Here is a 144,179-nt window from a genome sequence, read left to right on the forward strand (position 1 = left end):
TGCATAGCCGACGTTCTGTGAGGGCTCATTATACTCATAAAGAGAAGGCACGTATTGCGCAAGGTCAGATCTAGTCTTTGCTCAAAGACCCTATATACACTAAACTATGGGGGTACATCATTATTGTGTGTTTATTATTTATGTTTCTTTTTTTTCAACATAACGTGGAGACCGACAAAGTTCGCATGCAGACCCTTGCTTGACCAGGGTGTGGTGGGGTGATGTTTTTTTTTTTTGGGGGGGGGGTCGAGGGCTTGTTGCCATGGCCTCTGAAAAAAAGTGAGTACGGTACCGGTACACGGGGACACGGTCCTGTTCAGACAGGCAGGATCAACTTTTTATTTTTTCCAGTTCAAATGAAGCCCCAAGCCAAATGAGTTATTACCGTGATAACTTGTAACTTTTACATACTCAATAGGTTCTACCATGGACCTACCAGCATCCATGGTTCTACGTACCCCCACTAGCTTAACCGGATTCATTCTCTGTTTCCTTTGCAGGGCCGCATGCAGAAGCGGGGGGGGGGCAGTTTTTTTTTCCAAAACCGTGTACAAAAACGTAAAAATAACCATGTGATTGTGATTTTTTGCATGGAAAGCCCCCCCCCCCACTTTGATAACCGTTCCGCGGCCCCTGTTTTGCAAACCCGGGACGGGTGCAAGTCCATGAATCTTCTGGAAGTGACTTTTTCTCATTTGGTTACAAAATGTTCCTTTCTTTAATTTGCTTTATTGCTGATACCGTATACAGTGCATGCACTACCTTCTATTCCGATCCGGTATTCTTTGTCAACAGCATGCAAACTCATCGGTTCACGTACACATTACACGTAGATGAGGATGATGTAGCAAGATTTGTATTGTTGATTGTACCTTTTCGCAGAAGTCAAATAACAACTTAAAATGCCCAAAAGTACGTCGTCCGTGCAGCCTCCTGTGGACTATGTTCACCGTGGAAGTTGGATGGTGAGTTTCCAACAGATCTTAGTTTCATTTCATGACTTTTCGTCTTTTTTCGACAACACTTTATTTGTAAAAATAAATCATTTAAATGCCAACATTAACAACTGTCAACAGACAAGTTTAACATGTTTAAAAGAATTATTGATTTAGGCCTACTGGCTACAGTGCCTATAAAAAAAGGGACACTACAGATACGAAAAGTCTATGAAATTTTTGTTTCAAATTATGATGATCTCTATGGTGTCAATATAGCCTTATAATAGTAGTAGTTACATGTATGTGACAAAAAAAAATGAAAATCCTCAAATCTCAATGAATTTGGTAGCATTTGAAAGCCCTTCAAAAGACCTTTCAAATGATACCAAGAACTCAAATTTTCATCAAGAAATTATAAAGTTATTCCAGTTTAAGTCGCGCATATTTATCCAAATTTGTGGTCATTGTCTTAATGTAAAGTCAATCGAGTGCATAACCGATTTTTGTGACCATTTTGAACCCAAGTCTTCAAAGGGCTCTAACTTCTTTGTTTTTGAGCCCTTTGATGTAATTTAGGTATCAATGGAAAGGTGAAAGAAAACTCAATTGATGTGTAATCATTTCACTTGGTAATTTTTCTTCTTAATATGTGTAAAATAATTTCTTTTAATTCTAATTAATTATGCAAATTACGCAAAATCACAATTACTCGCCTCTTTTTTTTGCCAAATGAAGGTGATAATGAGAGATAATTTATATATAATTTAGTTGGCATCAAAACAGCATCATGTAGATAATTTCCTAAATGAATTTGTTTAAAGTATTGTTTTTGTAATTTCTAATGTATTTCTTTGTTTTTCTGATATAAATTACAATTAGCTCTTTTTCAACTTTAGTATTGTGTACATGTATGTATGGGGTCTTTTTTTTTACAAATGAAAAATATCATTCCTTTTGTACATGTACTTTGTATGGTATAAAAATACAAGTGTGTTTTTCTGATGTATTTGATTATTTCACCAATTCTTTATGTATTTTATTGTTTCAACAATTTGTTTATAGATGGATAATGTAGCTTTTATTTTGGAGACCGTGGGCATTCGATTACAATTTTTTTAGGAAGGATGAGCAGCAGAGTCTGAGGGTGTTAAGATGTAGCATTGCATGTAATTCAAGTATCAAGAAGGAAACATAAAAATTAAGCTTTAATATATGCATTTCTTAGATATGTATGATTACAACAAAGGCCATGTTCGAGCACTCTTTTTTTAATGAAAAATAAGTTCATATTCTAGCGTGAAATCACTGCACATAAATAAAGCTCTGAACAGCAACAAATACAGGCATCAAAGCTCCAACACTCAAAACAAGAGAACAAAAGTGACACAAAAACTTAAACAAATCCCATCCCCATTTCAACTTATGAACACGACCCCCCCCCCTGCACCCTTCTTGGAAAAAAAAAATAATAATTATAATAAAATAGAAAAAAAAATGAATAACATAGAAAAAAATAGACAATAGAGCCATGTGGAAGTGAAATATTTCCTCTGAGTTTTCATGTATTTTCTTACAAGAGTGAAAAATTAAACAACATATTTTTTGCATTTTAATCATGGGCGGAAATTGGCCCCGAAGGTAGGGGGACGCTGGCATCGGCGGCGAAAGCCAACAATTTTAGGGGGGACCACCACCAAATTATTTTGATAATCAAAAAAATACACCAAAGGTTATCAACCAAAAATTATAGGGGGGACGCAGAAAACTAAATTTGACAAGCAAAAAAAAAGAAAAGGTTATCAAAAAAAAAAATTGGGGTGGGGGGATCGTCCCCCACCTCAAATTAAGGGCGGGGGGGTACACTTCCCCCAGCTTTCGCCACTTATGGATTCTGGCAACTCTGACAAGTTAAAAAAAAAAGTTTATCCCAAAACTGTTGTAAGGTCATTTTAACCCCAAAAAGTTTGACCAAAAAAGAAAAAAAGAAAGAAAAAAAATGTATTATTGTTACATGTCCCCCTATTATTTTGGGTAGGGGGACGTGTCCCCCTGGGATTTCCACCCATGATTTTAATTTTAGAAAAGTCAACATTGATATTCCACTGTCAAAAGCAAATCCAGTTGCCAAATGAAACGATAATCAACCACCTCGACTCTTGACTTGAGTCACATAACCTTGGGATGATAAAATCTTTCTGTGACAAATGTATGTATTAAAATCAATATCAGAATAATTATCTACGGTATAATGACAGATTTCCCAAAAAAGCCACAACATTATCATCAAGTAAGCAATTTAAGATCTAGTTCAATCCAGCATGAACGACTCACTATCGACCGCTCCCATCAACCTGCCAACCGCAGGCGCATCGGGCAGCTCGACTGCCGAGAGACCGGCTGTGACAAGGGTAGCATCACCCTGCCAACCGCAGGCGCATCGGGCAGCTCGACTGCCGAGAGACCGGCTGTGACAAGGGTAGCTGGCATCTCTTATATCTGGACTGCGCAATGTCAGAATGGCGTGATTTTGGATTTTTTAATAATTTAAATATATTTAGAGCTAATTTTTATACCTAATCGGAACGTTGTTTTACTTACCATAAAAAAATTTCGAACATTTACGCGTCCAAAAATTTGATGAACTTTCAAGCTCCGATGTCCACACTTTACAGGCGAGTATCCACATTGAAACTTATATGTACAGAAAGAGCACATCTTCAGCTGTCTGTTAAAAGGCACGAGATTGCATCTACTATGTGTGCATGCGCATTAAACCCCATTTTTGACGAGCCTCCCAGACAGAGGCGATGCCACTCGCAGCAAAACCTGCGCGAAAACGGTGCCACCAAAACCAGCGCTCGCGATGCCCCGTATTCGCACATACCTACTTATAGGTTCTGTTGTTGTTATTTTGAATAGGAAAACTAGTCAGTTTTTACTTTTGACTATTGTCTTGTAAATTTGCTTTCCTTTTTTTCCAAATATACTAGTTTCTTTGTTCAGTCTATATCGGTTAGAAAAGTAAAAGAAGGAAAGGAAAGAAAAGTTAGGAAATCGTGCAAGACCACCTTTCCTGCCCTGTATTAAAGGTCAAGTCCACCTCAGAAAAATGTTGATTTGAATAAATAGAGAAAAATCAGACAAGCACATTGCTGAAAATTTCATCAAAATCGGATGTAAAATAAGAAAGTTATGACATTTCAAAGTTTGACTTATTTTCAACAAAATAATTGTATGAACGAGCCAGTTACATCCAAATGAGAGAGTCGATGATGTCACTCACTCACTATTTCTTTTGTTTTTTATTGTTTGAATTATACAATATTTCAATTTTTACGAATTTGACGATTAGGACCTCCTTGCCTGAAGCACAAAATGTTAAAATAATGGAATTCCATGTGTTCAGGGAGGAATGAAACTTCATTTCACATGACAATGACAAGAAAATAAAAATATTTCATAGGCCTATAATAAAATACAAAAGAAATAGTGAGTAATGTCATCAACTCTCTCATTTGGATGTAACTGGCTCGTTCATATAACTATTTTGTTGAAAATAAGCGAAACTTTAAAATGCCATGACTTTCTTATTTTACATCCGATTTTGATAAAATTTTCAGTGTTATGCTTGTTGAATTTTTCTCTTTTTATTCAAATCAAGTTTTTGTTGGGGTGGACTTGTCCTTTAACTTCGTAATCCTGACATGCCCGCTCGAGGTACATTTCGAGTGCGTCTCAGGCATGAGGCATGTCAGGAGTACAAACAAATTGTACTCCCTATATGTCTCTCACACGTGAGCAGGGGGCGCTCTATCCGATACCTCGTAGAACTTCATTTAAAATTCCGCTGGTGAAAAATTTGTCAAGTCTATCAGATCAATATCAACATTTTTTTAAAAACTAAAACATGGAGTAAATACTGACATTCAAGGGCCATATGATAAAGTGAAAGTGACAAGAAAGGTGCACATATAGATTTATTAGGTGAAAACATCAATTAAATCCTAAAAAATTACCCCCCAAAATATGAATAATTATAAACACTTTGCTCAGAAAACTATCAAGGTCACGAAAATAATAATTTGCTAAAGTTAAAGGAGAAATGTATTGATTATGAATGTGGTCTTATTGTATATCAATGGAAAGGTAATGATGTGGGTATTATCAGTGGGTCATTCAAAAATAACGAAAACAATACATAAGGTGAAAATCACCGATTAAAAAACGCTAATATGCCTCTCTTAAATATGCTTCGCATCGGTCTCTGAATTGACTCGAATTTTATGACGTCACTGTCTGTACGAGAGATGATTGGCTCTCCCACGTGAAGCTCCACTTGCATGCAAAACCTGTTGCGTGGGTACGTTTTCTCCACACTGTCACTGAATACTTCGATCACGAAATGAAAGAAAACCCTGAATTTTATCTAGATTTGGATTTTCAAATTGATGATTTTGAAGATGAAGAGAATAATGATGAAGTGAACAACAATGTGACGTAGTTGGAGGTAAATTGGGAGAATTACGCCGATGATGATGAGTCGGACAATTCAACTTGCAACACGATCACATGCATTCGCTACCACTCATGCAGCGCTGCTACAAGTGCTAGCTGTATCGCACGGGCCAAATTGAATTCATGAAAATTAATAACCACATCCAGTCAGACAAAATTTACTATGAAGAAGAAGAATAATGATATAACTGTACTTACAAACAATATATTCCGAACCTGAAGGCAAATCAACTCAACGTATAGCAGCAGACGATATGCACCGACGATAAACTTCATGTGGCTGGGATAGATTGTCACTCGTTCTGTTAGATGTAATTTTTATCTCATTAATTTGACAAAATTACGAAACTCGGGGAATTATTTATCAATATAAAAATATAGTAATATCTCTTATTTTTTAAATTACGATAAAACCTTTTTTGAAGGAAAACGTTGAGGTTAATTAAAATTTGATGTAAAAGATCATCCCATCATGGGTAGCTCGTATATGTTATCGTAAACAAACCATCACAACACATGTGCCGGTATTCCTTCCTTGCCTTGCTGATTGAGAGCTGTGCAACATTTGCATCTAGATCTACTCTCTCAGCCACTGAGGCGAGCAAGCTACACGGCATGTGTTGTGATGGTTTGTTTACGATAACATATACGAGCTACGCATGATGGGATGATCTTTTACATCTAATTTTAATTTACCTAAATGTTTTCCTTCAAAAAAGGTTTTATCGTAATTAAAAAAAATAATACGAGATGTTACTATATTTTTATATAGATGAATAATTCCCCGAGTTTCGTAATTTTGTCAAATTAATGAGATAAAAATTACATCGTAACAGAACGAGTGACAATCTATCCCAGCCACATGAAGTTTATCGTCGGTGCATATCGTCTGCTGCTGGGCTGCTGTTCGTTGAGTTGATTTGCCTTCAGGTTCGGATTATATTGTTTGTAAGTACAGTTATATCATTATTTTTCTTCTTCATAGTGAATTTTGTCTGACTGGATGTGGTTATTAATTTTCATGAATTCAATTTGGCCCGTGCGATACAGCTAGCACTTGTAGCAGCGCTGCATGAGTTGGTAGCGAATGCATGTGATCGTGTTGCAAGTTGAATTGTCCGGCTCATCATCATCGGCGTAATTCCCCCAATTTACTTCCAACTACGTCACTTTGTTGTTCACTTCATCATCATTCTCTTCATCTTCAAAATCATCAATTTGAAAATCCAAATCTAGATAAAATTCTGGGTTTTCTTTCATTTCGTGATGGATGAATTCAGTGACATGCAGTGTGGAGAAAACGTACACACGCAACAGGTTTTGCATGCAAGTAAGCTTCACGTGGGAGAGCCAATCACGCCTCTCGTACAGACAGTGACGTCATAAGAAATCCCCAATTTCACGGACGTAATTCTGCGTGTTTGAAACATTCAGAGAGACTACTTTAACGTATCAATTAACTGAGTTTCGTCGGTCTCCATGATAAATGATGTACACCATCGTGTTCTCCTTATTTTCACCTTTAATTTGATATATGATTCTCCATTTTTAAGATTTTCAATTTATTTCTGCTTTAAGTTATCTTTAGTCTTGACTACACCCTGTTGTAATGGTTGCCATTCTGGCAGCCAATTTGAAATCTATGAGTTCTTTTGAAATATCTGATAAGAGCACTTTGTGTCTTTACTGCGAGATTCTCCACTTTACATTCCGCATCAGAGATATTGTTAACATTTAATTCAGCAAGTAATAGGGCTCGTTGAATAATAAATCTAGGGCAAACATTTAAGAAGTGGTATATCGTTTCTCTTTCATTACAGAACTCACACTTTCCAGTTGTGTGTCTTCCCGTCTTAAAAAGGAAGTCATTCAAACCCAAACCTCCCAAACGTAATCTTTGAATCATTTTTTCACCACTTTTGTCTGTGCAGAGGTAATCCAAGGGTGTTTTTTCAGAGACAACTTTCTGGTATTTTTTTTAATTCTGAAGTTGACTTGTCCCATCTCTTCTGCCATTCATTTCTTGCAAGGATTCTTCAATCTTTTTTGTTTCTTGGATATTCAAACCATTATTAATCTCTATTTCTTGTTTTAGGGCTACCTTTGCATACATGTAGAAGTCTGCCATTTCGTTTCCATTAACCCCACAGTGAAATGGAATCCACTCTAAGCAAAGTAGCGGTAATTATGATTTCTCTAACGAAATAGTCATCGTTGTTTTCCTTCACTGCTTCAATAGCACTCAGAGAATCGGTAAAAATTACCACTTTATTATAAACATTCAAATTTTCAAACCACTGCAGTGCCAAGACAATGGCGACCAGTTCCAATCTATACAATGATGTAAAATCTTGCATTCTTTTACATGCTCTGAGGTCTTATCCTTCCAATCCCATCAAAATAATCAAGTTTCGTTCATGCTTGAGCGAACACGGAATGTTTTTGTGTGGGGTTAAAAAGGAAGCTTGCGCAAAAATGGCATAGGCCTAAAATGATAAATATGATGCTCGGACTTCTTGCTAATCAGTAGACCAAAAGCTTCAGTGGATTCAATAACCCCTTGAAAATAGGATTTATGTCCTTTATACATGTAGGTACATGTACCATAACATAATTTGTTTCACATAATTAATAAAAGGATTTGAATAATTACAAATTCTCCAATTAATAATGCAAATACTTTGGTTGACAAAAAGTCTTCTTTTCTAACGAAGGAAAATTCAAAGGTAAAATTGTGAGCTTTGGTGTAATGTAGTCCATGATGACTACTTGTGCGTTTCTTGTAGCATTGTTGCTGTGGCTCCGTTCATGGAGCAGAACGATCTTTCGGTTCGCCCCTCTAAGCAGTTGATCATGTTCGGAGACGGTGCTACTTTCTTCTATGGTTTGCCATCTAGAGCAGCTCTGCCTTGTTTGTATGATGTTGATCTTGCCAGAATACATACCAATCACATTTCACATGATCAGGAATGCAAGGAGAAAGAGAGTAAAATGGATGATAGTCATGAGATTGATGATAATAACACATTAGGGACCATAGTCAAACAAGTAAACACAATCATACACAAGGAAGATGACGGATATGAGACAAGTGATAATGAGATGAATGAATCTAAAAGAAATGATTGTAAATCTCGGAATGAAGACCGAAGAGATGAGACTAGTAATGGTGACTGAGGTGCATGAAACTAACAAAGGTGAAGTGAAACCATGCATTGTAGATGATGAATATGAGAGTAGTGATGGTGAAAGTCATGACTCTAACATAGTTGTTGTGAAACAGTGGGTGATTTCAAGTACGGTGTTGGTGTTGAGAGCGTAAAAAGCCCGCTGAACCGAGCTCCAACACCGAGCTCAGTTCAGAGGAACGATACCAGTTGCGTTTATCGATAGCTCATGACGTCACGCCTCTGCGCTGCTCTGCTAAATCATCTCAACTTCACGCGAGAAGTCTCGACGACGAAAATGAAATCGGAGAGAAGTGCATCAAATTCTCTTCGTACAGAATACAAATGCTTTAATTCAAGAATCCGAAAGAGTGAACATAGTTCTTCATCAAAATATATAAAGCCCAAATAATTTTAACTCATCTTAACTGTAAAAGCAAATTTTACGGGGATGTTTTATCGTGTTCGCCGCCTGTTCACGAGCTTGAGATTGCCAACACCAACACCAACACTGAACTTGAAATCATGATTTTCCCAATCCATGGGGGTTGGTGTTGGTGAATGGGGAAATTGCACGTAGGTCGTCAGCTCCGCAGTGCTGCGTTTAGCAGATGATATTCAACACCATTCTTCAACACGAACTGCCGGAAATACGTCATATTTTTCGAGGTCAATCCCAACACCAGCCCGATTTCAAGTACGGTGTTGTGGCTGGTGTTGGTGTTGTCACAACACCAACACCAGATTTCAACACCGTACTTGAAATCACCCAATGTAATACAGATGATGGATACATGACCAATGATCATGATAAGGTGAATGTAACAAACGGTGCTGGCATTAAAGGACGGAATGAAGAGGTTAAGTATGCAGCTAGTGATAGTTTTGGTTTATGAAAGTGACCAAGGTGATGTGAAACAATGTAATGAGGAAAATGGATATGAAGCTAATGTTGGTGTGGAGAAAATGTGCCTATTGATCACATAACAGGTGCAAATGAAACAAAGAAAGACGATGTAGTGTTGAATATCAGTGAATTAACTGATAGTGATATCAAGGCCATGTGAGCCCTCATTGTTTCAAGAGTGTAGAGTTGCAGACACTCGTGAAAGCAGTTCATGTTCTCCTCCAGGCTTCAGTTTCACGTTTGAGTGATTTCAGAACTTCTCTGAATTGATTGATTGTAGGCATTGCACTGTTGCCTTTACTGCTCTGAGTGGATCGAGTTGCTCTCCACTTTCTGTTGATGATTTTCAGTCTTTAGTACTTTGGGATTGTTGCCAATCCAATGTGATCTACAGTTTCACAAAGTCCCTTAATTTGGATCTTAGTTGGATTTATGCTTCTCACTCTTTGTCTGATGTGACAGTTGTGTCTAACTTGACTTTGCCGGATGCGACAGTTTCGCCCACCTTGACTTTGTCTTATGTGACAGTTACGCCTACCTCGACTTTGCCTGATGTGACAATGTTGCCGAACATGACTTAGCCTGACGTGATGGTATCGCCTAAGCAAACTTTGCCTAATATGTCGCCTGTTATGCTACTGGATCGCTGCATTGGTAGTAACTGTGTCGTTGACCGTGGAGGTTCCGTGCTGCCTCTTGATCAAAGGTTTGACACTCCCTGAAGTGTTGATACCGTGTCTGTTACACCATCGGCCGATTTGGTGTTCCCCTTCGGCGCGAGTAACAGCCACGGATCTAACACTGGGGTGCCCGGCTGTGTTAGTCTGTGCCCGGCTAACGTTAGCAGCAGTAGCTCTACTTTGCAAACTATCCATCTGGTAAGTTGAGAAAGTGCAGTTTGTGGGCCTTATTCAAAATATTAGCTAGAATTTCACTTTTTTATTTCTCAAACAATGTCAGAGCTTATATTATTTCCTAGCATATATTTATCAATATTTATTCACTCACTGTAATATCAATTGTATTTTCCATGAAATAATTTGATTTGAATTTCATCTGATTTACATGTTTTTAAGCATCTTCACACCATCACCCTATGCGATTGCTGCGCCTAGCCTTCAGCCAATAGATGGCGCACTGTATTGTGATTCCACCAAATAGCTTTACATACTTTACTCTGATTAATTTCATGGTTATTTGACAATACATCATTTGGTCTGATGAAATCTTTTGTTTCTTATGTATGCAGATTGATCAAGTGGAGAAAATTACTACAGACGCTACAGCTACGGATGTTAGTGGAATAGAAGGGTATGTGAAATTGTTACGAATAAGATGTACACATAGTTTTAATTAAGTGACAATTATAAACAAGACATAAGAAAATATGAGTTAATGTTTGTTTTATAGTCTGTAGCGTAGATTTAGAGTGGATTTTCCAAAAAAGAAGAAAATTCTAGTGAATTGAAGTCTTCAATTTTTAATTACATGTAATTAATAGCATTCAATGTATTTATTATCTGCCGCTTGCATAACGAATGATGTTTTGCTATAGTAAAAAAGTCAACATTCATCTCATAATTGCAAAATTTTAATAGGTCATAAAATTGATTGCTAATTATTTTCTTCTATTACTCTCAGGAAAGTTTATGTTTACCATAATTTTACAGTCAGTAATTCATTTTTTTTTAGAATCTTAATTCAGAGCTGCCAAGTAGTACTGATTTTTAGGATTTAGTAGGCTACTGAAAATAGAGAAGAATACTGATCGTTTCATGCAAAAATACTGATTTCTTAAGTTTCAGTTTATTTGTTGTCCTATGGTATTCCTGTGAAAATACTAATTTCCTCACCAAAATACTGATTTTCAGCCTTGAAAATACTGACATGTTCTTGTTCAGGTTGGCAGCTCTGTTAATTAGTTGTTAGTCTGAGCATTATTATTTACATGTACCCTACATGTATCTACCAGGACCCAACTGAATACCTCCCCTTTCCCTTTATTGTAAATGTTGGAAAGTCAAATGATGGAAATGCATGTAAACCTTTGTCTTATTGATAATATTCCACCTTAAATACACGATGATCCATTTTGTCTGTTAATAAGTTTTTATGAAATTCATCACATGTCAATATTTTCTCAAATTTTATGCAGGGCTGATTTTCATTTGAGTGACACAGGGGATATCTTCTGGAGTCTACCTGCCGGTGTCACAAAGACACCATACTTTGCCTTAAACTTTGACCTCTATGAGGTAAGGTTACCCTGCGTTATATGAGTCATTTTGGAGACTTCATTGTACATATACACAAATATTTTGTCTGTTTAATGATTAGGGACCATAAAGTAATTAGTCCATAATGTCCGTATTCCCAGTTCATCAAACTTAAGTGCAAAGTCTTGTGTACATGTTTGTCCTGTGTGCACAAAGCATGAGTAAACGTGCTTGTGCTGTAATGATTTATGTCAAAATACTTAGCCAGTATTACTTCATCAGTTCCATGATAAATCGGAACTCACAAGCAAACTAGCTACATAATTGCTTGAATTGTCAATTTTACAACTGTAGGCTGTCGATATGCAAATTTCAACTGGTAGCTTCAGTTTGAGTCTTTTAAGATAGCATCTTTGACCCAACTTCCATTCTTCATTATGAGGTTGTTATAATAATATACATGTACTTATTTGACACAAAGAAGCAAACTTTGAAAATTACTAATTTTATTTTCCCAATGAACAATCAAATAAGTGCTTGAAATGATGAATCCTGGAACAGATGAATATAACTTGTAGCTGATCATATAAGAAATCGATTGGATCATTCTGAATCATACAACTTTTTGTAAGATTACCTATGAAGAATCTTGCTGTAATATCCATGAATGATTTTATTAATTTTACTCTCCCTATCAATTGTTTGAATAGTCATAATGAATCCTGGAACAGATGGATATAACTTGCAGCTGATCATATAAGAAATCGATTGGATCATTCTGAATCATACAACTTTTTGTAAGATTACCTATGAAGAATCTTGCTGTAATATCCATGAATGATTTTATTTATTTTACTCTCCCTATCAATTATTTGAATAGTCATAATGTTCTTAATCTCATTTTATACTAGGTTATTGGAGCCAAGTTTCATGCAATCAAGTTCATTGGAAGCCGTAGTGGAGACAAGATCATACTCTTTGTAAGTTTTGGTGTTCTGATGTTTATTGTTCAAAATGAAATCTGAAACAGAAATGCTCAGAAAATTCTCTTTGCCCAATTGATTGTGGGCTTGGTGCAAGTATTAGAGGAAAAAACCCATGGATGGCCCCATCTTACAAAACAGTTGCAATGAGATGAAATCAATCCCAAATTACTATTGATCTGAAAGTCTGATCTCTAAATACGAAAATCGAGATAAATCACAATTTGAGTTTGATTTAAAGCTGTATGCAACTGTTTGTAAGATGGGATTCATGTCAAGTTTATGGAAATGATAACAACAATAATGTCAAACTTTTTTAGTTAAACTAATTGGTCCAGTGGTGCCTGACTGATGCTGCCGGTTAATAGTGTAATTTTCTGCAGACAAGAGGATCGATGAAATGAAGAAACAACAAAAGAAATTCACAGTTACAGATTTTGACAATTAGCCAATTTTATAATCAAATTACCTAAAAGTTTCATTTGATATTGTCAACCAACTGGGACTATGTGGAATTAATTTTACAGTGCCGAATTCTCTTGTTTATGAATATATTGACCCATGATAATAATTTGCTTCTCATCCTGAGATGGCACTTTAATGCCAATGGTCTAGCAGAGCAAATTGCATGTTTATAGCTATTATTTTTATTATTTTTATCATTTTTATAATATCAGTATTTTTGCTATTATTAATAATTGTTTAACACTCAGATATAAATGACAGTTGTGGTAACAATATTAAATGAGTTCAAACAGAATACGAATATGACTACCAAAGTGTTTGTGTATCAATACAAATTTGCCAAATGATTTGAATAGAAAATGTGGTATATGGTATTCCACCCAAATGTTGTGTCTTTTCCAAGCAATAATGATGATACACTTTTCCCACATGTGCTTATCTGTGCTGGTGAGCTCCAGTGTTGTTACTTTTCCGTTTAGATTTCATGAATTCACAGAGTTGGGTTTAGATCTCAGTTTAATATGATGTGATGACGATTGGCCTTGATTTTAAAGGCTTTCCCATGGATGTTTACTGCAAATACATTCCTCTACCTTTTATACATTATTTCTAATTGCTGGATTATAAACAGAATATAAGTGGAAGAGTTGAATAATACTGCTGTGAATTGAAGGGACAGGTTTACATGTATTTTTCATATTGTTTTTATTAGTATTGATACATTATTATTAATTCATAATTATCATTACAATTGTCAATATTATTGATGATGATGAACAGCATTTGTATATCACCATTTATCTGTAAAAAAGTATATATATATATTCACAGCATTCATAGCTGCTGTTGTTGATGTCCTCATCGTTGTCATCTTTGTTTTATTTTTTTTATTCTTCCAGGCTTCACAAAAGAGTTCCAACACCCTTCACCTGAAGTATGAGAATGAATTCATTTTCCACTGTGAAAAGGTAGGTATTTTCTGTTCGAATTTTGTTGAACTTAATTTATTTCTAATCTGTCATCACAATATTTGATATTACTATTTGTTCTGAATAAATTTCATAACTTATATTTTCCCCTCCCAATGTGGTAAGAAGTAAATCCTTCAAAATTGAATGAGTGAAAATTGTTCTTCCTACATAAGTCTGTACTTCCATTATATTTACTATTTAGCACTATATTATGTGTAAAAACTACTGTACCCCTTGAAAGTTAATATTGGAAAAGTTGCTTTAAAAACTTGATAACTATGAAACATCAATGAACATAAACAATCAAGCCATCTAGCTATCACTCTTTTAAGTATGTTTTCTCTTCCTTCTTCCTCTTTTATCATCTCACTCTACACTCCTTCCTCTTCTTTCCCATTTATCCATTCTACCTCTTTCAACTCCTTTCTTCTATTCCTCTTTTCACTCTATTTTCCCTCTTTCCCTCTCTCTTATTCTCTCTCCCTCTTCTCTCCCCTTCATGCTCTTCCTCCTCCATTCTCTTCTCCCTCTTTGCCCCTTCTTTCTTTTCCCTCCCTGCTCTCTCAATTTTCCATTACCCTCTTTACTCCTTTCTCTTTTCTTTTATAATCCTTTCACCCTCTCTCGTTCCCACTCTCAATCTTCTCTCTCTCTCTTCCCTTCTATCAGGTATGGAAGATTGAGGAGGCCATCTTGGAGCCATTCAGTCTTCTCCGAGCTTTCAAGGAAGGTTTCTTCACTGACATGGAAATCAAGGCTGACACTGGCAAGACTGTGAGTTTAACCCAACTGACTACTTCATATTGTATGACCATTCATTATAAAATACAAACAGTCCAACAAATCTTAAGAAAATGAATATGAAATAGAATCAACCTTGAATGAGATAATCTCTTGGTGAACAGTTGTGAACAGTTTAACAAACTACATTAAAGGTAAATGCTAGTTTTGGTAACGATATCAAAATAAGTTCGTACAGAATCCAATGAAATGACCACCAAAGTGTCTGTGTGTATAAATAAAACGTATGTGCCAAAGGATTCTGGAAGAAATTGTGTAATTGCTGAGAAATCAGCAAATAAGCACAGGATTCGGGTAGAGCGTCGGGCCCGACATTCGAAGCAATAATTATACACTGTCCCACGTGCGCTTATCTGTGTTGGGGATCTTCAGTCTGAACATTTTTCAGCGTAGATTTCAAGATTTCACAAAGTTCAGTTTATGTAACTGTACCAGATCTAGATCCTCGATGATATACTGACAATTAAGCCTTGTTTTACAGACTTTCTCATGAAATCAGTGTTAACTGCAACTACTGGAATTTCTCTTTAAGAGAAGATTACTTTAAAGACTTTTGTAGGGACTATTCAATTTATGCAAGTTTAACTATAGCAAAATGTAGGGCCTTCCAAAATTCAATAAGTAATAAATCAATTCTTAGAAAGTCATAATATTCTATGTGAATAGTCTCTATCCTTGTGGAAGATGTGCTTAATTTTTTTGTTGGGCCCATACAACTGCTACAGTCCGACCTCTCTTATCCGGCCTCCCCTTATCCGGATCTCTCTATTATCCGGACGCACACTTGCCGAGATTTTTTTTTATTTAATCTAGTACCGGTACGTGAGGAAATGAGATTTCAATCTAAACTGAATCCTATACCTAAACTCACTTTGATTACATATATTTCCCAACATAGTCACCCTACACCAAACATATTTTTCATGAAAATATCTCACCCAAATCACCAAAAGAACTTTAGGAATGATAATTTCCAGTAAATCAGGGTGCAGCGCAAACATTTCATCACGTTTCTCTTTTTGCTTCGCGGGAAAAACAACACATGTCTTGCTAGCTAACTTTAGGCCTCAATACGGACAGCGCCATCTATCATGTTTGAGCCTATAGTCAGTGTAACAATGGCTGACATTGCGAAGCTGCGATACCCGCCGCGATGATCTAATTTTAAAACTTGGTTTCATCAAGTCATTCTCTTTCTTTCGAGGTATGCTCGATGTATACCTCAGTCATTTTAGCAGGTAAATTATCCAAGAGTTTTGGCCATCGATCAATTTAATTTCCATAAAAACAATGCCTATAATTTGCACTGACTCTGCAGTGAATATTGTCTTTACCGTGCGCCCACTACAATAGTGTAGCTACCGCCGGTGGCCTGGGGAGGCAGTCGGCAGCGCAGCTGTGTGTATTTAATATTGGGTCTCCCAGATCCGGATAAATCCCTTATCCGGATTGGTGCTGGTCCCAACGTGTCCGGATAAGAGAGGTCGGACTGTATTTATAAAGGTATATTTTGAATCTGTCAAAGTCGGTTATTGTTTTTTATTGCTTTCATGCAGTTTGGTGTCCACAAGATCATCCTCAAGTCCACCTGTCCGCAGTTAGGATGGGATATGAGCCCCGCCCCTCTGACCGGGACCTCTGAGGTGGTCCTTTCGGCCATCGTCCATTTCCTTTATACCGAGTGCCTCCCTGATACCATAGATGAGGAATCTGCACGGAAGATCTTAGAGGTTGCTGGGAAGCTACCTGGTCTTGAGAGATTGGCTAATCTGTGTCATCTGTACTTGCATAATTCAGATGTCAAGAATCGTGAGTCACATGGGATAGAGAATTGAAAGGGGATTGGTATTCAATTCAATTCAATTTGCATTTATTTCATTCTCGATAAAAACAATTATAAAGCGAGGTATGAGAAACAATATATTTACAAGCAAGAGTAAAAATGAAAATGAAATGGGGAACTGCATAAATAAAGCCAAGTGGCCTTGTGTAAGTGCAGTTCCAAAAACATTAATAACATGACATGGTATAGAGAAACAATAAGATAAAGAATTAAACATTATGTATAAAAAAACCCCCAGAAAAACAACATGTAAAAAGGTGTCAATCTACAAGAAAAAAAAAGTAACTATACATATTTAAGATATAGGAACTGCTTCAATCTTTTTGTGAATGTGTTGATGTATTGTAAAGGGGCAATAGAACAGTTTTTTTACCCGAGTTCACAAAAGTGGATATGAAACATGATTAATGTAGACTTCATTCATTAATTGCACTTAATTCATCACTTATAATGATAATAATATTCTGCTTTTATATCGCGCTTTATACACAGGAACAACATCTCTCAGCACTACACTGTATTGAGAAAACATTGAATAATGAATGTGCACTTTTGCCACAAGTTGCTATAAAGTGAAGATTTATGTATGGGGGGGGGGGGGGTCGTGGTCTCGTCTTTCAATCTGAAGGACGCGAGTTTGATTCCAATCTATTATGTATTTTCCTTCAGCAAGAAATGTACCCGCATTGTGCTGCACTCGACCCAGGTGAGGTAAATGGGTACCTGATAAGAATTTATTCCTTGAAATGCAGTGTGCGTAACAGCTGCTCTGCTAAAGCCTGGGCAGTTATGCTGCATTACGCTTACATAGAGTAAGTGTTTAGCGCTATCGAAGCAAGTAAGCACATAAGTTTGCTGCATTACGTGCACATAAAGTAAGTGTAAATATATAAACAAGTAAAATACTTATTATTATTTTGTACATTAAGTAATAAACGTAAACACTGGACTCATTAATGCTGTAACAAGTATCTAAAATAAAAGCATCAATTCATTATTTGATGCTTACTCCATTTACGGTTAATTGGAGTGATTTAAGTGCAATCTATGATTGCAATCTGCATAAACCATGGTTACGCTTTATAATTGTGCACATGGGACTGATTTAGGACTGGTCTCGTCAGAATAAGAGGCTGGATAAGAGGAAATAATAATAGGGATAGCATGCCAGTTGTCCTTATGAATCTTAATATTGAAGAGTTAGGGAAGGAAGGAGGTTTGGAACTAGAGAAAGAATAATGGACAATTCATGTATCGGAGATCATTATAGACAAATGGAAATATTTAGCAACGAATCCATATGTACACATCACTTACTATATGTCAGTGAAGTTTCTTCTCGATGGTATTTATTGTTATGTGTGGATTGGTAATTTTTGCATGTTAAAAGTTCATAAGGAATTTATTGCGAAAATCTTTCTTTTAGAAATCATCAACCTGGTCCATGACATTCACGTTTGCGGTGATCGCCTGATACAACTCTTCAGCCCCAAGACGACAACAGCAGAGGGAGCCCTTCGTCAAGATAATATGATGCTTGAACCGTCCAAGTTTTCTTACGCTCTCAGACAGTGTATAAAGGAGGGTGCTGTTGGTAAGATCCTTTGCAAAATGGAAAAATATATTTTTTTGGGGGGGGAATCAGACAAGTAGAGAGGTGAAATTGACAAAAAACAAGAAATTTATGAATTTTCAAAAGTTGTAATTGCTATACATGTACCTATTTGAAAGTCTACAGCAATGGTGATGTCACTGTGAACTCATGTAGGAAAGGGACCATTCCATTTGCTCCAACATACAAAATGACACACTTAAATGAAAACAAATGTGCTTGGATAATTTATCACTCACTGCTGACATCAATCAATATTGATGTGATAATGATATTTGTCTGTCTTTCTCTGTTAAAGAATCATCATATTTTGTTATTCCTGCTATAACTAAAAAATGTCTATCTCTCATCCTCTGTTTTTAGCTGGTATGAAGGTGGTCATGATCTGTGATCTCTTTAACAAGAGAAAGAGAGAAATGACCAAGCAGGAGAGACATGATCTCATGAAATACATCAAATCTAGGTGAGTCAATGGAGGTTGCCAAACTGTCTAAAAACACCAGGAGACAAGAAAAGTGGTGTTTTTGAGTAGTTGGTCTGTATGGATATGTTGCTGTTTTACATGTTTCTATAGGAAAAATGATAACAATATGCAACATTTATATAGCGCTTTATCCAATGTTTCTAAGCGCTGCATATTATTTCCCCGGCTTTAGCACGTCTACTCTTATCGGGTGCTCAAACATTTAAAAAACATTCTCCCTGCCGGATACCCATTTACTACACCTGGATGGAGAGTGGCAAATGTAGACAAAACACCTTGCCAAAGGACACTAGCGCTGTGGGATTCAAGCCCAGGACCTTGTGATTCAAAGTCCAGAGGCTTATCCACTGAGCCACAACACCTCTACAAAATGAAAATTGATTAAAAGACAAAATCAATGCAATGATCTTTATAGGCAGGTGGCTCTTTTAACCTGGTAATCTCTGAAGCAGGTTGGACTGTATTTGATTCAGTCACATTTTGCAAGAATTCATGAATAGAATTGCATGTGTTTGTATTTCCTGTTATCTGTGCAAAACAGCTCTTCATATTAAGAGTATGAATTTAATAGATGCCACCTTTCTTTCTTCAGGTTACCTATCTTTGTAAAGCAGCTCTACAAGTTCTATGAAGTATTCAAAGAGCAACTTACCCAAGATATCACACCCAAGCAAAATGATGATCTAGCAAGATATCTTGTACCAGAGGTAATACATATGAGTTCATTCTGTGTATTAGTATACCTGCAGATATTTCAATAACTTTGTGGAATACTTTCAGGAAGTATGTAGAGATTTGATTTCATGATTCATGTAATTTTGTTCACTGGGAGAAGAAAATTTACAAGGTATATTGTGATAACAAAGTTGCTGAGTTAGAATTAGCCTTTCTAGCTACAGTATTACTTTATTTCATCTAGTGATGGATGAACAATAGTGCAGAAATGACTGTGTAATCTCAATCCTCCTTGGGTGAAGCAAGAGTTCATTGACCTGCCTTGTGATTCTTAAATCTGATTTAATCTTTATAATGGTTGTGAAAGGTTTATATTTGCGCTTCCCTCTCTTTTTTTCTTTGAGATGAACAAGTGTCTTGATATTACTACTGATATGGTAGAACAAGGCAAAGATGCTCTTGAAATCATCCTCAGAAAGATGAAAGCCGAGGAAAACAAGAAGTTTTCTACCAAAGATTACCTCAAGTACATTGTTGTCAGTGTGAGTATAACCTTCCTTACTAAAGATTTCCTGTAAATATTTTTCTTAGTGGGGCACTGATTGCAAAACACAGTGAATATCCAGCCATTGGACACTGTACATGTATATTAATGTTATACTGTTATGTATTTCCTCTTGAAAAGTTAAAGGACAAGTCCACCCCAACAATAAGTTGATTGAATTAAAAAGAGAAGAATCCAACAAGCATAAAACTGAAAATTTCATCAAAATCAGATGTGAAATAAGAAAGTTACGACATTTTAAAGTTTCACTTAATTTCACGAAACAGTTATATGCACATCCTGTTCAGTATGCAAATGAGGAGACTGATGACGTCATTCGCTCACTATTTCTTTAGTATTTTATTATATGAAATATTGAATTTTCTCCTCATTGTCAAGTGAAACAATGATAATTCATCCCTGAAAATTTGGAATTAGCATTGTTTAATAGTCAAGTTTAGTCAAGTTGGTCCATATTGTCACATTTGTAAAAAATGAAATATTGTATGATTACAAAAACAAACAAAAACAAATAGTGAGTGAAGGACATCATTAACTATCTCATTTGCATGTCACTGAGTTATGCATGGGTGTTTTTTGAAAAATATGCAAAACTTTAGAATATCATAACTTTCTTATTTCACATCCGATTTTGATTAAATTTTCAGTGTTATGCTAGTTTGATTTTTCTCTATTTATTCTAATCAACATTTTCCTGTGGTGGACTTGACCTTTAAATGAATTTGAATTGAATGGGATTGATTATAATGTAGGGATGCTGGAAAGCATACCATGTTTGACAAATACAGTAGTATGATTGTTATTCATTGTAGTAAGAAAATATATTTTACAACAACATGTCAAGGTATGCCTTGTGGAAAAAGATGCTGGATCCATATGAGGTAGTTGAGGTATTGGGATGACTTTGTTCAAAGTGGTTGCAGTATAGTGGCTTCAAGAGTTTCCAGACTTTGGAAATTCCTATTTTTATTCTATCTGATAATGGAATACCCAGAAAATATCTTTGTTAGAGTACCCTAGTTGTTGTGGTTCAAATTTTATATTTTTCCCCCTTATTTTTCCCATATTATACAATTGCTCATAAATGCTCTTCTTAAGGGGGGGGCACATAGTTTTCATAAGTTTGTTGCATTAAATGTACATTTTTTTAATACTTGTGTATGTTTTTTATATTATTTGTAATATGAGAAAATCCATTTTTTTTTCTTTTTTCGTGGAAGATAAGTTAGTACCCTCTAATAAATTCTTTGTTGTTTAATTTTTAAGAAATTGACACAAGATTTCCTCCTCTTTATGTGGGCAAAATGTTGTTAATTGGATTACAGGCAATGTTCAAGAAGGAGATGGCCCAACTGAAGCTAGCCCATGAAAGGATGTGCGAACTATTCCAGAGTATGTTATGGCGTCAAGAAGGATTTGATTGTCTCTCAGAAGCAGATAAGATGTTCTCTGTCAACAAAAATATCGAACAAATTGTTGAAGAGGTCAGTGCTGTACTTGCTATGCCAATATTGCGGCAGACATGATATTTCACATTTAAAAAATGAGTTTGTCTATGGATGAGATGCATAAAAAATCAACAAAAAAAAGCAATCAATTCAAGCACAAAAATTGCTAGCTAAGCAATTGCTTTATTTTGTATGCATTACCCTTTGCTTGTGTTTAAATCCTTTTCCTGCCATCAGAAAACAATTGCTTTGAACTGTTATTATCCTTTTGATGGTTACATGAATGAATTGAATTAAATTGAATGTAATTTTTTTTTCTATGGATGGGGGCAAGGTTCACTCCAAGCCCCCTTCCCCCAATCCATGACTGCTATGAGATAAACTTGATGTACTTTTTGCATGATCAGTAACTACTGAATATTAGTTCTCTCAAATGTTATTGATACAAAAATGATATTTGTATGATATGATGTATTTGGAGTAGTGGGTTTCATGGTACACCATGCATCTTTCTTGGGCAAGTGTTGGTCCCAAGATATGGTGTACCGTGAAACCTACTACACTATTCTCCTTTGCCATGGAAACCTTCAGAAATGATGTGTTTGTTTGTATTGTTCACTGTAGTTTCCTGTTATGCTTCAAAAACTGGAGGCATTAGACACCAATGTGAATGATGGGTCAATGCGAGACTGGAAATTCAATTTCAAGATGGGGACCTCAAGAGTTGTGAGTATTCATGTCATGAAAATAATGATGATAAACAAATGTGTAGGGTATTTATGAAGTGCCGATTTCACCTGTAATTTGTGATCAAGGCATTGAAAAGGAGGAAAACTTAGTTCACTGGGAGTTGAATGGAATAACAGTGCCAAGTGGTGAGTTTTGAGAGTAATTTTACAACAACATAAGAATATAACCTGTGTGATGATCAGGTATCTTTAGCTCGGCACACACTGCACATTTTGTTGCAATCTGAGTTTCAAGGAAATTGTAACAATATTTGATATGAACATTCCAATTAACAAAATCTTGGCGGTCAGAGTTCAGAATTGTGATAGGAATACTGAATTTGAAATTTAGTCTAGTTTGAGCTTCCCTGTAGGAATAAAAGCAATTTCAATTCCAAATCGTAATGACGTCATCATTGGCTGCAACTTAAGCAGATTTGGATTTTACTCTGATCGCTTGCCACAAATCTGAAGGACGATTTCATTATTTATTCCTAACATGCAAAACAAAATAAAATAATTATACTTTTTCGAACTTTCACATTTAATGCAAAATTTGATTAAATAAAAAATCAAGTCGTACATGTATCTGGGGTCCGTCTTACAAATAGATGTGATTGATCCGATCACTGCAACTACGAATTTATATCCATGAAATCATTGATTACTTGACAATTGGTGTGTTCTTGTTGTTTACAAAGGACATATTGCAAATTTCCTCTATAAGAAATTATGACACTGGTGGATTTCCATTACGATTGATTGGATCAATCGTAACTCTTTGTAAGACAGGGGCCCTGATCACATAGGCCCGTATTCTGAAGTCAGGTTTAACTTAGACCATGGTCTAACTCTGTGCTAAAATTATGGGAAGCCAAAAGTGTCAAGATTTTTATTAAGTTGTATGTTTCTTATGTTTACTGTGCTCTTTCCTGATTCATCGATGGTAAAGACAATCACCTATTTATACGTCGTAGACAATTATGAATGATTTGAGAGCAAAATGAGCTGAAATATGATATCTCTACTGTTAGTGATTTATGTAACAATTGGCTATCCATACTTAAACCACAACTTTAAACCTGAGTTTAAGTTAAACTGACTCCAGAATACGGGCCATAGTGTGTGCTGGGCTTTTAACTCAGTCCTTGGTCTAACTGTGAAATCATCCGTCATTTTACAGATGTGGTCCTTTGATAAGATCATTACGCATCGTGAGAGATTCAAACCAATCGTCACCCATCTGAACAAACTGATTGGCCGTCAAGCTTTCACAGATGGGTTGCTCCATGTTGGTCTCCTAGCATCTGCTACCGATGTTGATGAGCCTAGTACGTCATCTGCTGCATCACCGTTTCCAATGGATGTTGACACAGAGGATGCACAAGATCAGAATGTCTCGCCTCTTCCAGTCAAACGGGTAAGACTAGATACTACTTTACCACTCACTCTTCACCTATTATGATATAGTTAAATCTTGTTATCACAAATTGCTAAATGATGAAATGGATCCTAATCGAATGATTGCATGAAATCTATCCCATGACGACTCATTGATTTTTGAGCTATCAGGCAATTTGCAAAGGACTGGAACTAATAAGGAGTTGACAGGTCATTTGTTTTAGATGGGGACAATTTAACATATAACATAGATCCATACCACTATCTTATAGCAAACATCATTTTACTTGAGCATTTGAAATAATTACCCAAACTTGTTTCCTGTGATACAGTCCAAATGGCTTTGCTAGTGTTTGTATACTTCTTGAACCTTTCATATGACTATTTCATGATATAAAGTAGTGGTGATACCAAAGAAAACATGGAAGGAGCAAGTGGAGCAGGAGAGTAGGAGGTTTGGAATGTGGATCCATGATACACTGAATAATGCAAAGTGGAGGGAGGGGTCATATTGCTGCATTTAACAAGCAAAAATATGCACCCTAACGCAGCATACTATGTAGCAAAATGATCGGTTGCAACAACACTTTACCTACGAGCTCGTTGGAGCTCGTTCAGAATTGAACGCTTTGAAGCGAAATGATGTGAGCTAAAGCATGGCAAGGTAAATGGAGCTTGCCCTTGGACATCCTTGCTCTGATTTTCTCCTTGCGACTCGTCTTTTCTCATGCGGATTTTGGTTGCATTGTGTTATGTTCAGTTACTGATCTTTGAATAAATCAAGACTACCAAGCTAGAATGCAAGCCTTTTCTTCAGTCTGCGTATTGACCATGTATTAGCTCATTAAATTGCATTGTGTGGCATTTGACTCGGTGTTATCTGCGTTCAGACAATACACAGCTGAACGCAAGCCCAAAACACAAAGGCATGAGCCAGGCCTAAGAGTGATCGAAGTGAGCGTGAGGTGAATCTGACCATCTTTTTTTCAACATGGTCAAATCTGGATTTAAAACTTTGGACTTCCAACTGTGTCTGATCAACTATTTTTACCTTTTGAATAACTGTTTCATAATAAGTAGCAGGTGTCAATGTCAAAATTGAATCCTCATTCAGTTCCCAGCAATCATCATTAGACCCTCTTTCTACTTTGTTTCCTTGATCCTCCCACCCAACTCTCCCTCCCTTCTACTATTGCCTCTACTCTCTCACTAAAAGATGAACATCTATTAGCCTTCCTTTCATGGCTCTGCCCACAAAAGGTGGTTGCTGGAGACTTTGTAGTTTAGTATTTACTTTGATTGATGTGTGGCATTATTTTTTTAATTCAGCCTTTAGTCTCTGAATCTCTGTGTGTTCCACCGAGTGCTGCTGAGAGTAAACTGGCTAAAGCTATGGGAGCCTTACTAGAGTCTGGTCTTGAGACTGATATGTGCTTCGAAGTCATCACAGTAACAGGTAACTATCTCAAGTGTTGTACTTCTCAGTTGTAGGAGGCAATAAATCACAAACTTGAGTTTCAAATATAATTATTCTCGTTTGTAGTGTTAACAATTCAAGAACACAATATTAGAATCATATTTCTAATAATTTATTTAATATTTTTCAATGTTTTTCAATTGTTCTTTGTTGATTGTTTTTGCCACAAAATTTCACATTTGGATCAAAGTTTAGGTTTTTGTGTTGTCTTTGTTGTTCACTAATGGTATTGTATAAGTATGCAATGTTTTAATTTTAAGGTACCTTTCCAAAAGTCTGTGCATCATTTTTAAGCTGGAATCTTGCTGTATAGGTACTTTGTGCCTCTCTTAATGGCTTCTCTACTTTGTGAAGATTGGTAGTGAATGGTCTCTTCCGAATTCCTGCTCGTAAGAATTTGCTCAGACATTTGACAAGGTACCTAATGATAAATGTTGGTTAGGATGGTTGCATGTCCTCATATAATATTAATAAATAACAATATGGACATTTGTAATGTGATGGTATCTATCACATCTATGAGGATACTCATGATGCAGTAAAGAAAAGAAAGGAATTGAAACAAAAACTGGTAGGAGATACATTTTAAAAAACTTGTCATAATGTTAATCAGGTTATTAATAAGTTTTTGAAGTTACTATCAAAGGCAAGAACTATTACGGATGTCCTGTGGGAGTTTATTCCGTAGGAATGGCACAGCATTTTGAGTTGATCAATCCCACATTAGTTATGATTTAGTGGTTAAGTAAGGATGAGCTAGCAGACTTGAGGTTCTGAGTGCGATTGTATGGATCTATCATGCTACAGTTGTGTTGAGGGGCAGTAGTTCCATGTCACCAGAGAAGTACAAGTACATGTAAGAACAGTTTGAATACTTACACAATGTACAACAGATAACAAGAGCAGAGATATTAAAGAGAAATGCCAGTAGTTGCAGTAAACACTGATTTCATGAGAAAGTCTGTAAAACAAGGCTTAATTGTCAGTATATCATCGAGGATCTAGATCTAGATCTGGTACAGTTACAACTTTGTGAAATCTTGAAATCTACGCTGAAAAATGTTCACACCGAAGATCCCCAACACAGATAAGCGCACGTGGGACAATGTATAATTAGAGCGTCGGGCCCGACGCTCTACCCGCATCCTGTGCTTATTTGCTGAATTCTCAGCAATTACACAATTTCTTCCAGAATCCTATGGCACATGCATTTTATTTATACAAACAGACACTTAGGTGGTCATTTCATTGGATTCTGTACGAACTCATTTTGATATTGTTACCAAAATTAGCATTTACCTTTAACAGATGAGTTTTATTATGTTTAGATGAACCATCAGATGTTGTTGTAGATCACACTCAAGGTGAACCCATCGTAACACAGGAGACAGAGAGAAAGGTTATCAGACATCCTCCAATCTATGCTCATTGTGCTGTCATAGCAGCTAGGTGTGATCGCTTCAAGAGAGCACTACTAAGTGGCATGAGGGAATCTATAGATAAGTAAGTCATCTATACCTCTTCCTCCCTTTCCTCCTCATAAAATGATAATGATGATGACGATGAAATAGTGATTATGATGATGAGATAATGATGATGATGATTAAGATGTTGGTGATGATGATGATGATGATGATGGTAGTGATGATGGTGATGATGATGATGATGGTGATGGTGATGATGATGATGGTGATGATGAAATAGTGATGATGATGATGATGATGATGATGGTGGTGGTGATGGTGAAGATAATGATGATGATGGTGATGGTGATGGTGATGATGATGATGATGATGATGATGGTGATGATAGTGATGATGATGATGATGGTGGTAGTGATGATAGTGATGATGATGATGATGGTGATGGTGATGATAATGATGATGATGATGGTGATGATAGTGATGATGGTGATGATCATGATGATGATGATCATGATGGTGATGGTGATGATGATGATGATGATGATGGTGATGATAATGATGATGATGATGGTGATGGTGATGATAGTGATGATGGTGATGATGATGATGGTGATAATGGTGATGATGATGATGATGGTGATGATAGTAATGATGATGATGATGATGATGGTGATGATGATGATGATGATGATGGTGATGATGATGATGGTGATGATGATGATGATGATGATGGTGATGATGATGATGATGATAATGGTGATGATGATGATGGTGGTGGTGGTGATGGTGAAGATAATGATGATGGTGATGGTGATGATGATGATGATGATGGTGATGATAGTGATGATGATGATGATGATGGTGGTAGTGATGATAGTGATGATGATGATGGTGATCGTGATGATGATGATCATGATGATCATGATCATGATGGTGATGGTGATGATGATGATGATGATGATGGTGATGATAGTGATGATGGTGATGGTGATGATGATGATGGTGATGATGGTGATAATGATGATAATGATGATAATGATGATAGTGGTGATGATGGTGATGATGATGATGATGATGATGGTGATAATGATGATAATGATGATGATGATGGTGATGATTGTGATAATGATAATGATGATGGTGGTGATGATAATGGTGATGGTGATGATGATGATGATAATGATGATGATGATGGTGATGATGGTGATAATGATGATAATGATGATGGTGGTGATGATGGTGATGATAATGATGATGATGATGGTGATGATGGTGATAATGATGATGGTGGTGATGATAATGGTGATGGTGATGATGATGATGATAATGAAATAGTTACGATGATGATTCCTGGAGTATCATATTTACAACACACTGGGTAAACACCCATCTGTTTGTAACGTAGGTATAGGTACATAGGTTGTGGCTGTGATTCACTCAGGAACAATATTAGAATCCTTTCGATGAACAGAGTATATTCCAAGTGCATTCACACATGTGGTAAATAGTGGCAATCTTATAGACAATATGAACAACAGTTTCAACTCAATGCCTTCTAGAATTTGACAATGTAAGGTGGGCTAACATTATTCTTCTTACTTTGACAAAAATGTCAGTAAGTTTATATAATCAACATATCATATAAAGATCATCCTGGGGAAAAAAGAAATTCAGTTTTTAGTTTCCCTTTAGTGTAGTAAACATCTAAATATTAAGAGATGATATTTATAATAATTATGAAGCATCCGAGGCATCATACTGAGCTGATATTTCCTGTGTTGCATTTCCTCTCGTTCTTATCCAGGAAAATTGAGGTCCATGATACGGATCCAGACCTTTTCAAGCAGTTCCTGGTCTTTCTCTATTCAGGCCAGATCAATACATCAGAGCTGACGATGGATCAGGTTGCTGATATGATGTCCCTTAGTGATAGATATGAGGTAATGATAATAATCATCATCATGATAATGACAGGGACGTTTCTTTTAACACTGAAGTCTAAGTTCAGAGTTTTAAACTAATTTTCAGCAATAGGAAACATTTTTATGCCTCTGCCCATGGTAGGCGGCCACCGTAATTTCTAAACTCACTTCAGGGCAACGTAGATCTGGCGGTGCCCGGGGTCTGCTGGGTCCAGGATCAATTGGGCAAAATTAATTTTCAGAGGATTTCTATTTCTAATGTTTTACACATTTAAGCATGTATGTGAAGCATCTCTGAAATTGCTTTCATATACAGGTTGACACACTGAAGCATGTATGTGAAGCATCTCTTAAATTACTTTCTTATGCAGGTCGACACATTGAAGCATGTATGTGAAGCATCTCTGAAGACTAAACTCAATGAAGATACAGTACTTTATCTCCTTGGACTTTCCGATCAGTTCCATGCTGTCACACTCAGGGTGAGTAGTCATATTGCAGACACTGATCCATGGGGGGGAGGGCTTTCCAAGGAGGCCTCCGACCCATTTACTTTTTGATATATGTACTGCGATACAAAGTGGATAGAAATAGAACTGAAATGGAAAGGCGAGAAAGTGGAGGTTGGGAAGTAGAGTATTCTTTTCGAAATGAGTGTAGTCCTTAAAAGGACTAAACAAGAAGGAGTGGAAAGTTGAATAGTAGGCAGGGTGAGAGGCTTGAGTAGATGAGAGAAGGCTGGCTTGAGTTGGCGAATGGAGCTGTAGAGCAGGAGCAGGAGAGAAGATTCAACATTTTGGGAAGTTTGACTGTCTATCTTCAGGAGTCAGGAATTGATTGGTGGTGATTTTTTACCTGATTGCTAAGAAAGCATGAATGCTTGTAAGCAAGCAACCAGAGGACCAACGGCTTAAGGTCCTCTCCGAAGGACCTGGTACTGAGGATTAATGCCTTACCAAAGGGCACTAGCGCACCAAGTGGGAATCGAACCCGGGTCACCGGAATACGAATCCCCCGCTCTGCCGACTGAGCTATCGCGCCTGAAATACAAACTTTTGTACATATCTTTACTTTAGTAATTTATTGTTCTGGAGTTGTAGAAAGCTACATTAATCCATATATAGAATAGCATATCTTCTCTATATGTCTGAGATTTGATTAGTCTATTGATGCTATATGTTCTGTTTTGATGATGTAAGATAGAGGGCCTATATAGAGAAGCATGTCTACAATGTACATTGCTAAGTCTGACATTTAATTGACGCTCTATGTTTTGTTTTGATGTTGTAGAACGCTACATTGGTCTATATAGAGAAGCATCTCTACATTGCTAAGTCTGAGATATGATTAATCTATTGATGCTATTTTTTCTATGATTTAGGACGCTACATTGGCCTATATAGAGAAGCATCCATTCATTGCTAGTTCTGAGATTTATGATGAACTCCCTGAACATCTCCAAGAAGAGGTCAAGCTTAGAGCAAAGAAAGGACAGTAAGTTCAAATCACTATTCACCTAAAAATGTGTGGTTATACTTTGCTTTTTTAGCACATATCTTTAACATGATGAGTGATAATCATGATTGTCTGATTTTGCAGTGGTTTGTCTTTGTTGTTACCTCATCCTTAATTATCTCCAGGGTTATGTTACACAAAACTTAGTGATTGATCTCAAGCTCATGGTGGTCAATGCAATCAATCATTAAAAATTGACCTACTATCAATGCTGAGCTTTGTGTAATGGGCTCCTGTTCTGAATATTTGGTAGGGATCTTTACCACCTTGCTTGCATTATTTTTTATTTACACACAAAATTAAAGTCACATGTTGATCAATTGATTTCTGTACTGTAATCGACTTTATTGTTTCGTATTTATCAGAAATGCCATGTATTCAGGCTTTTGATGAGTTTAGGCCCTGACTATATCACTGTCATGCTTTTCAGGTTTTATTTTTATTCAAAATCGAATTTGACTTTCTTTAAACAGTATGTTAATACTTGGAAGTCAGAAGAAATAAACTGAGCTACTCCCTTGGGGCTATGGTTGTAAAACAGAGATTAAAATATTTTTGACACATTGTCAGATCAAAAGGTTTGGCGCAGGACATCATGCTTGTGAAGGTACAGGGCAGAAGGAGAAGAGGAAGACAGAGGAATAGATGGCTGGAAGGAATTCCTAGAGAAACTGGAAAACCTTTGAGAGAACTGAGCACACTTTCACAGGATAGAACAGCATGGAGAAAGTTTGTCCGCAGGGTCACCATGAGTCGAGATCGACTTGATGACATGTAACAAGTAACGATAGTACTACCCCTGCTTTAGCATGGTTAGTTGCTCCAGCATTCAAATAATTCCTCCCTTCCCGTTGCCTATTTACTTCTCCTGGGTGGAGAGTGGCAAATGTAGATATATGCCTTACCAAAGGATGTGAGTGCTGCAGTGGGATCTGAACCTCTGGTCATTTAATATTTTTTTTCTGCAGGGAGGTAGGAGATATAGACCCGATGGCACAGTTCAAGGGGGAGCAGTATGATTCTAGTTCTACTTCATCTACGGAAGATGGCATGAAAGGTATTGAGGTAAGTGTCATTCCCTTAGTACCAATAGGGTACAGTGCATTACTGCTGTACACAGCATTACATATTTGGCTATTTGATTTTGGCTACCGTCATAAAATACCTTTATTAGTTATATTCTCATAGCTGTGGTTAGGTTCTCCCTAGGCTAACTTACCACACTATATGGAGTGTCAGTTGTCAACTTATTGAAATTATTCTATTATGTTTGATTATTATTGTTGTTATTGTTATTGTTATTATGGTGTCGTCTTGTAATAAAGGGTTGTTTTCATGAAGGTTTGGTAGTCTGAAAATGAAGGAAGGTTTGTAGGGTTCATTATTTTTGTATTTTTGTACTAACAATCCTTGTGTCATTTTTGGATCATTCAAGCTTCCCAACAATAAGCCTTATTTCATTTTCCAGTTAAATAACCTTTGGAATCACAAACCTTATTTCTTTTGGGATTAACAAACCTTAGCAAAATATGAACAGATTTTCATGTTTGGATCTACAAACCTTTGGAATAATGCACGCTTTCCATTTTCGGACTAATGAATATGAATCTTTGGAGTATTTGAACCTTGGGAATAACAATTTTTCAGAATAATGAACCTTTCAAAATAATGAATACCACCATATTTTTTTTAATTATTTATTCAGGAAAGCCATGATGCTATGTTAGATGAAGTTGATGAAGAGAAGGAGATGATATGTATCGAGAGATTGAAGGAGATCATTGGTGAGGATATTCCTCATGACAAGCTTGTTGAAATCGTTCGTATTGCAGACTATGACATCAATAGAGCTGCTAATTATTACTACTCATCAATATGATCATACCGATTGGATACCAACATTTGTTTTCAGTTTCAAACATTTCCATGGTACTCTTGATAAAAAATATGTTGTGACTTCAGTCATGGTTGTATCTTCTGTCTTTTCTTCCTTTTCCTCATTTTTGTACCTGTACTTTTATTCTGTACTATACATGAATAAACCATTAGATTTTCTGTATTTGTATTATCATTGGTAACTTTGACTCAGTGAAATCTATTAGGCTCACAGAAATCTTTTGGAATTAAAAGGGGTATATAACACATGCTTTGCATAATACGGTTTGAAAAGTTGCTTTGACTTAGGCATATATTTGATGTGTGAAAGGTCGACTTACCTGTACTAATTTACAAGTCATCTGCAGTTAATGTACATGTGTACAGCATGAATTTGTATGAATGGGACCATTAATTTGTATGAATGGGACCATTAATTTGTATGAATTTAGACTATGAAATGTAATTATGTATCTGAATCGGCCTTAATTTGCACCACAGCAACTGAAAATGGGATTTAGTTGTGTACTTTTAGCTAGATCTAAAGAGCATTTCATCAACATTTTTGTCCAAGTTTGCTAGATCTGACATCTTACATTGATATTGATTGGCTGAGAAGCACTGTTACTATGGTAACTGTCGAATAGAACAGGACTTATCAGATGAAACGTCTGCCAAGATCTTTCATGAAATGCTCACCAGGAAAGGCATTTGAAATATTTTTAAAAATCTCTTATACAGAAGTGTATTATTTTCATTTCATTGTGACACGTGTTGTAAAAATGAATTGCTGTTTTGTAGAGTTTTTGATTTTATATTATTTCGCCATTATGTTTTTTTTTTTTGTAGAAAATCGTGGGAATTAGTTGCAAGGTAATCATTTTTAATGATTTTTTTTATTGTATTATATAGTTATGTATGTGGACTGAATGGTCTAACCATTGCTGTAAAGTGTTCAATAGATGTGTGTTGAAATTCATGAAGGATGTAAGATAATCATTAAATGATATACGGTACTATAGACAACTGAGGTTATTGTACATGTTGATATATAAATATTTATATATATATGCCCCTTTAACTTAATATGCTGGGAATATAGATGACGTGTAATTCCATAAATTGATGTACTACATTCGTTATATACATTTTGTTCCAGAAATTGTTCTGTTTCATTTTACCCATAATATATTATTGATTATTTCTTGTGTAAATCAGTTTATATTTATTGTGTATGTGCCATCTATTAAGTCAGTAATTGCCTTAAAATTCTGCTAAATAATATAATGAATTTAACCCTGAAAGACTGATCTATTTAGATGCTTAAGAAGCAAAAAATTGATCATACATTTGAATAACATGTATTAACTTGAAAATAAAACTTGTTACAGATTTTGAGCAATTTTTTTTTACTTGCAGATTTAGATGCAGCAAGATCTTTCTCTGTTACAAATTCATCCTCAATGTTTAATGGGCTCAAATCAAGGAGATATCATCTCTAATTCTTCTTGCTCAAATAGCCCAGACTTTTTGTGTTAAAGTTAATATCCTTGAACAATGTCATGAATTTACTTTTACATGTATGTGTTTATATTCATTTTATCAATTTTGTTATGAAATTCCAGATCGTGCAGATCGTGATAGTGGACTGGCCTTTTAAGATACAATTTATCAAGATCAATTTAATCAAATGATTCCATAATAGAATTAAATATCAATGCAAATTAGAAAAAAATTGAACAAAAGAAAATATGTAGGTAATGATTGGGATGTGGGGGAGTAGCAACTGACCTATCTTGGCTACTCCCTGATAAACATTCATTACTGAAAATCTTCCAATCAACTAATCTGAAGTTTCCTTATACCCACTGGCGGATCCAGATTTGAGAAGCAAAATCAAAATTTGTAATGTAAAAATGCAATTACAATTAAAACAGAGGTGTGCCCCCTCTTTGAAATTGAATACCTTTTTTTTGGGGGGGGGTGTCAAATTTTTTCGGGTACGAAATATCCTCAATTTGTGGTTGAAATTTTTTTGTGTGTGTGTGTCAAAATTTTCCTCCGAAAAATTTGCCCCCCTTTTGGAAAATCCTGGATCCGCCTATATTATATTTATTCAAAAAATGGTACCAGGGGTATATCAATATTTTACAGGTATTAAATCTTGTGTCTGAATAAATTGTTTGAAATATACATTGTACATCATAATATTGAGGGGGAAATCATATTTGTTCATATCTTGATTGACCTGTTCTGTCTATGGCTACTGTGATTTTGTGTTAGTTATAAAATGAGGATATATGTTAATGGTAAAAAGGCTTGAATAGAATTTATTTGCGTAGTATATCAACTCAAATTGAGATTGCTTTTTAAAAAGATAATTTACTGCATCTTGTATAATGTCTTGCCATTGTATTTTTAAAGCACATTTTGAGAGAAAAGAAATTTAAGTGAAGGTAAAGTTGTTTGGTTGTTTGTTATCTCCACCCTGCATAGAAAGTAACAATACTTAATCAGAAACCAGAGTGTTGGTCCATATTCTGAACTCTTCTTTAATTCAAACTTGGGTTTAAACTTGTTTTTAACTATGGATAGTCGGCTGTGACACAAATTTCAAACAGTAGGGGAAGGCGGGGTAAGTTGAGCATAGGGGCAAGTTGAGCCACCAGCCCCAGGCCAATAATGAATGAGTCAGACATTGTGGTGGTGTCATGTATTGATGACCCATAGCATAACCCCTAACCCACCACATTGTTTTCAACTTTGAAACAAAAAGTAGTTTTTTAGAGGGAAAAATATGAATTTCAGCCAAAAAAGTAAAAAAGAGTGTGAAATAGATAAGTGCTTTATAAACACACACGTCTTTAAATATAATAAAGACATGATAACAACATTATTAGTCCAGGTATGGATCTTCATTCTTGTCATAGTCTTTTATATGATGGATGCATAATAAATGTGTGGATACAAAATTATCACACTGAGTTCGGACTGGGGTAAGTTGAGCCAAACAGCATGGGGCAAGTTGAGCCATGATAATTCCTATGGTAATGTATCTTAAAAAACAAACAAACCATAAAAATCGATTGAAATGCTGACTGAAAGGAGCAAATTTACATGACTGCTCTTTTCCTTTTAAAGGATGTTAGTATTTATAGAGAATTAGCAAGTGAAAAGACTATAAACAAAAAATTGACATGCTGGTTCTCCCCTCATACATTTTGTACATAGTTTTTGTGGCTCAACTTACCCCAGAAGGTGGCTCAAACTTACCCCATATATGGGGCAAGTTGAGCCATTTGACATCGTTTTTTTCAAAGGTCACGATGAATTTCAGTGTGGGGATAGAAAGTTATATATAGGTGGAAAATATTTCAGAAGAATTAAATTTCAAGGCAAGGTACTTATTTCGACAAGATTATTAATCATATCAATTCTAACATGCAAAAATCAAAAACTGTCACAACTTACCCCGCCTTCCCCTACAGGTTTAAATTATCAGCTCTTTTGACAATCAAATCATACATAAATACCTGGTAATAACATATTCTATTTTAAAGATAAATGAAAGTAGTTGCAATAAACACCAATTTCATGTGTTAAAGCAATATTGTAACTGTATCATCATGGATCTAGATCTGGTACAATTGAATAATAATTATCATTTTATATACTGCAGATCGCCTCTAAGTGGTAAGGAGAAAGGAAATATGAAGTTTCATGTGTTAAAGCAATATTGTAACTGTATCATCATGGATCTAGATCTGGTACAATTGAATAATAATAATCATTTTATATACTGCAAATCGCCTCTAAGCGGTTAGGAGAAAGGAAATATGAAGTGAAAAAGAAATACTTTGCACTACGAAATGCATGAAAAACTAATATTACACCAGATCATGAATAAACTGAACTTTGTGAATTATGAAATCTAAGCTGATTAAACATCACAGCTTCCACTGCCTATTTAATTTCATTGGTTCATTGTATGCGATTTTTTTCCTTCAAATCAATGCTAATTGATTATGCTGAACTATGATATCAGTACTGTATGTAGGAAATCTCTGTGATTGGTATTCATGCATCTACAAGTACTTGTGTCTGACTGATCAACCCTCAGCAAAATCTACCTCTATCTTACAACAATAATAGGAAAGTATTCAATTCCATACATCTCTGAAGACCCTATTGCATTAAACTGTTTATCCTCATATTTTATTTTAATCAAGTTGTATGGCATATTCAAAGTAAAAGTTCCGTGTCATGTATTCATGTGTTCCAGACATGGGTACTGAAAGAGTCTAGTTGTCATGAAAATATATATTGCTTTGTACCTCCTAGAGGGGGTTATACTCTTTTACCATTGCATTTTTTTTCTTTTCAAGTTTTTATTGACTACATGCTGTGTCTATTGGTTGTTTGTATATTTCTATGCATTTCATGTAAACATATATATATTCAGGTTTCTATCATGTTATATCTCTCGGTATTTTTTCCCTTCTAATATGGTGTATAACAGGGGTAAGTGATGTGTACCGTAGCTTAATTCTGAACTGAAATTACAATTTATGTGAAAAGCTCCACATTATTGTACTTGATTTATTAAAAATCAGTCCTCTTTGCAATCACTTAGTAGATTTGTGTTTTCCTCATTTGTTTTTCCAGTAATCAAATTGAAGTGGAAAAGTACTCTTCTTGGATTGGGGTTGGAAATACTGTACATTGGGCAATTTCAAGTTCAGTGTTGACCTTTTGGTGTTGGTATTAGGTAGATTTTTACACAAATATAACACCAAACATAAAATGAAGATGGTTCCGAAAAGTCACTTAATAGTTGTTGAGATGTCAATAATGTGATCTGAATCAGTTTTACAAACTCTAAGTTTTGGAGCTAGGGGAAGCAATCCATCAACACCAAGGCAAACACCGGACTTGAAATCACCCATTGGTGCAGTTTGAAATGAATTTAGATATAAATTGCAAATATTTAAGATATCCAAGAGAAAATTTGAGAAGGGCAAGGGTAATAGGGGCTAATACTAGTAACTGAAAGTGATGCATTATAGGGATGGTCTGGGCTGGAGATATTTCTAGCTCAGTAAAATTCACAGAGCAATATGCCAAAAATTTGATCAAAATCGGATAACAAAGTTATAGGCATGTCTTTACAAATATTCATTAGGTTGGCTGATGATGTCATATCCTTTTGTATTTTATTATATGAAATTAGGTTTATTCAAAAAATTCTTCCAAGAACTTAAACAATTGGATTGACAACTGATTAAGTGCATTAGTTATTTATTGCCACAACTTATTTCATATAATGAAGACACATCATTTACACGTGTATGAAAAAATGAAACATTTCTGATTTTATGCTATAACATAAGAAAAAGGAAAATGGAAATGTGACATTATCAGCCCACCTAATGAATATTCATGGCAATGTGCATATAACCGTTTCCACAAAATCTTGATAAACTTTAAAATTCAATAACTTTATTTTTTATCCGATTTTGATGAAATTTTCAGCATTTTTCTCTGAATTTTACTCTATATTTTTTATATAAATTATTTTCAGCCCAGACCATCCCTTTCTGTATTGAAGAGAGTAAAAGATATACATGTAGTAGAAGAGGGGGGGGGGGGTGGAGGAACTGCCAAGAGTAAGCAGGGGTGGGGAGGAAAGGGAGAATGGGTGAGGAGAGAGAACAAGGGATGAGATGAGTGAGGACGAGAGAGATACATGCAAGCCATTCTAAGAGGGAAGGTGAAAGGATAGAGAATATTAAGGGACAAGAGAGATGAGCGCGAGTAAGAAAACATCTACATGTACACGAGGCTTCGAGGGAAGCTCGAAGGTGAGAGGATTGAAAATTGAGATATGCTTTATAGATGGGGTGGTTAGGAAGAGTGAGGAAAAGGGACGACAGCGTAACAGATGGAAAGAGATAAAGGTGGGGAGAAGGATCAGATGGAGGTTGGTGAAAGGTATCTGGAGAGGGAAAATTATCATATACGAACTAAAATTATTTGAAAATGACATGATATAAAAAACTTTATTCTGGATGGGTCATTTTTTTCTTCCAGTGTGTCGCCCCACCCCCTTTACCCATTTGTCTCTCTCTGCTCTCCTCTCTCTTACACCTCTATATGCCCCTCTCTCCATGTCTGTTCATCTCCTCTCTCTGCCTCTCCTCTCTTGTCTGTCCCTCCCTATCTTTCTCTCTCTCTCTCTCTCCATCATACTGAATCATTATCTTGATATTCACAATAGCCTTGCCTTGTTTGGACATGATAATGGCTGGCTTCAGAGAACCAAGATAAAGAACAGACAAGTCAACAAAGGAATGCATTGGAGGACACCATAATTACCGACACCCTTTTGTTTTCTTTGACACTGGTCCAGGAATACCATAGAATGTACGTGCATCATACAACAATGGTGTATAAAATCACTTTAAACAGAATACTCTTGAGTATGAAAAAAATGATAGTCATATGTTGTGCATATCATATTGGAATGCCTTAATGCACTTACGTAATGAGTACATGCTATGAATTGTAGACAAGGGAATGAAACTTTTTAACTTCCTACAATCAGAATGTGCCCATCTACCATCAATAATAAAGCACTAAGCAGCCAATGAAATCAAGTTGGATGTATGAATACTGGACATGGGAGTAATATATGTTTATGTGACCACCATATATCAAACCTAATGGAATACAGAAGAGTCATTAAAACCCAAAACACAAAAAATTGGACTCGTATATCTTATTTTGCCATCATGTAGTATGAATATTGATGATTGTTGCCAATTTAAGGCACAAAGTAGATTATTCTTGACCTTATAAAAGCTGTGTACCCCTATGGGGCATCCCTGCATACAGCATGTCTTCATACATGTACTTGTTCTACTTTCTTTATTACTTTTTTTTCTTTTTAACAATTTGAACAATACAAGGAATTACACGTGTAATCTCAAACATGTCCGCTTCTGAATATGACCATTCATGAATATAAAAGCAAACCGCATAATGCCTATAATTCATAATTCCAAATAGCTTTACACGAGGGTAAAAATGTCTGTAGGTAACTATATGTACAGTAAAACGATTTGAAAAAAAAATGTGTAAATACTTCACCATATATAATTACATGTACAGCAATCCCAGGAAACTTTATTGTTCCCATCAATTGAGTCAACAAAAGGGTCAAATCAACTTGTTTTTGGAATGGACTGGGCCTTTAATGAATACACATGCTTGTTTAATAAGAGAATTGTGTTAGAATATGTTCAGTACAATGTATACGATACACCAGCTTTGTAGATTACTAAATAAATGGACTCAGCTCTGAATACTGAAAAGTAAGCACTCATGTTGCTTGAATACTCTCAAATGAAATCTCTCATTATCACAAGCATCATACTGTATATACCGTATCATTATACCCTACAACTATTAGTTACGCTTCCTGTAACATACCGTACCGTAAAAGATACCATTGTTCAATTAAGTGTAACTGTAAATATATGGCAAACCACGTGCAAAAAGATACAATTGCAATTGTAAATATCAAACATGTTACAGGCTGCATTGATACAAATAATAATGGTAGACACAGTTGTTTTGTTTTCATGTACTCCAAATCTGTCTAAAATTCATCAAAGGCAAAACAATTTCGAGTGTCTAGGAAAAATATGTACAGCAGCATAATAAATACAAATTAATTTTGCAAAAAATATATACATGAATATATACACAGAGTGAATTACAAGTACTATCAACAGGTTTTCTTAAAGAAATCTGTAATTACAATGTAGAAATCTATCTTGAAACAAGTTGAAAAAAGAGCAACAAATCCCATTTTGCTGCTTTGATTTTAACCTTTATCATAGAATTACAAAATAAATGCTGCATGACATGACTTAACATGTTACTTATTAATGAGCCTCCAGTGACCCCTCACCACCCACAACTCTGAGGGAAAGAGATGTATCTTCTAATGCGAAAGACATAAAATGAAATTTTCGAAAAGGCAAGGGCTTTTGTACATTTTATTACTTAAAAGTCAAATCAATATGTTTGATGTAACATGGAATAATGTAACAATTTGTAATTTCTTGGTTGAGATTCACCATAAAATACAAGTTGGAGATCAACTTTGTAATAGTTCTACATTGTACATAAATTATCAACGAATGCGAACAATTTGATGTACGCATATTTCTAAGACTTCTCTTTGGGGATGATAATACGTAATCATTAGACCTGGGACTATGAGCACTTCCACACTGTGACTGCTATATTACCGCCAAAGAACATATAGAGCAGATTCTTGACCTCATGGGTAATCTCAAAACCATAGCCCTCGCCAACGATCGCATGCCAGGATGAACCAAACTTCTTGTCCATTGCATCTTTGATCATCTTAGCTGCCGTCTGAAAGACCAAACATACACACACAAAACTGCATCAAAAAATCAAGCAAAACGAATATACAGATAAAGTGGAGATGCATTCAGGAAACAACAAACAGGGCCGTAACACAAAGCTTAGCAATGATCGTAGAACATTTTTCAACAATCAGATGATCTTTGTAGGTTTGCATGGTGGAGTTTATAATGTGGAGGTTTACGGTTCACCACGTGTAATATGAAGAAGAGAATCTAATTTCCTCTTTTCATCCTTTCTCGTCTCGTCTGAAATTGATAGATTTCACTATTATAAACACAGTATGAAATTTGGAAACAAAACATATTTTCCACACGTATCGTTTCTTTTTTTTCTGGAAAACACTGTATAATGCGTTGGGCTTAAATCAACAGGATGCTTTGGCTATAGATACACTGTACCCTGGTCTTAATGTCCTTGGAAAATGTTTGCTCTCTCTTTCTCTCTGTTTGGTCTACTGTAATGCCCCATATATCTCTGTTAGCCCATTGTGAGCCATCTATATTAACAATAACTATTGTAGGATGTACAGATATCTTTTTTCTTGATGGAAAACATAAAAAGAAGACATACATATGTAAAACAATACATTTCGGTGAAAGAATTCATCAGCTATTTCTCAAAAAAAAACAGCAAGAAAAATGTGGCCTACATTATTTTGTTCACATATGTACTTGTAGATTTTCATAATATTGGAAAAGAAGATCTATGATTTATAAGATTAGGTTACTATTAGAAAAAAGAGTGGAACTTTAATTTTCTTTACAAATTAAACATGTGCACATGCATCACTAATTTATGAGCCATAATGACAGATATACCTCATTGTTTGAAGAGAACTTTTCACAGGCTGTGACACATAACTCCATAGCTTCTGTCCTCATTTCTTCATTCATATCTGAATGCTGAAAAGAATAGAAAGCAAGAATATAACAATGCTACATGTACATGTACATATATCTGGGAATTGTTGATTCAAGTTCATGAGATGTGTTTTGCGTCATGAAACTATATACTGTGCATTAGGGCTGCAGGATATTGGGTACTACATGAACCTGGGTATTTGGAAAGCTTCACATCTCAAACCAACATTATGCATCAAATCTTTTCAAATCACTGAAGCAAGGGATCTTATTTCCATCTAGCCTGCATTTCCCTGCTCATCAAGACAACTCTGCTACATGTACTTTTACAGAGTTGAAAAAAAAATGATTACAAAATCACTCACATTCATTCAAGAACAAGAGAATTGCACAAGTTAATAGCTTTCTTTCTTTACATTTCAACATTGGAGCCAGAGTGGATAACGATATGCCTACATGTACTGTACATGTAAGTGTATGCCCAATGGAGAATTCCTTACGCTGGTTCACATTTACAACAAGTACATTGTAGAACAAAAAGAGTCTAGGGGAAATCGGGGTTAGTTGGAAAGCGGGGTAAGTTGAAACAATGTAATTTTCTTTAATGCCTGTAAAATAAATTTATGCAATACTGCCCTCAATTGCTATTAATAATAAAAAAAAGTGTTGTATTATTAATAGCAATAAATTGAGGGCAATCCTCCTAGTCTTAGACCAAAAGCTTTGGTCTCGTTTGTTTTATAGGTTGTTCCGCTGAACTCCGTTGGCTCCACTCACCAATTACAGAGACCAAAGTTTTAACTCAATCTGTACAGAGACTTAACGGCCATATGTTTATGTATTAGTTTGGATAAACCAGGGAAGTGAAGTTGCGCGACAGCCATAGTAAGTCACTGTTTTTTCCCCTTTTAAGTTTATTTTTCATGTTTTGGTGCATTTCAGGCCACAAACAGAATAATTATTTTGGTCTAGTTCTTTTTACTTTCTTCTTCTTTTCTTTCAGTTAATGCCCACAATCATTATATTGAATATTATGGCATATGGACGTCAAGATTGACTTGACCAGAATTATGCCGGGACCCACTCACACGTACATGTCAGGGCGCGACAAACCCGCTTGCCCGGGGCAAGTGAAAATGACGCGCGGGCAAGCATTTCTTAAAGTCAATTGCCTGATCGGGCAAGTGGTTGTTTTGAAAATGAAAACGATAAATTGACAGTAAATTTTATTAATTTTTTTATAAATTGCAATTATCAGCCAATTATCTCATACAATATCGTACCAGTAAAAAATCAGTGGAAACATGTCAAATCAGCGCCAATTTACTGACAATTTATCGCCAGCGGTCCCGTTCGATGGGGGTTGCCATCTTACTTTCTAAATTTCACTGTGCGAATGCGCTACTAATCGACAAAGGAGCTAGCTGGGGAAACCCCTCTCTCGCCCTCCTAGCGCATGCTCTAATACATCGGTGCTACAACTATGTAAGTACACGAGCGATCGCGAGCCAGCCGACTCTCAAGCTACATGTACAATGTAGATCGCGCTGAATGCGTGCAAGCTTTGGACTGACTCGGCCATATAAAGAATTGGAAGGAAGGTTGAACGAAAGAATGAAGAAGAGAAAGAAAAGATGAAAGAAAGAAGATGAATTGAGAAGAAAGAAAAAATGAAGGAAAAAAGAATAAAAGAAGAAGGATGAAAGAAAGAATAAAAGAGAGAAAAAGGTTGCTGTCATTTTTTAAAATGAATATAGAAAGGAAGGGAAGATGAATAAATGTGTGAATTCAAAAACAAAATAAAGGAGATAAAAACAGTAAGAAAAAAGGAGGAGGAAAGAAAAAATGAAGGAAAATCATGTTTCCTTCATTCTTTGGAAGTAAGAAACAAAGAAAGAAGAAAAATAGGAAGGAAGGAGGGAAGGAACAAAAAAAATGTTTCAGAAATGAATACAATTTCAAAGTGAGACATTGTAAACTTAAAAATTAGATGAAACATCGCGGCATGCCACACTAGACTCAAAACAAAAGCTGAAACTAGATCTAGTTATGAAAACCTGAGAATCCATAATACAAATTTTCCGTCAATTTTGTGATTTTGTGAGGTAAAAAAAATGGTAGCAGACTAAGTGACAAGTGTTGGTAGACCTCTCCTCAAGATTTGTTCTTCACCGCCCTAGATATTGATATCTAAAGTTATTTCAAGTTCATTTTAACAACAGTATTGGACAACTTCAAGTTTGGACAGAAAAGTGATCAATATGAGTGCCGGAATCGAAAAGAAAAGTGAAAAATATACCTCAAGGAAAACACGCTCAAACTACAAACTGTTGAACGATGAACTAGAGGACAATACTACCGTCCCTGCAGGCGTGGAGGTCCCTCCTCAGCCTGCTGGAAATACAGGTACAGAACTGGCAGGCCTTCTTAAAGAGGCAACCAGTAACTTTGAAAAGATGATGGACAAGGCGGTGAAGACATTAGTCGATAGTGTCAAGAAAGTGGAGAGGGCCCTTGAGTTTGAGGGACTTCGAATAAATGACCTAGAAAAGAAAAATGCCGAACTAGAGGGTCGCCTGGAGAAGATGGAGAAGGCATATGAAACTTTAGTTCAAAAGGATCGATCTAGAGATAGTGAAAATAACAAGGCAGATCGTCTTTCACGAAAAAATAATTTTCGAGTTGTGGGAGTTAAGGAAGCAAAAGATGAAGAGGATTGCCTGAAAATCGTCGAGGACATGCTGAAAACAAAATTTCATATGACAGTCAAGGTGGAGAAAGCCACCAGGACTGGCAAAAGGGGAGATAAGCCACGCCACATCATAGTGAAAACAAATTCCTACGACGATAAGGTTAACATACTAAAGAAATCTAGAGAAGCTCTCAAGACAGAGAAATATTACCTGACCAACGATCTCACAAGGATGGACTTAGAGGTGAAAAGAAAGCACCGAAAGGAGGTGGAGGAGTTGTATCAGAAGGGGACAAAACTGCGTTTCTATGCTGGGCAGTGGAGAAACGAGAAAGGAGTCCCTTACTTTACTTCTTAACCCTATCTAGGCCGGGGGGGGGCCTCGGAGGCCCCCCCTCAATGAATCGCGCGATATTTTTGCCGTGCGAAATTTTTTTAACGCGCCGCTCGCTGACTTTTTACTTTCAAGTCTTGCGCAACTTTTGAGACCAATTTTGCGTCACCCGGGTACGTGGTTCCGAAATTACGCAACATTATGTAAGTGCAAGTCAGACCGGAAATTGCTCAAAAACGTGATTTCGTGTACAAAGTCAATGCAAATTGTGTTTTCAACCAAAATTCATAAATGTATGATTATTTTTAGTTTTTGTAGTCTAAATGTATTCATTTTATGCTTTTTATGATCAGAGAAGAGTCCCCAACAATTTCATTGAAAAAACAATGAAAAACAAATGGTCAAAAAAACAAAGAAATACATAAGAAATTGCAAAAAACAATATAATACATAAGAAAATGATTTGATATCACAATTTTTTTCATGTACACTTGCTAAGGACACCTCAAAGAGTTTCTATACCAAAAATTAGTACATTTAGAGCTTTATTTAGGGAGTTAGAGGGAAAAGTATGATTTCGCATACTAATTATGCATAAATTAGCATAATCACTTAATAGCGATTCGCATGAAATAAATTACTATACAATCTTGTAGATTATGCCCCAGGCAACCCGCGTGCCAATTTTCGGCGCGATCGCGCGGTCGATGGCCGAGATCTTGGGGGGGGCCTGGGAGGCCCCCCCCCGGCCATAGGAACTCCCAAAATACCCCGGCCTAGATAGGGTTAAGTTACCACATGTAGTGCAGCTTTAAACCTTTAGTTATGCCAGTTCTGAATTACTTTGCCTTGGACATGTTGGAGAGGATGATTTATTTACCCATGGGATTAAAACCACACAGCAGATTTGAGCACATTATCATCTTCTAGGAAAACCAGCACAAGAAATGAACCATTGTTCTCATCAGAGAAACTCTCCAACTCTCTCCCTCTCTCTATTCCTCTTTCCCTCCCTCCCCCCTTTCCTCTCTCTCTCTTCCTCTCTCTCCGGTCTCTCTCTCTCTCACACACACACACACACATCTATATTGATACTTGTCACAGGAGAGGTTGCCATAATCTTCCTCTTTTTCATTTATTTATTCCTGTTGTAACTGAACTTTGTTGCAGGAGTGGGCATGGCCTCGTGTCTATCGTTTGCCATGTTCTTCACTTTAAACTTAGTTGTATATATGTTAATAAGTAGACAGTTTTTCTTGTTTTACATTTATGTCATTTGTTATATCATGTCTGTACTTGAGTCCATTAGCATTGCTAAGCCTATACAGTGTGAGGTGTTGACTACTATTTCCATGTTTAAATGATGTTGGATGATTATCATTTACAACAAGATATTGATTGTAGGTACTATATTCCAAATGAGTTTAACCCACCTACTGGGAAGCAACAATCTCATTACTTAAGCTTCTTGCACTGCAATGCAAGAAGTCTCTCTAAAAGCTTTGAAAACCTAAATATGTTGCTATCATCTCTAAAATTTAATTGCTCTATAATAGGTGTTACAGAGACGTGGTTGAGTGCTCATTCACCACCATTATTTCTGATTGATGGTTACCAGATAGTAAGGAAAGATAGATCAATTGGCCGTGGTGGGGGTATTCTCTTTTATGTGTCTAATAAGATCTCTTTCAAACTCAGGGAAGATCTTTCCCTCCAAAATCAAAGTGCTGAAATCTTGTGTATTGAAGTAGACTTACCCTCTGATAAGAACATGATTGTATGTATAGTGTATAGACCCCCTCAAACTGATATTGATAATTTTCTCACAGGTATTGAGTTATTATTGACTGATATAAATGCATCTGGTAAATCAGTTTGCATTATGGGTGACTTCAATGTTGATCTATTGACAGAAAATGCAAACACTCTCCGTTTCCAAAATATTCTCGAGTCTAATGCTCTTTGTGCAATGATTAACAAGCCAACAAGAATAACTGACAGGTCATCAACACTTCTTGATAACATTTTCGTGAAAACTACCAAAGGTTATTCCCAATCAGGTTTATTCTTTAGTGAGATTTCTGATCATCTTCCAATCTTCTGCATGCTTTATGATATTCATTCCAACAAATACAATAAGGCCAAAGTTATACTAAAGCGCAAATTTACTGAAAGCAATATTTCTAGCTTGAGGGATGCTTGTCAGGAAGATAATTGGGAGGATGTATTGGAATGTCATGATGTTGAACAGGCTTATGAATCATTTAGTAAAATTTTTCATCACCATTTGGACAAGACTATTCCACTTGTTAGAATAAATAATAGAAGTACAGGAAAACGGCCATGGATTACAAAAGGTATACTACAATCTATCAAAAGAAGAAATGTCTTATATAAAAAGAGTGTAAAGAAACCTTCACAAGAGCACGTTGAAAAATACAAAAAGTACCGAAATAAGCTTACTTCTATTATACGGTCATCACGGAGTTTGCACTATTCTAGACAGTTTGAGAATGCTCGAGGTAACATGCCCTTGACATGGAATGTTGTTAGAGATATATTATGTAAGCGAAATAAGTCAGAACCTGCCACAAAATTTGTCCATAAGGATAAAGAGTTTACTTCTGATAATGACATTGCAAATGGATTCAACAGCTACTTTGTGAACATTGGGCCTGACCAAGCAAAGAAAATAACTCCCGTAGAAGTTAATTACAAAGAATATTTACAAGACAGGTCCGAATCATCTATATTCCTTAAGCCAGCTGATCATCTTGAGATATTAAACATTGTTAAGTCTCTTAAAAATAGTAGGTCATCTGGGCATGATGAAATAAGTTCAGAATTGTTAAAACAAATAATTGGCTCAGTCCTAACTCCTTTACTGCATATCTGTAATCTGTCCATTTTAACTGGTGTATTCCCTTCCTCTCTTAAACTAGCCAAGGTTATTCCTGTTCATAAAAAGGAAAGCATGACCGTTATAAGCAATTATAGACCAATCTCAATTTTGCCAAGTTGCTCAAAAATACTAGAAAGAATTGTTTATAATAGACTGATTGCCTTTCTTGACAAAAACCACCTACTTAATCCCAACCAATTTGGATTTCGCAGGTCTCACTCAACAGACCTTGCGTTGTTGAAATTTTATGACTATGTATCTAGTTCTCTGGCTAATCGTGAGCACGTTATTGGTGTATTTATGGACCTGAGCAAGGCATTTGACACCCTTGACCACTCAATACTGCTTTATAAACTCCAACATATGGGAGTAAGGGGCGTTGCCCTAAATTGGTTTACTAGTTATCTTTCAAATAGAAGACAATACACATGCTATAACTATTCTAATTCTGGTATATCAGTTCTGAGGTGCGGTGTGCCGCAAGGTTCTATATTGGGTCCATTATTATTTCTGATTTATATTAATGATATTTGTTTGGTATCAAACACATTGAATTATATATTATTTGCTGATGACACAAGTGTTTTCCTATCACACCGTGATATTGATATCTTAGAAAACACCATTAATGTCGAACTTCCGAAATTATCTAATTGGTTTCGAAGTAATATGTTATCACTGAATGTTAGAAAGACTAATTATGTGCACTTTAAAGGCAGAAAGTCATGTGCTGATCATGATTTAAGATTGAAACTTGACAATGCTTTGCTGGAAAGACAGACATCTACGAGGTTCCTTGGGGTCTATATCAATGATCAACTTAACTGGAATGATCACATGAAACACATCAGTAAACCAATTTCTCGAAATATAGGTATACTGTATAAAGTTAAGTACCTTGTACCTTATAAAATACTTTACATGTTGTACAATACTCTTATTCTACCTTATGTGTCATATTGCAATATTCTTTGGGCAACATCAACGAGTGTCACAAACCCAATTCTTTTGTTGCAAAAGAAAGCAATTCGCATTTGTGCTGGAGTTGGTTACCGTGATCATACACGCCCTCTCTTTATAAAGCTGCAATGTCTTACTGTTGATGATGTCCATTTTCTTCAAACTTCCCTTTTTATGTATCGGTTTAATGCCAAAATGTTACCTACCTGCTTTTCCAATATGTTTCAACAAAATAATACTATCCATACCTACCACACAAGACAAGCATCTAATATGCATTTGTATAACCCTCGCACACTGTTGGCTCACAAATCTGTCAGACATTATGGACCTGATGTTTGGAATTCGATACCTACTAGTATTAGGAATATATTATCAGTGCATTCCTTCAAAAATGCGGTAAAACACATACTTGTCTCTAAGATGTAATTTCTTTAGCAAGACACATTTTGTTGCACTGTACATTTTAAACTTAAGGATTGATATAATTTCAAGTATTATTACGCCTCATACACTCCTTGTAAATATTTGTAAATAGTTGTGGAACATAATAATTTGTTTATTTAGTTTTCTTTGTTTTGTTTTTCTTTTTCTTTCCCTTCTTTGAGTAATCATTAGTTTTGACTTTTCAGTATTGTTTTTATATTTATGTATGCATTTCATATATTCAAAGGTCTGACAACAGCTCAAGCATCTGCTTATTTTGTCATACCACTGCATGTCTGCAACCTTGTTATAATCAGTTATGTTAATGTTATGTTAATCATCATAATTATACATTATTATTATGTAAAATTCAATGTAACCAATTTTGTGATGGTTACACTATGTAAATTATCATGATATGCAGAAACAAATAAATAAATAAATAAATAAATTATTTTGGTGGAAAAACTGTTTATCATGTCATTGTTGCATGTTGCACCATTGAGAATCTGCTCTGATCCTAATTGCGTAGCCAGTACCTGCCGCACACAGGCAGGAGGTTAGTTTGCAATTTATTGGGTTAGCAAGAAAATAACTGTGCAGAACTTGCAAAGCCAAAGGTTTAGTTATCGATTATTGTTGTCTCTGCTTCGTCATCTGATCTGTTGGTTACTTGGAAAGTTTGTCACTTTTAAATGTATTTAGGCCTACTACGGTACCGTACATCTTGTTTTAAAATATGAAACAAATAGGCGTCTCGGGAAGGGATTGTCAGGACACAGGGACAAAGGAGCAAAATACCGAACGATCCCGGGAATTACGGGACCTGTCCCGAGGCGCGAAGCAAGTGCTTCTGAGGCTGGGCTCAAGCGCCCGCCCGCCCGGCGCGCCGCGGCCCATTTCCGTCTGCCCGATGTTAACCATGTTTACTTACCCGAATGAGTGGATAACTTTGCAGTCTTCTGTAGTCGGTTTCCTTCTCGTCTTTCTTTCCTTCCTGCTCTCCTTCCATATCTTCAGTTATATGCCACTATTTCAACCCTCAAATTAGTATTCTATAGTTTATATTCTGTATTTTATCACTGAAATTGCGGAAATATACAGTTCCAACTTCATCAAGTTTGTTGTGGTAACCAAAAATAATATACGCGCATGCGCAAATTATCCTGTATAGGCGCGTAACCAGACTTTCTGTACGTTGCAGATCGTAAAATGGAGATGAATATTAAAGAAACTCCTGGAAAAAAAGTTTAATTTTATTAAAATGGCGGCGTACATGGACGGATGAAGGAAAGCAAATTCTACGGGAAATCGAGCCTAGAAAAAAGGCCAGGTAGGTAAGACCCTCTTTTTAAGCTATAAAATTCCATCTGCAAGAATCGGCATTATCGTGATAACTGATATAGGTGGAGGTGCCGTGGCCGAGTGGTCTAAGGCGCCTGGCGCTGGCTATAAGTCATGGAAAGTGCGGAGTTCGATCCCCGGCCGCGGCACCTATGCCCGTGAGCAAGGCGTTTAATCTACAATGCTCTTTTATCCTGCTTTCAAATAAATGGAAATGCTATATGCATTACTGGTAACTAGGTGTGCACTTGTTAAAAAAAAAAAAAGATATAGGTAACCACCGTTCACTTCATACAGCAGCGCTTTTTTATTCAGTCGCACGCACGGTTCCCTATTTCCACCTCCATTCACTTATGACTTAGTTTGTACACAAAAATGCGCGTACACAAATAGATCTATGAGTGGTTTCCAAAACCACAATTTGGCCCAAGAATCTTCAATCCTGAAGGAGGCAGATTTAACCCGAAGAAGAAGAATTAGAACGTCTACGACTACGGCGACAATTATTTGTCGGGGGAACTGGCCAAATCATGGTTTCGGGAACCACTCGTCGATTTGTATACGCGCACTTTCATGACTTTGTTGTGTACAAATGACATGAATGAATGGAGGCATGGGAGGTGGATAAGGAACTGTGTGACCCCATTCTACCCCATTTTGTCTTCCGAATATTACACGGATGAGTCCAGGGGCCGATTGCACGAAAGGGTCTTTGCAAGGACCGTCTTTCGTGTCGCCCATCATTTATGATGCGCCATGTGAAACGCATTTTAATTCATCTGCAAAGATATTTCATTCGTCCGTTAAAATAAACAATACATTTGTTTATTACATGATGTGATATATCATGACATTGTATAAAATTTGATTTAAGAGCAAGCTAACAAATCTTATTCTTTATCATAAATTTCAGAAACACCCCGCTTACAGCGTATCATAAAAGATGGGCGACACGAAAGACGGTCCTTGGAATTTGGAAAGACCCTTTCGTGCAATCGGCCCCTGGGCTCCGGCGGCAAGTTAAAATGTGATAAGCAGATTCCTCATGAAAAATTACCCCTTTTCACTGTCTAAAAATTCACCATCTACTTTTCTTATTTGATAAATAAGGTCTTAAGGATGCTTGTTGTCATCCACACACAAGACAAAAAAAATGGTTAATGGGCTTCTGACCTCAGGCGCTGGTCAGAAAATTGGGATTGTCCCAGTTTACAGGGACTGTCTCAGTTTTCAAAGATTTCTCCACACAAGAAATCTAGGAAAGTTCATACTCCTGTCAAGTGCCGACACCAATCAAGTGTGTTTGTAAATGTCATGACGAATTTGATATTAAAACAATAAGTATGTCATGCCCCTTCATCGCATTGCTTTGTCATCAGGAGCTGAAAAATATTTACATGTAGGTGTCATTTTTTCCCCCAAAGTCTTCATATTTTTTAGACAAATCTTAAAAAAAACTTGACAAAAACATTTCACATTTTTGCTTGTAACTTCCCAACACAAACATTTCTGATTACACTTTTTGTACAGTGGTGACATTTTTATGACAGAAAATGTAGTATAAATCATAGATTTGACATTTATATATTTCTATGAAACGCTGTTTGAAAATATAACAAACAATAGAATACATTTGGCACGAGTATTACTTTTTTCTTCAAAGAAAATTCCACTTGAAATATACTGTAATTCCAGTGGCATCCAAATCATGTGAAAGAACTTAATATGCTCTTACATTTGATACCAAATTCGTTATCGTACTATTTATATTTCTGAAGTTATAGTAAATTTTACCATGTTTGGCAAGTTAACAAATTTCACCAAATTCCAAACATGGTAAAATTTACTATAACTTCAGAAATATAAATAGTACGATAATGAATTTGGTAGGTGTATGTAAACTTTTGGCCTCAACTGTATATAGACCTCTAGATCTAAATCAATTGGTTGGAATCTTTTTTCTTTTTTCTACAGAATTGATTAGGAGAAGAAACTTGAGGTTCACCCTCAAGTTGAGTGATGGAAGAATCTGCAAAGTGTAATGACTTGTTGATTGATGAGGACACAGCTAGATCATGGGAAAGGTATTAAATATTTCAAGCTTAATATTTTCTTTAGGAAACTGTTGTCCTTTATGTGGTATACCCAGGTGTTGTGTGTCCGGACAATCGATTTTAAATAGCTATTTGGAAAAGTTATCAGGCAAAATCTCATCAATTTTTTGTACAAAATGTTAAGAAATATTATAGAGAACAAACTTGAGAAAGATTTTAAATATAGAATTAGTATTTTTTGTGTAATACAACGACAAGAAAGAAGGCTTCAAAATGTCCGTACACCCCACCCCCTATTCTATGATTTCAAAGAAGTTTATGATAATTGTTTGTTTATTTATTTTTTCCTAATTTTATGTTAATTGGTTGGGCCTATATAAATGGAATCACGCAGGTCTAGATGCATGCCCCACCAAAATGTTGCATGATATCGTGAGTTACTTGGAATTTATTATTTTCCCCCCCCCTTTTTTTGGGGGGGGGATGTTAGAATGTTTTAACATAGTTTATTCTGTACACCTGTTCAGCTTTCATTATGCTTGCATTCTGCTATCATACAATGTTTTTCTTACAACTATTTTCATGATTTCTACTGGTTATGATACAATTTCCTTTGAAATGGGACAGAAGCAGCCACAGCTATTTAATTGACTTTTTCTGTCCCTGGCATTACAAGGGAAATGCATTCTTTTTATCTATATCATGTATTTTCTTTAGCCGAATGAAATAATAATAATGATAATAATTTTCTTTTGCCGAATAAAATGATAATAATTATTATATAACCCAATCATGCATGTGTACAGATAACCTATTTTCAAATTATTTTATTTTTTGATATAATTTTATTTGATTTGATATATTGTTTTCTTCTGCAATCATTTTCTTATAATACACTTTTCCATTACATAAACATAATAATAATCTAGGCATTTATATAGCGCCATCTATCTAGAAGTATTCTATTCCGAGGCGCGTTGTTATTATTATTACCCTGGCTTTAGCTCGATGCCTTTCAGCGCTCATGCATTCAATTAATTAATCCTGCCGGATACCCATTTACCTCACTTGGGTTGGGTGCAGCACAATGTGGATAAATTTCTTGCTGAAGGAAATTACACCATGTCTGGGATTCGAACCCACGACCCTCTGTTTCAAAGTCAGAAGACTAATCCACTGGGCCACAATGCTCCAATGTAATACATTGATTACTATTTTTGGCATGAATCATAGAGAGAAAGTGAATTACAATATCATTCTAAATAAAATGATCAACTACCAAATTATTACTAAATAGGTTCATTATTGCGGATTGAAATAATCGCTAGAGGGTATTCATTTGTCTCGCAATCTACTATGGTCAACAAGGAAATTCGTGATCACTCTCGCAAAAAGTGTTCACTGGCTTTCTAGGAAATTCGAATTTCCTAGAAAGCCAGTGAACACTTTTTGCGAGAGTGATCACGAATTTCCTTGTTGACCATAGTAGATTGCGAGACAAATGAATACCCTCTAGCGATTACTACCAAATTGTTATAAAATTCACAATTTGCAGGGTTAAAAATAATTAGATTAATCATATTTTTATACTGCAGAATGATCTGTTCATAATTTGATTAATGAAGATGGAGATGATAAGGATCATGATGATGGTGACAACATCACAATATATTCATATTTATTTTTAATTCATTATTAGAGGGCAGTAAAACTTAAACAGATATATTTAATCATCTTGATTGAGACTTTGTTTTAAGGTAGCTTGGCTAAGTCAAATCTTATTGGACCACAGAAATCTGTTTGACTAGGGAAATTTTTACTCAGAAGAGTTGCATTGCCTGTGTTTTGCCTTATTTTGTCTAAAACAATTGCTTTGATTTGAGCTAATACTCTACTTATGGAAGCTTATTCTTTAATACGCACATTTACCTGTATTTTAAATTGTCCCTGCTATCCCCCATTTATAGTGAACAGAGAAAACTAAAGCAGAAGCTTATTGAAGATGACACAGAGGGTTGGCAGTCTGGTGGACCTCCTTTCACTGATCTTCATTACATTGGAGGAGTGGATATATCCTTTGTGAAAACCAGTACCAGTCTTGCCTGTGTCTCTCTCATTATATGCAAGTTTCCAGACCTTGAGGTATGAAAATGTTTATTTTCCTACAACTGCCCCATTCACTTGAACATTTTTTAGGGGGAATATTTACAATATTATCACAGGTAGCTCTATGTCTTGTTATCATACTTCTAACATGTATTAAAGGTGAATGAAATCCCTTCTCAGTTTAGCTTGCATGAAAACAGAGAAATCAAGGAATGAGATCAATAAATCTCTTGAAAACAATTAGATGAATAACAAGAAAGTCAAGACGATTTGTCATAGCTGAGTGGCCTAAAGGCGCCAGACTACATCATGGAACACCCTTGAGCATGCAGTTTATCTACAGTGCTCTTTTATCTTTCATCAAATAAATGAAGTTTGAGAATAATTGGACAAGTGATAAAGTCAGACGAGGTGGCATGGTAGAGTGGTCCAAGGCGTGGGACTACAACATAGAAGTCTTGGATTTGATACCTAGCTAGGCCCTTGAAAAAGAAATTTTTCTAAATCTTGCGCTTCTATCTAGCATCAAATGAATGAAAACACCGAACAGGGTGTGAATATGTTATTTTATGAACATTTGAATGTTGACATCACTAATGCTAATTGCAATGGAGATCCTCCCATTAGTAATGTTACCAATATTTTATAATGTCACACAATTCCACTCTCCCCTTGGTACTCTTATAAAACACCCCCAAAACATCTAGTTTTTACTCATTCTATTAAAAGTACAAATTCTTTGTCCGTGATATATTGTATGAAATCTCTTATACCTGTTCCCCCCCAAAAAAAAATGAAAATATAAAAAAATCTATATATGTAAACACTTGATTAAAGTGACAATTTAAGTATAAAATATGTAAACAAGTTGTACAAGTGTGACATCACACATGTTCGTTGTGTTGCCAATTTGAGGATGTCCACAACATTAGCGATCTGAGCATTCAAATGTTAATAGTTATCTTATTATTTGTTCAATTTTTCTCAAACTTGCATTGACCTGTTTCTTTGATTTTCTGTTTTCACCCATGCTGACTTGTTCCTAGGGTTTTATTCTCCTTTAATTATTTGAAAAACTAATATAGTTGCATCAGATTTTTTGAATTTTTTGTTCGCTATTAAACCTTCCTCAATAAATCAACAAATATGAAAGTGTTTCATGCAAGGAAGGGACTGTCACATAGGTGTTTCATCCAACTGTTATCATTGTAACAGTCAGACACTTCTGCTTCTCAGATGTCCGACAAATATTAATAAAAATCTCCCCAGGTTTTCTTGTCACCACATGAAAATACAAAATTTCAACGCCACACCTTACCTCTTGATTCTTGACTATTTTGATTGCAGGTAGTGTATGAAGACTGTCGGACTATTCACATGACCCAGCCATACATCTCTGGCTTCCTAGCATTCAGAGAAGTACCTTTCTTCTTGGAATGCCTTGACAGGTTACGCAGCAACAAACCTGACCTTGTCCCTCAGGTATGTATCCTACTCTCATCATTTTGTGATTTATGAGGGATTTTGAATACTTTTTGAAAGACAATGTGTTTTGTCAGTATCTGCCAAACTTGTTCTCGTAGTATGTTGCATAATAAAGAAAAAAAGTGTGCACGTGCAGTAGGTAGGGCACTGACAGGGCACTATTTTTGTGTGGTGAATGACACATTTTGGGCACTTCCAGCTTTTGGCAAAGTGGCCTTGGATACCCCAAAATTTATGACTACAACGGTACCTGAAATGGTAATTTTTGTCTCACCTGCATAGCAGAGTGAGACTATAGGCACCGCTTTTCCGACGGCGGCGGCGAGGGTGGCGTCAACATCAAATCTTAAACTGAGGTTAAGTTTTTGAAATGACATCATAACTTGGACATAATAGTAATCAAGCATCACTGAACATTTTGTGCAAGTTTCAGGTCTCATGATTAAGGTCAAAGGTCATTTAGGGTCAATGAACTTTGGCCAAATTGGGGGTATCTGTTGAATTACCATCATAACTTTGAAAGTTTATTGGTCTAGTTCGTTAAACTTGGACATTAGAGTAATCAAGTATCACTGAACATCCTGCTCGCATTTCAGGTCACATGACCAAGGTCAAAGGTCAATGAACTTTGGCCGAATTGGGTGTATCTGTTGAATTACCATCATAACTTTGAAAGTTTATGGATCTGATTCATGAAACTTGGACATAAGAGTAATCAAGTATCACTGAACATCCTGTGCAAGTTTCAGGTCACATGATCAAGGTCAAAGGTCATGTAAGGTCAATGAACTTTGGCCATGTTGGGGTTTTTTGTTGAATAACCATCATATCTCTGTAAGTTTATTGGTCTAGTTCATAAAAAGTGGACATAAGAGTAACCATGTATCACTGAACATCTTGTGCGAGTTAGAGTAGTTTTCAAATTCAGCACTGCTGCTATATTGAACCGCGTGATGCAGGTGAGACGGCCAGAGGCATTCCACTTGTTATTATTTAAATCAACATTTTGGTGGGCGCGTCGTGGTCTAGTGGTTCTGACTCTCGCCTTTCAAACAGAGGGTCGTGGGTTCAAACCCTAGCCATGGCATGTTTTCCTTCAGCAAGAAATTTAGCCACACTTTGCTGCACTCGACCCAGGTGAGGTAAATGGGTACCGGCAGGAAGTGATTCCTCAAAAAGCTGTGCACACCAGGATCGGTAAACTAGTTAGCCGGGGTAATAAAGGAGTGCCTTGAGCACCTAGCAAGGTGGATACCCGGTGGGGTCACTCAGAAGCAGAGGGGACAGGTATGACCGTTACCACAAATGCAAGTGACCCCCTATTGCAGTCAATTTCAAGGACATTTTGTGAAATTTACCCCCCTATTTTCACGCAAAACAAGGACAAAATTGCGGTAAAATGGTACCTTGAAACACCCCTAATTATAAGATTGTAAGGACACTTTTGCCCATTTCGCAAATTTACCCCTATTTACCGTCTTTCAAGGACGGCATTTAACACCCTTTCCTCATTAGAGGAAATTGCAACAAAGGCGTCAGAGTGCTCAGTCCTTAAAGATGACCAAGAGCCAAGTCATACTGATACAATAATCCAAAAGAACTTTATTTTTCTTGAAAAATAAGAAAAGTAGAATTCTTTGTAAAAATAAATGTAGAGTTGTCCATATAAAGATACAGAGCATGATGCGCGCGCCCTCTGCGGCTGGTGACTCGGCGACGGATTTTACTTCCCGTAATCGTTCTCCCCTTTTTCCTGACCCCTATTTCCATCAGATCGAGGACGGTGAGCACCCCTATTTTCACTACTTCGAGGAGTGTTCTGTCCGCGGACGTTCCGTGAAATTGACCCCTTTTCCCGCGATTTTGGTAACGGTCATGCGGTCCCCAAGTCATATTGAGTGACCCCACCGGGGGTGGATATGAGCGCTATACATATCCTATATCATTATTATTATTTGATAACAGCCTTTAATCTAATGTAATTCTTTTCATTTTCAGATCATTTTTGTGGATGGTAATGGCATCTTTCATCAAAGAGGTGAGATTTCAAGTAAAACATTTTCATACCTCCGCTGACTGTTGATGGGTGCTTGAGGCATTGTGGTTTGGGGTCATTAGTCAGTCTGTCCCTTTTTTTAAGTTAGGTTTGTAATGTGTGAGTAACCACCCCAAAAACCTTCAATAAGTCACCCAAATTTGATTTTTATTGAACTTTAAAAAGCACATCCCAAGCTTGGAATATGTAAGAGTTAGAGTTATATTTGGTTTAGCAATGTGACTGGGCCATTGAATTTATCATTATCTTAATTTTTATCATTATCTTAACTTTTATCATTAGTCTAGCGATCAAATTTATGAACGTGATTAAATTCAATCATTATTTTTTCATTCCCCTTTTCAGGATTTGGTACAGCGTGTCATCTTGGTGTGTTGTCGGGGATTCCTACAGTAGGAATAGCAAAGAAATTGAGTCACATAGACAACATCCAGAAAGATGATGAACATGCACGTAAGGTGAGATGTAATTACTAATGTTGATGTCAAATCGTCAGTCATTTTACGAACCGCCACAAACCTAATTTTTGGTCAAATTTCCGAAATTGAGCTTTTTTTGTATTCTGAGAACCTGCCATTAACTCTGTACTATTATGACTAAATTTCAGATAAAAATTTAAAGAATAAGCGCATATTTAAATTTCGCACAAAACAACACAGTGACATACCCTCCTTTGATTTTAGGAAGTGGCTCAAACCATTCTTTCTGTAGCAGTCTCTGGAAGGCACGCAGAGGTCAATAACCCGAACAAACCTGACATAGATGTTGCACATATGCATTGAATGATTTTACAAACTGGTTCAAACTGTGCTTTGTGTGGCCAAAAAAACAATGCGCATGGAATGCATGATTATATGAAGTGACTTAAACCCACTGTTTTTCGTAAAAATGGGCAGTTTCTGAAATGCATAGCTGCGCTTCATTTCAAATATTGAAAGAATGAATTCAAATGGGAACAAAATTTTGCATTTAGAAAAGGTAGAGTGTACACTTTGAATTGGTATAAAAAATTGCTCTGGTTTCTTTCAAAGTGCAAAGTTATGAGCATCAGAAAAAGACCAAAATTTAAACATGTTTATCTCAAAATCGTATTTTGGAGACCAGACAAGTTTTGTGCCAGTTTGTAAAAAATCACTGATGAAATGATGATTATGTTGATAATGATGCCTGATGTTTGTGACCACTGAATGTAGAGGGCATCCACACTTTGCAGCATAAATGCAACCAAACAAACAGAACAAAATGGCTGCGCCCATGCACCGGGAGTATAACTTAATAATCGTGTCATCATACATGTAATGATGATAATGGTGATGATGGTGGTAATTCATTTGATTAGTCTATGATATTTTTAAACATTTCCTCCACTGGATTTTACATAAAAATGAACAGACAAATTTCACACTTTTTCATAGTTAAATTGAATTAAACATAAAAATATTGCACTTGTAGTCATGACAAATAATGAGGTGTTATGAAAGAAAATTACATTATATGGCTCCCCATACGGTCAGCCCCCCCCTAAAAATGAAACGCCAGACAGTAGAACAACAGAGACGATATTGATGATAGAGATTGTGACCATGCTATCAATGATGATGACATTCATGTTGAAAAAAAAATGACAATTGACAGGAAATATCAGTTTTTAGGGACACTGTTCATTGAAGAAGCGAAGATGCACTCACTGAATTATGAAAAGTAGAAGCAATCAAGTCATTATGTTTTGAGAAATAGTGCCCTCTCGTGTCTTCTAATAAAAATATTAGAAGTAACTTCAACAGATCAATTGGCACTTACCCACCGTACTGGGCTATTCTGATCCATTATCTCTTCATACGCTACGCTCGCATTATTGCACACGCATAGACGCATTACGTTCACATTTCTGCACAACCACCCATTTCCCTGTTGACAACCCTTTGTCCAGTAGTTTGTAGTTTTCAGGAGAAAAATATATAAAAACTGAGTATTAATAAATAAATAATGTTTCTCAAATTTGAAATCAATTTTCTTGCATTATCATGTGTATAGCAAATTTGCTTAGATTAGGAATATTTAAATTCAATCCTTAAGTTTTATGTTCTTATGTTTTGTATTGTTTTATTTGTTGTTTTGTATTTTTTTTCAAAATATAGTTTGTAAATAATTTTTTTCTTATTAATTTTTGCCCAGTTTTTCTCAGAGCAGTATAAATGCAACACCAATTCCCAAAGATTCATAAAGAAATACCATTTTCTATTAACAGTAAATTGTACATAAATATACCGTATGCAACAATGAACAAGTTTTGATAATGACATGTACATACTAATCTGCATATAACACTACTTAGGCATGTCCAATATGGACACATCTGCTATCAGAATCTGCACAAGACTAGTTCAGGGGAAAAAAGCCATGCAGCAAAATTCTGAAATTTCAAACGCCCGCAGTGTTACAAAAAATTATAATATGGAGGGGAGCCACCTTCCATGTAGCTTGGATTAAAGGGTTGTCCTAGGATTGGTTCTCCAATATCTAATTAATTTTGTTATGTGAAATAAAATGACAAACATTTCATTTCTGAGGTGACTTGGATGTAGCTATCTCTCTGACAAAAAAAAACTGAGCTAAGATTACATCTGAGCAATAACATGATACCTATGTGCCATGCCAAAGTTGGGGATTAAAATGACATTTTAGTACCTGATAATTATTTTTATGGTATGAATAATTATGCCCTATAAATTGACAGATTTTCGAGACAGTTTCTGACAGCATATTGCATTTTTTTCTGTTTTTGTTTTGTTTTATAATTTTTTCCCCCTTTTTCAGATTTGTTTAATTTGTGACTCTGTTTATGATTAGAAATGTTAATTCATCAATGAAACTTTTGTTTGATAATTTGTAAAAAATTGTCAAACCTTATTTGATTGTATTCCTATGTTTGGATTTGAAATCAATAAAATAAACTTGAACTTTATACCAAGTGCCCCCCCCCCCCCCCCCGATTGAAAAAGGTGATTATTTGGCTTTTATGTTTCACACTAGAAAATAAATTACAGAGTGAAAAGGTAGCGTATTTCTGCTAAAATGGCACCTAAACGAAAATTGTACCATTAAACACTGTCATGCGAAGATAAAGATTTCAATATCTGGATGCACGTGTTTGCATTGATCATGTGCACTTGTTTGCACTTTATATGCATGTGTGTGCGCTTATGATTTGATTAAGGCGCAGTGTAATTAACTTTTATATACCCAGAAGGAAAAACAAGTTCCACTGGACCAGTTTAACCAGTAGAATTCTAAATGGTAACTCTGGAAATTGGAACATCGGTTTACTGGTGTAACTGGTCGTACTGGTCCAGTTGAAATTTTACTGATCCAGTTAAAAATTAAACTGGTCTTGAATTACTGGAATTTTATACTGGTCTTGTTTCTGGTCTCACTGGTCTTCATACTGGTATCCAATCTAAGCTGGTCTTTACTGGTATGTTCTACTGGTCTGACTGGTCCTTGAACTGGTCAAACTGGATCAATTTATTACAGGCATTTGGTTTGTTACATGTATAGTATCAAACAATGTCAGAGTAGTACATGTAGGTCCATGATATACATGTAAATAAATATAATATAAATTAGGATTGGGGTGGTGGTGGGGGGCGGGGGAAGTCTGATGTCCGGACTCTTCAGCAGATGAAATATATATACATGTAGGATTTTTTTCTCAATGTATATGCATTATTAAAATAGAAGAGATACATACTTTGTATTCGAACTGTTTATGAAATATTAATCATAAAATTTCTGAAATTACTGTTTTGTCCAGACTACCAACCTGTCTAGACATATGCAACTGGGTAAAATGTTCCTATGTAGTCATTTTAGAAAAAATGAAAGAAACGTAAGGCCCCCATCATCAGAATGCATTTTGTACATTCATTGAGCAACTTCTGTCAATATTGATCAGTTTCATTTTATTTACATGCATTAATGCATTCATGAGTTTATTTTTTTTTTTTTAATCTTGAAAAGTCACATGAATAATTTGAAGGTTATTTAAGTTGCGCAAAATTAAATTCCTGTGTCTTTCATGGCACTTATATCATTTTACTATCCATCATAGGCATCATTTAAGCATTTTGCACTAAATAAAGCACAATTTTTCAGTGGCATATCATCATAGGTTATTGAGGAAGTGCTCCCTCTATCATTTGGAAGCCACTTATTGACGGAATCAGGGAATAATTTTACAGGTATCGCATCGCATCTCTATTTGCTCCACATTTTTGAAAGACTGCTACATGTATGCATCAAGTCTTTTGTATACATGTACATGTAGTATATTTTTACACAGGACTGTACATTAATACTTTTCTCTTATATGACCAAAAATGCTATTCAAGTTTGTAAAGCAAAATAATTATGTAATTAGAAATCTATCACATGCAGTTTATATTATAATGTTGCATACATGTACACGTGTATAGTAGTTAAGGAAATAAGGATTGTTAGAATAGTGTTAATCTCAAGGTGGTGCTGTTCACTTTCAGTGAATTGAGAAGCTTTATCAAGCTCTAGTCTGGGGTGGTATTCTGAGATCCATTTTATCTGAGATAGAATGTAATAGATATGGATTTTTGTAATTAAAGGTCAAGTCCACCTCAGAAAAATGTTCATTTGAATCAATAGAGAAAAATCAGACAAGCACAATGCTGAAAATTTCATCAAAATCGGATGTAAATAAGAAAGTTATGACATTTCAAAGTTTTGCTTTTTTAATATTTTTAACAAAAAAGTTATATGAACGAGCCAGTTACATCCAGATGAGAGAGTCGATGATGTCACTATTTCTTTTGTTTCTTATTGTTTGAATTATACAATATTTCAATTTTTGCAAATTTGACGATTAGGACCTCAAGCACAAAATGTTAAAATAATGGAATTCCACGTGTTCAGGGAGGAATGAAACTTCATTTCACATGACAATGACAAGAAATGAAAATATTTCATATTTCATACAATAAAATACAAAAGAAATAATGAGTGAGTGATGTCATCAGTTCCTCATTTGCATACCGACCGAGATGTGCATATAACTGTTTTGTGAAATGAAGCGAAACTTTAAAGTGTCATAACTTTCTTATTTTTGTCCGATTTTGATGAAATTTTCAGTGTTATGCTTGTTGAATTTTTCTCTTTTTATTCAAATCAAGTTTTTGGTGGGGTGGATTTGTCCTTTAATAGTCTCTAACCTCTCACCTTCCATCTTAGCATGGCCTGCATGTAAATGTATCTCAGTGAGACTGAGAGGCACTAATCTCTGACTGTTACTTTAGTAAAACTGTCAGAGAAAGTCAACTTGCCAGTGCTGACAACTTTAATGAAGCAGTTCCCTGATCATTTTGCTTAAGTGTTACATCAAGAGATCAAGGTCAAAAGGTCACTTAGGGTCAATTAACTTAGTATTTTATTACCATATAAAGGGTATTTTTTTGTGTGTGAATGTCTAATCAGTCTTTGCTGATTTTTTCCCCTTTTTATTTTTTACAAAATGAATTAAATTTTTCATTCTTCTATATTAAAAAGTAGTATCAGCAGAGGGAATACATGGACACTTTCACCTGCATGACAGCCAAAATTTGTGAACATAATTTAGAGTTACCCAAAGTTCTACCACAAGCAACATTGAAATATATTCATGAATTAGATATTCTTATACTACAGAATAATTATATTGGCATTTACCAGTACCATATAATTGCCTGTTGTGCAAAAAGTAGCCCTTGAAATTAAATAAATAGCCCCTCAAGTATGGCGATTGCCCCAATGTGAAATCAGCCCCTTAAAATAAAAATTTAATTTTTTAATTTTCAACCCTGACTTGTATATCTTTGCTTTTGTTTGCTGAACTTGTTATTAAAAAGTACACCAGACTGGAGATAATAGCCATGTTCAGATGAAGACAGTTTAGGTCAGAGTAAGTTTGGGAAAGATCAGAGAAGTACCTGTCTGAACAAGGTCATGGTAACTTCTCCGGTTAACCCTATCTTAACTGGGCTATTTCAGACCAATATATACTGGGGGGGTCAATTTGACCCCCCCTCAGATCTCGGCTGCTGATCGTGTGATCGCCGTGAAAATTTGCACGCGCATAGAGCCGGATGTAAACTACAAGACTGGATGGTAAAATTGTTAAAAAATTGATTCTTTATATTTTCAGGTAATTATGCAAATAACCGTATGAAATTTGCCCTAAATTTTCGTTTTTGTGTATGTTTTTGCCTTCAACTCAATTTATATAGCTAGTAGAATGCTAATTTTTGGTTGGCGTATCAATTATTACATTTCTAACAAATATCTACAAAGAGAATGCAAAAATATAATTAATTTCTTATGTATTTTCTTGTTTTTTAAATTCTTATGTATTTCTCTGTTTTTTCAGACCTTTGTTTTTTATTATTTTTTCCAATGAAATTTGTCGGGGACCCTGCTGCGATCATAAATAGCATAAAATAAATCCATTTAAACCAACAAAAGTAAAAATAATCATACATCTATGATTTTTGGTTGAAAAACACAATTTGCATTGACTTTGTACACGGAATCACGTTTTTGAGCAATTTCGGGTCTGACATGCACTTACAAAATGTTGCCTAATTTCAGAACCGCATCCCCGGGCGTCGCAAATTTGGTCTCAAAAGATGCGCAAGACTTGAAAGTAAAAAGTCAGTGAGCAGCACCATCAATAAACTTTGTGTGATGGCGTAGTGATGGAATTTGTCGGGAAAGGGTTAAGGGGACTTATAACTCAGTCACATTTCCCCTACGGCGGCTGTACTGTGAGTCAAAAACAGCCATATTTTTCATTTTCATTCAAACCACCTACCGTAAGGGCACTAGTATTCAACCTGTTTGGGGAGTTTCCTCAAATATATAGAAATACAGAATTTACCTGAATTTCAGACCCATCTTATTTTGAAGAGCAAATGCTGATTATTCTTTTTCCGTTATTTTTTTCTTCAACCAGTCGACTGTGTGCGCGGGCAATCGAATTATACAGCGATGGTTTTCGGCACTAGTATTCAACCTAGCGATTTGATATGGCCCTGTATCTCAATCTGCCCTTGTCCCATCCAACTATGGACTAGACCATTTGAGATGAGACCAAACAGGGAATTAATCAAAGCCAGAGACTTACATATATAGATCTAGATCTAATTTAGCAATCTAAGCCCTTTTGAGATTTGCTGTCTATCCTCACTAGGTTGAATACTAGTGCAATTCAGTGCAAAAGGCCATCGCCGCATAATTCGATCCTACGCGCATACAGTTGACAGATTGATAAAGAAAATACCGACAACAGATTACCCTGAAAACAACAGAGGTATGTAATTAAGATAAATTCCCAATTTCTAAATACTTTCGGGAATATGTCAAAATCTTTGAATTCTGCCGGGTTGAATACTAGTGCTCATACGGTATATGTAGCTGGTTAAAAAAATGTTAAAACAACTGTTTCTTACTAGCCATACAGCCACAGTAAGGGAAATGCGAGTGAGGTAACCAAGTTACTCCTGAATTTTACCAGGAGTATTTCACTACCGTGACTAATCAGTCGGAGTACATTACTCCTGTGTACAAGCCCTTGGAATACAATTTGAACCTGGCTGATCGCATTGAAGAAGCTTGTGCAAAGAAACTATTATGAACAAGAATATAGAACAGAATTGTTGGTGGGAAAAACTTCAGATGAACTGGGTGGAACATGAGACAAAAGCTTTGATAAGCAGTGTGGAAAGATTCAGAAACTAAAAAAGACCAGAATGGAGGAAAAAAATCAACAAAACGAAGGAGGTACAGCATTACCACTTCCGGAAGTTGTAACCCCCCTCAAGCCCCATAGTAAATTGGCTGGAATTTCTTCCCAAATCCCACGAGTGTTGTTTGGACACAGAGTTGTGGTAAGATATTTGAATTTTAATTCGCATAAAATTTCACTCCATTATGTTTGCATGTGGCTAATATGATATGAATTATAATGAAGTTTCTCAAGTAAAGTATAGGAATAAAAAATAAGATAGCATTCATCAAACTTGGATTAAATATAAATAAGCTTCTGAATTTTCAAATTTAGCCTTAATTCTGTGATAAAGCATATGGTCATGAATATGCAATGAGTAAGCTGATGCCTTCCTTAAAAAATGCTGGCCAAAATGCTTTCATAATCAACAAAATTTAAAAACAATCTGATGGAAAAAATTCTGTTTGGAAACAGTTTTAGAGGGGAAAGAAAATCATCTTAGAGCTTATTTATTCGTGCTCTATTTCACATACACAATCAAATAGATGAGAGAGAGGAAAAAAAGAAAAATAACAAATTATAATCTGTCTGCTCTGCCCCACTGAACATAAAAGTGTGGAGTGGATGATAAATGGAAATTAGGAAGATTAATTATTCAATTGAAATTGATTATTTGATACTTTGATGTTGAGTCTTGCAGACTCAACTTCAAGATCAGTTTCAGCAGAGTATTCCCCCGTTTCCCATCAATAAAGTTGCCATTATATTCTGGACGATATTTGACTTGACTTTTCGTGAGTCCAAAATACTGCACATTTCTTTCTTTTAAAAGATGTCAAAGCTATTAAATCCAAAGACTGTAATCCTTACTGTTCAAGTAATCTTTTATTTATCAAGAATAACAAGAACGAGGCCCGGCCAAGAGAGCATTAGATGATAGGATCGAGGAAGAGAGATTGGAATAATACATTATGATACAGTTCAATACATTAATATACAGCAATGTTATGGCATAGTCGAAACAAGCAATATACAGTATATAGATCTGACCAGAGATATTGAGCAGTAGGATAGGAAGAGAGATAGAAAGATACATATATACAGAGAGAGAAAAATAGAAGAAAAAGCAGAAAAGGTAAAGAGAAGAAGAAAGATCGGAATAATATATCATTTACTGATCAATACAATATACATTGTCATGACAATGCAAAAAATACAATGTAGATCCAAACAGTGGTAACAATAAAGATGCAAACACGTGGCACTGGGGAGTTAGCATATAAAGGAGAAAGCGGGAGGGGAGAGAGAGAGAGACTGAGTTTTGGTATAGAAGTAAGGGGGAGGTAGAGAATGGAGCAATACTACCGTAACTTGTATACGAACATGATCTTGGGTACAAGATCATTAACTATAGTCTCTTCCAAAAAATTGCATGAATTCATTGTGGTATGTTGGGTTGATATTAAGAAATGACAGATTTAAATATGGGTTGATTTATTCATTTCTTTATCCATCCATCCTTCATTCCCTTCTTTTATTTGTAATTTTTTTTATTTTGGGGAGGGATGGGTGTTTTGATGGCTTATTACTTTTCTTTTCACAATTTGATATTTGTATTCTGTCATTATTTGAGAACATTATGATGAATTTGCTACATTCTTTAGAGATTTTGGATTTAAAAAAATGTACATGTATCTTAAACCAAATTACCATACCATTAAAATTATTTTCATGATTTAGCTTTTCAGTTTATGTAAATCCACCAAAAGTGCATTCTTTAATATGTCATATTGATGTCATACATATTTTCAGTTTTTATATACAGACCAAACAAAAGTGCATTCATCAAGATATGAATACATGCCTAAAATAAAGATCTTTTGTGTGGAGGATAATTAAATAATTCTTTTACTGGATGGGTTTTGTGAGTTTACATGATTTTTTTTTCATCTGCAGTGCTGTTTGATTTTCACCTTTTGACGATACATGTATCTTATTACATGTTTTATCCTGTTTCACATAGTATCACATTACATATTTCAACCAACCTACACTGTAAAAACTGCGGTGTTAAAACTGACACCAATTGGTGCTAATAGAGGACCACACTCTGAGGTGTTAAAATTACACCCTAGAGATTAAACATAACACCAAAGAGTGTAAATGTAACAACAAAAGGTGTTGTATTAACACCTACATGTATAGGTGTAAAACTAACACCACCAATTTAACACCAGTGTAAAATAACTGGTGTGGTCCTCTATGTACACCGGTTAACACCACAGTTTTTGCTGTGTATCTTTTCTTTCTTTTTTTCAATTCAATTCAATTATTTTATTCCACTTTCAATTTCAGTTTCATATTTAATTATTTACAATTATGATACATTTGACATAGTAACATATAATCACATTGTAGTAGATACAAAAATTGATAACATTATAACATTACAATAGACAATTATCAAATTTTAATATGTTACACAGGACTTGTATAATGTAGGCCCCCTGATATTGTAATTACTTGTTTATAGCAACTGAATTGTTCTTTTGTTCAAAAAACAATATTTGAAGTTATGTAATATGTACATTATAATACAAATCATATGCATCATATTAAAAAAATATGTGTATACATAGTGTATATAATTAAAGGTTTCCTAATTATCACTGAAGGCTTAATTTGTAATTGATGGATTAAATATTTAGTAATCATTCAGGAGAAATGATTTAAGTCTTCTTTTAATTTTTTTTATCCTAATACAATAGACATATCATTTTCAATGTCATTACAAGTACCCTTTTTGTTAATTTCATTGGCTTGGCCTGAAGTGAGGGAAAAACAGTGTTGGAGAGAGGGCAATAACCCTGATTCATCAGTTACCTTGATTTATGTATGTGTTTTAAATCATGTTTCATGTTTGAGATTCTCGCTTGTGAAGTCATATGAATGCAGTTTAAGATTATTTACTATGTAGATATCTTCATTTTGTGTGTGTTTAAGTAGATTTCCAATAAACTACTGGAATTATAACAGATAATGATCAAATAATTAGCATAGAAACCATATCATCATCAGTTAAAATAGGATTACTTGATGACATAGATGATAAGAATGTAGGAGTAATGATCCTATTTTGTTCTACTCGACAGGTTTCTTTATTGCAAGGAGGAGAGTCCTTTGATCTGATCGGTGAATCTGGTAAAATATGGGGCAAGGTAAGCCGACCTTTCAATCTCACATTGCCACTTGGTCAACCACCACTTGGTCTACCACCTCTTGGTCTACTGCCCGTTTCGTCTCATTTCAATTCGTCTAATCTCACGTTTTCAACAACCTGTTTCTCTCATACACTTTTGCTCTAATTGTCACTTACTTTAATAGTCTATTTTCCGTTATGTCTCTTTCCCATTTAGACTGCTATTCATTTTGTCTGAAAGCCATTTGGTCTAACATAGATCAACTGTTTAATAACAAATTTTCATTTGACAAAGTAGACAGAGTGGAATTGAAATTGGAATTAGACTAAATGCCAAATAGATTAGGAGGGTATTAGACCAAGTGTTGTAGATCAGATTAGTTTATTTCATGTGAGGAGTAGACCTATCTAAGGCCGTGTTTATGCTTCCACTTTTCAGGCCAGAATCAGCGTTTCCAAACGTGGTTAGTCCAAAACATGGTTGCGTCCATGCTTACTTTCATTTAAACGCTGTTTCAAAACGCCGATCGTAAACTCACAAAAAGGTGCGTTTGTAAACGTCGTTTGACCAGAATCAGGCTTTCTGGGGAAGCATAAACAGAACCACGATCGTAAACGTGTTTAAATGACGTCATTTGGTACATGCTTCCGGTGAGATGAAAATCCGCGGGCAATACAGTCGTATTGCTCCATGCTTATCTCCACGTAATAACAACAATCGGAAAAAAAAACTTTCGAAAAAAGACGCGCCCAATTTGACCTCGCTTTACGATGCGAAGCCAGCTGGAGATCATGATTTGCTCTGAAAAGTTAAGCATAAACAGCACTCCCAGAACCACGTTTACAATCGGCGTTTTGAATCGACGTTTGAAATCGCTGATTCTGTCCTCGCAATGGAAGCATAAACACACCCTAAGAAGTTGACCAATTGCTTGTTGACCATGTGATTATAAACCACATGGGTGATACCATACATGTCAAAGGGACATTTTGACAACAATTTATAGTCTCTTAGACACCGTTCTCGCTACATATACCTTCCTAAAACTAATTTACTGGAAACTAGTTTAGTGGAAAGTAGTTAAGTGTGTAATGAGAACAGTCGTAGCGATCATCCAAATTCGTTCATAAAACCATCTTGCAATATAGTTTTCAAGATCGCTTTGCCTCGTTAAACTGGTTTTAACCGTTCAGGCGCGTAGCCAGGGGGGCGATCTCCCCCCCAAAAAATGCTCCCAAAAGAAGAGAAAAAGAAAAAGCAAAAAAGGAAGAGGAGGGCATAGGGTTGTAGAGTTCAGAATGATTTAAAGAGAAGGATTAGGGTTTACTCAAATACAGATTATTGCTCCAGCTTAGTATGTGACATTGGGCTGCCGAAAAGTATGCATACTTTTTGCTCTATGTTTGAATATATCTGTGATGGAATACACTTTAGTACCATAATCCTAAGCTGAAACCTAGTAGGTCTGTGAATTAGCTGGATAATTCATGAAATACATGTAGCTTGTTATTTTGCAAACAACCAAAATGACATAAAATATGTTAGATTGAGTCAAAGATTTAATTTTGGCTTCAGAGGATACAATAGCTTGGCCTTGTTCTTTGACATTCATGTCCGAAAGATCAAATAAATAAATTCAGGAAAAAAAAAACTTTGTTAGGGTCTGTCTGTAGTAAAAAGATAACATGTCAATGTACACTTGGCCTGCGTGGCACACGTCAAACTTGGAACTAAGGAAACATAACAACATCCAAAGTGAATTCATACAAGTGAAAATAAGGGAATAGAACAAACCAACTATTATTAAATATAACAATCCAATTAATAAACATAAGCATTATTAAACTAGAAAAGAAGTAGGACAAGAATGTGTATAATAATGATCTGAATGATTATGTAATGAATGTTCAACAAAAGATGGATGATGAACATATCTGAATAGGAAAGGAATGGAGATAACAGGACAATGACTGACTGATCTAAAGATAAATAGAATATAGGCCTAACGATCGCACCTGCATGAGCCGATCAACATACCAAATTGAACTGAATAGAAAGAAAACTTAAAGGGGAATGGAACCTTTAGATATTAAAGGCCATGCGTTTTGAGTTGGGCCCATTTCCGTTACAACTCAAATTCTCCTCCAAAATCGCACCATTTCATACAATTGTATTTTTTTCTTGTTTGACATCCTATACCCATAAAAGTATATATATTCTGGAAGGAAATTGTCTGAGGAATTCAAAAATGCAATCAGAAAAGGCATAGGGTAATGTCATAAAAAGTTAAAGGTCAAAATATGTGGAAAGCTGAAAAAACATACTTCCCAATAAATCTGAGAATCAGATAAACTTTACACCCTAGAGGGAAATAACATGCATATTTAAACTCTTTAGAGTAAGACCTTTCCAGTGATATATAACTTGTTAGGGATAACTCTACCAAAATAATTGGGCGCGATCATCTTTTAAGACAAAATTTCACATCACAATTTTTCAGGTAAATTTGTATCAATTCTTGATTTACCCCTAAAATATCATGTAGTCTTGCCTTTATTTGCATAAGTACACTTGCAAACACTAACCAGTATATTATAATATGTTTACTGTGGTCTTTATGAATAAAATATGATTTCATTTGACTCAAATCGTGGGATTTGTCACCTCTTGGCTCAAAGACCGGTGGACCACAGGTTGACAAGTGTGGGTCAGGTTTAACATATAGGAAAAATGTGAATGCACAATGAAAAGTTCTCATTACTGCTTTAGCTTATTTAAATTTAGTGTGAACAAAAACAAACATGTTATAAATAGATCCATACACCTGGCAAAAATACTTTTATGATGTTATTTTATAGTGTTATATGCAGGACATGGTCTCTTGCTACTGGGTCAATTGAATGTCAATGCACAAAACACATTCTAAAGATACAATTGCCTCTGTTTAGTGTAATCTGTGTACCAGTTTCATTCTCAAGTAGTTTTTTGATAATTTGGAAAATATTTTCTGAACACTTTTGTTCCAGCCAAATATGTGATGATCTACTGATTCATAGACGCAGTGTGATGTAACATTAAGAAAAAAAAGGTAAATAGCATCAGATGAGGGCTTTATTGCTACAAACAAGTTTTTATTAATTAAAATTGCATAAAAGGTGAACATGTATTTGCTATCTGTTATGTTACCAGAATAATCTGAAGATTCAGACAAAGCATATCAAAGTCATCACTGCCAGTCTACTCTGTCAAACTTGAAACCATGAGGTCATAGTTAACAATAGATTGATTCATCTCTGAAGTCTTTAATTAGTTAGTGCTTTTCTTTTTGAAATTTTTTCAGCTTCTAGATTTTGTTGAAGGTGTAACCCACAACTACATTTTATCTCTTCTCATTTCCTATACATCAGACAGCCACAATTATTTCAATCGTGTTAATTTCATGATTTACATCAATTAATTATACTAATTAGCTTAATTAGGTATCCTTTAAACTTAAAGTTTAAATTTGACCCACTTATGATTGAAGAATCAGCCAGTGAGCCCCCAAAATATTACATATTTAGGTACTTTGATGTTACACAGTCATTTAGTTTCTTAATGCAATAAAAATTTATGCTCCCCTCGTCTACCACCATGCAAAAATGGCCAATTGATGTTACATAATTGCTAATTACTGGTAAATGAAATAATCTTAAGTATTTCTTTTTTCTTTCAAGTAATTGGTATAAAGATTCCCTTTAATATGATACCAAATGTAGCACATGTATTTGAAGTTTTATGCCATTAGTCATTTCTGTGCTTGTCGTGCAAATGTAACTATACCACATATTTGCGGGCCCAACATAAAACGCATGGCCATAAATAGGATATAGGCCTAATGATCGCACCTGAGCCGATCAACATACCAAATTGAACTGAATAGAAAGAAAACTTAAAGGGGAATGAAACCTTTAGATTAATAGAATATAGGCCTAATGATCGCACCTGAGCCAATCAACATACCAAATTGAACTGAATAGAAAGAAAACTTATTATAAAGGGGAATGAAACCTTTGGAACAAGTAGGCTTGTGTCGAAACAGAAAAATCAAAGAATAAGAACAAAGAAAGTTTGAGAAAAATCAGACAAACAATGAGAAAGTTATGAGCATTTGAATATTGCAATCACTAATGCTATGGAGATCCTCCCTTGGCAACGGACAAGGATGCGTGATGTCACATGTGAACAACTTTCCCTTTGATGGACTGTAAACTACCCTCAAAATGTCCCTTCTTGCTTTTTCTTTTGGTGATACAAACTCTTTATCCATGATGTATTCTTTAAAGGGGAAATTTACCCTGACAAAAACTTTATTGTAAAAATAGCAGAAAAAATAATAAAAAATATTGCCAAAGGTTTGAGAAAAATTCATCAAATAATTAAAAAGTTATTTGAATTTCAATTATTTGATTTGTGACGTCATATGCAAGCAGCATTCCTACATAGCGAATGGTAAAAAATCAATGAAATTTTATTTTCTCAGAAAATTGAAAATGGTTTTCACTGTACCTTTTGTATATCAATAGACAAATTATTTCACACCCGATCATGAATAGAAAACAAAATTAAGCCATCAGGAACCATTCAAAATTTGAAATTCATGCATTTTATATTACATAACACATGGGGCAGCTGCTCATTTATGACGTCACCAATCCAAAACTTTGAACTCTAATAACTTTCTTACTCTTTAACGGATTTTCCTCAAACCTTCACCAATATTTTTTACTTTTTTTTGTGCTATTTTTGCAACAAAGTTTTCTTCAGGGTGAACTTCCCCTTTAAAAAATTTGTATTACATGCCCTCCTATAGAAAGAACACATGATCTACTGACAGATGTGATAATAGAGGTAATTTAAGTGAAATTAATGGGGAGAGTTGTTCACAAGTGATATCACACATCTTTGTCGCATTGCCAATTTGAGGATCTCCATACCATTAGTGATCACAATATTTAAATGCTCATAACTTTCTAATTATTTGTCCGATTTTTCTCAAAGTTTTGTTGATCCGTTTCTTTGATTTTTCTGTTTTCACACAAGCTATCTTATTCCAAAGGTTTCATTCTCCTTTAAATATGTACAAATACCCTTCATACAGTACATGTTATGTCATTGTATTTTTTTCATTATATGGAAGACATGTTTTATGGATGGTTTGAAAAACTTGTAGTCATCCACCCCCCCCCCCCTTTGCAAGTTTCAGTGATTGGTGTTTTTATTTGTCCCTCCTTTCTTTATGTTTTGCAATTAGTTACATTTATATTCTTGCATGAATCAATAGAATGATTGATTTCCTTGATTTTCGTTTGGTAGTATTTTTTTTATTTATTCAGTAATAGAAGCCATGTGTGTGTTGATTATTTTTCTTTTGTTGCACATGTTTGCTTTTCATTTACGTGCAGATAAGTTGCTTTTACACTGCCCTATTCCTGAAAAATCCCTTTCAAGTTTAAGAACTTAAAAGCCCTGCTATTAAGCTTTGGTACTTCAGTATCATCAAACATTCCTATCTTTAATTAAAAACTTGTAGCAGCTGTCTGATCTTTTTTTTTTCAACTGCCAATCTCTGTGAAAATGTCAATAAAGATTCAAATCTTGGAATGCAGTGCCCTCTGTTGGCAATATTTTTCCATTTTTGTACGAAAGGGCTCTTTGAGCACTTATCTTACAAATTTGAAGGTGATTGGATATCAGAAAGATATCTAAAGACAAATAGAATATTCTAAAAATGTCAGCATATTCCCTGGTTAAGAATAGATTTTATAGCAAAAAGAAAATACACACTTTACTTAGATCGGGAATTTTATCAAACAAGAAATTATGTAATGAAAATCACAAAAATTATTCTGTAGAACACATTTCATTCAAATAAATCATGTCAGAGCTTCTTGTGTTTTAGGGCAGGCATACAATACACATTCATATCTAGTGATAAATTTGAATCATGTACGATTTGAGGGGATTCAGTGACAGGTTCTTCTTGTTCTAGATACGTTATTTATTTTGTGCATCCACACCTGCCTCAACCAGATAGATTAGCTCCTGTATACAGTCATCTGCCAGTGCTCAACAAGAAAGAATCTTGCAGTCAGTTGATGTCCATTCCCTTTTTGCCTCACATCCGCACTTCTCATAATTTGCTTTCACACTGCAAAAACCCCTACCAGCTTGAAGAATTCCCTAGATCAGCCATTCTCAATTTATTTTGTTGAAGCTCCTAATTTCTTGTTGAGAATCTGGACTGCTCCACTATCCAACACGCGAAAGAGCGAAATATTGTGGTGTGTGTGGGGGGGAGGGGGTGCAGAATCCCCTGAAGAGCTTAAAGGTCAAGTCCACCTCAGAAAAATGTTGATTTGAATCAATAGAGAAAAATCAGACAAGCACAATGCTAAAAATTTCATCAAAATCGGACGTAAAATAAGAAAGTTATATGACATTTCAAAGTTCCGCTTATTTTTAACAAAAAAGTTATATGAACGAGCCAGTTACATCCAAATGAGAGAGTCGATGATGTCACTCACTATTTCTTTTGTTTTTTATTGTTTGAATGATACAATATTTCAATTTTTATGAATTTGATTATTAGGACCTCCTTGCCTGAAGCACAGAATGTTAAAACAATGGAATTCCATGTGTTCAGGGAGGAATGAAACTTCATTTTACATGACAATGACAAGAAAATCAAAGTATTTCATATTTCATATAATAAAATACAATAATAAATAGTGAGTGAGTGATGTCATCAGTTCCCTCATTTGCATACCGACCGAGATGTGCATATAACTGTTGTGAAATGAAGCGAAACTTTAAAATGTCATAACTTTCTTATTTTGCATCCAATTTTGATAAAATTTTCAGTGTTATGCTTGTTGAATTTTTCTTTTTTTATTCAAATCAAGTTTTTGTTGGGGTGGACTTGTCCTTTAAGTAGGAAGCCTTCTGGCCGAGAGGGGTTCTAAATCAACATAAAATATGAAAATACCAACATACTACACAATTTATTTTAAAAAATGATAAATGACTTTGCTCAAGTGAATTTTGTTATTAGGTTTCTGTATTTGTTCTTAATGTTTGAAAAGGAACGGTGATCAGTGGTAGAGCGTCAGTCTCATGAACGGGAGGCTGTGGATTCGATCCCCAACAGAGTCATACAAAAAAATAGGAATGAAACCTGCCTTCTTGCTTGGCGCTCAGCATTTAGATTGGAGAAGAGTAGTATAATAACATACATGGAAATGCAGGGCCCGCTGCAGTTCCCTAACCGAAATGGCTACTCTGAGTAAATAAAACATAATTTTGATTATCATTATTATTAAAAGCACTGTTCACATAGTCTTTGTACCAGTCGTACATGAATACATCAAGAATAAAATAAATAAGAAGAACACCATAAATCCTCCATGTAATAGGGGTTATCAAATGCTAGATTACACAAAATGAGAGGAAATCAATAAGCATTTAGATTTCAAAAAGATCTGAGTTTTTATTTTCCCTTTGCAATAAAATGATCAAACCTCAATTCCAGATTAATAGTAGATCAAACATTTATTTTCTCATGTTTTTTTCTTTCTTTTCTATTCCGGCTCCCACGCGCCACTCCGCAAGTCTCGGTGCACCACAAGTGGCACGCGCGCCACCATTTGAGAATCCTTGCCCCAGATGAAAGTTCTCATTATATCAGTTTTATAATAATCCTCACTTTTATTGTGAGAAGATTTAATCTTTTTTCATTTCATTCTTTCCTTATTCACTTCATTAAAAAAAATTACAATATGATATTTTTAGGGATATTACAAATTCTTTAATTCAATATTGATAAATTGCGTGCTACATGTACTTTTTGTGGGTATAATTTCCAATCAGAAAATAGCAGTGCATGTACAACTGTATGAAGGTCCCTGTATACATGTAGACCAGTTTTTCTCTCTCTCAGAATAAATAAACAAGGTTATTTCATTACATTTGTAAGTTCCACCGCTGGTTAGAATGTTTTTGGTTTAAGAAATTTTTATAACATTAAATATTGATTGATTGGCCGTATTGTATGGCAGCTGGCATTGCAGCTATAGAGTTTCCCTTATTGATGATTTCATAGAAATTTATCAGGTTGGTTTTTTTTCTGTCATTCAGCACAATCTTTTGGGATGGATCAATCAATACTATTTCAAATTTCTCAGTGGAATGGTATGAAATTATTCCGTTCAGAACAAGAAATTCAATCTTTTATTGTGTGAGGCCTGTTTGATAATGAAGTTGAAAAACAAATCTGATGCTTCTTATGGTTGTTTTAATATTTCAAAGGAAAGCACATTTTGCAGAACATTTCTATGATTTGATGAACAAGAGAGATTCTCTTTTTTTTCCTGTTGGCAGTACACTGTTCCACACGTTTTGTTTGGATGTATGTATTTGTTGAACTGAAATCTGCTTTACTTATTTTGTTATTATTTGTTTGGCGTCATCTGTGCCTGGAAGGCGAAAAGCGAACTGAATCACTATGACCCGCAGGTCTCTCCTCCCGATATAACTGATTGGGGGGAATGCAGGTGGACCACTACACCGGGGTTTCCCCCTACTCTTATACGAATAGTGCAGTGGGTTCTTAACGTGCAAAGGTGGTGATTGTCCTCAACACGGGGCCTCCATTGAACGTCCTATCCGAGGGAATGAGTGTTTTCCATTGTAACATAGCCTGCATCTATGAAACATGGGAGAGACGTTTACACACAACGCACTGGCTTCAGTCATCCGCCCGGGGTGGACTCGAACCCACGATCTTTGATTCGACGGGCTGACGCGTTTCCGACCGAGCCAACACCGCTCTCTGTGTTTGTGTGTGTCATGTTGATGGATTGTACACGTAGAGTGTGTTCAGAATATTTGCACCATAAATGTCAGATAATTTGAATGTCTCTTTTCCAAAGGGGTTGGTATTAAGGTTCAATAATGTGAATAACATTAGGATATTAATGTTATTGTTAATTTTATAAGATGAAAATCTATTTTGTCTTTAGAATGGAATAATATTGTTCTTGTTCTAGAGACAAACTTGATTTTCATCTTCCATGTATATTGCAAAATGTTATTCACTCTATCGTATATATCTATCACATCATATTAGTTTTTAGACATACTGGAATAGTTGGATTTTTTCAGAGAGAGATGTATTAAAGCGTAAATGATATTTTCTCGCTATGGGCATTGGTATACATGTAGATCCACCACTATGCTACTATACATGTGTGTGTGGCTATAAAAGATGATTTGAATCTTTAAGGGTGATGTTGATATGAAATATGATATTCAATCACAATCTGCGGAGGGTTTGAAATTATCAAATGACACAACTTCATTTGGGAGCTGATGGTCAGGAGAATTAGCTCATTGCGTTAAAATCCCTTAACTTAATTTAGACCTGCTGGCTGGGATGAAAGTTTGACCAACTATAAAGTAAATACGTGTACTCTCTATTTTATATAGCAAGTATTAAAGTCAAACAGAATTGAATTACACCTTCTTAATAGGAAGAAAATAAAAACAGATTTTAAAGGAGTGGTTTACCCTGCTAATGAATGAAGAAACATTATAAAAATGTTATTGAAGGTTTTATCACAAATGCATCAGATGATATTGAAGAGAAAATTTTACAAATGTTCAATTTTTTTTGTCCTATGCGAGCAGGGCTCTCCATGCAATATCATTGTAATTATAAATATAAAGAGATTGAAAGAGGAAAAGAGATACATTTTATTGAAAACAAAGTTGATGTACATGTAACTGTAATGTAAATTCGATAAATTCTCATTTTTGGTGAAAATAAGCGAAATTTGAAAATGTCATAACCTTTTTATTTTTCATCCGATTTTGATGAAATTTTCAGTGTTATGATTGTTTGATTTTTCTCTTTTTATTCAAATCAACTTTTTATTGGAGTGGACTTGAATCCCACCCGGTGCTATTGTCCTTTGGCAAGGCACTTGTCCACCCAGGTGTTAAATGGTACCGGGTAGCATGTGAAAGTCAGTGTGTTTAATAGATTGGCATGTGTGCACTGGGAAAAACGGCTGCCTGGCTGGGATGCTCCCTGACCCCAGGGAGTGGAGATGGTGCATTCTATGTGTGGAACAGTGAAGGATCCTTTAACCAGGGTAATGATAATTGTTCAATTGTTCAGCTTTGAAACATAAAGCGTAAAGTGTTATGTGATTATTATTCTAATATACTAAATTATGGTGCTTGGAAAGGGCACTTATAATCACTCCAATCATGAAATTGAAATATTTGAGAGTGGGGAAAAACTACTTGTTAAGGGTAGTCTGAGATCAAAGCAAGATTCCTTGTTTAGGGTCCTTTTTAAAGATCAATAGACAAATATTATAACTCGACTTTAAATAATGATAGTGGCCCCTCTGGTCCTTATGATTGGGAGAACATTCCCCTACAGAAATTTAAGCGTGCCGCATATGCTAGTAACTAGCATGCAACTAGCAGGGCGCTCGCTTAATAAGCGAGTGCACGCTGGCGAACAGTCCCTGCTCACTAAAAGATCGCTTAACTACATGTATTACTCTGCACGCATATTACACGCTTATTAAGCTAGCTGCATGCTAGTTACAAGCATGCCGCAAGCTTGTCGCACGCTTGCCGCAAGCTTGAAAATTTCTGTGGGGGTTGGTCCGATCAGGGGCCCTATAGGCTTATTCCATTCAAGACTTTTTTTACATCAATTTGGACTCACATTGATGACTTTCATTTTCGTTGGCAACAATACGGGTACTGATTTGGTCAGCGCTCATGGGAAAATTTTGTATGTGATATCAGAGCTGTGTTTATTATCTTGGAATCTTTGAATGGTTTTGATCTTCTCACACCAAATGTTGTTTTTTTCTCAATCATGTGGATGGGGTTACTTCAGCCTTTCTCTTGCTATACAGTTGGCGCACTTTTATTCACGAGTAAAAAGGAGGGGGAGGAGAGACCAATTATTATTTTTGAAGGTCTCGGCACAAATACAATTTGACTATTTGAGACTAACAAGCCTGAGGTGGTAAAAAAAATTGAGGTATTTTCTTTATAAATATGGAAGTTGATGATCTTGGCTTGATCAAGAAGTAATGAGTATGAGCTAGTCTGCTATGCAGAATCTGAATGGCTCGTTTGCGAAGCAAACCAGCCTGAAAGGGCGGGCGAAGCGAGCCATTTCTCAGTAGACCTAGTCTGCTATGCAGACTCGTTGAATCAGCTGAGGTACACACACTTTTTATTCAAATCAACATTTTTCTGTGGTGGACTTGACCTTCACATGTACATGTATTGTACATGATCATTTGTCTAAATATGATTTGTATCTTTGGAAGGCACTATAAGGCAGTACTTAGCCATAACGTAATATTGTCTACGAAAAGTAGTACTCAGACTTTTTTGCTTTTCACACTGCTTTTCCTTAACCCCATACTATCTGTGTTTGGTTTCACACTGTCTTTCTTAACCCCATACTATTTGCTTAGCCAGGGTTAAACGCCTTAACCCTAGAGCGCAATTAACGTGCAATTAATTACTTCTGGGATGGGATGAGATTGGCTAATGCTTAGCCCCATGCCCTACTTCTCATTAGCCAGGTTTCGTTTCACACTGCATCTCTAAAATAGCACCGCAATTGTGGAGCTAGCACTACAATAAGCCGGCTAACCCTGTTTTTTGCAGGGCAAGATATTATACTATTTACCGTGCTAGCCCACTTTGCCAAAATGTGGGGAAAAGAGTTGGGCTATTAAAGAGAAATTCCAGTAGTTGCAGTAAACACTGATTTCATGAGAAAGTCTGTAAAACCAGGCTTAATTGTCAGTATATCATCGAGGATGAAGATCTGGTACAGTTACATAAACTGAACTTTGTGAAATCTTGAAATCTACGCTGAAAAACATTCACACTGAAGATCACCAACACAGATAGGCACACGTGGGACAGTGTATTATTATTGCTGGAATAAAGACCCGACGGAAGTGACCGAATCCGCGCTTATTTTGCTTATTTCTCAGCAATTACACAGTTTCTCCCAGAATCCTTTGGCACATATTTTTTATTCATACAAACAGACACTTGGGTGGTCATTAGGCCTATATTAGATTCTGTAAAAAGTCATTTTGAGATCGTTACCAAAACTGGAATTTATCTTTAAAGCTTAACCCTGGGAAATTGGAGGGGCTAAGACCCCCTTAACCCCACAAATTTCTTAGATTTAAAAAGAAATTGTGCAGTGTGAAAAGCATATTAATATTATGTTGTAGAATTGTTATAAGCCAGTTCATAGTAACCACACGGGCAACTCTGTAAAAATAACCTTTCCTTTCTTTCTAGGTGAACCGCAAATTCCAAACCATGGTTTTATGCATGTTTTATAGGTCCATGTTTTATGTAAGCATTCCTGATATAACGCGATGCTAAAATCAAAGAGAGCAGGTGACTAGAATAGCACATCGATTTTCCATTTCATCTTTGAACTTGGCTTAGTGCAAAATACCAGTCGCTATTATTGGACACATTGTTTTTTCCTGTGGATCTAATGAAAAACATAATTCAAAAGTATGAATAATCATGACATCAAAGTTGGTGCTTATCTCATAGAACATTAAACCACCATGCCATTAGAACTCAAATCAGTCCCTGTAAAAAGTGATCAAATTCGATGTTACACAGTAATTGTAGACCGGTGTGAAAAATCTATATTATAATTATCTTTGAAAATCAATTGTCATTACTTTCCTGCTCATAAAAATTATTTGGCCTCTTATTAATGATAAACAACTGGATGTTATATTTTTAAAGTGGGTTTTGCTGAAAAGAGGTTGAAAATCTGTTTGCCCTTTTCTTAGAGGAAGCATGTACATACCATATCTCAAAGTCAATCTTGAATTCTACCCCTTTAATCAATAGTCCCAACTGATAGAGAAGAGTGGAGGAGTGGTTAGATTTTTTTATTATTGAAAAAGAAAATGTACAAATCCCTGGTTTTTTTGTTTGATTTATGGGAACCATTGCTTGCATTGATTATAAAGAAGGATACATTTTGTCAGCTTGTTGTGATGACCTGAAAAAGAAAGGGTTCCTATTCTGGTAGTGAGTGCATGCAACCAATGGGTTACCTTCAGCTTTATGATAAAGCTTTCTACAATATTCGGATAAAAAAAAAAGGATTTTCACTCACTCAGGAAGATCTTTTTGCAAGCACGTGCCTCTGGCTTGACCATTGAGATTGTGAAGTGAGCAGATAGTTGATATCCTCGTCTGTTTGAAACCTTTCCCCAGATAAACACCTCTAAAAAATCCCTTGAAGAAGTTGATATCATGTTCGTGCCTTAAATGCCCTCCATTAGCAGAGTTTGTTGTTAATGGAGCTTTGTGAAAATAGACTACTATGGATGGAAGCCTGAAAGATTCTATTATCTTGTAATTTGGTTTGGATATATGCTTGAGTCGAAAATTAATTCTCTTTCTTAGAATCAGGACTAAGTGGTCTTGTTATGGAAGCTATATTGATGAGACTGAATGCAACGGAGGAATGGATTACTCATGCAGTAATTTCACATTTGATATTGGAAATCATAGATGAAAAATACATGAACTGAGGAGAATAATATTCACTGTATTTTAACATCAAAATTGCATTCTGTAACTTTGGGAATGATCGGTGCCACATTTCTAATAGCTTTGCGTTTGATTAAGAGGAAGATTACATGCTTTGATAAAATTATTGTTCTATCTATTAAATTTAATTCCCAGATATATTTTTTAAAAATCATCATTTTTTTTTGTTGATAATAACAATATATAAAGATAATATCTTTAATTGTGACAGGTTCTACTAATTTCCACTTAGATTTTTTAATAACCCAGAATGATTGCTTTTATGTGTTCTTTACTATTTGTTGCAAAAGCAAATCATCTATAAAGTTGCGAGATTCTTTAACAGAATGTCACTCAAGAATCATAAAAATGCTGCACTGACCTACAGATGGGGGGGGGGGGGGGTGACGAGGGGTTTTCACAACCAAAGAAAAAAGAGAAAAGGAAAGAGAGAAGGGCAAAGTATATTGTTTTCTGAATATTATCTCAAAATCTATCACAAAATTTGATTTTTGTAATAAAAATGTCAAAATTTTGATAGCTTGCTTTGTTTGCTCTAACTTTCTATAAATTTAATGCATTATGCCATATCTAGCCCCCTCAAAAACTTTGTGTCATTACACTTCTGATATGTTGTCATATTTCAATAATTTTCCCCTGATCTATTTTTCCCAACCCAGATTCAGGTCCATTTTTACAAGAAATTATATTAGTTTGTTACCATGCATTTTATATCACATAATCTGATGTAAGTAATTTCTCTGATTGTAAACAAATACGCTGTATAGTGACAAAAATAGCACAAATAGAATAGTGATATTTTCTGTTTATGAGGGAAATATGACCTGTCTCAACATCAATACAATACATGTACTCGTCCTTTATTGTTGGAACATTACTTAATCTAATGAGATTTAAGATATGCATCTGTTTCCTGTATCATAAAGACTTGTTTTATTAAATAACAAATGCACAATTTCTATAACAAGTTAACTCTCAGCCAAACAAATTGAATGATTTCAGTAGCTTATAATACCTGCTATTGCAAAATAGTTTTATGAAACAGGACCACAGAACAAGAACATGTAGTTCAACACACCAGGTGAAATATGACAGCTTCAATATTAACTAAATGTCACTTACACCCTTTTGCTACTTAATGGCAGAAATTACCCTGCGGACATCCTGGGAATACAGTTATTAATTAGTCTTGTCTTGACAGTCAATCACCCATTGTACCGAGGGAAAGAGAGAGTGTAAATGGACACTTGTTACACAGGTCATCTTATATCTCGTGAGAATAGCCCTTATTGGCATTCAATTCTACCAATACATTACCAACATTAAAACCTCAGGGTATAGCGTGCTAGAGATTGTGTAAAAGTGGTTCACCTACAAAGATGTTGATTTCATAAATGGAATGTCACTGGTTTTCATGATTGATTATACACCATGTAATTCGAGGAACCATGGACCTATGGAGGAACTAAAATCATTAAACTTTGTTTGCGTTCTTACAAACTAGCAATTTTTTCTGAGTGTACTGGGTTCTGACAACCTCACTGGTTTTAGAAAGTAGTTTGGTAGTGTTTTGAGTAGCAAAAGTATCAAGGACATTCTAGATTTCAGAATTGGAAAGTGATATATGTTTTGTGGTGAGTCCACTTTTGGATCTTTTTACAGTTTGCTATTTGACATGTCCCTGTATCATGAGAGTCTTTTAAAGGGGAAGTTCACCCTGAAGAAAACTTTGTTGTAAAAATAGCAGAAAAAATAGTAAAAAATATTATTAACTGTATCAGACATCTGAGCAGGGCAACTTTGAAACATTGTTGCCTGCTTAACACTGGGATCGAATGGCCGGTCAATAAAATTCCAATTGTTTATCCACGGGCCCAATTTATTGCCCGCTCAAGAAAGTCAATGAGAAAATGCGTGGAAATGTGGCGGGCAATAAAAGGCAGCTCTAACATCCGGGTATTCAATGTGTTTTGTACGCGTCCTTGAACCGCGCAGTGCTATACGTCATAATGGTAATGAAGTTGAGACAACGCTGGATACTGCGTCCCTAGGCCAGGGACGCGTCATTTCAATTACGTCACAATGGTAAAGTTCAGAAGCCCAGTCTGCTCAACATGAGAAACTAGATTCTCATTCTAAAAATTTAAAATATCTAAATTTTAACGATTTGGCTCTAGATGTCTGATTTGGTTAATAATAGCAATATTGACTGGCCTGGGGGCGAAAGGACATATATCGCCCTCACTAAATTGATATCACCCTCGTCTACGACTCGGGCGATATATGTCGTATCGCCCCGAGGCCAGTCAATATTGCTTTATTGGTGAAGGTTTGAGGAAAATACGTTAAAGAGTAAGAAAGTTATTAGAGTTCAAAATTTTGGATTTGTGACGTCATAAACGAGCAGCTGCCCCATGTGTTATGTAATATAAAATGTATGAATTTCAAATTTTGTATGGTTCCTGATGACTTAATTTTGTTTTCTTTTCATGATCGGGTGTGAAACGATTAGTCTATTGATATACAAAATTTACAGTGAAAACCATTTTCAATTTTCTGAGAAAATGACATTTCATTGATTTTTTACCATTCGCTACGTAGGAATGCTGCTCGCATATGACGTCACAAATCAAATAATTGAAATTCTAATAACTTTTTAATTATTTGATGAATTTTTCTCAAACCTTCGGCAATATTTTTTATTATATTTTCTGCTATTTTTACAATAAACTTTTTGTCAGGGTGAACTTCCCCTTTAAAAGTGATGGTGGATTGTCACCATGTTGTCATAGATCTGGTACATTGATCTAAACTTATCTTTGTGAAATCATGAAATCATAGCTCGAAACCGACCATTCTGATGATCAGTTGATCACTAACACAGAAAAGCATATGTGGGACAGTGTATTAATTTCGCTCATTTCTCAGTAATTACACATTTTTTTCAAGAGCCATTTTGGCACATATTTTTTATTTATACAAACATTCGGGGTGGTAATTTTGTTGGATTCTGTTCAAACTTATTTTAAGATCGTTGCCACAATAGGTATTAATCTTTGAACCTCCGTTCATGTACCAGTTGACACAGGACATATTTTAGATGCATGTATTAAAATACAATAATCATGGTTACATGTAATAAGATAACAAAAGGGAAAGTGAGAACAAAACACGACATTTGCTTTGGGTTTATAAGATGTAAGGTTATAGGGCTTGGCTCAGTTACTTTCTTCAATTACAATCACGTAATTGAAGAAATGTTCAATTACAATTACTTTTCGATTAAATTACATTGTTTTCAATTACAATTGCTGATTTCTTTTGTCAATTACTATTACAATATCAATTTATGTCTAGAATAGTCATGAATTAAACCCATATTTATTCTGTACGTAGTACCACCTATTTCAACCTAATTATGTCTGAGTTACAGAAAAACTGACAAGATTCTGCCTGTTACTCTCTTTTATGCTGAAGCAGTTGACATGCCTGAAAAAAAAGTCATTTTCAAATAGGTCTAAAGTAATTGAATGTAATTAAAAGTAATTGACAGTCAATTACATTTTTTTTCAGTTACAATTACAATTACTCTCTGTATTAAAACTTCAATTATAATTACAATTACTAAATAAATGTAATCAATTACGTAATTGATCAATTTCCTTGTAATTGAGCCCAATCCTGATGTAGGGTTGGGGTTAGGGTTGCAAATTTATAGGATTTTATGTTAGGTTTAGGGTTAAGTTTAGGATAGGGTATATATAGTGTTAAACCCTGGATTGAAGTTGGTAATTCCATATAGTTTGTGGATTTTTTTAGTGGAGCAATTGTCACCAGAGCAAATGTCATGGAACCAGTAAGGACATGACATCATCAGCCCATCTAATGCATGTATACATGTATAAAATGTTTTCACAAAAATAGATCTATTCAATAACTTCTAAACACATCTATTCAATTAATAACAATCATTTTAGGAGTCCTATAAAGCGCAGTAGAATATATACATTATGGAGTAGTTTCTGCACTCTATAAATTTATGTATTATTATTATTATTTATATTACACAGGTGTTTTCATCAGATCTTGATCAATTTCTCAGCATTTTAGTCATTGAAGTTTATTCTTTGAAACTTTTCATCCTGGAGAACCCCTTTAATTTCAGAATGGGAGATACAACATTTCTAATTGAACAGTTTAAAAGATATTGAATTGAAATTCTTGTTCATGTAGTCAACACCTGAATGACAATATTTCCTTTTTGTGTGAGAACAGTTCATGTAAGGCAATTTTTTTTATCTTTCCAATCACCATACATATCATCACAGCAATTTTTGTCACCCAAGTAACATGTGACCGATCACCTGACATTTTCTTCAGCTTGAGGCCCAAGTTATAGATTAGATAGGAAGTAGCGTCTTGTGTAATTTAGGTAATAGGAGGAATGGTATTACGGTACCTTAAATGTCAGTGAGACCTGAAAATAGTTGGTCTTGACATCTATAATTTCTTTCTATGATCACTCTCTTGATAACTCCCAAATGGGTTTTTTTTTCAGAGTGTTTGCAACTAAAGTATGCATGACTTTAAAGAAATACATGGAGGTTAGTTCAACGTATTTGAAATTATAGAATAGATTGTCTTTTCACCTGTGCTACAGGTTGGTCCTTGTTTGCAAGTGTATATGAAATTGGGAAAAATAGGGGTGTTTATATGGCAAATAAGTACACGTTTTCAAGTGCAAAATGGGGGTGAAAATTGCCGGAATGTTCAGTAAACACTGAAATATTGTTTGAATTGAGAGTTGCGGATCAATTGATTGCCAAGATTGTCACATCTTTAACAGAGTACAGTAAGATGCCTAAATTCAAGCAAACTTACTGTCTAACTCTTCAACATTTGATAAGCTGTAACTTGGCAATAAATGGGAATTTCTAGAGGTCTTTTGATCATAATAGGTGGTTTCAAACCGCCTCGATCACAAGAATCCCCGTTAAATTACGGGAACTGTTTTCGGCTAAAAAATACCCATTAATTATTCCTGCATTCACACCGCCCCGAAACATACCCTTCGGGATAAGTTCCTGAAGTTACGAGCATGCGCATAGTATGGTCTGATAAGCAGGCAAGGCGCGAGATTCAAAATCACTAGCCCAGCAGCCACCCACAGCTCCCGCGCCCAACGACACGCTGGGGTAAAAGTTCCCGTAATTTGCTTTCACATCGCCAAAATACCTGCGACCTTGGAAAAAATCCCTGCGAAAGTTCTCGTAATTTCGCCAAGTACCTACTATTTAGCGGGTATTTTCTTTCGGGGAGATTACGCGTAGTTTGCTTTCACATTACCAAAATACCTGGTATTTTCTGATCGGGGTAAATTTCCCGATCAGAGAATACCTGGAACTGACGAACTTCAAGGCGGTCTGAAACCACCTTTTGTTGGCTAAATCGCCCCAGCTCCAGTTAATTTTTTTTCCTGCCCGATGCAGATGTCATTTCCGTAACAAATTTGTAGGTATCTTCTTTTATTATGTATTTCCGATCATCAATATTCTTCGTTCACTTTTTCTATGAGGTTAAGTTATGTACGTGAAGATGAATCTTTTTAAGGGGAGGGGTTCATCTATTAGCTATAATATTTCCTCTTCAAAACAGCACAAGAAATTTATCAAAGTGTTGAATACGTTCCATTATACATGTCCATCATAGATCTACATTTTTCACAAAAAAAACTATGGAAATATAGGGTGTGAAGTGATGCTTGCGATTTGGTGATTCTTGACATGAATCTCAATCCCATGGGCGAAGTAACAAATGTCACATGCTTTAACTCGTCTCTCAAACTCTGACATATATTTCATTTCAGGCTTTAGAATGCCTAAGAGAGATTTGAGACAAGAAACATTAATGTCATACTCCCAATACTCATTTGAACCTAACAAGTTCGAGGCCATAGTGAAAATAATACAGTTTGAATCTTGAACGTAAGGGCCCTCGTGTAACTTACATGTACACACACATAAAGACTTGACATTTTAAATCTATCAAGTTGTAGGTCAAAGTAGAAATACCGTAGTAGTTCAATATCGGAACTTCACACATATCAACGACTTTTGGCAATTTGCTATTCTTATTGGTAACATAACTGCTAAAGAACTTTATGTTGAAATATAATACCAGTGTATAGTTTCACACTGTGCTCTTTAAAAAGTTCCTTGCAAGGAAACTTAGTCCTAATACAAATCAGGTTTTGAGCCGAATGTCAAAGTGGATCTGTTAAATTATTCCGCACTTTACATGTATTCAGGTCTAATTTCCTATATTTTATTAATCATTTCTCTTTTATAACACTTTCTCCTTGAACATACAGTACATGTAATATCTGCAATGATATCGATAGTGATAGTTTTATTAAATCATAATTGTGATCACATCCAGCACAGAATAACAATCTGTTAGCATAAGCAATAATTTATATCACTCAGCATAAAAAAAATGTCTTACAATCATAAAATGATTTTTGTCAGTATGAACATTTCATATCGCCCACTTTTTTCAAACTTCTATGAATTCTTCAAAAAAAATAGCACAAAATTCCACCTAATTGTTTTCTTTATTTCACACAAAAAGTGATTTGTTGAATAGATATATGTTTAATTTTATCATTGTCACAAACATAACAACATAGAAGCATAGTACCTGTCAAGAAATAATGTTTTCCTATGTCATGATTGTATTTTTATTAAAAGGATAGATATGAAGAATTATAAGAAACGTTGCGATATTAAACAAAAGTTTATTTTTAAAAAACAACCTCACAAAGAAAAAAAAAGAGAAGATTTTCAATCTCCGTTGGAGAAAAGTGACATGGAAGATGTAGTGGTTTCTATTTCAACATGGAGAGGATGGGCGAACCATAATAAAACCATTCCAGCAATTAGAGTGCCATCTTGTTGTTATCCTCTCGAAGAATGACATCAATTAGCTTTTTGCCGATAGCGTGCAAGTCCGTGTTAATGGGTATGTTTGCTGAGCGTGACAATGCGGCTGATGTCCGTCACACTTCCAAATTTCTCTCAAGCTCAAGGAGAGACGTCAAGGAAGAAAGTTGGGAGCAAATTGGTTTTGATTTAGAGAAATGTATTCTTTCTCCATGTCTATTGATCAAGGATGGGGAATATTATGGTGGGTTTGAAAGTGATGTGTTTTGAATTGACAGTAATGAATTCATATTTTGTGTTGATTTCAGACATGATCGTATCCACATATTGTTCGGATAATTATGACCTTGGTAGAAGGAAATTTATGTTAACATCGGAGCCAGAGATGTCTTGAGTCGTTAGAGTGCAGCTCTTTACTGTGTCATGTGCAGTAATATTAACCCATAGATATAAAACAGGCTTTATAGGGTCAAAAAGAAATATTCCTTTTTCCTGATTATGATATTGGCAGCAATCCTAGATTTCAATATACAGTGCGTCCCAGAAAAAACGAAACAGAGATTTAGCGATCATTTATCATTACTTAATCATAAATAAAATAGACAAATGACCTACCAATATAAAGCTTAGAATCTCCTCTTTTATCTGATATTACTTAGATTATTTATCATTCGCGGCGCATGAGTGAGCAAATACAATTTGAAGAAAGGATATCAAAAACTCATTTGGCGGGGGTATCTGGGTTTCAAAAAGAAAACCACATTTCTGAAAAGTTCAGTATCTCCTCTTTAATTTGATACCTAAATGAGAGAAAATGGTGAAGAAATAACAAAGTTCTGGTCCTTTGAAATAAGGCTTGAATTTCAATAATTTCATAAAATGTAGAGGTTCTCCAGGCTGGCTTTCAAACTCACACGACACTTTGTTTTGTTGACGATCAGCCATGCATTAATTTTTTTGTTCACCATGCAAAAACTTCTGTGGGATACCGGTGAAAACACGTTTATCTCATGAAATTATGGAAATACAAGCCTTATTTAAAATTACTAGAACTTTTTTATTTCTTGACCATTTTCTGTAATTGAGGTAGCAAATTAAAGAGCAGATATTGAACTTTTCGGAAATGTGGTTTTCTTTTTGAAACCCAGATACTCCCCGCCAAATGAGTTTTTGGTATCCTTTCTTCAAATTGTTTTTGCTCACTCATGCGTGAATAAGAAATAACCTAAGTAATATCAGATGAAAGAGGAGATTCTAAGCTTTAAATTGGTAGGTCATTTGTCTATTATACTTATGATTAAGTTATGATAAATGATCGCTAAATCTCGGTTTCATTTATTCTGGGACGCACTGTATATAAGATGAGTGAAGATTAATAATAACTCTAATGAAAATTTGCCAATTTGTGATTTAAGGACGTTCCACAGTTATGTTTGTGCGCATTATGATCTGTGCATATTTTACACTCTGCGCGCTGACGTCACAATGGATGAACAGGTGATTCATCAGCTGTGGGTATGAGCTGATTTTTCTCATCATCTGCTCTCTAACTGCAGATCCGATGCATTATTTTATGAAGCTAAAAAGAATAAAATTATTTTTTTTAATATCTCTACAATTTCAAATTACTTTACTCTGCAGTGCTGCCAAAAATCACAAATATGACCCCGAGTTTGAATAAATGGTAGAGTGGTTTTCATTTTTCCTTCACATATATACTAAGCATTGGCATATTTTTGGTGTTTTTAAAAACACATTGCTCTAATAAAAAAGGCTGTTAATTTGAAAACAAGCACATGAACCCCTATTTTCTAATGCTTGCACCTCTTAGGTATACATTCCTCTACAACTTTGCAAATTTTGGTGAAAATGACATGGATTTTGAATAAAATGCAGAATTTATTGTACTTTTATAGTTTGTTATTGAAATAAAAGAAGATTGAGATTGGGTTTTATGTTAGCTTTCACACCATTTTTAAGAACTGACAGTGCTGTTTGACTTAACATTGCAAACAAATAGCACTACAAAGATATTCTCCATTCCAACGATACAATTATTAACTCTCTTGTGAAATTTGATAACCTTTTCATGTATTTTGACTGAGTAATAGAGGTTTAAACTCATTGTAGTGATATTACGAGGTCTAAAAATGCCAAATTCTTGTGAATACGCAATTCTTAAGAACATCCAGTTGGGTGAACTTTGAAGCTCTATAGCAAAAAATCAAGCACATGGACCTATGTCAATTTTTGCATATTTCGAATATTCAGGTTCTAAAGTATCTATGTGCAAAATTTGGTGAAAATGACATGGATTTCTTTTTAACTTTTGAACGTCCTTAAACAGTGATTTTGTTGTTTTCATTGTGTTGCCAATTTAGAGTGTGTAATGATTATGAAAGTGAAGCTCTTCATATCTAGTTAAGAATTGCTTTTATACTGTACACTCCCATTAAAATAGACAAGTTTAAAAGGAAATGTAAAGAAATTTTACATTTCCATAGTGATAGTGGTGGTATAATAGACAAATATATCAGGCTTTGAGTATAGTGGGAATTATTCTTCTGAGGTGGGACTGGCATGGCATTACTATTTTTCCCTAGAGGAAAAAAGTAATATTGCCAGTACAACAAAGGATGATTAGTTCCCTCTGAAAAAAAAAGGCCAGGCATATTTGTTTTGAATCCTATATTTGAAAGTTAGAACAATAGATCTTGATAATCTAGTTCTTGTAATTCATCCTTTTTTTTAAATCAGAACCAAAATATCAACTCACTGCACTGACTAGTTTTCCTGAAGCCACGCACTCAGTGGAACAATGATTAGTGCCTGTGCTGTTCTTTCACAGCACTTGCCCGTTAAAGGCACCTCGCTGACCGATGTGTCCAAGAGATTGCATGATCTGTGACTTCACTGATGGAATAGTGCACTCTTCCATCATTGACGTCACAGAATATCAGTAGACAATTTTCTTCAGTGGGCGTTTCATTTTAAACATCGCAAAATAGTGAGAGTATGTTGGGTCACATGATGCTATTAAAACCAATCAGCATAGGAGTTAATGTATGTAGGATATAATGAAAAAAAAGGTTTGTTTGTTTAACATCCAATATAAGAGATTGTACAATATTGTATGTTCATATCTTCATCAGATGTTTTTTGTATATGCATAGAATATTCCATTTCATGTTTCTTAAAACTTTTGTTTAGGTTCTGCTTTTATTATTACTATTGTTTTTATATAAAAATTATTATTATGGTTATTGTTAATGTTGTTGTTAATGTTGGTTTTTTTTGTCTCGCCTGCATTGCAGAGTGAGACTATAGGCGCCGCTTTTCTGACGGGGGCGCCGGCGACGTTGTCAATGTTGAAATCTTAACCAAGATTAAGTTTTTGAAATGTCATCATAAAGTATCTGGACCTAGTTCATGAAACTTGGACATAAAGGTAATCAAGTATTACTGAACATCCTGCCTGAGTTTCAGGTCACATGACAAGGTTCAAAGGTCATTTAGGGTCAATGAACTTAGACCATGTTGGGGAATCAATATCAAAATCTTAACCAAGGTTAAGTTTTTGAAATATTGTCATAACTTGGAAAGTATACGGACCAGTGAACATGAAACTTAGACATAAGGGTAATAGTGAATCATTGAACATCTGCCTGCATTTCAAGTCACATAACCAATGTCAAAGGTCACTTTAATAGGGTCAAAAAACTTTGACCACTTTGGGGATATTTGTGGAATTGTCATAACTTTAAAAGTTTATGAATCTACACATGTAGTTCATGAAACATAGACACAAGGGTAATCAATTATGTTTTGCACATGTCTTAGGTCACATGATCATGGTCAAAGGTCATGTTGGGTCAATGGACATATTATTTAGTATCATGAGTGTTTTCTTTTGTCAGTAATTATTCGATATCTGTTTTCAAAGTCAGCACTGCTGCTATATCGAATTGCGAAATGCAGGCGAGACTGCCAGAGGTGTTCCACCTAATATTATTATTATTATTATTACCATCATCATGAACATCATTGTATACTTTTGGTATTTATTATTCATTACTGTTTCTGCTGATTTTAAACATGTACATCTTTGGCTCAAGTAATGTCCCAGATGCTATTCATTGTTGCTGTTCCCTATAACAAACATCTGCAGTGAATAAGATTCCAGAAATTCTATGTAGAACCTTAATTGAATCATAATTTGAAATTTGTTAAGTTGTTTGATATATCTTTCCAAAAATGGTGTGAAATGACCTATCACTTTGATTTATAATTGAAAGCTGGTCAACTTCAGGGCTTAAAATGTACATGTCTGCACCCTCTACTATATTTGAAGTAGTCATTAAATTCATTTTATATTCCATTCTGTAACGCTTACACAAAACTGCCATTCCTTTTATTGTCATTTCTTAAAGGCCCTGCGTAGTTGCGAGAAAACCATCAACCCCATATTCGTATCTGTAGGCCATCGCATATCGTTGGAGACGGCTACTGTCTTGGTACGAACATGCTGCCAGTATCGCATTCCTGAACCAGTTAGACAAGTGAGTGAGTCCATACATAGTCTTTTCCTTTCAGGAACATGTGCCCTAAACCTTAGCATTTGATTCAAAGCTGATTGTTACAACTTATCATAATAATCAATGCCATCCATTTCAGAAAACAGCCCCACAATCTATTTTTAAGGTTTTGTATTACGGGGTACTGTTTCTTGAAATACAAAGGCCCGAATTCACAAAGGTGGACTAAAGTTATACCCGGGGTATAAAACGCGTCATTTGACGTCATTTTAATCCATGGACTAAAGTTATACCCGGGGTATAACTCAGCCGTGGGTTAAATTTAGTACCCGGTGCTAAAGTTAGTCCATGGATTAGTAAGTCCTCCGTTTGTGAATAGCGCGGTGGACTAACTTTATACCCGGGTGTTAGCTAACCCCCGACTAAATTTAACCCCGGTATAACTTTAGTCGACCTTTGTGAATTCGGGCCAAAGTGATTTTAACTGACTTGTTTTGAGCCAATCAGATGCAAGGATTTCAGGGGATTATAACACCAGTCAGTGAAAAATAACTGTTTAGCTTTATGAAAATGCTTCCCTGATGGAATCAGTCTGGCTTTACCTAAGTTCATTCCTGATATCATCTCTCATCTTAATGATGTATTAATTTCCCAAACCTTATTTCTTATGTAGGCCTAGACATTGGTCAAGTTGGCATTTTTGTAGTTTCACTCAATAGTTGGCAATATCTGCATTACTTGACCCTGGCTGGAAGTACAATCCAGGTGGGTGTCTCATAAAGCTATTTGTAAATGACTTTATGCATGACGGAAACATGTTCTCAGGTGCTAAGTCAGCTACCAAGGGATGTATCATTTAGCACAAGGAAGAGTCACCATTTGTGCATAAAGTCATTCATAACTTACAAACAGCCTTATGAAATACCAACCAGGTGTTTTCCGTATGAAGGAAATTTTAGTCTACTTGCGTTCAGTCTTCTTGGTTTATTTTATTGCTATATTAATGTAGCAGGAAAATTTGATCTCTATTTATTTAAATCAAATTTCTATTTTTTTGGAGGGGGTGACTAATGATAATAATGTCATATTTTCTGCCAGTAGGTCACGCTCATCATGATAATATTATTAACCGGGCTTTAGCACGGCTGCCTTGATGGTGTGCTTGAGCAGCTTTTGTAAGGAATTTCTTCTTACTGGGTACCCATTCATCTTGAGTGCAGCACAATGTAGGTTAATTTCTTTCTGAAGGAAAACATACCATGGGAATTGAACCCACGTCCCTCAGATTGAAAGACAAGCATCATAACCACTAGACCACGATGCTCCCATGTTGTGTGGATTTGATCTTCATTGCGTGTCTTGCTATCAACTGAATATTGAATATTGCTATCTGAACAGAGTTGACATTAACATGATCTTTTCACGACTCATTCGCTTTGCTGTGCAAGCAGTTGAAACAGTTTTTAAAAGTGACTGGGGTACTCTGCGGTTGGAACATTAGTGCTTACTTCACAAACGTGGTTTTTAGTCAGTGGTTTGAGAGCATGGCTTTTGCAAATTTAATGCATTAATATGTAAATAGTGCACAGTTAAACTAGTGTGCAATGCAGTGCATTCGAGGGAATATGACAAGCACAGGTTGCATGCGTTGAGTGCTTTTGCATGATATTTTGAATGTTGGTAAATAATGATAATAATAATATTGCATTTATGAGGCACCGATTAATCCAGTTTCCTATTCCTTGGCGCACTATATATTACCCCGGCTGTAGCTCCAGCTTCGTGCATTCAAGGAATTAATCCTGCCAGGTACCCATTCACCTCACGTGGGTTGAGTGCAGCAAAAATGTGGATAAATTTCTTGCTGAAGGAAAACATGCCGTGGCTGGGATACGAACCCACGTCCCTCTCATTGAAAGACAGGATGCGTAACCACTAGACCATGACGCCCCCACTGTGCCAAAAAAATGTAGCTTGTAGGCATTCGACCAAATACCCTTAGCATATTGATGATACTCATTGATATCTTTACCCCCCCCCCCTCCTGCTTCCCTCCTTCAACCTTATAGACCAGGGGTTCTCAAACTTTTTCTTTAAAGGGCCAGATTAGACTCCAAGTAAACCTGAAGGGGCCAGGGTGGAGTGGATACTTAGAAAAAAAAAATGTGCGCGAAGTGCAAAGACCTTTGCGGTCGGGGTCCAAGATGCTCTCTTGTGCAATCTTGCCCTTATTTTGGGAGCATTTAATCCAACAAATTTGTTTGACTGTCATTACTTTTATTACGGTTAGGTCTAACATGGATACACAATGTAATCATATTGAGCTATGTTTCATATTGTGACTTAAAAAATGATTTAAAAAAACCCAGCAGAGTCTCGTGGGCCGGATTGAGAAACTCCAAGGGCCGGATCCGGCCCGCGGGCCGTAGTTTGAGAACCCCTGTTATAGACTGTAGTTGAAACATTGTACAAGAAAGATTGGTTATTGTGAAAACGAATGCTGCATATGATGGGTGACCATTCGATTTCCTGAAAGGGATCTGAGCCTGGTCTTACAAAAGAGTTACGATTGATCCGATCAATCTTAAGTACCGGTATATGGAAATCCATCAATATCATAATTTTTTTCTTCAGGAAATTCGGTCAATGTCCTTTGAAAACCAAGAGAATACTGAATTGTCAAGAAAAGACAGTGAATGTATGAACATACATCATTTCTAGAAAATATTTTGAACAAACATGTATTTTAGATGTTGACGTTGCTGGCTTTCCATATGATATTTGCGATTGATCGGATCAATCACAACTCTTTGTAAGATGGGCCCCTGATATTCTAAGAAATGATAAAGGAATACATTGTTCTTTGTGAATGACATTCTTGATCCAAGTGAGACTCTTACAAATATATTGTCAGTTAGAAATGTGACAGAATATAGAGTGGCAAAATAAATACCTTGCGACATGTAAGGAGCTATAATTTCATTTATCATGCCTTTTTGAAAGGCCAATGATATATATATTGAAAGGACAGCCCTGTATAAAGAAGATCAAATTAATAAATCATAGCATGGGCAGAAAGTAAAAACATTAAGAAATATTCATTTTTGGGGGGCTATAAATAATGGATTTAGATGACAGATTTGATGTTAAATGAATTCTTCAAAATTCCCAATACATGTACATAAAATATAACAAGCTCAAGAAATGGAGCAAAAAAGAAAAAAATAACTCTGTCTTACATTTCTAAATTGATGCTTTCACATTGACTGATCACCTTGACTTCTGTCTTTGATAGCTATGTATTTTAAGCTTCGTTCATATATGGTCCGACAAAGGTCAGCAACATGACAATGTTCCATACTTGGTTTTCAGAAATTTAAATCGCCTCATTTGTTCTACATCGAACATGCTTGAAATCATAAAAAAATTAATCTAAAGGTAGCATGGGTAAACTTACAAAATCACAGTTATTAAATGAAGTATGATGTCATGAGCTATGTTGTCTGTATTTGTCTGTGCAACCTGTATAAATTATAAGTTCATTTTAGTGCTTTTGATAACAGGGCCCCATCTTACAAAGAGTTACAATTGATCTAATCAATCGTAACTCTATGGAAATCCATCAATGTCATCAATTATTTTGCAGGAAATTTCCTCAATGTCTTTTGTAAGCAAAGGAAAGCACACTGAACTTGCAAGAAAAGGATGAGTGCATGAATATGCAGCATATCTAGAAAATATTTTGAACCAACATGCATTCTAGATGTCGATGTTGCTGGCTTTCCATAATTGCGATTGATCGGATCAATCGCAACTCTTTGTAAGACGGGGGCCCTGGTCTTTGTCACCTTGCAACCCCAAAATGTTGCAAAGGCAGGAATATTTTCTTTAACCCATCACCTACTGGAACTGGGTGATTCCTGTACAAAGTCAATGGGAAAATTAGTGGCCAACATGACTCATTTTCCAAAGATATTGTCAAAGAAATGTTTCTTGACTTTGATACTGAGCAGCTCACTTGCACCATGTCTGAAAGGAGGCTCTAGTGAGCTACTGGTGAATTACTCTAATTAGTTTCTTCTGGCCATTGACATGAATACTGTATGCAGAAACTAAAGCAATAAGCTTTGAATGAATAAAGGTAAATTTACTTAATGCCCTGTAAATTGAGCAAATGAAAAATTCACTCTATTGCAAGTACTTTTTTCAGTGAAAAGAGCAAAAGTTTGTAAGTTTTTACTTTACTATTGCCAAAGGACACTAGGCCGCAGTGGGATTTGAACTCACAAATCTCCGATGAAAGCAGAGATGCCAAGTTCCAGGCACCAGTCAGAACCCCTACACCACAATGCTTTTATGTGATTAAAAAAAAACTTTCTGGGAAATTAATTTACAGTTATCACTCTTCAAATTGTTAATACTCGTTAGTATTAACATTTTCTACTTACTTAGACCTAGTTTCATGATAATTGCAATTACGTGTACCTTCTCTTTTTTACTCTGAGAAGGAACACATTACAGCTGACTAGTCAGACAAAATGTATTTGATCTTTCTGAAAGAGACATGAATCAACATAAACAAAATATGCTGATGTTGAATAGATTTATTTCCAATCCCCCCTCCTTTTTTGGTGTTGTGTCAAAATTTTGTTGAAGAAAGAAAATTGATAAATATTAGGGAGCTTATTTGGAGTTAATATAGTGTTTAGACAAGATGATAGAATTTATGCATTCCAATTTCATGGAACGCAAGGTGATATTAAGCCCGAGACGGTTTGGTTACCTCTTCATTTTGCTTCTAACTACCGGGATGTATTCTTTGATCTTTTATTCATGAATTTGGAGAAAGTGTGCTGTTTTAGAGCTAAATGTTTCCTAATGTTCATTTTGGTTTCTTTGAATTGCATGTGAATCCTTCTATCTTCTATTGAAGTGTTGTCAAAAAGGCTATACTGCTAAGGGTGCACTATCCCATGGTGTTGTTTATCAGTCTCTTGATGTAGGAGAAGACCCAAGTTATCCTTTCTGAAAGTCTTCATGGAACAACATATAACTGACCCACATTTTTCTTCAAAGAGTTGCAGATTGATTTGATCAATCAAAAATATGGAAGCCAGTACGTAATGTTAAACATCTAACATGCATACATGTGCGTTGAAAGTGTTTCTAACTATGATTGAACGCAACACTGTCTTTGCAAGTCTGTGTGCTCTGTTTTCAATGGGACGATTTGTACATTTCCCATGTAAAGAATTTATGACAATGATATATTTGCATTGGCGAGATTAATTGGATTAGTCACAATCGTTTCAAAGACATGATCCAGGTGTATTCAGTTACACCATGCAATCAACCTTCTGCAACTAACGTTTTATGTGAAGCGAAACCAATTAGTCTTTAAATCACTGATTTATTTTAATCATTGATTTAAATCAGTGTACAAATGATTACAATTTTTGTTTGTTTGTGGAATTTCTTTTTTTTTATCAAAAGAGATAGAGTGTATTGACTTTATATAATCAAAACATGAATAAATCTTTCATATAAACTCAAAAAAATTGAAATAAAGTCAATAAAATCAGGTTGATCTTGCAAACCCATACACATGTAGCCTATAAGGGCCCGTGGCATAAAACTTTTTTACCTGAGAAAACTCAAGTTTGTTTTACTGGAGTTTTTGCCCAGTGTTAAAGTCAATGGCATAAATCAGACTAACCTCAGTTTTCAGTTTTTACCAGAGTTTTCTCAGGTAAAAAGTTTATGCAACAGGCCCAAGGAGTTAGAACCTTTTCTCCACTTTTTAAAGTGGACTTACACAATGTTTCTTGTGAAATGTGTCTTTTTTAATTGTTGATAGTAAAACAAACCTTGTTTCTTAATGTCACAATAAAAAACTGTTTTTAGAGAGCAGTTTTTAAGAAAGTATAAGTAATGAATACCGGAATAGGTTTTTTTGCCAGTTCTTCTTCTTTGATCATTCATATGAACTACTTTTGCCATGTCAAATGGAAGATGTCTTATCACAATTTGCAAACTGAATACAAAAACAGCTTTTACCACTTCTTTAAAAAAGTGTGTAATTCAGTGATTTCTATTTTGGCTGGATTTAATTATGAAATAGATAGATTAGACTAATTTTAGTAGTGAAATGTATAATTTTGATAAATGATGTCAGTGTAAGGGTTATTTTGGTGTTTGAAGTTTGTTTTAATTTTTTGTTAAAGAATCAAAAAATGATTTTATAATCTGATTTTAAATAAACAAAAATCTGATGTAAATCATATGAAAACATTGTCAACCTTGCTTTAAAAGAAGTTTATAGGGTCGCTGTCTTTTTTTTTTATAAAACATCTTGGAATGAATCATGAATATAAAACTGCAAACATATTTGACAATATTGTTTTTTCTTTTATCTTCCAATTTGGATATTTTAACATTACCATTTAGTTTACAACAGTAAGATTAATAATGGTTCAACACGACACCACGATTGTTTTGTGGATATATCATTCTTTTTCAAAAAATTTTTAAAGTTATACTTTCAAAGTAAACAATCATAAAATCAATTCATAACAAATTCTCATAATATTTCTGACCTTGAATACATGTATGTTGTTTGTACTTTTTAGCGATTGCCATCAAACTTATATCTTTTCTTATTTTGTCAAATAAGATTTCTTTATAAAAGATGAGAAATTGAAAGTATGATTTGAAAACTCATGAGTACAACCATAAGTTTAACATTAATGGCATTACATTTTTCGCAATTTCTATAAATCCATTCTAGTCGTGTTCAATTTTCAAAACCCTGATTTGATTAGTTGTACATACGCTTATCAGTATTTGGCCAATTTGGGGGACATCTATGTTTATTCCTCATTTATTCTTTTACTCTTGTTTCAAAGCTTTTAGGCTAAAAGCTGAAATGAGGACCATCTAATTCTATTACCATTCCAAATCCAGGTATTTTATTGTCCAAGATTTCACTGGGGTCATGTGTGATGAACATAGATTTCTACAGGTAATTTCAAGGTTAGGATTATGAAACCTTGGCAATGGTAAAAGTTAAGACATAGGGGGTTCTTAACAATCAATTTGAAGATGATTTTTACATTATGTCGAATAAAACAAAAAGTACAAGATTTTTATTTGAAATGAATGGTTACCCTAATGAATATTCATGAAGACATGGCTCGAACTGTTTCATCGGAATAATGCAAATCTTTAAAATTCAATAACTTTGTTATTTGTTATCTGATTTTGATGAAACTTTCATCATTTTCTCTGAATTTTATTCTTTTTATTTAGATATAATTATTTTTGGCTCAGAGCATCCCTTTGAGTTCTCTTACAATATTAAATCAATACTTGTCTGGGCTATTGCTGATTAATGTTTTAAAAAATCAATGGTTGTGGTGTTATAAGCCTACTTGAATTTATATTTAAATCTTTTGCAATTTAGTTAAGAAAAAGGAAGCCATGACATTTTCTTGATTGTTATACAGTATTTTACAAATGTAACTGCTGGCTCAAACACATTTTAATAATATTGTTTGTTCACCCTGGCAATGTGACAGTTACATCCGAGAGTATTGAATTTAATAGCAGTCTGTGACATCTCTGAAATATAAGTATATTCAGTATGAATTCTCAATATTTTATTGGATATCAAACAATCACTCTATTATGGCATTGACTCGAATATTAGCAGTTTTATCGGGGATAATTCAGTTCATCCTAGGTTGTCATACAAACAAATAAATGATGGTGGCCTCAATGGTGTTTGCTTATAATGATCTTTTTGTGAACAATCAGTAATCGAATATGCAGTCAAATAGCTCATGTTCTTAATACTTCAATTATGTTACATGAACATTCATTTTAAGGACCACCAGTACTGTGATATTGTCCACCCCAATATTTTATGAGCATAACACTGAAAATTTCATTAAAATCATATGTAAAATAAAAATATATGACATTTTTAGATTTTGCTTAATTTTGTGAGCAGCTAATTTAGAAAATTCTTGAACTAAGAAAAAACTTGTATTTTGAAGCACTTTTTTTATGTAAGAAAAGTGCCCCTCATAAATGTATGCTGTGCCCCTTTCACCCGAGAAGGACGTATTTTATGTATAAGCAAGTACCCTCTTGTCTTCTTGTAAGTGCCCTTTCTCGAATCAGTGCCCCTCACATATGCGTTCTGTGCCCATTTCATTCCTTAGAAGGACCCATTTTATGCCGTTATGTGCCCTTTCGCCTTCTTATAGGTGCCCTTTCTTGTACTAGTGCCCCTTTTTACTCAAAAAAACAATATTCTCATTCGTATGTTATTACTTATCAAGGAAAGAAACTAGGAAGAATAATTCTACCTGCCTTAAGTTTCCAGAGTCATGTGAGTGGGGTAGATAAGCGGTGGCATACAGATGGGGGGTTCGAGCCCCCCCCCTAAAAAACACAACCAAGAAAAAAAAGAGAAAACGAAAGAAAACGAAAGAGTGAAAGGTGAAGTATATTTTTTTCTGAATAGTATGTCAAAATCTATCACAGAATTGGATGTTCGTTATCAAAATGTCAGATTTTTGGCTCGCTTGCTTTGCTCGCAGCTTCTACATGATATGATATATCTTGCTCCCTCATGATTTTTCAGCTCATTACACCACTGTAGGGAGGTAATTTTTGGTTTGTTTAAAGAAAATGCCCTTTTTTCCCTCCACTTTCAACTTTGCCCTGCAGCCCCTTTGTATTTGTCCTTTAAAAAAACCTGTAGTAGACCACAATATAGGATGTAAAACTCTAATTTAGACACAAGTAGCAATTTATTAGCCTCATTTTGAAAACTGTCCTTCAAGATGTCACTTGAAAATCTTCTGCCTTTTTTAAATCTAAGGAAGATGGTAACATACTGACAGGAAACATGAGCTGTCTGTGACAGGATCCTTGTAGGGGGTTCTAGCTGTGTTGACTCCCTATTGCTGTGAGTGTGTGTATCTCACACACCGTTTTTATTAGCTGCACTGTACAGTCAGTGTACCTTGTACATACTGTATTGTAGGTCATGCTGGTTTCATCTAGAGTTTGTGTGTTGTGGTGCACAGATTTGCTGTATACACATAGTCATTTATTTTCAAACTTTGGCTTACATCTCCAGAGTTTTATAATAGTTTCGTAAGATAGTCAAATTATTTTCAAACTTTGGCTTACATCTCCAGAGTTTTATAATAGTTCCTTAAGATATGATACTGTGAAACTTTTGGGATGGTGTTTTCACACCAAACAATAAAAAACAAAAGAAATTGTGAGTGAGGGACATCATCAACTCTGTCATTGCATGACTAGATCGTACATATAACTATTTTGTGAAAAAATAAGTGAAAGTTTAAAATGTCAAAACTTTCTTATTTTACATCCAATTTGATGAAATTTTCAGCATTATGCTTGTATGATTTTTCTTTCTTGATTAAAATCAACATTTTTCTGGGTTGGACTTGACCTTTTAAAGAACACACATTACATGTATATTTGCATTTTGCCGTAAGCATAGTTTTTTTTTCCCAGTTCCAAGAAAAAGGGAAAGAAAAGTAGGTCTGAAGCAAGTAGGATGGATGAATTAATGAGTGCACCCTTGATCAAGGTTAATGTCTTTGGAGGTAGAATGATGGTTAAGTTCCACATTCAGAAAGGCAGAGAGATTAACCATGATGCATTTTCTATTCTCCCTTTCATCATTTTCTTGGAATTTCAGATTAGGAAATGCATGCCCATGTATGTATATATCTAGATTAAACTGTTTTTCTTCTGGAGAAGTGGATTTTACATTGGATTTTAAATGTTACATTTGTATATACAGGCACTCTTCGTCATATACTCTCAAACTGTCCAGTTTTCCTTGGTAGATTTGAGTTGCGACATAATAGCATTCTTACATGTAGGTACATGCACAAAATGTTCCTTAAAAATCTGACTATTAAACAGAAACATTTACTCCGACTTAGAAGGGCGTTCAATCGTCGGGGGATCATACCTCCCCACATTCTCACAACCAGTCTGCGCCCAGATTTAGCAATTTTAAGAGAAAAAAACAGAAAGAGGTAATTATCCTGCATTTGAAAACCAACCTTGATGATGCACATCAAAAGAAAGTCGCAGTGTATGACTCAAAATGAGGGACAATCACGAAAGTGAGTACTTGGTTGTCATTTGGGGCAAGGGGCCTACTAATTATAGACTGGAATAACAAACACCGCCTTCAAACAAAATTCTCGAAATAACAAGTTCAAATATCCGACCAATCAGGATCTTCCATAGTCCATCTCGCTTTGCACTCCTCTTTTGTAATATTCTATGCAAGGAAAGAGCTAACCTGGGGGGAGGTATGACAATTCGGCTCGTAATCATCCCCAAGATGATATTTACATTTACCATATTTACCAGATCATGCTTTTAGTTTCAGTCAACTGTACTTTATATTATCACTTTCATGGCCTTGTAAATATGAGAAGCTGCATGTAATCAAGTTGATCTGAACACACATAACCATGTATTGATCGTGTCCATATTAATATACTAACAATTATAAATAAGACAATATCGAAGCTGGATGGCCATCAATGTCGCTAATTTATGCATGTACCTCACACTATATTCTCAGTACATTTAGAATTACATGCAAATTCATTCTTACTAAATATAAAAAAAAATATTAAAGAATGGTAAAGAAACAAGTTATGCATCTTGCCCGCCCAGCAAAAAATTGCTGCATACTGCTATGAGTAAGCACTTTAGGTTTTTACTGTGATATGATAAATAATAATATGAATAATGTAGGATTTATATAGCGCATGTTTCCACTTTGTTCGGTGTTCAAGGCTAAGCTAGTCTATATTGATTCCAGCGCCCACAGCTTTTTTTAAAGAATTACTTCCTGCCAGTACCCATTTACTTCACCTGGGTTGAGTGCAGCACAGTGTGGATAAATTTCTTACTGAAGGAAAACAAGCCATGGCTGGGATTTGAACCCACGTCCCTCTGACTGAAAGATGAGAGTCTTAACCACTAGAACACTACCGCAATAGGAGAAGGCTCAACACTATCTTAAACTTCTTAAATTCATTTTGTTATGAGTTTGGCAAAGTAATAATGCAGCTTCCGTGATTGCTAATGGCAAATTTTCTTTACCAAAGTGACATTGATGGTCACTGTAATCTCTCAAGTGAAGTATGAAACCTTTCATTTTCTATATTTATTACACATATACAGAGATCATTAATAGGTTTCCATAGCAATGGGCTTGTTTGTGATAAACAAGACATTAGGTAATTCTCTTCAAGAGCATGGAATGAGAGGGAATTGACCTTTCCTTCGGAATTTGTAGAAAAACAAAATCATGGAAAAGAACCAAATAATAACAGCTAGGCGTTCATAGCGCACACAGCTTTTTAAGGAATTACTTCCTACCGTTACCCATTTACCTCACCTGGGTCGAGTGCAGCTCAAATACTGACTTGTGATTGATGTATAGGAAATGACTTTATGAAACATTAATGTAGTAGGATCATGTAGGGTAATAGTATGCAGCGCTTGGAAGAATTGCATTAAACACTATAATGTTACATATTATCATTCATTCTTAATTACTTTAGGAATAATACTGTACATTTCTAAGTACCCCCCCCCCCAAAAAAAAGTGCCCAAACAAATAAAAATGCAAGATGTGGTAATGATTTGGAAATGAGTCAAAACCAAATCTTATAAAATGATCAGCCAATTTACAGTGCCCTAGGACAATATATTTGACCGGGGGGTACTGATGCAAATTTGACATGCAAAAAAACGGGGCGGTGGCTACAAAATAAAGGTTATTTTGGTCCAGAGAAATTTGACAAGCAAAAAAAAAGGGGGGGGGGGTTTCAATACAAAATGTAGGTCATTTGTTTACAGTTCTCCATTTTTTTTAGCACCTACCAGAATACCAGGGGGTGCTGCCTATGATGAATAACACACCCAGCATCTCTCCTGGGGTTGCTTTAGCATCCCGCTTTCAATGGCCATTGCCAATTAATAAATAACAAGTTTCAATATGGTTGAAAATATGTAATTGCTGAAAATAGGCAAAAGAATAATTTTACTCTAGTAAGTGGATTTTTTTGAAAAGCAAATAGCTTACCTGGGCCCAATCTTACAAAGAGTTGCAAGATCCAATTAATCGCAACTGTGGAAAGCCAGCAACATCTGAAATGCATGTTGGTTCAAAATATTTTCTAGATATGCTGCATATTCATGCACTCATCCTTTTCTTGCAAGTTCAGTGTGCTTTCCTTTGCTTCTAAAAGACATTGAGAACAATTTCCTGCAAAACGAAATGACACTGATGGATTTCCATAGAGTTACAATTGATTGGATCAATCGCAACATTTTGTAAGATGGGGCCCAGATCTTCAAGTCATGAAATTATAGTTTTGTGTATCCACAGTATGTACAAATCTAAATCAATGTTCGCTGCAGCATCACGAGTTTATCTTTAAAGTGATTGGTTAACATTGGTTTGACTTTAAAAAAGTCTGAGCTAGAAGGTCACACTTGTCACCTGTGTCTGTGATATGTTACAAAAATGAAGCCCAGAAAAAAATGCGTTCAAAAATAATTATTTAGTGCTTCAAAAATTGAAATATAAAGTGACCGGAAACACCGTCTTAATTTCATCCCATATACTTATGTGTACTATTTAGGCGTCTATAAGACGCCTATTTACAAAATCGGGGTTTGCCTTGTAGTTTTAGCTTTTCATTCTCAATAATGATTGTTTTCAGGGTTTATTAGTTCTAATACATGCACTTGTACACATGTTTCATCTTGGTTTGAGAATTTTTTAAATCGGCTGCTGACAAAGTTAAACAATACCTTTAAGTACACATAGGATTGATCCAAAATTTTGGAATATATTTATGTGAAAGTAAAAATGATATCAGAAAACATTTATCACTTCCATCAACCAAACAGGGTATCAAAGCATCGCAATTGACATGATAAAAAAAGCTTTTTGTAATAAATGTCTTCCACATCATATGAGGTAATGACAAAAAGTACTTTCAAGATGTCACATGAAAATCTTCTGCCTTTTTTAAATCTAAGGAAGATGGTAACATACTGACAGGAAACATGAGCTGTCTGTGACAGGATCCTTGTAGGGGTTTTTCAACTCTTTCCAAGATATTTCAAATCCGTTGGTCACTCTGCCGGCGGTTGCCTGTTTTTCCCCCTCAGACTATTCTGAGCCAAAGTGGAAGTAATAGGAATGCTCAATCATCGTCCATCATTCTTCAGCTAGGTTGTGTCATGTGATGATGCTGAACCTTGTGCTGCTGCTGCCTTCGATGGATCAAAGCGGTAATCATTCATTTTGCAACATGAAAGTATTTATATCAGAACAGTTCTTTTTTATTTTACATAGATATTTTATGATTCTGAAAATTGTCTTTATTTTATTGAGTGTGAATGTACACTGCAAAAATGCCGGTGTTGATTTAACACCAGCCCAGTATCTATATCGGTCCACACCAGACAGGTGTTGAAACACGACCAGTTAAGAATCAAAACGATATTGGGTTATCATTCATTGGTATTGCTTAATCCCGAATTGGTGTTGGCCTAACATTAAACTGGTGTTGGCCTAACACCAAACTGGTGTTTGCCTAACACCAAACTGGTGTTGTTTCAACACCTCTCTGGTGTGGACCGATATACATACCATTCTGGTGTTAAATTAACACTGGCATTTTTGCAGTGTATGTCATTGAAATAGTCACTATTTTTTATTACAGCAAGTTCCTCTGACTTATTATCTTTGCAAAATATTATGGTTATTAATCATACATGTTTGGAAGCATTTGAAGCAAATTCCCAATTAAAACCCTCTAAAAGGGTGGAGAACGCTGCCTCTGCTCTGCCCCCTTCCACCCCTTTCCTTCCTCTCTGCCAATTTTGTCCTTTGAGAAGAGTGATTTCATCTATTTTCAGTAATGCTACAGGGCTGTTTCTAAATTCCCACAAGAACTGCTGATGAGTTTAACCTGGTCATCCTTATGATAAGGTCGATAGTGAGATAGGATCACCGTTCATTTGAGGATAACTGTTGAAGGTTTTTTATCCATATTCTGGTTTTATTTACCATTAGAAATCAGGGGGACGGTAATCTCTATTCCCTTCTCCTACTGTTAGATTATGTATGGGAATACCTGTTCCACATTGTAAACTATCTTGATGACCTTATGGTCTCGCATGGGTGCCCACAAAGAATGAAAGAGATCACCAATGTCAGATGTGACGTGTTGGGGGAAAATATCAAAGTTCCCTTTTATTTGTTTCAGATAAAAGAAAGGGTCTTGATAAGCAGAAACTGAAAGTTTTTAGGATAAAGGGATAGAGAAAAAAAAGAGGGAGGAAGGGCAGCAGTGCAGTTTGGATATATTGGTTGACAGGTGTTGGGCTAGAAATCCTGAACAAGGAAGAAACAAAGTACGAGTTATACCCCTTTCATAAACCCAATTACTATGAATTAGGCGGCTAACAGCAGCATAATTTGGTCGTAAAATTGGAGGAGGACAAGAGTTATCCGCATTACTCTGATGCTGCTATTATCCGCATAATAGCGGCATCGGGATAAGATTTTGAGTTTATGAACGCATTTCCAAATAATGCGGATAATTGCCATGGTGCGGTCACTAGGTCACCCTTTTCCAACACAACCGCATCGGAGGGGGCATGTCCAGTTGTCATGGCGATTATCCGCCTTTTTCAGGACGGGCGCTCGTAAAAATAATGCGGCTTATTTTCGGAGTTTATGAACGCAATTTTTATTGAATTATCCGCATTACTCTTAGGCGGATAATTGGAGGATAGGTTTATGAAAAGGTAGTACAACAGGGTAAGAACTCATTTGAAATGTGATATGGGTTGTATTGAATGGAAGAATTAGGTAAAGAGGAAGACATGGATATCATTGAATTAGTTTTACATAGCTACGGGCAAGGTAAGACCAGGGCCGGTAATTGCATGTTTTGCTTCTGTAATCTCTGCGGAATACTCCTGTGCTGTCCCTTGGAAAATTGGCACTACATTCATCAGTCTTTTCCTGCTGATTGCCAATCATGAATTGGGTCTTAAGTAAACAACACTTAATAACGTCTTTAAAAATATCCAGTAAAGAGTTTTAGAATTGCATGTCGTCTGCACAGTGAACTGATACATCATTTAAAGGCATGGCGCATATCCTTATCCTGTTGACCATCAGAATTGAGAATGTAGCCTTGCTACAATTATTTTGCATGTGTCCTAAATCATAGGTGACATGCACAAACAAGAGGTCCTTTCCATACCAGGCAAGTACTCATATCAAATAGGAACATTTCTATTTGGGGAAATATGGTAAATGGTGATTTTTACTTCATTGCTAAGAAAGCATGTATGCTTGTATGCAAGCAGCCAGAGGGCCGACGGCTTAAGGTCCTCTCCGAGGGAACGCACCAAGTGGGAATCGATCCTGGGACACTAGAATCCGAGACCCCGCTCTACCAACTTAGCTATTGAGCCTCCTTGAAAAGAAAATTGCAAATTTAGGCTTCATGCTCATATTTCTGTAGAAAGTTTTTGTAGTATTGAGACTGAAATTCAATATATTTCCATTTCTGGAAATTTCTTAGTAATTTGTTCCCTTTTCTTCATTGTCAGGATTGACAGGGATCCATTGTAACTGCTCTGGCTCATCCTGAAGATTCATTCCAATGGATTTTTTCTTTCGAAAAAAAATCCACCATTTTCAGTGACTTTTCACAAAATGAATGTATACATAAGTTTCAAATGTATTCTCTCGGATATTTTCTATAGAGGTGAAAACATTAAAAAAGGGGCTTCCTGTGATTCTTTCAATCTATCAGCTCTGTTATTGGAGAAAATGTGCTTTGAAGCCACCCAAAACTTGCCAAAGGCTTATTATCTATGAGGATCTATGTGAGGAAAAATTCCAAACCACTCTCCCACTCATTCAAATACAAGACCATATTCATCATGCTGCGCAGCACTGCAGAAGAAAGTATTCTGAAGTTGTAGAGGAATTTCAAGAGTTGATCCATGGTGTATTTTCAGCTAATTAGCTTCATAAAATGACACATTAGATCTGTGGTTACAGTGCAGACCGCAGGGAAAACTGCAGCTGATAATGAACGTAAAACTTAAGAATCACCTGTTCATCCAGTGTGACGTCATTGCACAACATATAGCGCAAAATATGCGCAGATCATGGTGCTCACAAACTGGGGAACGTCCTCAAGCAGAGACATGAGGAAAGCAGAGTAAACGGAGGTCAAACATAATTATGAACACATCATTGAACGTTCACACCACACTATAGTTGAACATTATTGTTTTTAGAGAAAGTAAATCAGATTGCTGCAGTTTGATGTACTCGTTGAAGGCGCTGTCACACCTTGGCGTTTTAGACAGCGTATGCCCGACGTATGAGGAATTTGGCGAATACGCTGGCGTACGTCGAATACGTTACGGGTAAGTTTTGCATAGGTTAAGAGTACGCTAAAACACGCTGGTATACGTCGTCATACGGCGATTTCGTCGAAAAATTTTGTGCAAGCACAAAATTTTTCGACGTATGCCAGCGTATGGCTCATACGTCCCGCATACGCGGGTCATAAGTTGTAGGCAAGTTACGCGATCGTTGATACACGTTGACACACGTTACTCGTAAGTTTCTCATAAGTCGATGTACGTCGAGATAATGTCCAGCGTACCCTAAAACTTACTTCTAACCTATGAGTAACGTGCTTTGAACGTATGTGTAACTTAACTCCAACGTATATTGACGTATGAAGACGTGCTCGGACGACCACAAAACTTCCTGAACGTGTTTATAACTTACAGCTACCGTATAATGGCGTATTGACAACGTTTATAGGAATTGGTATATAAAGGTGGGGTTCACAGGAGTTTTCTTCGGCATGGCGGTGGTGTTGATACGGTGATGTATCGTGCGGTTATGATTTGAATAGTCGAGCGGCAGCCTTTTTATAGGCTACGACACGTGTTCGTCAGCCATACGCTGCCGCGCGCTATGCGTAAGTTAGGCTATCGTAGGGCATAAGTTGTGTACGCCAGCAATACGCTAAGCATTCGTTGGAATACGTTACTTATAAGTTAACGAAGCGTTCGATATAAGTTACTAATACGTTATGTATACGTCCAACTCGTTATGAATACGCTAAGTATACGCCCAGAGTTGAAAAAAAAACCAACAAAGTTCAGCGTATGCCGACGTTTTAGAGAAATTTTGATACGTCGGGCATACGCTGTCTAAAACGCCAAGGTGTGACAGCGCCTTTAGAATTTTGAAGTTCAACTTTTCCCTTTTCTTCTTCCTTTGGTAGAGTAGAAAATATTTTTCAGCAGATTTTTTTTACTTTTACTTTAGTGAAATACAGCAAACTTACATTAATTCATATCAGAAAGCATTTATATACAGTGCGTATCAAAAAAAAGTTTACACTTTGAAAAAGCCCTGGGAATTAAAAAATATACAACATATGAGTAATTTTTTCACAAGTGTTCTTGGGTTTGGGTCTCTTTTATCCAATAAAAGTAAAAGTTTTGACAGAATGTAAACTTGAGCGAGCACTGTCCATTTTTTTAAAGCTCGCAGAAATCTGTTTGCGCAGAAATACTCGCTTTCACACTGTGTCAATGGGAAAGGGCGAAATCAAACTTACCCTGCAAAACATTTCTCTTGCACTTTTAAAGTTTCACTTATTTTCACAAAAAAAGTTATATGCACAATTTAGTCAAATGCAAATGAGAGAATCGATGATGTCCCTCACTATTTCTTTTGTTGTTTGAATAATTACAATATTTCAATTTTTACAGATTAGACAATAAAGACCAATTTGACTGAAACAAAAGATATTAAACAATGGTAATTCCACATGTTCAGGTAAAAATAAAACTTTATTTTACAGGATAATGAGGAGAAAATGAGAATATTTCGTATTTCATATAATAAAATACAAAAGAAATTGTGTGTGATGTCATCAGTTCCCTCATTTGCATACTGACCAAGATGTGCATATAACTGTCTTGTGAAATTAAGCGAAACTTAAAAATGTCATAATTTTCTTATTTTCCATCCGATTTTGATAAAATTTTCAGTGTTGTGCTTGTTGGATTTTTCTCTTTTTATCCAAATCCACTTTTGGTTGGGGTGGACTTGTTTTTTAATGATGTCCAAATTTTATTGTCATCTTTATTGTAGTCGACTGTATTGGTTACAGACTTGTATTAGGGCATGATTTCAGATTTTGCTGGATTGCGCCCACATGTGCTCAGAGGGGTGTGTCTTTGTTCTGGTTTCCGGATGGAGGAGAACAAAATATGGTATTTATAGCTATACAGCATTATAGCTTTTGCTACTTTCTGGGGGTGAGTGGCTCAATTTGTGCCAGATACTATTATTATTGATGTTATCTTGTACATATGTTTATTAAGATCATGTTTGATGCTTTCTTTTTTTTAACCTTTCTTTGTATTTTTCTTATGCCAATCATTTCCATTATTAAAACCTGTTATATTTCTTCCATGCCCCCAGGAGGGGCCATTAAAGAAATAAAATCATTGTCATTGTCATTTGTCAAAAAATAAAATGATCCTAAAGTTAAAAATAATGCAAGGAATACTAAAATGAAAATCTGCGTTACTGCATGCCTTGTGGTCAGAGTATTCCAATCAGCTTCAAATCATGATGGCAAGATTTATGTGACGTCACAAAGATCCGGAGTGAACTTCTCTTTCATTGCTTACAGGCAGGCTAAAAATAGCTTAGAATTGAGATTTCCTTTTCCACACAACTATTTAGGACTTTGATAGTTCAACATTTTACAGGTTAGAATGTTCATATCAGATGTAATTACAATATTTTTCTACAGTCGGGTCACAAGTGATTGTATAGTGTGCGCCATACTGGTTAAGAAATACATTTATATGAAGTGTCTACATTGAACTCAAATGTTTCTTCTTCCAGCTTGCTTTTTTTAGAAAGGATAACCCAGCATAAAAAAGACTGAACATGTTTTTTTGTCTGTAGAGTAACAAATTAAGGTCAGAACTGCAGAGTAATGGAATAAAAACTCCTATTATTCATGTGACCGGAGAGGGTTTCCAGTCAAGATTGTGAAGTGAAATATTAATTTTCACCATTCTTTGTCGGTGCTGTTATCAGGGGATACCTCTGTCACCATTGGGAAAAATTCCAATTTGTTTTCTGGACCTGTTTGGTGGCGTATGAATCTCTATTTGTTGGAAAGTGCATTTCTTATTAGAATATATCACAAGATTGTTTTCATATAACCTCTAGTCCCCCCCCCCCCCCCCCCCCCCCCCCGGTTTTTGTACATCATTACATATTTTGTGTAGGCTGTGAAGCACGTGCAGTACTCAACAACAAAATGTAATATATTGAAATACTTAATACATGAATTGGTTTTAACCTTTTCTTGTCCTGCAAAATGTTTATAAGTTCTTTTGTAAAGTCTCTCTCTTTCTCTCACTCACTCTCTCTGCATTCATGGTTACGATTGTTGTGTGAAGGAGGATCTTATGAATAATTAGAAATCTGCAATTACAGAATGTAAAAATATAAAGATGATTGATTGAATTCATTTATTAACCTCACATCAGACAAAATGACTGCCCCAGAGTATGAATTTTCTTCCATTATGCAATGGCTTTTAGTAATAAATGGTGTAATTTTATTATCTTTGAAGTGTTGATGAGTTTCTACCAATTTGATGAAAGTTATGATTGTTTCCTATTTTTGTAATCTGTAAGTTCTTCAACAACATTTTTATATATAATTTTAGAGTAGAAAATTAGATTTTGGATGATATGTTACAGAGTTCCATGCATGGGGATGATATACACCATTGGAAATCACAATATATTTTTTTTAAAGAAATCTTGTTTTGAAATTTATCACTGCCATATGTTTTCAGTAAATATTTTACCAGGGTGGAAATGTAAACAGATTTTCCAAAATATTGTGCTTCACTTTCATACTTTCAAACTTATTTGTGCAGCACTTGGTCTTTCCTTTAAGCAATAACCACATATCAAGTTTCTAAGGGAAATATGACAATGAAAACTGATGTGAGTTTTAGATTTTGAAAACAAAAAATCAAATTGACTCCTAAGGCTTGATCATTTCTTCAGGAATCTCTAATGTTAACAAAACATACGTGAAAGCTTCTGTCAACCATTAGCAAAATGGCTTGTTAGAATGCATTAACAGTATCAACATTGTCTCTTTTGTAATCTGTTGAAAAGTGTTTGGTTTCCCCCAGTAAGGTAGCTTGCATGGATAAAACATATATTGATTTGAAGTTATTATCTGAGATGTAAAATGTTTTAGGTAAGAAGTTTGATTTGAGATGGAAAGAAATGGAAGGAAAAGAGGTAAATTGGTGAATTTGTCTCTCCTTTAGTCAGTATTCTCTTTATTTAGAGGTAACCAAGTTGAACTGAAATTGTTTAAATTTGAAAAAAAATATAGTAGATGAAAATGATACAGTGAATCACACACTTTCACGGCCAATCAATTGATAGTGATTTTTAAAAATACTTGAAATAGTCAAAATCATCCTAAACTAATATGTTACTTGTGTGATAAATGAGATTTTCATTCAGTTGGATGCAATTAATTTAAGATATGCATATGAATTTACTTTGTTGAAAAAAAGAGATAATTGATTCTGATGGGTTTAGGAATATGTAGTATCACTTCTTTATGAAGTAATTCTGAACCCCTTTTTTTACAATAGGTCTATTGATTAAAATATATCAGAATTTCAAAGTTATCTTGCATGCCAACAATTAAAAAAAAATCTAAATCCTTTCCGTATCAGAATTTCAAAATCCCTTCCAGAGATGATTTGTAATGATTTATATATATATATATATATGGATACACAGTGAAGTCATCTGCGTGATACAAAGATCACAGGTGCCATGGAATGGTTTTGAAAGTGGAAGGGGCTAATCATGCAAAAAATCACAATGGTCAGTTTTTGTACACTATTTTGAAAAAAAAATGGAGAGCTAAAGCCCCCGTGGCCCCTGAATGACAACCACAAGTATGCACAATTACATGTAAGTTCTAGAGTGAATACAATCCAACCATCAGGCCACAATGGACTTCAACTTTATATAGTCAGAAAACTTGACGTTACTCTGTCGTTCAGCCACTTCATTTTTCTGATGGTGCTTCCAATAAGAGTCTGATACTCTTTAGGGAATTCCCCAACTTTGAAATCTTCAAACCACAAGATAAGTTTTCAGTTCAGCTTTTTCCTTTATGCTTAATGTCTGATCTCCCTCTCTGCTCTTCCCAGCATTTATAGCTTTTGTTTTTTACTTGAGAACAGGAGGATTTGGTTATAAAGGTAAGCAAGGAGTGTTACTCAGTATATTATTGGCATTATCATACCCCGCCAAACAAAGTTTGAAGGGGGTATATAGGAATCAGCGTACAGTTGGGCGGTCAGTCGGTCCGTTGCAAATATTGCGCATTGAACTACTCAGTTTTTAAACGATTTTCTTGAAACTTGGAACACATATTGTTGTTGGAGTGAAGATGTGCAAGACACACTTTTCGCATGTGTCGGACATTGTGTTGCCATGGTAATGGTATATTTTGGCAAAAAATAAGGTAATAATCTTGCAGTTCACATTACTTCTTCAGTTTTTAACCAATTGTCATGGAATTTGGCTCACACATTGGGTTCGAGGTAAAGGTGTGCTAGACCCATATTTTTGCATGTTTTGGAAATCATGTTACCATTGTAACAACATATTAAAGGCCCCAAATTAGGTAAAAATCTACCTGTTCAATCTACTTCATCAGTATTTAACCAATTCTAAAATTTTGCTCACACATAAGTCTTGGGGTAAAGATGGGCAGGACATATTTTTTCCATGTGTTGCAAACTGTTGTCATGGTAACGACATAGGGCGGGATATTAATCACCTTCAGTGACAGTTATAGTTATATGGGTCATCATAAAGGACAGACTTTAAGTTTAATGAAGGAACCCAACAGAGAACCCTACATTGTTCTATAATACTGCGCATACATTCGTAATTCCGAAGCTTCGTAATTCCGAAGGTTCGGTTATTCCGAAGGTTCGTATTTCCGAAGGTTCGTAATTCCGAAGGTTCGTAATTCCGAAGGTTCGTCAATCCGAAAACGAAATAAGGTTCGTAATTCCGAAGGTTCGTTAATCCGAAAACGAAATAAGGTTCGTAATTCCGAAGGTTCGTTAATCCGAAAACGAAATAAGGTTCGTAATTCCGAAGGTTCGTTAATCCGAAAACGAAATAAGGTTCGTTAATCCGAAAATTAAATAAGGTTCGTATTTCCGAAAATGAAAATAATTCATTTTGGTAACAAAAACGATGTTGTCATTACAATATTACACGATATTATGCAATGATAGTAATAACGATCGATGATACATGCGTGTGTTGTGGCCAAAAGCATGTTTTTCATTAAGAATATAGGCGCCCTGATCAAGCATAAGCTGATTTCAATTTTATCTGAGCAATTGCTGCCTGAATGGTTTAAAGATGCAGGGGATCAAGTGTGTTGGTCGCGTGTGAGTTACCTCTAGATAATAGGATTTGTATTGGAGGGGATGTCATTTTTAATAACAGCTTCTGCTGGTAATAAAAATACTAATAATGATCCTTGTGAGATGTTGAAAGCACGAATCGCAAGCTCAAACTAGTAAACATTTCATGTAACAAGACGTGAAGTGAGCATTCGGAGCATTTTTTGTAATCGTGAAAAAGATGTGTAACTTTCTAAAGAATTAATGCGAGGGCGAGCTGTATACTGACCTGGGGCCTGTTGCATAAAACTTTTTACCTCAGAAAACTCAAATTGTTTTTACAGGAGTTTTTGCCCTGTGCTAAAGTCATTGGCGGAAATCAGACTAACCTTAGTTTTCAGTTTTTACCAGAGTTTTCTCAGGTAAAAAGTTTTATGCAACAGGCTTCAGAAAGTAATCTTTAAAGGACTGCATTTAGTGACTCATGAATAGAATATATATCTCACGAACTAAATAATGAGAGCGCGAACCGCAAGCTTAAAATTTGTGATGTTCCAACCTGAAAACTGGACATTTTATACTTTTTTTTATTTGTAACCAGGAATAGAATGAGTTCTCCAATAAACAATACTTGATGTCCGAGCGAGAAACGTGAGCCAAATTTTTCCGACTTTCCAACCTGAAAAAAAAATAATAATAATAGCTGGGTGAACAGTTTTCAGAACTGAAGTGGCTTCCCTGGGTAAATAATATCTATATCAATATTATCATTATCATCATTCTAGGCCTACATGAAATTTCCAAAAGTTTGAGCACGTGATTCGCTCGCAACATCTCACAAGGATGCCCTTTTAACAGTAATTGACCAAAAAGGCGAATTTTACATCTTCAGATTTGATTTTTTCCCCCAAACCGCTTGCTCGCTACGCTCGCAGAAATGAAACGTAAATATATAACTCTAGTGATCACTCAAAAAAAATTGCTCAATTTAATTACTACAAAACACACAACCTCTTTACACAGATGATAATCTCATGGTGAAAATATCCGTTTGCACCAAATTGCCCCTATTGGCCCTTTTTTTTGCTTTGCTGCCCCCCCCCCCCCCGAAAAAAAGAAAATACGTTCCGCCGCCATTGGTTGAAACACGCATCGTCTTCATGGCTAACTGCAAAAAGTTCTTAAAATGTCCCCTTTAGATCAGGTCAGAGCTTATATATATTTAAAATTTCTGTTCGCGCTTCTTGCTCGCAGTTATTATCTAAATTTAGTTACATAGGCATCTCGTTTTGAAGATCACAAACTTATTGCCCATCATATAAAAAAATATATAGCTCGCGCTCGCATTATTTAAAAGGGTTTATCATGTTATTACATATTTACTTTATTTTATAAGTATAAAGCTAATTATTGACTGTTAGGACTACCCTTTCAAAGAAACAAACAAAAATCAACTTTAAGCTGCCGATCGAGGAAAACATGACTGAAAAAAAAATTGCCCCCCCCCCTATTTGACGAATGTTTGATCCGCCGGGAGGGAGGCAGGGGGCACTTGCACCCCAAAAATGAAATAAAAAACAGGGAAATTAATATTTTCCAAAATGGGAAAGTTCCTTTTTCAAAAATAAATATGCCGTTTTTCATGTTTTTTCGAAATGAAATACTCTTTTTAAAGTATACAAGTTAAGTTAAGTTTTCAGGCTGGAATATTGCAAATTTTCAGCTTGCGCTTCGCACTCTCATTCGATTGGTGAAATATGCATCCTAACAATGCCTAAAGAGGTCATTAAATGCTTTCTTCAACAGGTTCCTTTTCTGGTCAGTATGTTTAAGCTCGCGTTTTGCGCTCGTGTTAATTCTTTAGTTAGATGCACATTTTTTAATGACAGCAGAAATCTGCTCGGATTTTTAAAAACTTATTTTCATTTTTTATTGAAATACCCTAAAGTTTTAGCTTGTGATTCACGCTCGCAACACCTCGCAATAATGCCATTTTAAGAATAATTGACCCCAAAAAACGTTTTACAACTTCACATTTGAATTTGTTTTACCAAGCCGCTCGCTCATTATACTCTCTCCCGAAAAATAAATCCTAAATATACATTTTGCCATAATAAGAAGTCACTTCAAAAAAGTTTTTCTCTACTTAATCACTATCAAACACACAATGACTTCAAGCAGATGATAATCTTAAGGTGAAAATATCACCAAAGTGCCCATTTTGACGTATGAGTTTCATTTTTGGCTTTACCCCCCAACGAAAATTCGTTCGGCCGCCCTTGCCTTCCCATCCTCATAATAATTGAACAACGAACCTTCGGAAAAACGAACCTTATTTCGTTTTCGGATCAACGAACCTTCGGAACAACGAACCTTATTTCGTTTTCGGATCAACGAACCTTCGGAACAACGAACCTTATTTCGTTTTCGGATTAACGAACCTTCGGAACAACGAACCTTATTTCGTTTTCGGATTAACGAACCTTCGGAACAACGAACCTTATTCCGTTTTCGGATTATCGAACCTTCGGAATAACGAACCGTCGGAATTACGCCACAAATGTACGGATTAACGAACCCTTTTTCGTTTTCGGATTAACGAACATCGAGGTATAGGCAATTTACGTGTTTCGGATTTACGAACCTTCGGAATAAAGAACCTTCGGAATTACGAAGTGTAACCATAATACTGGCAGTAATCTTGATATGGAAGATTGTTGTATTCATTTTACAAGTTATGACGTGAGTTAGTTTTTTTTTCCATGAATACAGAGGAAGCAATTTTGGTTTATTACCCATTTAATGACTGGTTTGTTAAGTACATCCTTGATGGGTGTCGCTATAATGAGGTCAAATCCTATACCAGAGGGTGATATTTCTATAATTAGTGAGTCATGTGGAAGTATTTTCATCTAGTGGCTGTGGATTTTATTTGGAAGGTCGTGGGTTCAAAGTCCTGCCATGGTGTTCTACATCCATGTATGTGGTGCTGCAATCGATCCATGAACATTCATCCCTCAGAAAACTTGTGTGCCATGATGATAGCCAGGCTACTTAAAGCTAGGATTGTAATGGCAATTAGCGCTTCACAGAGATAAAACAAACGTTCCATAAGATGTATTATTCATCAAGTATAATATACATCAGTGCTTCTCAATCGTGAGGCACACTGGTGGGCCGCGAAGCTCTCTCAGTTGGGCTGCGAGCAAATCCAGGTGGAGAAAATATAAAATAATTGGGGAAAAACTTTAGTGTATATTTCACAGTATATTATGTGTGCGGGAATGACAAATTTAATCCGATGACCGGGGTAATAATATATGTAAAGTGCTTAGACATGTCGTTCCGATGGATTCAACGAATTATAAAAACGTGTCTGAACATATGTCCGATCGGTCTACATGGGTCAAACAAAACTAAATCAAGCTTAGGTATCATGCATGTTGCAAAGCATACACATGCACAGTATATGGTTTCGATCTAACTTTGATGTGAACCTCCCATTCATGCATATGGAGTATGTAATTAATTGTCCCCCATTTACCAGACATTTGCAAATGCAGATTAGTCCCAAACTGTTTTATCGAATGTGCTTCAGAGCTTTGTGTTCAAATTTCACGGAAAAAAATTTCATCAAAATTGAAGTTTTCATTAAATTTTGGTAGGTGTGCCTCAAAAAATCTGAGAATCAAAGTGGGCCTCAAGTAAAAAAAAAAAGGTTGACAAGCGCTGATACATGTACTGCTTTATATCAAATTGAGTTGTTTAATTTCATTCATTAATACATTTTTCAAATTATTTCTCTACAACTGTAACTTCATTTCCTCCTTGATCTCTCTTTCTCTGTCTCTCCCCCTCTCTCCCTGTCCATTTCTCTTTTCTCTCTCTCTCTCTCACTAGGCCGATATTCGCTCAAGAGAATATCTTCGACAGACATTCCCTGAACATTATCCCGCTTCTAGTTCTGGAGGTAAGAAATCATCTCAGAGGCATCGTAATGAAGACCCTGGCAGTTCATCTAAGCATGCCTTAAATCAGCAGAAAATAGAATGCAATCACCTCGATGATGATGATGTAGAACTAAGGAAAGAAGATAATGATTTAAAGAGTGTGAACTTAGGGGTAGATGGAGACAGAAGGTCTGCTATTGGCTGCGCTTGTAGCTGATATTTCCTCTTGACAGTTAATTTGAAATATTGATGAACTTAACCTTTTTAGGGTCATAATCTCCCTTGTTTTATATCTGAATTAATATTTTTATACTTGTATAGGGGAGATGAAGCTTTGTATATTTGATAAATATATTTTTGTACAAGTTTGCTATGTTGAAATTGTGTCTGTGTTTGTAATTCTCCTTGACAATTTCACTTAAATCAATATCTTTGTCTTTCATTTTAGTGTTGGCAACTCAACAAACTTTTCTTGAAAAACAATGTAATCTTATAATTAGAATTTCTATTGAATTGAACTATTCAATGCTAGTGTCATGGGTATGGTGTAGTGTAGCAGTTAAGTCATTTAAAGGACAAGTTTGCCCCAGAAAAATGCTGATTTGAATAAATAGAGAAAAATCAAACTGGCATAACGCTGAAAATTTCATCAAAATCGGATGTAAAATAAGAAAGTTATGGCATTTTAAAGTTTCGCTTATTTTTCACAAAAAAGTGATATGCACAACTCATTGACATGCAAATGAGTCAGTCGATGATGTCCATCACTCACTATTTCTTTTTTTTTTTTTTTTAATTATACAATATTTGATGTTTTATAAGTTTAACAATACGGACCAAATTGACCGAACCATATTATATTAAACAATGCTAATTCCACGTGTTCAGGGAAGAATTAATCGTTCTTTCACAACAAGGAGAAAATTAGAATATTTCATATGATAAAATACAAAAGAAATAGTGAGTGGATGACGTCATCAGTCTCCTCATTTGCATACCGACCAGGATATGGATATAACTGTTTTGTGAAATTAAGCGAAAATTTAAAATGTCATAACTTTCTTATTTTACCTCCGATTTTGATGAAATTTTCAGCGTTTTGCTGGTTGGATTTTTCTCTTTTTATTCAAATCAACTTTTTGTTAGGCTGGACTTGTCCTTTCATCTTAATCCAAGGTTTAAGACATTAATCCACATTTAATAATCTCCACACAGGCATGGAATGGGTATCTGACTATCAGGATATTTGGGGGTATCAATGTTATCTGATTCGAAAGAGCTAAGATACACTCTATGAAGTGCTTTATTGTGGCCTTTATGTATTTATTATAATTTATTACATTAAAGGAATACTATGGTACTGTATACTATCAAGATTTGAGAAATATCTCATCTCAATCTTTTTAATATTTATTGATATATTTGTCTTATAATAATGTGCAAATTTTATGTCAAATTTAAAAAATTTACACTTTAATGAATTTCAAAATAGTTGTTTGCTTTATTCAAAATTAATGTGTATTAATATATTAATGTATGTATGTATGTATGTATTTATAAATTGATTGTGTTGATTGTATCCTGACATATTTACACAAAATGTTATTATCTTGACATGTCTTTCTTGTCATCCTTTCCTTCTCATAAAACTGTAAAAACAGTGAAATGCTATATGACTCCTGAGACAAACGTTTTTCACAAACATCAATTTTTTTGTAATAAATATAGAACAATCAAACAAGCATTACACTGATCATTTCATCTACCATTTTTGTCAGTCCTATTTATATATGCCAGCTTTATCCATTAAATGAGTGAGTTTGTTTGTTTTACATAGATGTTGCAGGTGTCACAGGGTCGATTTGAGCCTACCCTGTGGCTAGGATCTTTTGACTTCAGTGTATGTTCCATGTACCGACAGACTTTTGTAAACTTGTTAACAGAATACCAATCACACAAATAATTAGGTTTTAGAAAACCTTTACTATATAGTACAGTTCTAACAAGGATTACAGGTTATAAACAAAGTATAAGCATATGAGGTTATTAACAGATTTATACAATTCAATGATTAATGATGATGCTTAGCTATTTCTTCTTCTTTGATTCTTGGTTCCTTTGCCTAAGTGTCCTGGCTATGACTATCTGTCTGACGTTAGCTCCTGTCTCTGGATAGACCTTAGACCAATGATTCCGTCCCGTCTCTTTAACTCCAGTTACAGATCATAAATCCTAAACACCGTGTCTAATCAGATATTATTATTTGTTTGCCATCACGTAATCCTGGGAGGCGAAAGGCGAACTGAATCACTATGACCCACAGGTCTCTCCTCCCGACATAAGTGATTGTGGGGAATGCAGGTGGACCACTACATCAGGGTTTCCCCCTACTCTTACACGAATAGTGCAGTGGGTTCTTTACGTGCAAAGGTGGTGACTCTTACATGGGACCTCCATTTAACATCCTATCTGAGGGATGGAGTGTTTTCCATTGTAACATAGCTTGCATCTATGAAACATGGGAGAGACGTTTACACACAACGCACTGGCTTCAGCCATCCACCCAGGGTGGACTCGAACCCACGATCTTTGGTTCGACTGGCAGACACATTACCGACTGAGCCAACAATGCTCTCTATAACCTAATCCTAGTTATTTGTTCAAACCTCAAATATTTGTAGATATATCAAGTTTAAATCTCTTGACAGGTTAAACATCTTTTCATTTCAGAATATTTTCATTCTTCCCGAAATGTATGTTTTATCACATCCATCACTATTTTATAACTGATGGTGGTATTACCAAACTACCTTGCATGTGATACTAACACAATATTGATATCATAATCAAACATGAATGTACAACATAGTAGCAATGAATGCAACTACAACAATACTCAGCACAGTAAAACTCACAATGATAAATAGTACTCCTAAAATTATACAATGACAATATAGATAAGGTTTACAATATTAAATTACAGGTAATACTAAAATGAAATGTACTTGTGGATGTTTCTGAAAGCAGTTTAAGACTGTATTCAACTGCAAATTCTGTCTCCTTTTTAGGTTGGCCGGATCATGTCCTGATGGGTTATGGTCAAACTTGTACTTCACTGGTTCACATCTCCAATACTTATCCAGTTCATTCTCGAAGCTGTGGGCACTGGGTGCATTTGCTAATTCATTACTTAGAGTCTTAGACTATTCCAAGGTTTCCTCATTCTTATGTAAAAAGAATTTGTACATTTCTCAGTTACGGACATGGGAATGTACAATTTTTTATCATGACCTCTTGCTGGTAGGCCCATGCACCTGACCCAAATCTGGCACTACCTCCTGGTCATACCTGTGAAATAACTTTAGGTTTCGATCATATCTCCTCGGGCACAGCAATATGCTAATGTAGGAAGTATAAGTTGAACCAATCTTTGTTCATATGGAAGTTTCTTTACTTCAGTTACCAACTTAGTGGCCCTTCTGTACTCACAACTTCTCGTTGGTGTTAACTGATTTATACCGATTCCAATTTTGTTGAAGTGGAATCCCAAAATCTAGACCATCAGCTGAATATGATATTCTGATGAAAACTTGTATTACTTTTGTGCAGTGTCTATAACAAGTAGTATCGTTTTTGAATAATCAGCAGCTTCTGATTTTTTACTCAAATTTTAGCTTTATTTATATTATTTTTAATTTTATTCCAGAGACCTAATGGTCATGAGTTGTGGAACTATAATATTCTTGGATAGTATTCCGAAGTATTCGCCCCACTAAATATTATTGGCTAATACATGTACCTGGTCACTCATTTCGTTCCTTGAATTTGATTGGTTAAGAACTTTTATAATACCACTTCCACCGGAAGGAGTGGGAAACAAGTCTCTATTCTAAAAGAAAACAGCAATTCCTCTTAAACTGCAATGACATACATTTGCAAAACATTTCATGTAGCATAAAATATGAGCATTTCATCTCATTACTTGTACATAACAATTATACAATTATACATTAATTATGATTATGTATAAATTATCATCTTAATATCACATGATACATGCAATGAATACAGTCATCTTTTGACACATAGCATTGATATGTTTGAAATCTTATGTTATAAGATCCATAAAGATTAGTGTTAGAAATCATTTACTTCTTAAAGATGAATTCTAGTTGTAACCATTTCAAAACGAGTACAGAATCCAATCATATGACCATCCAACTTTCTGTATGTAATGTATCAATAAAATAATATGAGCCCAAATGATTCTAACAGAAATTGTGTAATTGTGATGAGATATTTGCAGAAAAGGCATGAAATTGGAGCACTATGTCTGGCCTTTTTCCAAGCAATAATGATACATTGCCCCATCTGTGTTGGCGATCTACGGTCTTTCAGTTTTGATTTTTTAGAGGTCAAGTCCACCCCAGAAAAGTTTTTATTTGAATCAAAAGAGAAAAATCAAACACACTGCTAAAAATTTCATCAAATTTGCTTGTAAAATAATAAAGTTATGACATTTTAAAGTTTCACTTATTTTTCACAAAACAGTCATGCACAACTCGGTGATAAGCAAATGAGAGAGTCGATGATGTCGCTCACTCACTATTTTTTTTTTGTTTTTTATTGTTTGAATTATACAATATTTCATTTTTTTAAAGATTTGACAATAAGGACCGATTTGATTGAACCATAAAATTTTAAAAGAATGGTCATTCCACATCATGTTCAGTGAGGAGAAAACTTTCTTAGGACAAAGAGGAGCAAATCAGAATATTTCATATAATACTACAGAAATAGTGAGTGGGTGACGTCATCAGTCCCCTCATTTGCATACCGACCAGGACGTGCATTAAACTGTTTTGTGAAATAAAGCAAAATTTGAAAATGTCACAACTTTTTTATTTTACATTTAAGTTTGATGAAATTTTCTGTGTTTTGCTTGCAGGATTTTCTCCTTTTTTTCAAAGCAACTTTTTGTTGGGGTGAACTTGTCCTTTAATTTCAGTTGATTTCAGTTGATATATAACAGTACCAGATATATATCTAGGATGATGTAGTAATATTTAACCTTCGTTTTACCATTTCTATCTCCATGGTTTTACATCCTCATGTAATTACTGTTTACTACAACTAATTTCATCCATCTTCAACAGTCAAGTCCACCCAAGAAAAATGTTGATTTGAATAAAACAAGCATAGTGCCAAAAATTTCATCAAAAATTGAAAATATAATATTAAGAAAGTTATGATTCTTTTTAAAAAAAAGTTATATGCACAACTCAGGGATATGCAAATGAGAGGTTCTATATTGTCCAAGTCACTATTTCTTTTTTAGTAATATTTGAATAGTACAATATTTTTATTTTTACAAATTTGATAATGACCAACTTGACTGAATCACAAAATGTGGAACAATGGTAATTCCACACCCTCAGGGTGGAATATTTTTTTTTTGAATAATCACATGACAATGATGACAAAGTTAGAATATTTTATATGATAAAATACAAAGGAAATAGTGAGTGGATGACATCATCGGTTCCCTCATTTGAATAACAACCAGGATTTGCATAAAAATGTTTTGTGAAATTAAGCGAAACCTTAAAACGTCAACGTTTTTCATCTGAATTTGATGGGATTTTATGTTGGGGTGGATACTGCTCCTGTTGTGTGCAGTATATCACAAATAAAACTATGCAGGTCTTTAGAACGATGTACCAAGCTATTGTTCATCTGATTTGATTAAATTTTCGATCTGCATTTTATTTTTGTTTCTCTATTTACTCAATTTAACATATTGATGTAATGATCTTTGGCCTTCAAGAAATTTGGAATAATCCTGTCATCTCAGATGTGAAGATATTAGTTAATATTTCACACACATGAAGATTTACTTTAAAAAAAAAAAACTCTTTTTTTGTGAAGAAATAATTGGCTTGATGGTGTGACTTTTTTAAGTGTCTTGTGTAGGTTTATTTCCAATTAGTATAATGCCAATTTGTCCAATTGCCAACTCGTCTACTATCATTTCATCAGTTTGTCCACTCACCACATGATCTACTTTTATTTAGTCTAATGCCAATCCGTCTAATAACCAGTTGGTCCAATAGCCGTTTAGTCAATATACCATTTTGTCTAATTAAACTTAGTGTTAATTGTGCAAAATGAATGAAAAGAAAATGGGTATTAGACCCACTGGTTATTGAACGAAATGGTGATTAGATGAAGTGATGATTGGACCAAATGTTTGTGAAACGAAATGTTGATGGACGGAATGGCATAAGACTGAATGAAGGTAGACCATGTGGTGAGTAGACAAGTGAATTTGCAATTTACCGTTGTGTAACGCAAGTGTATTAGGTGCTTTTTAAAGGTCAAGTCCACCTCAGAAAAATGTTGATTTGAATCAATAGATAAAAATCAGACAAGCACAATGCTGAAAATTTCATCAAATTCGGATGTAAAATAAGAAAGTTATGACATTTCAAAGTTTCGCTTATTTTTAACAAAATAGTTACTTGAACGAGCCAGTTACATATAAGAGAGTCGATGATGTCACTATTTTTTTTTAATTGTTTGAATTATACAACATTTCAATTTTTACGAATTTGATGATTAGAACCTCCTTTTCTTTCTTAATTTTAAATCAGCATTTTTGTCTCACCTGCATAGCAGAGGGAGACTGTAGGCGCCGCTTTTCCGACGGCGGTGGCGTCAAGTTTTTGAAATGTCATAACTTAGAAAGTATATGTACCTAGTTCATGAAACTTGAGCGTAAGGGTAGTGAATTAGATATCCTGTCCGAGTTTCAGGTCACATGACCAAGGTCAAAGGTCATTTAGGGTCAATGAACTTTGGCCAAGTTGGGGGTATTTGTGGAATTATCAATATAACTTTGAAAGTTTATGGATCTTGTTCATAAAACTTGGACATAAGAGTAAACAAGTATCGCTGAACATTCGTGCGAGGTTCAGGTCACATGATCATATTCCAAGGTCATATAAGGTCAATAAACTTTGGCCATGTTGAAGGTAATTGTTAAATTCCCGTCATAACTTTGAAAGTTTATGAAATGTGGACATGAGGGTAATCAAGTATCACTGACAAGTCTTGGGTCACATGATCAAAGTCAAATGTCATTTAGGGTCTATGAACATAGTAATATGTCATTATATGAATCATGTTTTTGTGAATAATTAATTTATAGTATTGTTCAAAGTTAGCACTGCTGCTATATTGAATCGCATAATGCAGGCGAGACTGCCAGAGGCGCTCCACTTGTTCTGGGATGGACTTGACCTCTATATCAACTTAGCCTGGTATGCTTGTCTCCTAGTATTTATCATTTCAATTATCCTGAGCTAATTGATATGGACAAGTACAAATTGCTATTTGCCATTTTGACAAAACTTAACATTTCAGATAGGTTTATTCTATTAATGGCCCCTAATTGATGAATGTTTTACTCCCTATATGTGCTTCTTTCATAAGCTACTGAAATTTCGTTGGTAAATTCATCCGACATTTCCAGCATTATTTCGTTGATAGAAAGAGTTGTGAAACAGGGCACTAATCCAAAGGTCATTTTTAATTTGATCTTCAGATAATTTATTAAGGTCATGCAAGCATCATAATGATTGAAGAGGGTAATCCCTCAGGCTCAGAGAACTAAATTATTAAAACATGAGAATTTCGTAAATGATGCAAAGTATTTTTGCAGCTGTCAGTTAATATTACTCGGTGATTATTGTTGATGAGATCAACTTTAATTTAATCTAAATTTGTGCTTTCACTGCGTAGGGCTGGGAAGACTAGCGGAGGGGGGGGGTCAATTTTAAATCTGCCGAGAAGTTTGGAGAGGGAATGGGAAGTAATGAGAGAACGGTGCAGAGAGAGGGAAAGAGAAAGAGAGAGAGAAAAGAGGAGAATGTGTGTGTTATTCATAGAAGCGATGAACTTGGGTCAGCTGGTCGCTAGCTAGTCATTATTATGAATTGCGGATCATTAATCATAAGGACCACTATTCATAATACAAAATGAGGTCACTATATTCATAATAGGTAAAGGCGTTGTAATTGCAGTAGGGTGGCACAAAAATGTCTATGGATGTAAGGATTAACGAGAGCAAGTATTTTGGCTATTTTATTTTTATAGTGTACCTTAAGTAGCGAACTGTGAACCGGAGGAGACAAAGCATTGGGGGGGCACTGCATTGTCTGTGAACAATGCTGTGCCCCCAAATGCTTTGTCTCCTCCGGTTACGGTCCGCCACTGTTTGTAGCGTATTCTGTTAATCGTTCGATCCTCTCGCTCTAATATTTTTCAGGATGCAGTCTGGAGACAAGGGGGGGTGGCACTTCCATTGACGAGTGAATACCAGGCGCTACCAAAGAAACACGTAAAAAGATCTCTTTTTCAAGATTGGGGACATTACGTACGTGACGTATTAAGAGTGTCAAAAACACTAAAATAATGAAAAAAGGGTATAGATTTCGCTAGGAAGGCTATGTGTTTATGGTCAAATTCGCGAGGGTATAAACAAGACTAAAACGCTTTATGAAGGATGTACTTTTTGCCCCAACACTATACGTGTGTAGAGTCCGATTTGAGCGAGGTGTGAAAGGGGGCGGTATTAAATCCAAGCCAAAAGTATCAACATTTTTATTAAGGTTTATGTTTCTTATGTTTACAGTGCTCTTTCCCGATTCATCGATGGTGAAGCCAATCATTTATCTATAGGCCTACTTCCTAGACAATTATGAATGATTTGAGAGCCAAATGAGCTGAAGTATGATATCTCTACTGTTAGTGATTTATGTAACATGCACGCTATCCACACTTAAACCACAACTTTAAACCTGATTTTCAGTTAAACCTGCTATCAGAATACGGGCCAATGTCTACATGGTCTAGGTATTAAAAGGTAAACCCGACGTCCGTGACCACGTCAGTGACTTAACAAATTGAAATCAAATTGAAATATCGTTGTACTTGTTTAGGGGGCCATTTCAGGGAATACTTGTCAAGGGTGCCGTTTTGTTTCCAATACAAGGGTACTGTTTCACTCGCCAATTCTTGTTAAGGGGTGTATTTTTCAGAATATGGAAAATACTTGTTTAGGGTGCTTTTCAAAACCCCATGGTCGCGCCTGGTTTCCACTCGTCAATGGTAGTGCCCCCCCCCCCTCGGCTATGGAGAAAGTTGTGCAATAGGGGGCCAAGTCTAAAAACAAACACAATCAACAACAATACACAGATTGACGCCCATATAGTTATAAATCTTCACTTTAGACAGGGTTGTATTATTCTTCGATCTGTCTTTCCTGAATCAGAGCAATTTTTAAACGTAACCGATAATTTGTTCCACTGACACCTTTGTAAACAATTCGTAATTCGTTGACCCGATTTTGTTTCAGAAATGAATTTATTCTGACATTTAAGATAGATACCCAGCGGGTTAGCAGGAAGGTGTGTCGGTGTTGCTTGAATATATTGTTTATCCTCCTTTTTGAAGTCAGTGAGGCGATAGATAATATAAATCCAACACGTGATCACTGCCCTCTTTCCGTTTCTGATTTGTTTTGTTTTTATTTATTTTTTGTTCTTACATGCATGTGTTATACTTTTCACCCCCCCCCCCCACTCCTCAAACTTAAAGGGATGATCAGACTGGAGATATTTATATCTCAATAAATAGGGTAAAATTCACAAAGCAAAATGTTGAAAATTTGATCGAAATCGGATAACAAATAACGAAGTTATTGAATTTTAAAGATTTGCATTATTACGGTGAAACAGTTCTATAGGCATGTCTTCATGAATATCCATTAGGTGGGCTGATGATGTCACATCTTCACTTGTTTTTTTTTGTGTATTTTATTATATGAAATTAGGTTTATTCAAAAATTTTCTACCAAGAACTAAAAACAATTGGATTGACAACTGATTATTGCATTAGTTAATTATTGCCGCAACTTATTTCATTATAATGGAGACACATCATTTACACGTGTATGAAATAATGAAACATTTATGATTTCATCTAATAACACAAGAAAAAGGAAAGTGGGGACGTGACATCATCAGCCCACCTAATGAATATTCATGATGATGTGCGTATAACTGTTTTCACATAATATTGATAAACTTTAAAATTCAATAACTTCATTATTTGTTATCCGATTTTGATGACAATTTCAGCATTTTGATCTGTGAATTTTTCTCTTTTTATTTATAATAAATATTTTCAACGCGGACCATCCCTTTAAGTAGAAAATTTCTTCTTTATTTTTATTTGCGACATCAAATGCGAGCAGCTCCTTTATGATGTCCATAAAATGCAATTTTTTTTGGTGAATAATGTATTTGAAGGATTAAGGGAAAGGATATGTCAAGAACACATAATTATTATATATGGCTTGAGAGAGTATTTTCTCCCAAACAATTTCATACCATATTTTGTATGTGGTATGTGTGAACGATTGGAAAATCAGGAGGTATTTCTTGCTGTGAAGTTTCGATATGCCCCACAGTGAGGCCAGGTTTCAATTAATGTATCCAGTATTATTTGCAAATCTCTTTTCAATTAATTTATTTTGAGAATTGATACTAAAAAGAGTTTATTGAACAATTCTGATGTTAATTATTGAACATGTGTTTTGTAATGGATTTAAAGCATCCTTTATAGGATTATGACATCATAATAATAATAATACACAGCATTTATTATGCGCCATCTTTCTAGTAAACTATTCCGAGGCGCAGAGGGATGGAGGGGTTACGGTGGGGATACAGTATTCAACAAAATTAAGAAGAAAACAGAAAGGATTTTAAATACTTTTTAAATGCTTCAAGCAATTCAATTGTTCGGATCCCCAGTGGAAGAGCATTCCAGAGAAATGGGGCTGAAGAGGCAAATGATTTTTCTCCTAAGGTTAAATTTGTTCTCTGTACTTTTAGCTGTTTGTTATTGGAGGAACGGAGATTTCTTGCGGGAGTGTATTTTGAAACGAGGTTTTGAAGGTATATTGGGGACAGACCATGTAATGCTTTCATGTGAGGAGTAAGATTTTGAATAGACCAGTTCGTAATTACTTCGTGGGCAATTTTGGTCAAATGACCTTTCATTTCTTTCATCATGATAGGCAGATTTCAAAGCAAGATATTACGTAAGCTTGCCTTACATATCAGGATGAAGGAATTGAATAGACCAGGTGAGCAGAATAGCACACCAATGAACGCTTAATGAAGGTATTTGTTGCATTCCTACTTTGAATGCATATCTTAGCATGTTGCACAATGTACTTGACAAACTGTGAAATACTAGTCGTTCGTGGAAGCATTGTTGTTTTTTGTGGATGTAAATGAAAACGACAATTCAAAAGAATATATGAATAATCAAGACATCAAAGTTGGTGCTTATCTCATTAGATTTTAAAGCACCATGTCACTTTAGTGCAAATTACCTTCTTCTGATCATGCGTAGAATCTTTTGATCATGCGCAGAAAGGAACTACGAACTGGCTTATTGGTAACCAGTAAAGACTTTTAAGAATTGGCGTGATATGGGTGAAACGAGATGTTCCACTGAGGACCCGAGCAGCAGAATTTTGAGCACGTTGCAGACTGGTAAGTTGATATATGATGTAGTCTTAACAATTAAGCATCGCCATAATCAATACGAGATTCATTCATTACAGTCATGCATTTCTTTGGCGCAAATCAAATTACATCAATGTAAAGAATATATCCCTATTAATCATTATTAATTATCCAAGCTTTTAGACATACCACATAGATATGGTATCATATTATTTGGGAGAAGATACTGTTCCGGCCACAGTGATAATGTGTTCATGATAGATTTGTGAAGTTTCAGAGTTTTTTACTCACACAGTATAATCAGACACATTTTATGCTTTCATACACACTTCCGTGATTTTGTTAATGTGTTAATCTCAAGTTATACTTACTATAATTTTAGGTGTTTTTTTTAGTGTGGCAAGGGTGTACAAGGGTGTTGATTACATGGGTGGTTATACATTCTCTTAAAGTGATTGGTTAACATTGGTTTGACTTTTAAAAAATCTGAGCTAGAAGGTCACACTTGTCACATGTGTGTCTGTGATATGTTACCAAAATGAAGCCCTGAATTTTTTTTTTCGAAAATCATTATTTAGTGCTTAAAAAATTGAAATATAAAGTGACCGGAAACACCATCTTAATTTCATCCTATACAGTTATGTGTACTATTTAGGCGTCTATAAGACGCCTATTGACAAAATCAGGGCTTGCCTTGTAGTTTAAGCTGTTCATTCTCAATAATGGTTGTTTTCAGGGTTTATTAGTTCTAATACATGCACTTGTACACATGTTTCATCTTGGTTTGAGATTTTTTTTTTAAATCGGCTGCTCACAAAGTTAAACAATACCTTTAAGCCTGTTTGTCTGTTAGTTTGGTTTATATTTTGACTTCGACTCATTCTTTAACTTAAAGGACAAGTCCTCCCCAACAAAAAGTTGATTTGATTAAAGAGAAAAAATCCATCAAGCATAACACTGAAAATTTCATCAAAATCGGATGTAATGTAAGAAAGGTATGACATTTAAAGTTTCGCTTCATTTCACAAATCAGTTATATGTACATTCTGGTCGGTATGGAAATTAGGAGACTGATGACGTCATCCACTCACTATTTCTTTTGTATTTCATTACATGAAGTATTCAAATTTTCTCATCATTGTCAAGTGAAGCAAAGAAAAATTCTACCCTGAACATGTGGAATGAACATTATTTTAATACTAAATGGTTATTTAATTTGGCCCTTGTTGTCAAATCTGTAAAAAAAATAAATATTGTATAATTCAAACAATAAAAAACAAAAGAAATAGTGAGTGATAGACATCATCGACTGACTCTTTTGCATGTCACTGAGTTATGCATATCACTGCTTTGTGAAAAATAGCGACATAACTTCTAATTTTACAACCGATTTTGATGAAATTTTCAGCGTTATGCTAGTTTGATTTTTCTGTATTTATCTAAATCAACATTTGTCTGGGGTGGACTTGACCTTTAAATACATCGAAAATCCATCCGCCCCTCCTTAGATATTAGTCGATAATAATTATGTAATACCCTGCAGGTAATTAAACTTTCGCTGTTCGTGATATTAGAATGGAGGAAAAGGGTAAACCGTCTATCGGCTGTAATTAAAGGATAATTCTGACGTATGCATGCACACATATACGCATGGATTTTGTTTTCGAAAAGTTGAGCTTTGTGGGGATATATACAGCTCGTTACAAGGCAAAATAAAATCTCTAGATGTTGGCGTGCGACATTTCTCAATGGAGAATCTTTGATAATAGTCAACAACGCAAGATATAAATCACATTACCCGTGATGTGTACACGGTTGTATCCTCGATGGAAATTCCATCACGGCAATGATCACGATAGTGATCACGAGGTAGGCCTAAAAAAATATATCTTCGAAATCACAAACTTAGTTCGAACGCAATGTCGAAGTAATTTAAGGTGTAAGGATGGTTTTGGACACGCACGTACCTGAGGGTTGGGGAATGCCATCAAGGTACATTCGGATAATTCGTTTTCTGTTTCAAAAACGGGAAAGGGAAAAACAGAAAATTGAGAAACGTTTCTATTTTCCTAACTTTAGGACAGAAAAATGATCGTATATTCATGATTTATATCAGGGAAAATAATTTCAAAAATCAAAGATCGGAAAAACGAACTGTTTTACAAGTTTCTCGTTTTCCCTTCCTCCATTCATAAATTGAAAATTAGAAACGTTACTCATTCAGTTTTACCGTTTAACAATACAATATTGAAAATCAAACACCGTTCTGATTTCGTTTTTCAAGTTTTTGCTTTTACAAATTGGAAATTAAACACAATATCTGATTTTCTTTTTCCTTTTTTTTGCTTTTGCAAATTTAAAATCAGAAAATTGAATTGATATTATAGGTTTGATACTAGTTTTTGATACGCAGGACAGGGGGGAATCTTTCAACAAGAATGTGGATATTTTTCTGTATTAGTTTTTTTTTTATTCACCGGTACCAATCTGTCATGTGGCAGTCGACACGTTGAATGCCCCTTCTGAATTGGTTTCCCATGCAGGTATGACGTCACCTGTTTGGGGGCAATAAAATTTTGTACATTTAATCCCCATTTTCCCCTTCCTAACTTCATTTCACGGACTACTCTAGCCACGATAATCTGATAACTTTAAGGTCCGATCCCACTCCTACTGCGCCTTCGGATGCAAAGAGGATGTAAAATTAAAAAAAATATATCTTGTCATCTGTTGGAAAACACAGTCCATCCGTTGCGTACTCATTGATTGCATATAGTTACGCTCTATCCATCGAGCATCCGCCCACTGTGAATTCATCCGCGCAAAAAGTTTCGAGCTGCACAAAACTTTCAGAAGGGATGAACTTTCCGCCGTGTACTGATGTACATCCGCTACAAACAAACGAGCAACAAACGTTCTATGTCCGTTATCACCCGTTAAACGTCCCCTTTATCCTCTTTGCATTTTATGGACATTACATCCTCGTAACCCACATCAACTGCAGCTGAAAACGAAATGGGGGAGGAAAGATAAAGTACACGGAACGTTTATACATCGTCAGCCCGTAAATCAGGGCGGATTCAGCCTTTGCCGATAGGGGGGGGGGTTTTTTTAGCCATAATTTCCCCGATCGGGTGCTTAAAGGGGATTTTTGTTTGTTTCTTTTAAGGGGTAGTCCTATAATGGCCACTTCTTATATAGCTTTATTCTTATAAATCAACATAAATATATAATATCATAATCCAGGGGCGGATCCAGCCTTCGCCAATAGGGGGGGGGGCGGAATTTTTTTTCAGCCACATGTTTTCCCCCATCGGCCGCTCGAAGATTATTTTTGGTTTCTTTGAAGGGGTCGTCCTAATTTATTCTTATTATGAATAAACATGAATATACAGTGCGTATCAAAAAAAAGTTTACACTTTGAAAAGGCCATGAGAATTAACAAATATACAACATGTGGGTAATTTTTTCACATATAATTATGGGTTTGGGTCTCATCTATCCAATGACAGTAAAAATTTTGACAGAATGTTACACTTGAGTGAGCACTGTCCATTTTTGTAAAGCTGGCAGAAATCTGTTTGCGCAGAAATGCTTGTTTTCACGCTGTGTCAAGGGGAAAGGGCGAAATCAAACTTACCCTGCGAAGCATTTCTCATAAATTTCCCTAGCACTTTTAGCCAATTGACATAAAACGGATACATTCAAGCATTTTGTAACAATTTTGCCGCCCAAATTTGAAATTTCAACACTTAGTAAGCACAACCTTTACCCCTTTTGTGTCAGCTGGATCTGAGGACATAACTGAATCTGAACAATAGTTTATATCAGACATCTCCAGCATTTTTCACTAAGTTTTTATCATTTAAAGTTGGTTTACATTTGATTTTTCATTTAATACTTGTCTCTCCACACTTTTCCCAAGCTTGGCAATGATTAACAAAATGAAAATCAAGCCTAAGCCATTTCATGTAAATCACAGCTCAGTGTAAAGCAAATATCGTCACGATGGACTCGGTGTGTGGGGGAGTGCGGTGGGGCGCAATGCACTCTTCGAAGTGTTTGGGCAAGGAAATAAGTTTAAAAAGGTAAAAGATATCTTCAAATCAATTTTACCAACTAATTTACACGTGTTCTTCATGATTAAGGTCTACTTTTATTCGCATAACTATTTCAAATTTCTGCGCAAATCATTTTTCACCAACTTTTCAAAAGTAAGTGGTGCTCGCTCAAGCGGAAATATTTTTCGACAGTTATATCGCCATTTGCTTAAATGGATCTGTACCAATGCTAAAATGTGGAAAAATCGTCAGGATATTACAAATATATAATTTGACAGGATTTTTTCTAAGTGTAAACTTTTTTTTGATACGCACTGTATAATACCATAATTTTTATTTACATAATGCGAGCGCAAAGCGCGAGCAATTTTTTTTATTGGAAATCTTGTGTATTTTTTCCTAAAATGTTGAACATTCTGGGCAATGTTTTTTATCCTGAAAAAGATGTGTATGCAATTGGATAATTACTACGAACGTGAAGCGCGAGCAGAAATGATCTGATGGAAAAGGTACTGTTAAAGACTGTTTGCACTTAGCCATGAAGACGATACATATTTTAAAAATCAAATAATGCGAGCGCGAGCTGAAATTCTTTGACTCCAAGTAAACCTGAAAGGGCCAGGGTGAAGTGGATACTTAGAAAAAAAAATTACGCGAAGTGCAAAGATCCTTCCGGTCGGGGTCCTAGATGCTCTCTTGTGCAATCTTGCCCTTATTTTTGGAGCATTCAATCCAACAAATTTGTAACAGTTTCATATGTTTTGACTGTCATTACTTTTATTATGGTTAGGTCTAACATGGATACCCAATGTAATCATATTGAGCAATGATTAATATTGTGACTTAAAAATTATTTTAAAAAACCCAGAAGGGTATCGCGGGCCGGATTGAGGAGCTCCAAGGGCCGGATCCGGCCCGCGGGCCGTAGTTTGAGAACCCCTGCTGTATATCTTTGAGTAAAATTAATTCTAAAGTTTACTCTGCCATGCTCGTATATTACTGTATGTAGAATTCATATTTCGCTCTATATCTAAATAAATTTTTAGTGTGTGCGAATGTGATGAACCAGCCATCTTTTGGTTACAACAAAATGTACAAATATTTACAATAAAACAACAAGGATTTCTTCTTTTAAAACTAACAAATTGGTATATTATAGTCTTGATTGTCCATCAATTAGTCTGGATGAAAGAAATCTGTTTATTTATGAGATTTCATTTTGAAAAACAACTAAAAACTAAAATATTTATTTAAATAGAATAAAATGAAAACAAAATTTCTAATGTGAAGTTGTTTTCATGATCGGTCAAACCACACAAGATTCCAGGGTGTGGTTTGACCGATCATGAAAACAACTTCACATTAGAAAACTGAAATAATTAAAAGACTGGCTGATACCCCCCCCCCCCCCGATATTTGCGTTCGATTTTTTTATTTGGTTTTGAAAGTCTGGAAGGATGCCCGCAAGGATGTGAGCATGTTTTAATCATGTTTTTTTATCCTAGCTTTTCTTAATTGCTCAATTTTATGGCTTCAAATGTGAAAGCACGTTGGTTGGCTTGTAGGCCTATGCTCTATTAATGGCTTTGAAATTAGAACTTAGAATTGTATTATCATCTTTAAAATAACGCATAAAAAGCTGAGAAAACATGAAAGGACAGTGCTCCAAGACATTTTGTTATTTTTTTTTTAGTCAGCTTCTTAAATTTGATTCGATAATTGTCAAAACCTGCTGAAACAATGCGTTTAAACTACTGTAGATAAAAGCGCATTTTGTCGCTAGAATGTTATACCTATACAGTGCGTATAAAAAAAACGGGACAGTTTTGAAAAGTCTATAAAAAAATTGTTTCGAATTATTGTATCTTTATTTTGATGTTAGTAAATGCTCGAAGATCTTATCTTTGAAATGCCATTTAAAAAAATAAATTTTGTTCATGCTTGAGAGAACACGCGACGTTTTTGTCGGGGGTTCAAAAAGAGGCTTGCGCCAAAATGGCAGAAGTGAGAAATTTGATGATTAGACTTTTGGCTAATCAGCAGACTTCCTCTTAATCTTTTCATTATCTTTGCCATAATTTTCGAATTATGCTGTCAAATTTCATTTACAAATTTATTTATTTACCTGAATTATTTTGTTTTTCATTTAAACTTCTTTTTCCTTTCAATTTTCCGTCATAAGTAAGAAAAGAAGAGACTTTTTGTAAACCCAAGTAAGAAGATTTGCATTATTAATTGGCAAAATTTGCAATTATTCAAATCCTTTTATTATGTGAAAAAAAATGATGTTATGGTACCTTTAATAATTATTAGGTGAAACAAATTATGCTATGGTACCTATAAAAGACATGGATCCTATTTTCAAGGGGTTATTGAATCCTTCACCAAGTTTTATTATGTGCTTGACAGGACAAACAGGAAAGGATTCATGTTTTCAATGGCAATGGTGCATTGAGTCAATTTTGACGGAGCAACATATGGCAGATTGGGTAAAATGTATTAAAACGTTGCGAAGCGAGCAAGCAAAAGTTTCCACTTTTTTATTAAAATATCCAATCTTGTGATTTTGATATAATATTCAGAAAATGAAATCATCCTTCACTTTCTATGTTTTCTGTTATTTTCCTTTCCCCTTTTTTTCCTTGGTATAATATTTTTTTTTGGGGGGGAGCACCCCGAGCCCCCACCCTCAGTATGCCACTGTTCAAAGGCACGATAACCTTTGTAGCACATAATGAAACGATTTGAAAAAAAAGAACACGCTCTCCCATACTTTGGTTTAAAAAAATGTTCTTGCCTAAAGAAGGAATATTCAAAGCTAAAAGAGAACATATTAAAAAGGAACAGCAACAGAACTATTCAAGCAAATAAGTAGATTTGGAAATGAATTTTGACCGCATAATTCGAAAATTATGGCAAAGATAATGAAAAGGTTAAGAGGAAGTCTGCTGATTAGCAGGAAGTCCGACCACCATATTTATCATTTTATGCCACTTTGGCGCAAGCCTCCTTTTTTGCCTCAGACAAAAACATTCCGTGTTCGCGTGAACTAAACTTAACTAAATTATTTTAATGGCATTTGAAAGATAAGACTCCAGAGCACGTATTGACACCAAAATATAGAGATCATGATTTGAAACAAACATTTTATAGACTTTTCAAATCTGTCCCATTTTTTTCTGATACGCACTGTATATACATATTTTTTTAATACTGTTTTATGAAATCAAGGGCGGAAATCTGTCTCCAAAGGTAGGGGGACCAGGGGCTGGAAAATTTGACAAGCAAAAAAAAAGTTATCACCCAATAAGTAAGGTTCATCTCGTCCAAAATACATGTTTTATTCAGTTTCTTTTTTCCACCATGAAAGACCGAAAATAGTAAGGGGACATTTGATATTGTGTCCCCCCACTATTTTGGGTAGGGGGACACGTCCCCCCTGTCCCCCCTGGGATTTCCGCCCATGTATGGAATGGGGATCTGCCCAACCGAGGGTCAGAGAGAGAGAGCGGTTAGCCCGATGCCTCACAGAACTGAATATAAACAACAGGAATGGGACTTTGATTTGCATTTTGGGGGCCAAGACACTGCAGAATGCGGCTGCTTAGCGAACAGTAGGCCTTTTTAGTTTCTTCTTCAAAATATTATCACATCATCACTTGTAGCTATATATATGAAAACGATCTTTAACGTATTTATGCTTAATGATTTCCCCAAATGTAAATACAGTATTATTTCATTATTATAAGTCCAGTACATAATTGAGTACCATCCTATAATATCGGGTGACATGAGCACAATCTCGTTTACATTGATTGTAGAAAATAAAACCAATCGTAATAGTGGCAAATGATACTGGCGAAAACATTATTTTGTTATGATACATTTTTTTCATTAAAACAATAAAACAACATTTTTTTTAAATCTGTTATTGGAAACATGTTACATAAAGCAAGACTTTCTTTTTCTCAAGAAATGGAGCTATGTTTTCTTATTTTTTTTTATTGTAACCATAAAAATATTTTCTTATTGTTAATTAAAAACCATCATAAAAGTATAAAGGTAAACAAATAAAATTTATTGGTAAACAACTCATTTATCTATAGAAGGTGGAGTGTTCAAATCGCAGATATTTATGATAGTTAAATATAGGGTACCAAACTTATGGTTAATTAGATTTCATCAGATTCTAATCATTTCTAAATTCCCTTTTATTATACGAATGTTGATTTGTACAAAAAAGTTCATTTAATATTCATACAATTCGAATCATACATAGATTCTAAGAAGGTCCCCTTTTGAAAGTAAAAGCGTCAGTATTGCTGAAAGCAACCGAAGAAGGTGCCATTCTCAGTGGATATAAAAATAATGTCTGGGCATGATTCGAAGGGCTGGGGTGTTAAAATGTCTCCACACACTCCTTGCCAATATTCCATTAAACAAACCCAAAATATCAAAAGTCCCCGATGGCCACCATGCCGACCTAAAAAGGTGTTGCCCCCGCCCCGCTCAGCCTCGCCCATCACATCACGATCGCTGGCAAGTATTGGTATTAATTGGGTCTTAAATAATTTCAATAATAATACTAGTGATTCGATAATGATGCTGCTGATGATGATAACAATAATAATGATGATGATGATAATATCAAAATTTAATCTACTCCGAGGTGCACTGTCCCTGTTAACCCGGATCTTTCATTGTCATTGTAATTCTTATTTTCATCTTAACCTATACGTTCTCAGTTTCATCTTTACTGTTTTTTTTTAAATATTTATCTTGCTGTAATTCACCTTTTATCTCCCCAGAAATATTAATATTGTTATTTGATTTGATTTGATTTATTTATTTCCGTTTCACAATAGTATAATGAACATAGCAATAATATAATAAACATAACAAAACAAGGTCGAAAATACTACGAAATATAATATGTATACATAAATAATCTTAAATTTAAAGAACACAATTGAGTAAATAAATTTGTCTGAAATTACATTTGTATTTGAAAGTAAAACGGAGGGACTTGCCGAAAAAAGCAAAGCTTGTACAGGCGGCAAGCCCCTAACTTAGTTTCAATATAAAACTACAACAAATAAATATTGGTTTGTAATAATAAATTTGTTTAAAAATAAATACAATTTTTGTGCACTTGAAAAAACGTAACTGATGGGTCATGTAAAGAAATATTTACGTTATACAATATTTTAAGAGAGGGGGAGGTGAGGGGGGGGGCAGAAGGGACAGAGCAGTGCAATACACTAAGTAGAAAAGAAATATGGCAGGCAGCAGGAGCAGGTACTTGGCTAATTGCAGTTTTAAGAAGAAAAAATAATGTAAAACAAATAATATACATGGCTATATGTATATAATATAAACTCATATACATAAAAGTTGAGCATAATTAAATCAGTTATTTTAGTTATTCAGCTTGACCTGTTTGCGACGAATATTTCAGAATTAACATTTTTTTCAGTTTGCGTTTAAAAATATTTACATTAGGGGATTCTTTGAAATCTTGAGGCAGAGAGTTCCAATAGGCAGGCCCGGAGAAGACAAACGAGTTTTTTGCAAATAAAGTTCTTGTTAAAGGAAGATGATAACATAGACGTTGCCTTGTTGGGTAGCTGTGTACGGAAGCATTTTTACGGAACATATTAAAGAAAATGGCGGGGAGATCGTCCCTGCTTAATTTAAACATAAATTGACTAAGTTCGAAAAGATATATGTCATTTACTTTAAGAATGTTATTTTCAAAAAATAAGATATCAGTATGTGATCTAAAGTGTGTTTGAAAAATTATTCTTAGAGCTTTTTTCTGGAGAAGTAATATTCTATTTATTTGTGTTTGTATTGCACATCCCCATGCAATAATTCCATAATTAATATATGGTAGAATAAGTGTGTAATATAATGTTAACAAAGTGCGGGAAGGGAGAAAATGTTTAAGTTTATTAATAATTCCAATGTTTCTTGAAATTGTTTTACATATACTATCGATATGAGGCTTCCAGGATAATTTGTCGTCAATAAGGACACCCAAGAATCTAGTAGTGGAAACATTATTAAGAACAAAATTATCAAAGAAAATCCTGTCAGTTAGAGTATTGACTTTATTACTGAAAAGCATGTAGTTTGTCTTCTGGTGATTAAGTGAAAGTTTGTTGGCCTTGATCCAATCTGTAACATTTGTTAGTTCAAAGTTTAAGGTTCTAACGAGTTGGTTAATATCATCATGGGAAAAGAAAATATTGGAATCGTCAGCAAAAAGTATAAATGAAAGTAAATTTGATGTATTTTTAATATCATTGATGTAAGTAATAAAAAGAAGTGGGCCTAGTAGGCTACCCTGGGGGACACCGCAAGTAATTGGAAGAGTAGTCGAATTGCAATTATTTACTGATACAAATTGGGTCCTATCAGTGAGGTAACTCCTGAACCACTCCAAGGCCTTCCCTCTAACTCCATAATGACATAGTTTATGAAGGAGAATTTCATGATTTATAGTGTCGAAGGCCTTGGAGAAGTCCAGGAAGATACCGACAGTATGACAACTATTATCGATGGAAGTGGTGACTTTATTTATAAATGACAAAATTGCATGGGAAGTACTGTGATTTTTACGAAATCCAAATTGGAAGTTTGAAAAAATGTTATGTAATTTGAAGAAATCACTAGTTCTGGTATGGACCAGTTTTTCTAGAATTTTAGATAGTGAAGTTAGTAAGGATATTGGACGATAGTTAGAAACGAGTTGGCTATCACCTTTTTTGAACAGTGGGATGACTTTGGAGATTTTCATTTTATTGGGGACCCGTCCAGTGGTAAGAGAGATATTAAAAATATGTACCAATGGATCAACGATGGCTGCAATGATTTTTTTTAGAAGAAAGTTTGGTATACCGTCATACCCCGGGCTTTTCTTATTCTGTAGATTGCTAACAATGTTTATGATTTCCATAGAATTAGTAGGGCTGAAAAACATAGAATTGGGGTTAGGGTCGTCAAGGAAATCAGAAAAGGATTTGTTAGTTCGAGGTATATTTTTAGCCAAGTTGTTGCCAACATTTGAAAAATATGAATTAAACTCTCCTGTGATTTTATTAGCGTCGTCTGTAATAGTATTATTTGACTTTATTTTTGTGATTGTAGAGCTTTTTTTCTTTTTGTTCAGTACATTATTAATAATCTTCCAAGTATTTTTCATATCATTTTTGTAAATGTTCAATTGGGAAGTGTAGTATTCCCTTTTGGCAATACGTAATAATGTGGCAACGGTGTGTTTATAACGAGTGTACTTAGAACGAGAGTTTTCGTTAGGTTTAGAAATATATTTATAATAAAGATTATTTTTACGATTAATAGATCGTAAAATAGATTTAGTGATCCACGGATGTATTGGGATTTTTTTATAATTTGACTTTCGGTGGGTGATAAGAGGGACATTGGTGTCTAGACAAGATGTTAATTTGGTAATAAAAATGTCGTAAGCTACATCAACCTCTGTGGAGTCAAAAATGGTCGACCAGTCTGTATTGTCTAAATCATTAATTAAATGAGAAATGTTATCATCGGTTATTTTACGATAGGAAGTATTATATGATTCATTCTTAAAAAGTTTATTTTTAGACAGCTTCACAAAAATTGAAAAGTGATCAGAAATATCACTAAGAACTATACCAGCTTGGGGGTAGGAAAAGTTACATTACTAAAATATTATCTATAATAGTTGCAGAAGTGTTAGTCACTCTCGTTGGTTTAGTGATTAGTGGTAAGAAAGAATTAGTCAAAAACGTTTCGAGAAACTCTTGCGAGATATTGTTATTGTTGCAATTCATTAAATTGATGTTGAAATCCCCCATAAAAAAACAATCTTTGTTTTTCAGAAAAGGATTGAGTAAAAAGTCATTGAGGGTTTCCAGAAAATGTCGAGTATTTGAATTAGGAGGTCGGTATAAGACTCCCAGTATCATATTTTTTCCTTTTGGATTGATGATTTCAACAAAGAGTGATTCTAAAGCGTCATTGGATAAAGTCATATTATTTATAAGATTATATTCGTATTGCTGGGGTATATAAAGTGCAACACCACCACCAGGTCTAAGAGTTCTGTTATTAACAACTAGATTAAAATCGGAG

The 144,179-nt window shown here is 35.2% G+C and overlaps 3 protein-coding genes across 5 annotated transcripts; 2 read left to right on the plus strand and 1 right to left on the minus strand.

The window, feature by feature from the left end:
* Positions 1 to 792: 792 nt before the first annotated feature.
* Positions 793 to 32,171, plus strand: LOC121422492. The gene is made up of 21 exons (XM_041617580.1): positions 793 to 965; positions 10,777 to 10,838; positions 11,683 to 11,782; positions 12,655 to 12,723; positions 14,091 to 14,159; positions 14,832 to 14,936; positions 16,520 to 16,772; positions 18,233 to 18,400; positions 18,782 to 18,881; positions 19,495 to 19,609; positions 19,982 to 20,119; positions 21,468 to 21,626; positions 22,215 to 22,316; positions 23,502 to 23,738; positions 25,049 to 25,175; positions 26,525 to 26,699; positions 28,425 to 28,560; positions 28,914 to 29,024; positions 29,924 to 30,036; positions 31,026 to 31,122; positions 31,763 to 32,171. Exons 1-21 carry the CDS (start codon positions 903 to 905, stop codon positions 31,934 to 31,936), a joined length of 2,673 nt encoding a protein of 890 aa, XP_041473514.1. The 5' UTR covers positions 793 to 902; the 3' UTR covers positions 31,937 to 32,171.
* A 7,508-nt stretch (positions 32,172 to 39,679) lies between these two features.
* Positions 39,680 to 49,706, minus strand: LOC121422197 (dynein light chain 4, axonemal-like). Its single transcript, XM_041617093.1, has 3 exons — positions 49,504 to 49,706; positions 41,214 to 41,297; positions 39,680 to 40,380 (listed from the first exon to the last, which is right to left on the minus strand). The coding sequence occupies exons 1-3, from the start codon at positions 49,579 to 49,581 to the stop codon at positions 40,216 to 40,218; spliced, it is 327 nt and encodes a 108-aa protein (XP_041473027.1). The 5' UTR covers positions 49,582 to 49,706; the 3' UTR covers positions 39,680 to 40,215.
* A 90-nt stretch (positions 49,707 to 49,796) lies between these two features.
* On the plus strand, positions 49,797 to 120,989 carry LOC121422196 (endonuclease V-like). 3 transcript variants are annotated; one of them, XM_041617089.1, is made up of 9 exons: positions 49,797 to 49,902; positions 51,888 to 51,997; positions 53,935 to 54,109; positions 55,421 to 55,555; positions 57,557 to 57,596; positions 57,960 to 58,072; positions 68,556 to 68,621; positions 93,664 to 93,792; positions 120,327 to 120,989. In XM_041617089.1, exons 2-9 carry the CDS (start codon positions 51,933 to 51,935, stop codon positions 120,591 to 120,593), a joined length of 990 nt encoding a protein of 329 aa, XP_041473023.1. In that variant the 5' UTR covers positions 49,797 to 49,902; positions 51,888 to 51,932; the 3' UTR covers positions 120,594 to 120,989. The 3 variants fall into 3 exon arrangements, with proteins under 3 accessions (XP_041473023.1, XP_041473025.1, XP_041473026.1); XM_041617091.1 differs by having other exon boundaries at positions 49,816 to 49,906; XM_041617092.1 differs by having other exon boundaries at positions 49,817 to 49,898; positions 51,885 to 51,997.
* The last annotated feature ends 23,190 nt before the right edge of the window (positions 120,990 to 144,179 follow it).

This window comes from Lytechinus variegatus, chromosome 10, assembly GCF_018143015.1.
Source record: "Lytechinus variegatus isolate NC3 chromosome 10, Lvar_3.0, whole genome shotgun sequence".
In the NCBI taxonomy this organism is placed as follows: Eukaryota; Metazoa; Echinodermata; class Echinoidea; order Temnopleuroida; family Toxopneustidae; genus Lytechinus; species Lytechinus variegatus.

Coding starts and splice junctions, on each gene's coding strand:
- LOC121422492 (XM_041617580.1), top strand. CDS start 903: ATGCCCAAAAGTACGTCGTCCGTGCAGCCTCCTGTGGACTATGTTCAC. Junction 966..10,776: donor TTCACCGTGGAAGTTGGATG/GTGAGTTTCCAA, acceptor TTATGTATGCAG/ATTGATCAAGTGGAGAAAAT. Junction 30,037..31,025: donor CTTAGAGCAAAGAAAGGACA/GTAAGTTCAAAT, acceptor TTTTTTCTGCAG/GGAGGTAGGAGATATAGACC.
- LOC121422197 (XM_041617093.1), bottom strand. CDS start 49,581: ATGGAAGGAGAGCAGGAAGGAAAGAAAGACGAGAAGGAAACCGACTAC. Junction 41,298..49,503: donor AAAGTTATCCACTCATTCGG/GTAAGTAAACAT, acceptor TATTCTTTTCAG/CATTCAGATATGAATGAAGA. Junction 40,381..41,213: donor AGTTCTCTTCAAACAATGAG/GTATATCTGTCA, acceptor TTGGTCTTTCAG/ACGGCAGCTAAGATGATCAA.
- LOC121422196 (XM_041617089.1), top strand. CDS start 51,933: ATGGAAGAATCTGCAAAGTGTAATGACTTGTTGATTGATGAGGACACA. Junction 58,073..68,555: donor ATGATGAACATGCACGTAAG/GTGAGATGTAAT, acceptor TCTACTCGACAG/GTTTCTTTATTGCAAGGAGG. Junction 68,622..93,663: donor CTGGTAAAATATGGGGCAAG/GTAAGCCGACCT, acceptor CATTTCTTAAAG/GCCCTGCGTAGTTGCGAGAA.